The sequence below is a fragment of the Rhinolophus sinicus genome, linkage group LG04, assembly GCF_036562045.2.
Source record: "Rhinolophus sinicus isolate RSC01 linkage group LG04, ASM3656204v1, whole genome shotgun sequence".
Lineage (NCBI taxonomy): Eukaryota > Metazoa > Chordata > Mammalia > Chiroptera > Rhinolophidae > Rhinolophus > Rhinolophus sinicus.
The window spans coordinates 72,040,446-72,151,055 of NC_133754.1; the positions used below are offsets into that span (position 1 = coordinate 72,040,446).

At 37.2% G+C, this 110,610-nt stretch overlaps 1 protein-coding gene across 8 annotated transcripts; it reads left to right on the forward strand.

Moving 5' to 3' along the window:
* The first annotated feature begins 49,873 nt into the window (after positions 1-49,873).
* Positions 49,874-110,154, forward strand: SLC7A2 (solute carrier family 7 member 2). 8 transcript variants are annotated; one of them, XM_019737964.2, is made up of 13 exons: positions 49,882-50,040; positions 58,036-58,074; positions 90,119-90,509; positions 90,985-91,140; positions 93,693-93,858; positions 94,999-95,132; positions 96,080-96,302; positions 98,154-98,293; positions 101,262-101,364; positions 102,739-102,944; positions 104,010-104,176; positions 104,974-105,082; positions 106,966-110,154. In XM_019737964.2, exons 3-13 carry the CDS (start codon positions 90,134-90,136, stop codon positions 107,160-107,162), a joined length of 1,977 nt encoding a protein of 658 aa, XP_019593523.2. In that variant the 5' UTR covers positions 49,882-50,040; positions 58,036-58,074; positions 90,119-90,133; the 3' UTR covers positions 107,163-110,154. The 8 variants fall into 8 exon arrangements, with proteins under 8 accessions (XP_019593522.2, XP_019593520.2, XP_019593523.2 ...); XM_074329729.1 differs by lacking the exon at positions 98,154-98,293 and adding an exon at positions 98,546-98,682 and having other exon boundaries at positions 49,898-50,040; XM_074329725.1 differs by lacking the exon at positions 58,036-58,074 and adding an exon at positions 83,891-83,925 and having other exon boundaries at positions 49,909-50,040.
* The last annotated feature ends 456 nt before the right edge of the window (positions 110,155-110,610 follow it).

Sequence of the window (110,610 nt, forward strand, 5' to 3'; positions counted from 1 at the left end):
TCAGGCATCTCTCATCAACCTGCCGACAGCACGGTTGCACGGTTGGAAGAGAAGCTTTTCCTTGACACCGTGTTGGCTGCTCATTGGCCATCTTCACTTAGCTCTAACTGAACTGGAAGATATAGAGACAAGGCACCCATTCCAAGGTAGCACTTTTTCATTTACGGTATGTTATTAACAATAGTTGTTGCCAATTGTTAGTATTATGCCATTGGAAAAAAACAAAGAGAATGAATGCCCTCCCCCCGACACACACTTTTTCTTGCAACCCCAGTTGTAGAATGCTCCACCATAACTAAAATTTCATAAAACTGTGCTATAGTTCTTAGAATAATACCGACTCAGTTTTTTCCCAGCTCTTACTCACCGCCTTCTGACTAGATAGTAAATTCTTTGACTGTAGCAACTGTTCTTTATCTCTTTTTGTCCAGTGCCTCATAGGCACATTGCAGCCTTCCAAATATATGTTTATTTAATCAATACAGTGTTACATTTTTAAATTCTCAGATCTCCGTCACATATTTTCTGTCATTTCATCCTCCTACTGTTCAGCAAGTCAGTTGGGACAAGTCCTGTCAACTGATGTTTGCATACGACAAAGTTGACCCAGGGCCATAATTTATTCATTACTAAAGAACACCAGGAATAGAGAGTCAGGGGCACTGTGGTCCCAACTCAACACCAGCTTCTGTCTCCTCATTGATAATGAGGATGATTTCAAGGTAGCTTCTGTCCCCAAATTCCATCAGTACTAGAAATCCTATCTCCATTTGGGGGGATGCATTTTGAGTGGTTTAATGATCTAGGAATTATGTGCTTTCAGGACTCTTCTATTCCTGTACTGGTGGACTAATCATGAGTTTACCTGGTGAGTAATTTTTGCATATATATATTTCTAACTTGTTGCATATTAACATATGTTTTTTTAAAGCACACAAAAGCACTAATTGGTAGGTGAAAAGATATAAATCCTAAAAAACTGAAATAACCTAATGATAAGAAAAAATTTCCAGGACTAGTTAAAATATGCATCTTCCATTAACCATAGCTATAAAATCAACATTAGGTTAAAATAAGTCAAGAATTATATTCCAATTTTAGGATCAATTAACATACAACAAACTGAAATAAAAGAACAATAGGGAAAGAAATCTCTATAAGTAAACACTTTAGCTTGAGCTAACAGTTTTCTGAGGAATCCTCCTTGACTTGTCCCTCAGCCCTGGTCACTATCCAGGTTGTTAGACCACAAACTATGTTGACTTTAGACAACCATTCTGCACTTTCTGGTACTAACACTGCCTCATATCCCCAAGTTTCACTTTCTCTCCGAACCACCACCCAGTGAGGCAGAAGAGAGTGAAGGAAGTAGCAAGAGTTGGAAAGCAGTAAGGTGAAGGGACCTAGGGTACATTGAAATGGCTACTACGTTGATCTTAAGTAGTGCAAAAAGTGGAACTAGTCATTTATTTATTTAAGAAACATTGATATTAATTGACTGATGGTCATGCCCAAGGTATGATAGCAGACACTGGGAGATTGAAGAGAGACCCAGTGAAGAGTTCCATGATTGTGATATAACACCTCAGTATAACACCAAGGAAATGAAAAGTAAACTAAGATGGTACAGGGCATATGGAAATGCCAAAAAAAAAACACCTCAAAGAAATTGTCTACTTTCTACCTTTTCCATATTACACAGAAAATAATGGATAGACTCAGGTTCATACACTTAGTTCTTAAAGGTTGATATCTAGTGTGCCTGGAATGAACCATAGGATATTTAGATGGATGCTGCATCTCTGAGTCTTTCCAAAGCAGAAATCTCTCTATCTGGCCTCAGAACCAAGAAATGAGAAGGGAGAAAAAACTTATTCTTCTAATACTACATAATTTGCTTATGGATTTACACCCAGATTTTCTACCCAGAAACTGGCTATTTTTCTTCAGCATGTGTTAAACCTGGGTAGAAAATAAGTATATTTCAACAAAACTATTTTCACCATCAATCAAAATATCAGACAATAGGGTTAGGACTTAGTTACCTGCATATTCATCAGATGACTTCCCATGCCAAGGAACATCATGGCTGTCCTCTTTTTATCATTAGTGTAGCAGGTTTCATTGATTTTGACCTTTGTGAAAATGGTAGATATGACTGTACACATCATTATTTAATCCTTCTGTCTTTCATGGGCACACAGAAGACTACACTTTTCAACCCTGTTACTCTTGGGTGGGTACGTGTGACCAGTTCTGGCCAATAGACTGTGAGAAGTGACATGTTACTTTTTGCCAAAGCTCGGCAAAACCTGTGTGTGGCCATTCAGCTTTCGTTTTCCCAGTCTTGATATTTGGAGGACAACTATTGAGATTATAGAGAAAATAATGATGATAAATAAATTCATCCAAAATATATGACATGACTGTGGCCCAAAACTATTCAGCATTAGATTGAAATAAATGAAGAGAGAAATAGACTATTTCCCTGAGTCATTCCTTGGAAGGGAGCTACTCTGAAGAGTCATAGCAGATTCCTTTGAATGAAAAGAATACCTTTTTTTGTGGTGGTTGTTGCATGAAAGCCACTGAGACTTAATGGTTAATTAAGTTTTGTACCTCGCCTAGCCTAGCCTATGCTAACTTTATAGAGAAAGGAATCTGAAACAGTTAAAATAATATACTATCTCTGTTTCTGTGTTTCTGATCTTTTTGAAGGGGGGTTGATAATGTTGTTTAAAAGCTCTAAACATGTCACATGCCAAAGCCTAATCTACTTTATTGTATATTACCAAACTTCTTCTGGAAAACATCTTCTTCAGAAATCTTTGTCACATAGATAGTCTAGTTGTAAATAAGATTGCTATAGGAATTTTTAAATAAAAAGTTGATGTTAACTGGGAACTTACCCCAAATCCTGTGATCATCAGAGCCTGAGGAGATTTGGATACTTATCAAAAACTTGCAAGACTTTTTCCAAAATACTTACATTTCTCCTGAGGCAACTAAAACTTCTGATCTGGCAGTGAAGCCAAGAAATGTTTCCTCAGGGGGTAGTATTGCTAATGATTACAAACTCAATAAAATCGTATTCAGCACTATTAAACCTCAGTGGTCCATATTCTGTGTGGAGGGGGGCACACATCTCTGAACAAGCCCAGTCTTAGCTAGAAACATATTAGATATTCAATATGATAGGGATTCTGCCTGGGGGACAAAAAATAGCATGCTCACCTTCAGGATTTTTATAAACTTGATGATGCAAAGTATCGATGTCTTCTTTGGCCTATCCCTATGCCAGATATGCCAAACAAGCACTCTATGGACTGCCGGCAGCTCTGGCCTTCTTCTAGGAACCAAAAGAGAAACTCCAGGCCAGCATAAAAAGAGCACTGACTCTGAACAGGCAATGTTTTGAAGTCGTCTCTTATATTTTGTTCTCCCTTCAGAAGGTGTATCGTGCAAGTCCAAGTCTCTGTCCTCAAATCACTTAGTATTGTTGATTGCCTTTTGACAGCCATCCCGTCAAGCATCAATTTTATGCCCATCGTTCCCAAATTAATACTTCTAGTCCTCAATTCTCTCTCTGTCTCACATATTGTATTTCCATCTACCTGCTGAGTACCTCCACTCAGATGTCCCATCAGTGTAACCACCTTGGTGGGGTTAAGAAAGTGGGTTCTGGAAGCAGACAGGTCTATATTTGAATCACAGCTCTGGTGTGTGTTAGCTATGTAACCTAGAGCACATTTTTTAACTGTCAGCCTCAGGTTTTTCATCTGTAAATTGGAGCTAATGATAATATCCGTATTGCTTTGTTTCTCAAGCTGAGGAGTAAGTATCTCTATATATATGAGAATGAATGTTTATTATATTATTCCCTATGTTTTCGTATATGCCTGAGGTATTCAAAATAAAAAAACAGAATTGATGGCAAAAAAATGGGGGATAATTAAACCTTCTTAGGGTAGATGTGACAATTCAGTCAGATTGAGCATTTAACATGTTTTGTGACAGATGTTTATTGAGCACTCACCTTGTGCCAAGCACTGGGCATAAATGCGTGAACCAAAGCAATCACAGTCCCTGCTCTCAGCGTGTTTCAGTCTAATAATATCTGCCATTATTATTATTATTATTATTATTACCTTCCACCTAATATCAAATCCTCCTCATGACTTCATTACTTCTTTGCTTCTTTTGTTGATCTCAATCACTCAAGCTCAAAACCTTTGAATTTTGTCTCTTACTCCTCCCCATTTTGTCCACTGGTCCTTCCCCTTCCTTCTTCACCATCATTACTCTAGTTCAGATCCTCAGTGCTTCTTTCTGGATTGAATATTGGCCTCTGCTGCCAGATTCATCTTTTAAAAGGCAACTCTAATCACATAATTCTCCAGCTTAAAACCTTCAAGTGGTTTACAATTGCCTTCAGAATGAAGTACCATTTCCTTCTTCTATCCTTTAAGGTCCAGCCACCTCCTACTACTCTCTTTTATAAATGCATGTGAGTAAGTCACTGGCACTTGGTAGGTGCTTAAAAAATATCTTTTGAATGTATCCATTAGTCAACCAATCACTTTCTATAATCCTGCATTTGCTTATCTCTATGCCTTTGCTCACACTTTCCCATCTATCAAGTCCTTTGAGGTTCATTTCAACATTCACTTCAACACTCCCTCCAGATGGAATTCTTCCAAAATAACTCTTGTCTGTTCATTCCAATAAGCAGAGATCATCACAGAGAGTTTATTTTCATCTGGAAGTATAATTTTATGCATCTCTGTCACAACTTGTCCATGGAGGCCTTGATCAGTCTACTACTATTCCAAGAATACCCTGCTGGCCTACTACACTGATAACATCATGCCAATTAGATCTGATGAGCAGAAAGTAGCAGGTGCCCAAGATGCCTAAGTAAGGCACACACGTGCCCCAGGGTGGGAGATGTATTCTGGGAAAATTCAGGGTTCTGCCTTCTCAGTGAAGTTTCTAGGGCTCTGCGGTAGTCTAGGACTACCAGAAATAGCTTCTCTATCATGAAAAACAAGTTGCTTCACTTTACACCACTACCACTTTGTGCTGTAACCTATTACTCAGCTGGCCATATGGGCTACTAGCTCTGAGTGAGACCTAAAGCATGAAAAGACTCTCTATCTGACTTGAATTGTAGTGGAAACATATCAGCTACATGGCCCTTTGACACCAGCAGAGACAAATATGCTCAGATATCTGCAGCACATAGGGATGTAGTATGGAGCCTCTGGCAAGCGACAATCAAAGAAACACAAGTCGTTACTGGCATGGCCCACTACTAGCCAACCAGTGACTTTGTACTAATTTTTTAAAGTTGTTTTTTTCTTTAATTTTTAATTGTAGTAAAATACGTACAACAAATTTTGCCATCTTAATCATTTTTAGGTGTATAGTTCAGTAGTGATTACAACAAAAGCAAAAATAAATGAATGAGACTACATCGAACTAAAAATAACTCTGCACAGTGAAAGAAACAATAAATAAATCAAAGAGTCCACCAGCCACATGGGAGAAGATATTTGCGAACAACACCTCCTATAAGGGGCTCATACAACTCAACAACAAAAAGCAAACAATCCAATTAAAAAATGGGCAGAGGATCTGAACAGACACTGCTCCCAAGAAGACATACAAATAGCAAACAGATATATGACAAAATGCTCAATCTCACTAGCTACTACCTCACACCTACTGGAATGGCTATTGTCAACAAGAGAAGTAGTAACAAGTGTTGGAGAGGCTGTGGAGAAAAAGGAACCCTCATACACTGTTGGTGGAAATGCAGATTGGTGTAGCCATTATGAAAGGCAGTGTGGAGGTTCCTCAAAAAAGTTAAGAATAGAATTACCATAGAACCCAGAAATTCCTCTTCTGGGTATCTACCCCCCAAAAATCTGAAAACATTTATCTGTAAAGATATATGTACACCTATGCTCATTGCAGCAGAGTGTCCTTCGATAGAATATTGGGTAGAGAAGATGTGGTTCATATATACAATAGACTATTACTTAGCCATAAGAAAAGATAAATACTGCCATTTGTGATAACATGGATGGATCTTGAGATTATCATGCTAAGTGAAATAAGTCAGACAAAAAAAGTCGAGAACCATATGACTCATATGTGGGATATAAAACTGAAAGCAACAAATAAAAAAAGAAACAAAAACTCATAGATGTAGATAACAGTTTAGTGGTTACCAGTGGGCAAGGGACGAATAGGTGGTAGAACAGGGTAAAGGGGATCAAATATATGGTGATGGAGGGAGAACTGACTCTGGGTGGTGAACACACAATGCAATATATAGATGATGTAGTATAGAATTGTACCTGTTAAGCCCATATTATTTTCCTAACCTGTGTTACCCCCAATAAATTTAATTAAAAAAAATTTTTAAGCCAAAAACCAGATACAAAACTATATACAATATGACCTGAATTGTGTTTCAAAATGAGTATAAACGTGTGTGTGTGTGTGTGTGTGTGTTTGTGTGTGTAAAGAGACAGAAAATAGGAGAAAGAAATTTACAGATATAACAATTACATCTTGGTGGTGGGTTTGTAGGTGATTTTCATTTTCCGTAAGTTTTTTTTTTACATTTTACAAATATTCACATTGCATATTTTAACAATTATAAAGAACATGTATTTAAAAATGTCTTTTCAATAAAAACAAGTCATAGTCTATAATTATGACATAGTGTCATGAGTCAAAGTCAACACATTTGTAGAGGATACATTTTATTTTGGTTTTTTTAAAGCAAGACATAAATTGGATACCGAATAGTTGTGAGACCTTCAAAGTGTATGCTTCCTAAAATTTCAATCTAAAAATAATCTGTATGAGAAGCAATCCTTTTTCAAGGATAAAATCAGGCTTACTTTCCATGAGGAAACCATAAAAGCAGATATCCCAAATGTATAACAATAGCTGGAAAAAGATCTAAGTTGTCAGAATCTTGGCAATGTTGTTTTTACAGCCAAGTGAAAAAAAAGATTTTTCTGTGAAGTTCAGTTAGATTTGGAGGAATATGCCCTGGTGCTTTAAAGCCAATGTTTTGTAAAAATTATTTAGTTGATCTTTAACTTTTAATCTGGAGTGTATCTTTGGTGTTTGCTTAATAGAATGAGAAAATAGAATTTACATAATTAGTAAAATCTTACCTTGCTTTTTTTTATTTAGATACAGATGGTAAATATTGGCAAAATGTACATAATCATGAATCTTGTAGCAAGGACAATTTGAGCAAGGACAACTTCTAATAAACAGATGTAAGAGTTGTACTTGGGCTACATTAGGGTTTCTTATGGAGATAATGAGTAATTTTGAATGCTGGCTCTGCAAGAACATTCTCCCTTTATTTCTTTGGCAGAGAGAATATTTGCAAACAATAGCAATGAACAAGATTTATTCAAAATGGTGAACTAACAAGGATTTGATCTGGATCTAACTTGTCAAGAACCACCTGTGTTTGCATTTGGATTTGGCAGTCACTCTTGACTGTCTTGCCATTGCAAAGATGTACTTGAAAAGCCTGAACACAGCACACATTCAGAGCCCCATTATTTGCTGGTAGAACAAGTCAAGTTTACTTTCAGTGTTTTGTTCCTGATTATCCTACCATTTTGCAGGGAGTCTCCCTGGATAATCACCAATTTATGAATGAGTTATAAACAATTCATGTTGCAAACAGGCTGTTTGTTGCTCAGATTTCATAAATAATGACTACATTTTTGGGCCATTCTTCAGAAGCGTATGCAAGTTGGTACTAATCGTACTACTACTTACACTGTATCGAACTCCCATTTATAAAATTATGTCTGCATCAGAATGTTTGGGGTCTGGCTTGACCTTACATTTGTAGGAACAGACCTCCTACCTCCACCGTAGAAGCAGAAGGCAGCAGTGGCCTGTGCAGCCTTAAGAGATAGGGGTGCCAACAGAGGCGACTTTTCTTGAAGACCAATATCTTAACTCTTTCTTTTTTAGGTTGTTAGGTTAAAGAACACCTGGAAGTCATAAAGCTTCTTAGACTCCATGGTTCCTGCAGACTATTAAACGATATTCTACTAGAATGTAGAATTACATGCATGTAACTATATATGTAACTATTTTTGCAGTCATATAGAGAAATATAATATCTCAACCACAATAATGTGTCAATAAAAGAGCCTTTTCATAGGTTGTTCCTAAATTTTGTGGTAATATTTGTTAGCAATTTGTTCATTCATGTTGGTCTTGGTAACAGCTGACACAAAAGATTTTAAGAAAATTTATAGGAAAAAAAGTTAAATCGAGATAATTCTATTAACTTTCTGAAAATTGAGAAAAACTCATCTTATTCTATTTGTTTTAATTAAAATTTATTGGGGTGGCAATGGTGAGTAAAAGTACATAGGTTTCAAGTATACAATTCTGTAATACATCATCTATGTATCACATTGTGTGATCTTGTTCTATTTTAACTGATGGCATCCTGGTACAACTTTTGAAAGCAATCTTTAAACTCTAAAAGTTTTGAATTAAAGAACTAAGGAGAAGAGGAAGGGATGGGATTGACTCAACAGTGACTCCCATGACTTTATATTTAGGACCCACCTTTGTGTGTCCAGTACCCCTGAAAACCAAAGTAGGACAATTGACTCACAATAGACTAGACAATAGAGCTTCCATGACTAGAAAGTTTTAAAATATGACAAAATACCTAATAGTGGTATAAATCAATATTATTTGTCCTTTTCAGGATACATAATGCATACACTGAACACCAAAAAGTAGGGCAAATACATAGAGACAAAAAGTAATTTGCTAAAGTAATTTCTGCTCTCAATTCTACTTCGCTCAGCTTACTTGAAGTAACATTGATATGAAACAAAATCAATTAGCTTTAACATTTTGAGAAGACGCTTGCTGGAAAAGCAAAATAATTTGCCTAGGATTGAGCAGGAGAATGTGATGATGCTCATTGACTGTACTGAAATATTTATTGAGTGAAAACTGGACACCTGACTCCTTTGTGCTTTGAAAGCAGAAGCTGCTGCAAAGTCATATTGTTGGCAGTGGTTCTGGGAACTTCCCTGAGCCTTCAGATGTCTGGAGTGTTTGCAGTGAGAATTCTCAATCCTTAATTTAAAGATTTTTCCATTTCCACGATTAGTGAACTTTATCAGTCATGAGCTTTGACAATCTAATTCTAGCATTTTTTATTTTCCCTCATAATTCAATACATACTTGACAGACTTAAGTTCAAAAGTACACGGTTGCAACTAAAGCTAAACACCTGATTGTGACTAATTATTTGCATATGCTATAATTGTAGCACCAGTATCACTTTTCTATTACTAATTATTTAAAATAATGGCAAAATACAATAAAATATTCAATCAATATTCAAGTAATTGTACAAACATTTCTGGACAAACCAAGAAAGCATGGTTTAAAATAATGTGTTGACTGACCAGCAAGGTCATTGTGAAACTCCTTTAAATGTGTGTTTATCAGTTGATAAGTAAAAGTTGAAAGTCCAAAAACTGGGGTCATCATTATGGAATATATAAAAGTGCAGGTTGTTTAAAGTCATGTAGTTTATTTGTAAGTCAAGGTATTACCTTTATTTCTTCACTGTCCTTTAAGCAACAAAACATACTTTTTTCTTGGAAAAAAAATAAATGTCAAACTTTTCATTAAAATACTATGGAGAGTGAGTAATCCTTTAATACAAATTTATCTCTATAAATAGAAGATATAAAATACATGTATACACACACACACACACACACACACACACACACACACACACACAGAGTTCCCTGCACTGGGAGGGGTTATTTCCTACAAACTTAATTGAGAAGTGCATATAGTGAGGCTGAGATTAATACTTTTCTCAAACTTTTTTTTCTTGTGACACAATGTAAGCACTTTCCAGGAAAATAACTTTATTTTATTTATTTTATTTTTGTGAGATTTTTATTAAAATATAGCTAACATTCAATATTATATTAGTTTCAGATATACAGAATAGTTATTCACCATTTATATACCTAAAGAAGTGATCACCAGGTTGTTCAGCAACAACCTGACACCGTACCATGCTGTCACAACATTATTGACTATATTCCCTATGCTGTACATTACATCCCCATGACTTATTTGTTTTATTTTATACCTGGAAATTTGGACCTCTTACTCCTCTTCTTGTTTCCCCTTTTTAAATTTTTCAGTGACAGTTGACATTCAATATTGTTTTATGTTAATTTCAGGTGTACAGCATAGTGGTTAGACATTTATATAATTTAAGAAGTAATCCCCCGACTAGTCTAGTACTCACTTGGCACTATACAGAAAATCACTTTATTTTAATCTTTTGGAGCTTAAAAAAAAAGAATTTTCACTTATCATTGGAAGCTGTAAAACCAATTATACTCACAATGAGTGTTTTGTGTTGTTTAATTATTTTTGCTTAATTTAGTTTTACTTTATTTCACCCTAGTGGGAGGCATGATAATGGAATATTTAAGAGCATGGGACTCAGGAGCCAGGCTACCTGGGCTTGAATTCAGGCTCTCCCACTTCCCAACAGTATAAGCCTGGGAAGTGCTCAACTTCCTTGTGCCTCAGTTTCCTCACTTGTAAAATGGGAATTAATAACTGGATTGTTGTGAGGAATCAAGGAGTAGTGAATGCAAAGCAATTAGTATAGGGCCTGTCATACACCCTTCTCCTGGGCCCAGCTCCTCCTCCATCTCAGTTCTCTTTTCTAGCTCAAAATAGGCAGAAATGAAAACACACTTCTTAATGGGCACCAGAGGTATTTTGGATGGGACAATTCATAGTGCAAGACTAACCAACAAATTGCAGAGTATTTATTGTCCTTGATGTCTGGGAACTAAATGCCAGTCGAATCCTCCTGTCATTGTGACACCCAAAAATAGTACCCCCACCCCCGCCAACCACAACATTCACAATTGCCCATCCAGGTTAAGAACCACAGTAGATATGCAACACTTACTTTCATTGATGTCAGCTAAAGATTATGGGGTGGGGGGGGAATGGAAATAGTGGTAGATAAAGTAGACAATAATAACATTAACAACTACTATTGGTTGAGTCGTACTATATGCTGGAGCTTGTAACAGACCTGTAAGGAGAGAAAGAAACTAAGACTTAAACATTAAATAACTAATCCAAGTTACAAAGGTATCCAGGTGGTACCGGAACTTGAATTCATGTTTATCTTACGGCATATCATGTGCTCTTGCTCATCAAACTAGATCGTTTGCTGTTTCAAGTTAATTAAACTAAGTCAGCTCAACTTCAGACACCTCCATCAGTTTGACTGAAGACCAGATTGGGTGCACAGTTAACACACTTACCTATACGTCTATTAAAGCATAGCTTGAACAGATCTGATTTTGCTCACCCTGAGCCTTGGATTCTTGACTTTAATAATTAGGTCATGTTCAAGCAGTTTGTAGATAGGTATGCATAACAATATCTACAGTGTGTAAAGTGACAAGAACATAACCTGGAAGTCTCTGGGTCTTTTTAGCCTGTAGATATGGCTTCCATTGGTCCATTGTCTTGACTTGCTCAGACAGAAATTCCTGCCTCCAGAAATGCTCCCCTCTAGTACGCCTCGGCGTTCCTAGAAGCTTGCTCAGATATGCCCAGGGTCACCTGTTTTCCTCAAGCTCCACTCCAGTCTCTGTCTTATGAAACCCCCTCCTGGGGGATACCTCCTCATCAACATCACTAATGGAGCCTTCGATGAGATGATTAATAGCTGTGCCAAAGGAGTGTTTCCTGGCACTTCCAGGCTGACCATTTTGAAGGGCCAGAGCCATGCTGGGTTTCCCACAGAAGTGGGGAGGGTGCCTGTCTTCCCAACTCTGGGTCGCATTGTTCTGAGCCATCTGCAAAGAACGTCTGCTTGAGCCCTGAGTCCACAGAATTTCTCAGGAAGCTCCTTTAGTTTGGGGCTCACCCATCTTTCCACTGGTGCTCAAACCTGTCTGATGAACCAGACAGGGAGCAAACAGTATGGCGGTCATGCTTTCCACTCTCCTTGTCTCTAAGAAAATGAAAGCAAAACCACTTTTTTGGTGGTTAACTTTATGTGTCAGCTTTACTAGGCTAAGGTGCCCCAGTTGTACAGTATAACATCAGTCTGGATGTTGTGTGAAAGTTATTTTTTAAGATACAATTAACATTTAAATCAGTAGACTTAGAATAAAGCAGATTCCCTCCATAATGTGGGTGAGCCCCATCCAATCAATTGAAGGCCTTTAGATTAAAGGCTAAGGTCCCTGAAGGAAAGAATTCGGCCCCGAGACTATCGTAGGACTCATGACTGCAACATCAACTGCTGGACGTTACAGCCCGCCAGTCTGTCCTGCACATTCGGGACTTGTCCCCCCTATAATTGTGTGAGCCAATTCCTTAAATCAATCTAAATAGAGATATTAGATAGATATATAGATATAGGACAGATATATAGAAAATATATACTATAATGGGATATCCTAATAGGATTTAGGATAATAGCATATAGGATCATAGAATATATAAAGGATAATAAGATTATATTGAAATACATATCATAATATTCCCTATATCTCATATATATATATACTATATCTATTTACATCTATATCTATATCTAATATCCTATTGGTTCTGTTTCTCTGGAGAACACTGACTGATACACTTATCCTATCCTCTTTCAGAGCACCCAAAAGTATACAATTATAGTAACTCAAACAGATGCCCACAGACATCACCTGCTTGTAAGGTCAGCAACCAGACATTGATCAATTACCATTTTGAGGTCCTCTGAAGTGCCATTTTATGCTGTAGATTAATGATTTATAGGAGATACATGGTGGGTTAGGATATCAGTCTCAGTTTCTCTCACCTAGGCCTCTAAACAAGTGTTGCTAAGAGGATACCTCCTGTGCTGTTCCTGTCTCATGTTGTTCTTTCCCCAGCCAGTTGGCACTGGAATATATGCTTCTTCAAGAACATTCCTGCTGCCACAATTTCTATTTCTACTACTACTATAATTAGCCAACATTTATTGACCATTTCCTCTTTAACCCAAATGTCAGCTGGGATATACTCACTCTCTGAGATAAAATTAGCTTGAATCCACAGCCCCATGAAAGTCCAAATTTCTGCAGATTTTTAAATGAGAAGTAAAGTCAACACAGGCTCTAGTGTCCTGTTGCATCTCTTCCATGGTATGTCATCTTAGACTTACACTCAGCTTTTTTTCTCTAATTCTATCTACAAGCTATTCAAACCAAATATTTGAGAATATATATGCAATACTGTGGATTTTTTAGGACTTTTAGGCTTGCTTATGTCCCAGTACCCAACACAGTATCACCAATCTAAAAATACATATTAGTGTAGTGAATAATATTTGAAATATTAATTGATGTTTCCTTTCTTTACATTTCCTTTTACCATTATCTTTCCTCTTACTACTGAAGCAGCTGTAATGTCTTTTGTGTACTCTTAAAAAGAGGTCAGATATAAGCCTTTGAGTAGCAGAGTTGAGCTGAGAGCCACAACACCTGAAAAAAATGTTTCCTGGCTTCCAGAAACTTAGCTAGAGCCAAAGCCTGAAGGAAGAAGATATAAAGTTTACTCTCAAACAATAAATGGGGAAGAGAAAGATGAAGAGCCCATTTTCGGCCACACAAAGAGGGGATAAAAGACTTTTTTTGGTTCCCAGCCAAAGAGAGTCAAAGGAGAGAAGACAGCAAGAGAGAGTTTATGAGTGTTTCCAGAACCTGCCCCCACTCTTGGCCTAAGCCAAGTCCAGGTATGGAAGGCAACTGGAAATCCAAGATGGGTTTAGGGAACCCAAGCCAGGGAAGGATTGGGCCTTCCTTCTCAGAACATAGCCTGGGCAGACTTCGAATCTTTTAGAGGAACTCTGCATACATTCTGGCACCAGCAAAATCTGAGAGAGATGCCCAGACATTTGGCCCAAGCACAGCCTCATGTGCTCCCTGGGTGATGTGGGGACAGCAGCAGCAGATTACCTTGGCCCTGAGAGGGGAACGAGGATGACACCCAGGCCGGTGGATGTGAAGGATGCTAGGATCTATGCCCCAGTGAGCAGGACTCAGAGTGGGCTGCACTGAGCAGATAATCTGGATGCCTTTTAGGAGGACAGTGGTCATTTCAGCAGGACATGCATTCAGAGGCTGGTGGGATAAATTGCAGTTCAGTGGCTGCCAGAGATGGACAGGGATTAATGGAAGACTAGGCATCCTTTTCCCCTGATCTGGATGATCATTAAATTCTTTTCATTTTGGAACACATATCACCTCCTGGGCAGAGAGGAGGAAAACTTGAGGGAGAATAGGAAATGATTGAGAAAATAGCCATAATCTACAGAGTTTCAAACCCTAAGTATCTGAGTTCACCTTGAATGGGAAGATTACTTTTGTCACTGCCTATTAAAAGGGGGAATTCAAATTTTAGTTCAATTCTAGATAAAAGAAGAAAGTTCCAGTTCTGTATACCTGTGTAGTATTGGGATAAGTCTATAAAAGTTTCATTCAAAACATCTGTCATTCCTGCCTTTAAAGTGCTATTGCACTCACCCGCCATGTTTCTTACTGGCCTTTCACCCAGCCTTTCTTTTTCTCTCTGACTCTCTACTCACAGGCATTTCTCTGCTCCTTTTCCACCAAAATTTCCTTGGGAACTCCAAATTCTCTTTTTGTAATGAGCAAGGCAAGTCAACACTCCCCAGCTCTTACTCTCATCGCATACCAACCAATTAAGTCTTTGGCAGCTTAAAGCGCTTTTCCATTGAACAGAATCTGTCCTTAAAAGTCACTTAGGGATATGAATGGCAACTTTCTCCTTTCACAGCTATGTACCAGTAATGTGCCAGTTGCCCTATGTATTTCACATCACAATAACACAAAAAAGGAAAACTGATAGGATCTCAAAAGAAAATGGAGGGAGATATGGTCAGAAAATGTGTGGGCAGTGCTCAGATCCTGGTCTCTGTGTCCCCATTTCCTACACTAGTAGCCACTGTATTGCAAAAACTTCTAGTCTTTGCCTATGTGCTTGCTTAACGTCCTTGAGGATTAAGTTTTGATTCCATTTCTTCTGAAGGCTTGGATTTCTTCTAGTCTGCTTTGCCTGATTTACTGGTTAATGAAACGGCTGATGGCTGGTTGACTCTATCTCTCCAACTCAAGAGCTCATTATCTGCCTTTTTATTTTGGCAACTTTCTCAGTAGTGCAATCAGCCTTGCTGCCTTCTGAGGCCTGAGGGAATCTTTTAATTCCTCTTTGATGAGAATAGTCATTTCCTGCTCTGAGTTTCAACTGAAATTTAATCATGAACATTTCCTGCACATCTCTCTAGGAGCAGTAGCTAATGGGTGATATTATTGTTGAAGTTTTTTATGTTCCCCTCTGTGGACTACTAGGGTCACCCAAAGCAGTGTTCCTGCAACCTCCTTTGCCAAAAATTCCTCCAAAAGGGAGTTGACTTACAATAAATTCCAACCAATGTTCTCACAAGTAAATGGAGGAAAAGAGAGTTCTGTAAATAGGTGGGATCACCCAAACTACTTTGCCCTAGATTTGAAAATTATGTATTTGGCAATACCTAGTAGCTCATGAAAAGTAGACATTTCATATATTTTCTCATTTCTATAAAGACTGAAGAAAAAGCACATTGCATTTAACCTTGGCAAACCAATTATCATTATGAATTTTATCTATTTTAAGATTATTTCACTCTTAAAAATTAATAATTTAAGACTTATTGAAAACAATCATAGCTAAAAAAAATAATCTTTCATAAATTGATAAACTGTGCTACAGGAACTAAGCAGTCAAGTAAATCAAACTCAAATTTAACTTAACAAATTTCTCTGTTTTAAAAATCTATCCTAGGTTGGCAGATTGCTTTAACAATTAAAAATCAATATCAGATTAAAACAAAGTCCATGTTATCATCTTAATAGATGCAGAAAAATAATTCCACAAAAATCCAACATCCATTCTTAATTTGTTTTAAACGACACTCTCAGCAAACTAGAAATAGAAGGGAACTTAACCTGATAAAGAGTATCTGCAAAAATTACAGCAAATATCATATTCAATGATTAAAGTCTGAAGACTTTTTCTGTAAGAAGCAAGTCAAGGATGTCCACTCTCACCACTGTTATTCACCATTATGCCAAATGTTCTAGCCAGTGCAATAAGGCAGGGCCAAGAATGCAGAGATATCCAGATTGAAAAATAAGTAAACCTCTCTTTATTTGCAACTGACATGATTCTATACACAGAAAATCCTACAGAAATTACATGCAACAAAAGCTATTAGAACTAGCAAAGAAGGTTAGCAAGGATACAGGCTACAAGATCAACACAAAAACCAATTTTATTACTCTATACTAGCAACTAATAATTAGAAATTAAAAATAATACCATTTACTATACTATTAAAAATGTAAAGTGGGGATAAATCCAACAAAAAAAATCTAACAAATCCTTATACTGCAAACTACAAACATTACTGAGAGAAATTTAAAAAAGACTTAAATGAATGGAAAGTTATACCATCTTCATGGATTAGAGAACTCAATATATAATGTTACTCCCCAAATTTATTTGTACATTTAGTTCAATCCCAGTCAACATTGTAGCAAGTGTTTGTATGATTGAAAAACTGATTTTATAAACCATGTAGAAATGCAAAGAACCTAGAATATTGAAAACAATTTTGAAAAATAAGAACCAGTTTGGAAGACTTACAGTAACTAACTTCAAAATTGTTAAACTACAGTAATCAAATCGAATTTGCTTAAGAATAGACATACATGGTCATATATGGTCAATTGAGCCACACATATATGGTCAATTGATTTTCAACTAAAGTACAAAAGCAACTCAGTGTAGAAAGGATAGTCTTCAATAAATGGTGCTAGAAAAATTGGATATCCAGATGCAAAACTGATCCATGCTTTATACCATTCAGCTCAAAATGGATCATAAATCTAAATGTAAAACCTAAAACTATAAAACTTCTAGGAGAAAATTTTTGTGACTATGAGCAAAGTTTTCTTACCTATAACACAAGAACACAATCCACTAAAAAACATCATAAATTGGGCTTTATCTATCAAAATCAAGAAATGTTTTCTCTTTGAAAGACATTTTAAGAGAGTAAGACAAGCCACTGCCTGGAAAAAAATATTTGCAAATCACATATTTGATAAAGGATTTGCATCCAGGATTTGTATATAAAGTACTCTCAAAACTTGGTAATATGAAACTACACAATTTTTAAAAATGAGTGAACCACACATGGAAACAACCTAAATATCCATTGATCGATAAATGGATAAAGAAAATGTGGTGTATATATACACAGTGGAATATTATTCAGCTATAAAAAATGAAAACGTGCCATTTACAACAACATGGGTGGAACTTGAGAGCATACTAAGCGAAGTATGTCAGACAGAGAAAGACAAATACTGTATGATTTCACTTATATGTGTGATCAAAAACATCAGACGCATAGAAATAGAGTTGTCAGGAGTTAAGGAGTAGAAAAAATAGGGAGATGCTGTTCAAAGGGTACAAACTTCTACTTATAAGATGAATAAGTTCCAGGGTCTAAAGTATAGTATGGTGACTAAAGTTAACAATACTGTATTTTATACTCAAAAGTTGCTATGAGAATAGAGTTTTAATGTTGTCACCAAAACAACGACAAAATGGTAATTATGTGAGGTGAAGAATGTGTTAACTAACCTTATTGTAGTAAACATTTAGAAATATACATGTGTATCAAATCATCACACTGAACACCTTAAACTTACACAATGTTATATGTCAGTTATATTTCAATGTTATATGTCAGTTATATATCAATAAAGCAGGAAAATTGTTTTAAATGAAAAAATGGGCAAAAAATTTGAGCAAGCACATCACCAAAGAAGATATATGAATGGCTAACAAGCACATGAAAATATGATCAACATGATTAGTCCAACAGGGAAATACAAATTACAAATGGATAAAATTAAAAAGATTAACCATACCATGTGTTAACAAAGATGTTGAGCAATTGAAAGTCTCATACACTGCCGATGGCATTGTACAATGGTACAAACACTTGGGAAAATAGTTTGGCAATTTCTTAAATAGTAACACATATAACTTCTATTTGACTCACCTATTCCACTCCTAGGTATTTACCCAAAAGAAACAAAAGCATATGTGCATACAAAGACTTACGAGTGTTTTCTGCTGTTGTTTGAAATCAATTATAAGGAACCAAATATGTAAGTTCTCTTGTGTATTAAACCTGCCACATATCTACCCGAAGTGGTCTGCCTCCTTCCTTTTCTCCTTGCCCTTCGTGGATAGGGGCCAGTTTTACATTTCACGGGGGGACTCTGGAGTTTGTGGACCAACGCTAAGCAATGCAGCTACATTCAAAATCGGTTACCTAATTCAAATTGCCGTGCTCTGTCCTCTCTACTAGGTTATTGACAAGGTCATCATGTTAATGGGGATACTGACATAGTGCCATCAAATAGATCACTGGGCTTTTTCAGACAGAGGCTCACATCTGGTTCAAGAGCGCCATGGAAGGTACCTGAGTCTTGAGTTCAGAGCAATAACATAAATAACATATCTCCCTTTGGCCATCACACCATTGGCTATAAATCTATGACATAAATAGGAATGCTGTTGGAGAAATGAAAAAGAATATACATTTAGGTTTTTTAAAGCCCTACAAATATTTCAATCCTTCTTTTCTTTCTTTGAGCCAAATAAAAATTCTCAAATTATTACCTTATGGAAATAATCAACTCCTCAATAAGGGTTAAAAACTTTTACGTTTAATTGACTTTGGGTTTACTGTCAGCCTTCATGACAAACTTGGAAAAAGACACCGGGTCTATGTTAGTTCATTTCACAGGGTAGCTGCTTCGCAAATGTTTGTTGAATTGACCAATTATTCAGATCACCAGATATTTACTGAACTAAACTCTGTAGAGGCTCCAAGAAGAAAAGGTCTCTGTCCTCAAGGAGTAATGACCTTGTTGGGGAGACTGGGTACAAACACTTGCTCCTACTGAGAATCAATAATACAACAGTTCAGAATAATAAAAAGCTAGTATGTAATTAATTGCTGGTAAAGTGATGAGAAACATAGTGAAAAATTACTGAGCAGAAAGCAATTATTCAAGCATAGATATTCAAGTGTACATTTCACATGAGAAGATGGTTTGAATTTGATCTTAAAGGGTGGCTAAACTTTGGGTAGATGAAAGTGTTAGGAAGGGCTGCTATGAAAGACATGAGAACAGGGAAATGCAAAGATTTCCTTCCTGAGAGCCTGTTTTTCCACGGAAAATGGAGTGCAAAGTTATTGGGGTGAAGTTGTTTATGTCAGAGCAATCGGTGGTCTTTATTGATCTCAAAAAAGCAAAATGTCCCAAGTACTCTTTAGGATTTTGGATACTGAATAAAGTAGCTGAGATTCGAGTTTTGAAAAATCAGATAATCACTTTGTACTGATTTCTTTAGCTACTTTTTAAACTACACACGGAAGAAATATCATTTGGAAAAGTAATTAACTTTTCCTAGAGTTTAAAGTTTAGCTGCCATCTTAGTGTCCATGAGTTAAAGTTCAATTAATTAAATAATCAACAGATTCGTTTATTCCCCATGAATATGAGTGTTCATTGTAATTTTCAATACGCTGTATTTAAAAAAAAAAAATCCCAAGTGTTTTTGTCTTTTATAAGCTACTTTGTTCTCTATTTTTTCAACTTCTATATTTTTAATTGAGATTATGTTCTATGTGGAGAATAGTTTTCTGTTTATTTCTCTTTAATTCATGGCAGCATATCAGCCTTAAAGGTCATTTTCTCTTCCCAATAACTTGAGGTTCAGTTTGGTTTTGGAAGAACCTTGTCATGAGACAGTTTTACACAGAACTTGTATCCTAAGTTTCCTGCATATGTGCCCATCTGGAAATGACAACAAATTGGTGCTTAGATGTAGATTGCCTGGTTTTGAAATACACACTTCCTATACAAGAATGAGACTAGAACAAAAACTTCATTTGCTGAGGGAATCTAATAAAAGAAAATGAAAGGGAACATATCTATTATTGGAGCAAAAATTGTCATCTTCTTTCTAAATAGCACCAGAGGCACATGTGAAACATACTAAGAATAGGGGAAAAAATCTTATTTATTTATTTTTTATTTTATTGTTAATTTAGCTTGTGTGAGGCAGCTGCAAATCTTCACTTTCATGGAAACAATCCCACACCCTTGTTCACCCCAAAAAGTTATTTTCTTCCAACTAAGAACAATTTTTTTTCCTTTCATAAGATCATGGAATTTTGAAAGTTAGAGATCATTCAGTCTAATTTTATTAACTAAATGGACATGATAATGAAGGAAAATAATGGGAGCATCTACCCACATATCGCATCTCCCAACCTTGTGCTCATCTCCAAGCTGACTACACTCCAGAAGATCTGAAAGATCTGGTGATTTTAGGACTCCATATCTTGGCACAGGCAGTTCCCCTTGCCTGGAATGACCAGGTCCTTCCTCATCAGGAACATGCCTGCTCATCCTCCAAGGCCCAATTCAAAAGTCATCTCAGCTATGGAGTCTTTCCCAGTTCTCTGAGGCAAGCGCTGTCTTCTGACCCTTGTGTTTTCCTGGAGTACCTGGTTGATACCTCCATCATGGCACTTGTCACTGTGTATTATGATAATCTGTCATTTCACACACTAACTGGACCATGCGTGACTCTTCTTCAATCCTTCATTTTTATATATCCATTGCTTAGCGTAGTACTTGCCACATAAAAAGATAGTTAATAGCTGATAATTGAATGATTGCCGGAACTTGTATGCAGCTCTCCTTGCCTCCAAATAGATTGCTTATACATTCTCAGATCTGTTTCTTAGCTAAATTGAAATCATTACTTGAATCATGATTCCAAGCACCACACTTTTTGGATAATAAACTAAATTAGCATAGTTGCTTATTTTTAAGCTTCTTCGATATGTTTGTTGGATAAATTACTAACCACAACTAACTATTCATTAAATTGAAGGAGTATAGGGTCATTCAGACTTCACCCTAGGAAAATTTAATCACTGGACTCAGCAAATTTAAAGTAAAATTAGAGTTTGATTATTTTTGCCTTTTGGTAAGAAATTTCTTTGTCCTAACTAAATATGATTAGGCTTCATAATCGAGTTTTTGTAATTTCTTATCCTCATGCTTATGCCTGGGGAGTTTTCCTTCACTTGAAAAGTCTCCTGTCAAGTATTTTAGGGACTAGGAAGGACAGAGAAAAATACACATATATCTTTCTAAAATATTGCCAAGTACAAGATATCAAAATTTTTAAATTTAATTTTTTGAAGTCAGCTCTTATCTTCCAATCCAGTGGTAAAATGGAAATTATTTATTCTGGGAACTCTGACTGCCTTACTGAGTAATCATTCCTGCTGTGACATGAGGCCCCAGTTCTGGGTTCCTGTGTGTTCTCTCCATTGCGATATCATTGGTTTTATATGTTTATTTAAAACGAGCCAAACTGGTATACACATTTCAGCTCCGAAGGAAAGGCCGCTAACCTGTCTGGAAGGGGAACTCATTAGGAGTGTTGGACAAAACTTTTGGATAAAAATCAAAGGCTACATAAAGCCTGGTAAAAGCAAACTCTGTAAGCAGACATGGAGCCAAAAATAAATGTTGTGTATTGGCAACGGCTCAGGGCTCAGAAGTTAGGCTTTGAAACTTCTGGTATAAGTTTCAAACTTTCCCTGTAAACTGAAAATATTAGTATTTTCAGTTCGTTACAGTACTAAGTAGTTGTTCCCTGGAGAAAAATACAGAAATTCTCAATGTTATTTTTATCTACTTTTTTCTTCCATCAAGCCAGTTGGTGTATTTGTTTTTTAGATATAGAAACTATAGTCTTTAAATTTTGCGTTATGATTTCCTACAGAGAGTTTTACCACAGGTAAAATAATGTCTCCTCATATATCATGCTACCACATTTTTTTCCCCTGAAATACAAAGTGACTGACTGTAGTGCTTGTATATCCTGTGTCTGGACACCAGAATGTTTTGCCCTCTTCTTTATTCTTCATAGATAAATAGGCAAATATGTGTATGTTGTATATATGTATATATATATTTGTGTGTATACAAACATGTATATAAGTACAAATACATATGTAGAGAGAGAATTCTGTTATAATACATTTTTAAACAAATTACCAGATAGACCTTATTGACTATTAAAGGCCTATGATAGACGCTATGGAAATAATCATCTAATAATAACATGTGAAGTATATTTTCTCATTCTGCATCCCGGTTGTAACTACACATCCCATTTCACCTGGAAACAAAAGTAGAGACATATTGGGAAAAGATGTTTATACATATATATCCTGGGGGGCTGGCCCGGTGGCTCAGACGGTTAGAGCTCCATGCTCCTAACTCAGAAGGCTGCCGGTTCTATTCCCACATGGGCCAGTGGGCTCTCAACCACAAGGTTGCCAGTTCAATTCCTCCAGTCCCGCAAGAGATGATGGGCAGCGCCCCCTGCAACTAGGGCAACTGGACCTGGAGCTGAGCTGTGCCCTCCACAACTATGACTGAAAGGACAACAACTTGACTTGGAAAAAAGTCCTGGAAGTATACACTATAAAAAAAATAATAATAATAAAAAAATTTATACATATACATCCTGGAAAGAGCAGGAAGTAACTGAAAAATCTCATGAGAGCCTTTCTTGAGACCAAGCCAGGCCAGTTTGGTAGATTCCAGATGTTTGTGAGCTTATTATAAACTTGGAATTGTTATCTGAACCCTGACACTCACCATTATTCCATCCCTTCCCCGCCCCCACCTGAAAATTTGAGGCAGTATGTCTTTATACCTTGGACTTAAAGAGGGAAAACCCAAACCACCCGTGACCCTGGCAAAACCCTTCACCAAAACCTTCCTATCTATCTCCTTGCCTTCTCTTGAAACCAAGAAAGGCACCAGATTGCTTTCTAAAGTTTTCAAAGTCTGAATTCTAGTTTTCAAATATTGTTGCTATGAATCTAGCTCTTTCAGGAATTGTTTTGACTATTAGAACACTGAAGTACTTTCTCTCCTGATTGAAAACACCAGGAGCCAGGCTCTACAGAACAGACATCAGATCCCTAACCTTCTGCTGCTCCCTCTCCTTTAAGCCAAACTGCCACAGTGTGGAAGAGAAATTGCATATTTTCCAAATTATTTGAAAAAAAGAACTGTGTGTGTGTGTGTGTGTGTGTGTGTGTGTGTGTACATATATATATATATATATATATATATATATATATATATATATATATATATATATATGTTTTGCAAATAAAAAAGGAAGTCTCTTTCAATTGGAAGTGTTCTCTGTATAGCTTTAAATACAATGAAAGGCAAGCAGATAGGAGAACAATGCCTGGAGATAGAATAGCATCTGGAAATTTGCATGAGTTGTCCCCTTACCTTGATGACAGTAACACCATGACTGGATGTGGCCTAAGCTTCCTCCTCCTCTGTGAAGTGACCACCTGAGCTGGTGTGTCTTTCCCATCACAGTAAGTCACTTAACCATGTGTAGAACCTTCTCTACTGTCAGGTGGTTCTGTTCCAAGAGGAGATTCACTTTAAATCTAAGAGTGTATTTTCACTCATTGATTTCCACACCCAAGTCCACTGACAGTGCATCAGTCAGCAAAGCCTTTCAGCATGTGTATGTCACAAGATGTTTGACATTGTTAAGTAGAGTCAGCAATGATGACTCAAGCCCAGTTAAGTTACAGGGAAAATCAGCAGTCACCCATCCATAACCCAGTTTTCTAGAGGCAAATTCTAGGGTAAAAAGAGCTGCCTTATAAGACTAAAACCTCAGTTTGTATTATTGAAGAAAAATGTGTGTCTTATTAATAACATTTAATAATTAAAATGTGTATCTTTTTTATTTTCGAAAATGGGTCATTTTCTAATGATCACAGACTAATAACAATCCAATCTTTGTGACAAGATCGCTTTTAGGAAGAATCAGTTGATTGCAGCTATAGATTTTGTTTTTGTTTTTGTTTTGGTGGGGGTCCCCCAACCAATGATTTTCCAAAAATCGAGTTTCTTTTACCCCTTGGAAAGCTACTTTCAAGTATTGCAGATTATTTTTGATCTTCTACTGTGTTTTTATGACTCTTGTTATGTGAGGTTGAGATGACTTTGTGACATGTATTGTACTCAAATAAGTGCAACAATAGCCAAGACACAGAACTAAACAAAAACATAAATAAAAACCATTTCCATAATATCTGTTCCCAGATCCCTGAGCCTGAGTAGCCTCTGTGCAGCTCAATCAGTTGCCGGTACCCAAAGGAGCTGTTTGTTCTGTGGCACTGGAAGGAAACCAGCATGTGCTGAGGTCGCGTCTTCGGTGCTGAGGTCACATGAGGCTGAGCACTGCGGGTGGATAACAGCCAACCAGGTGAGGAGAAGAAAGGGCTGCAGAGAGAATCGATGAATATGCATATGTAGGCATAAGATGAAATGTCAGAGGCGGTTTGGTTCAAGGGCCATGCGAAATGTACAGAGAATAAAAACAAACTTTGAAAAGAGTTGTAGTACGATTGCAACATGAGGAATAGAATCCAATGAAGTGTGGAAACTCAGAAGAAAATGAGGGAGACGGGGAGCGGGGTTAACATAGCAATGCAGGTCAGGTGGTGGTGGTGGTTGAGCTCCAGTAGTGAGAGTCACAATTTGGGTGTGTAGTGTTTATTATAAGTAGGCTCCACATCCAAAGGTGGTGGGAATTGGTGGAGCACCTTTGGGCCAGGATCTAAGGACCTGTGAACTTTGTTTTGTTCAGGTTGTACTATTAGAGCACTAGAGTCCCAGATCCCTTTCTAATTTCTGTTCAGTGCCACCTGCAACTTCTAATATTAGTCCTCAGTGATGAGGGATGAAAAGAATACAGAGCCACCTCTATTGATGAGATTGCTATTTGAAGGGTTTGGATAAGAGGCTCTCTAAATTTTATACGTATTAGTCACAGTGATGGGGAGTGAGGAAACTTGTTTAAAATATTAACAACCCAGAGATCCATTTTCAATAGATCTGGTGTCAGAATCCAGAAATCTGTATATATAACCAGCATTCTAGACCATTTTGATCAGGGCCAGTGGCTGGCATGTACGCAATGTGGTACCAATTAGAAAAAGTCATCTCCGCTTGGTGGGCCAATTTAAAAAGCTCTCCTTCCTCCAGTCCCACACACTCCTGCCAGACAGCACTCCCCAGCCAGCAGCACTGGTGGAATTTCAGCCCTGTCTCCTGCCCACTTGGCTTGGGCAGAGTACAACCTTTACAACCTCCTTCAGTTTAAATGTTGGCCTTGAAATGCAATGTGCGAAAACCTACTTTAATTCAACGTTTCCCATACAGCCCCGATGATAACAACATTCAAGTAACTTACTAAAATGAGGGATCCCTGTCTCCCACCCCAAGCCTATTGACTTAGGCTCTTCAGAGGCACAGTTTGGAAATGAGTATTTCTAACAAGAGGCTCGGTCATGCTGATGCTCAGAGAAGTTTGGGGAGCACTGATTTGAGAGAACATAAAACACTGGTTCAAACTTTGTCCTTGATGTGTTCTCTCACCTGAGGAAATCAGAGGCACCTTTCTACACCAGATCGTATTGCTTCTCAGAATGGAACAGAAAAGCATAATAATGTGAACAGAGAGCAGACTTGAAAAGTGTACAGGAAGTTCCAATGCAGGGAACAATGACAACCTGAAACAGGCTACCCATTTTCGCGGAAGAAGTTAGGAATATTTCCTTGCATGTGTAGGTTTAAGAAGCTGTAAATATGGGGTTTGCATCCACAGTGCCTCTTCCAGTTGCCACACTCTGCAAGATTATGGATGAAGTGAATTCAACATTTTCATGTCATCGACCCTACACATTTTGAACACTTTAAGTTGTAAGCTTATTTGATAATAAAATTTATCCATAAAATTAAAGGATATGTCTCACTGTTTTCACTTTAATTTTATAAAACAGTACAGAAATAGTATGTCCAGGAAAGAACAAAAGATTCAATGAAACTGTTAGAAGTAGATCTGATTTATATAATCTTATTTCTTAAATGTCTTTAAAAAAAACCAGCAGAAATGTGAATATAACACATGCTTTAAGAGTCCAATAATTTTCATGTGATGACCAAATCCCTATAGCATGCAACTTTATAGGACCAAAATCCTACAATGTGTGTAATTTGGAGTTACTACTCATCAGTGTCTTATTCTAAAACAAAACAAAACAAAAATCTCCATTATGGTGACCTGTGAAAATTAGATTCTATTCTTGAAGGTATTCTGGCCAAGAACAGGATTAGCAATGGATAGATGGTTGTAATATGAGTCAGAATAACTGTTTGATGTTCCTGGCGGGTATTTGTGACAAGCAGGGTCCTTGATTATTTGATGGTCTAATGACCACTCATAACCATGCCTGGAGATTTGGTTAACATTTTCAGGTTTTGTGTTCTTCTGCAGAATTCACAAAATTGGTTCCTCATGAATGTAAATGTTCACATCTATTTCTGGAGGAGGGTACCCATGCTGTGAATATTTGTTAAGTGACAAACATGAAAACCCAACATGAAAAGACTATTCTAAGTCAGGACTGCTTTTAGAAAAGACAGAATTCTTTGTGAGCAGCCAATGGAAACCTTGCCAACTATCTGATTGAAACACCAAAGGTTTGAATGACTCAACTCTGTTTATGGAGTAAGGGTGCCACAGAGGCTGAAGATATTGGAAAAGTCTGCAGCCATGCTTCCTTCCAAGGGCGTGGTGCTAAGAAATGCTTGGCCATGCTGCTCTGATGCTGCTGAAAGACGGAAATGGAATGGGGACTTTCTCCTCCCAATAATCAACCAGAGTTTCATTAACATTTAGATTAGTTTCTCTGAGAAATAAATTTTAGCCTTTTAAACTTGTTTTTGTAATCTATATTTACAAGTTAAAAATAAGAAGCATATTTTTTTAGAGTTAATTTTTAAGGCATTTATTTCTTTTGATGGCATTTTGTGTTGTTCCACTTTAGCTCATCGTGTGGCAGGTTTTTGGGTATTCTGTCACTGTCCAGTGTCTGTGTATGACTGAGTTTACCTATAGCCTGGAGTGGGTACTGCCACAAAACTGGCGATGAGCCTGTGTCACTACACATTATAGTATAAAAATAGATACTGACTTCTGAACTACACATATAGACTAATAGCTACTGCCACAGTTACCTACTCTAAACTAATCAGATGTGCTGTTAAAGGAAAGAAGCAAGCAAGAAATCTTAAAAATGGTTCCTTTAGAAAGTCCGAGAGTTTGGAAGCTCTGTTAGTGAGAAAAGTAACAAGTGGTATCTATTAGGGAATCGTTAGCTTGGGGCTGACTTCCAAGTATAGTTTGCCTACCACTATGGTAATATTGCCTTTACCTAAATACTTTGTCCCTCCCCTAGTTTCTGCACTTCACAAACTACCAAAACTCGGACAAGGTGAAATAGATAACAAGAAAGAACTATCCAGGCCCAGATAGTTTCACTGGAAAATTTTACCAAGCATTCAAATAACACCAATTTTGTATAAATGCAATCGCTTTCATAAAGAGGTAGTACTTCCCAATTCCTTTTACAAGGCCATTATTACCCTGATATCAAAACCAGACAAAGACAACACACACACAAATTATAGACCAATAGTTCTCCCAAACTTAGATGCAAAAATTCTCAACAAAATTTTAGTAACCCAGTAACACATAAAAAAATAATACACTATGACTAAGTAGAATTAATTCTGGGTATACAAAGTTGGTTCAATATTTGAAAATCAACCAGTGTAACCCACCATATCAACAGGCTAAAGAAGAGAAGTCATATTATCATATCAGTGTCTCTATCTGCAGACAACGGGATTGTCTACATAGAAAATACCTAGGGAGCTACAACAAAACCCTAGAACTCAAAAGTCCATTCAGTAAGTTACCATGATACAAATCAGCACACAGAAATTAATTAAATTTCTATGTACTTACAATGAACAAGTGAACCCAAAATAAAAATGCAACACCATTTGCAATTGCTCTAAAGAAAATGAAACACTTAGACATAAATCTAACCAACTATGCACTAGGTATATATAATGAAAATTATAAAATGCTGATTAAAGAAATCAAATACAATTTCTATACTTGGAGAGACATACTGTGCTCATACATTGGACAACTCAATATAAAAAAGATGTCAATTCTCTCTAAATTGATCTATATGTTTAACACAATTCCTGTCACAATCTCAGCAAGGTTTTTTGTAGACATAGATAAGCTTATTCTAAAATTTATATAGAAATGGAAAAGCCCTAGAATAACCAAAACAATTTTGAGAAAGAAGAATACATTGGGAGGAATCCCTCTTCCCAAGGGTAAGCCTTCCTACATAGTTACCGTAACCAAGACTGTGGTACTGGCCTAGGAATAGACACATAGATCAGTGGACTAGAGACCCAGAAATAAATCCACACAAATATGGATTCAATTTATTTTTGACAAAGGAACAAAAGCAATTCAATGGAGGAGATATAGCCTTTTAAATAAATGATGCTGGAGCAATAAATGGACATCCATAGGCAAAAACAAAACTGTAACCTAAACCTCACACCTTATACCAAATTTAACCTAATATGGATCATGGAATTAAATGTCTGACATAAAACTATAAAACTTCTAGAAAAAAAATAGGGTACAGTGTTTGGGTGTAAGGACTAGACAAAAATTTCTAGACTTGATAATAAATGAATAATTGATAAAAGGAAAATTAACAAGTTGTACCTTCCCCCAAATTTAAAACTTTTTCTCTGCGAAAGACCTGTTAAAAAGATGGAAAATAAAAATTGTGACTGGGAGAAAATATTTGTAAATCACATGTTCAACAAAAGACTTGTGTCTACAATATATAAAGAGATACAGTCTTTTTGGAAAATAACTTGGCACACATATTCCCAAGGCTTTTACCTAAAGGTCTCCCTTTTGGGACCTCTAAGGAGATCATCCAAAATAAGAAAAAAATGATGTGCAAGAAGAAATTTTTCATGATGTTATTTGAAATAATAAAAAATTTTGGATGCAATCTAATTTTCCAGCATAAGCAAAAGGGTTAATGACATCAAGATATGCATCTATCCAGTGAAATTCCAGCTGTCATTGAATGTGATGGTTAAAAATACAAAGTAGCAAAAGGAAAAATGCATATAAGTTAATAAAAAGGACAAAATCAGGGTGCCAAATAGTATGCATTACATTTATGACAAAACAGAGGGTATGGACATGTGTAAGAATGATATGTATGTTAGTAGGATAAAAATTTGGGACTTTTTGCTTTTCTGTATTTTCTATGCTTTGTAAATATAATTTTATTTTTTTAACTCAAAATAAACAAATAAAATTCCCAACCCTTCCCAATGTTTACAACATTTATCACTTGGAGCAGGTTCAAATACATAGCTTTTGTATAACATCATGGCTGTGGGTGCTTGGTAGGAGGGGTGGAGGGGCTAAGCTGCACTGGTCACGTTTGCCTGTTTTTACACTTGGTCTGAGGTCAGTGTGTTACCAGGGAAAAGATATTTTTTGCCTTCTACTTTCTATTTCACGTGGCCCAGCACTCAGTTTAGTACTATGAACAATCATGATTCAGCCATGCTGTGGGTAGTATGTGCCATGTGAGCCATCCAGGCCCCTAATCATCACTTATTACATTGTTTCTGAATTCTAAATCACTGTCAACAGAATTGAAAAAGACCCTTGTACACTGTTGGTGGGAATGTAAAATGGTGCAGCCACTGTGGAAACAGAACAGTGTCCTCAAAAAATTAAAAATAGAACTACCATATTATCCAGCAATCCCACTTGTGTATATATATCCTAAGGAGGTAAAATCACCGTCTCGAAGAGATATCTGCATCCTCGTTATTTACAAGACCCAGAATATGAAAATCTAAATATCCACTGACGAATGAATGGGTAAAGAAAATGTGGTATATACATACGATGGAATATTATTCAGCCTTTACAAAGGAAATCCTACCATTTTGACAACATGGAGGACATTAAGCAAAGTGAAATATGTCAATCATAGGACAAATACTGCATAATGCCTCTTATATGAGATATCAAAATAAAACTCAGAAGCAGAGGATAGAATGGTAGTTGCCATGGAATGAGGCAAGGGGAAAATGCTCAATGGGTATAAAGTTTCAGTTGTATAAGATGAGTAAATTCTAGAGATCTGCTGTACAACATAGTGCCCATAGCTAACAGTACTGTGTTGTGCACTTAAAAATTTAAGAGGGTAGATCTCATGCTAAGGGTTTTCACCACCACCATCATAAAATAAAAAGCAAGGGGACACAAGAAGTCTTTTGGAGGCGATGGCTATGTTTAGTATGTTGGTATCACAATTGTATACATATTTCCAAACTCATTAAAATGTATACATTAAATATGTGTAATTTTTAATATATAAAGTGTATCTTAATAAAACTGAAAAAAAGAGCACTGCCTTTCCTGGGCAACAGAATATGGCTGCTCTCTGTTCTATGTTGGCAATAAAAATATTACCTATAACATATCCCTAGTGCTAGCAGATGCAGTACAGTCTTCCAGATATAAATCTATTAATAATTTGGCAGTTTACAATAAATAACCAGTAATGATAATGTCAGTATCTCTTTATATTTTAATGCTTTAATATGGATCCCTCTGCATGTGTTTTTATAGGTCTGATGAACACAAGTGTTGATCCCTCCCCATTTCATAAAAATCAAATATGATTTGAAAGCATAACATGTGAGGGCAGTTAAGACCATGGAAATTCATTAGGTATTATGAATCCAGATATTTCCCTGGAATGAGCAAATTTACCAGGAGATAGGTGTCTGACCGTAAGAGTGCTCACAATATTGTACATTTTCTTCAGGTATGTTGTAATTCATCAATACATATTCATTTATATAATTGTTTAATGTCTCTCTTCCACTCAATTTGAAAACCAAAACTCATAGCCTAGCTCATAGTTGGTACCTGTTGAGTATGCACAGAAATAATAAATGTGAGATTATAGGTACATAAGATATTCTTCAGACTGTTGAAAAGAGAGGATAAAACTAATATTTATGAGAATCAATTATGTGTTAGGAACTGTGTATGTTTTCTTATTTAATTCTTGTTACAATCCTTAAGCCAGCTACATAATTGCAGTTGAAATAACCAAACTGACTATATTCAATATGGTTGCTGTCCTTATCATGGTGATCACTTCTTTAGGTATATAAATGTTGAATAACTGTTATGTATACCTGAAACTAATATAATATTGTATGTTAGCTATATTTTAATAAAAATATTTTTAAAATAAAATAAAGCATAGGCACAGACAACAGTTTAGTGGTTACCAGAGGTTGCCAGAGGTTAAGGGGTAGAAGAGGGTAAAGTGTGTCAAATATATGGTAATGGAAGGAGAACTGACTCTGGGTCGTGAGCACACAATGCAATATATAGACGATATATTATAGAAATGTACACTTGAAACCTATATAATCTTTCTAACCAATGTCACTCCAATAAATTTCATAAAATTTTTTTTAAAAAGAAAAGAAATAACTAAATTGAAGTTCAGAGAGGTTGAACCATTTACTAAAAGTAACACAGTTCGTTTGGAACCCAGGTCTATGTGACCTTAAATTGTTTTTTCCTACATCTCACTGCCACCTTAAGCCCTGCTGAGAGGGAAGGATTTAATAACCAAATCTCCTTTAGAAGGGACTGGAAAATAATTGTGGGGTCATCTGTGGAATAAGCTTAATGGAGAAAAGAGACCAACTAGCAAATATGTATTTTATGCAGTCCTTCCCTGAAAAGTCCACATAATGCTGGCTGGGTTGGGGCTGAACTCCGGCCACCGTCAGGTTGGAGAAAAAATGACATTGTCTTTGAGGGAGACACTACTCTCAGGGGTTACGATGGAACGTGATTGATGCCACCATAAAGATGTCCAGTGGATTTTTCTTGGTAACTCTCCTTAATCCCACTTTGGTTGTCACACAACAACTTTGAAAGGTGCCTGAAGAACTTTCGATGCTATAATGACCTGAGCAGTTAAATTAGTTTAAGTGCCCTGCAAAACCTAATACCGTTATATCTCTGTTATTCTCCAAGCATATCTGCTTAAAATAAATTGATTATGGGGCCACGTGTACACTATTAAGGAACAAGAAACAAAGGGCAGTGTGCCAGTCACCTCGACAAGACCAGCCATATTAATTCCTTCAGCTAAAAGTCTTTTGTGCCTGGTTGTGTGCCCGCTGTGGGAATGCAAGACCAAAGAACAGAATCCTCCCTCATGAGGCTAACACTTTAAGCAATTATTAACAATAATCAAAGTCTGACCAAAATCCCCTGAGTAAAAGCCTAACAGACAATTAGGAATGAGAGTTACTTAACTCCATAGCTGACAAGCATTGTTTACATGAAGAGTTAGAGAGAAAAGTAATCGAATACATTATGTTCCTTTAGGAGAGAACAGATTTCTCTTTTTCAGGCCAAATTCCTTCTGTGTCCCTTGAAAAACAATGGAAGCAAAAAGGCAATGGGCAAAAGGAGTAGTGAGGATTTATTTGGCTAAGCATTTTGTAACGATTGCCCATTTCCAAGAGATAGGTTAATGATGTATGTTAAGCCACACGAGTTTAGTGAAATTCTTCAGATAGTTTAAAACTAATTATATACGTAAGTACAATTCTGTCTTAGAGTTCCATTTCATAAGGATAAAGTCTGGTTTAGAAACTGCTCCAACTTCAAGAAGCTCGTGCAAATACATTTTGATGAGTTGAGTGTAAGTGAATCAGAAACATATGGATTTCATTTGCTTTGTAATACACATGAGCTTAAAAATCAAGTGTAACAGTGGTTGTCAAACTGTGTTCTGGGAAAAGCTTAGAACAGTTTTTCTCTCAATCAGACCCAATGAAATCCTTTTCATTTGTATCCTTAATGAATTCTAGTAAAAACTTGGCACAGTTCTGAATTTTACTTTTTCTATTTTAATGTCTCATTTGGGGATATACCTCATTAATAACCTCAGGCTTTAGGGATGACCTTTGCATTGCTTATGATTCTCTACTGAATACATAAAACTAAAAAAAAAAAAAAAAAAAAAAAAAAATCCTGTGTTCAGACTTATTAATTTAAGTGGAAGTGAAGTTGACTATACCTGTTTCCTTTAGTGGTTAGTGGATGGATAGGAGAATACAATTTTATTTATCGAAAACCAATATTGCATTTGAAAGGAGGTTCAGGAATGTGGATCTTGCTATATTATCCCTCAGTTTGCTGTAGAATTTTATAGCTGAATTTTTCTATACATTAATCTGATCGATTGTTTTCAATTGAAAACTCTTGGGAAGTTGACTGTGTAAGTTTTATCTGCTTTTATGGTGTTTAAAAAGTCCCATATTTCTCTAGGACTTGATTGAGGATCAATGCAGTTGCATCAAGAGAATTTTCAAAGCATCATAAGACCTCACAGTTTATTTAAAAAAAACAAACCTCAAAACCCAAATAACTCATTATTCCTTTATTACAAAATTTAATTTTTAAGTGCCAGACATAAAATCAGCTGTGCGTTAGAATTGCATAGTATTACTTTTCTTTCTTATTAAGTAAAATTTTATTTGTACTCAAAAAGAAAAAAGTTTGCCTGTGTGTGTATCCTTCATTCTTTTTAGAGAGGTTTACTTTTCTCCAGAGAAGTATAAAAACACACGTTCTTGAAATGATTTTTATAGCTAACTCTATGGTCATAGGAGATCAACCATAATTTTTACATTCAAACACCTGTAGAGGTGCCATGGCAGTCCCTTTTGCATACACAAAGTCAGGTTACCACTATTAATATTTAATTTAAGGAAAGTTGTTAGCCCTTTATACATTTTCCTAACAAAATTATTTAATATTAGCCTAATATTTATTTTCATCAAGCTGTAGTTAACAGTATAAATGAGAGCTTGTCGAAATGGTGGATCTCTGAATAAGAAAGCTTATATCACCCTGCCCCACCCTATCCTGACCATCTTCTTGGATAAAGTGTATGCAGTACAAGGAGTAAAACCTCGTCAGTCTCTGGGCATTGCAGCTAGTGGACACTTACAGTCTGTTTTTCACTTAGGTATTTGCCTAATGCGGTTATCACAAGAATTACCCAACATATCAAGCTTGTCAACTGGTTTTTGACACCTATGTCAACACCAGATAGAAAGCAATGATTGCAGCTCTGCAGCTACACCCCTCCACACACCCCCTGACATCGCTAATCACAGGGCTGCCAGCTGGGACATATGATCAAACAGTTTAGCCTTACTTTCTTTTCCCATAAGTTTTGTGTAAAGTTGTGCCTTTTGTATTATATTCTCTTTTAACCTCCCCCAACCATAGAGACATAACGCAAGCTTTCCTAAGCATTAAAAAAGACATCTTTTACATCTCTTAGGAAAAAAAAAATCAAGCAATATAGTAGGATGCCTAAAGCAATGTTAGAAAATTTGTCTTTTCTAGTAATGTACCCCGTGTACTTTTGAACTTGTGCAGGCTTGGGACACATTTCATCTTGTTGACAAATGGTTTTGACAACTGACAGGTCACTGTCTTGCTGCCTCTCTAGCTACATTTCTACTCATGTCTGTGAAATCACAAGGTCAAAGGACAAGTTGTCCTAAGTACTGAACTCCTATATTTGTCCAGTGGTGAAGCATGTTTGAGGCAGATACTACTCTCCTGCCAACTGCTTCAACCTTGACCCACTGGACACCTGCCACCTTCATTACACAAGCAGTCATGCATTAGTGATGTATCTCTCCTAAGGTTTACATTCTTCTCAAGACATCCAGTTGGCTGGGGGAACTTCCAGAGAATTTCCATTACATATAAGCAATGTCATGGGACTTGCTTTGAGAAACAAAATAATAATGGAAAAATCATGATATCTAGTCTGGGTTTTTTCCCTAGCTCTACCACTAACTACCGTGATGGTCTTTTTGGAAGACATTTAAATTGTCTAGGTCTCAGTGGCAATGTCATGGCTGTATGCGAAGTCAGAGGGGTAGTAGATGGGGGGAAGGAGGTTATCACTGTGTGAGGGATATAAATGATAAGTGTCTATTACATTGTTTTGTACACCTGAAACTAATAAATAAAATAAATAAAAATAAATTATCTAGGTCTCTATATACTTCTGTGTGGCATGAAATAGCTGTATTGGGTCATGCCAGAAACCCTGCTTTCACTGTTTCAATGCACCTGCATGGTTTACCAATAAATAGGGAGACCACAACAACAAGAACACAAATCCTAGGTTCTCTGCTGTCCTGTGACATGTTGGATTACCACTTGCCTCATTTTCTTGGAGATAATAGTAGAACCATAGAATAAAAATAATCTTAGGAAGTTATCTAATCCAAGCCACTTACCTGATCACATAGGTACATTGTGGGGACAGAGTCCCAGAGAGCAGTTTCCAGGCTCTTGGCCTCACATGGAAGGGTGCTGGCTCGGTTATAAGATGGCCATCAGCTGTAATCGGATGGCCACCACTGTGGCTGGGTGGCCGTCAGCTGTTACCGCTTAGCCATTGGCCACTAATATTACTGCCGTGGCTACGCTAGGGGTTGGGTTGGTTGGCAGAGAAGTGGGCTGCGGATTGCCCATAGGGTGGAGCCTGCTTCCTGTGTCTCCAACCCAGCTGCCAGCAAGAATATAGTGATATGAACCCCTTATCCATGGCTCCATTGATGTTCCTTTTTGGCCTCGCCATACCCTGTGTTCTTGTGCAGGGAGCGAGACCAGAGACCCTGAATGACATACATACTTGTAAGAGTGTTGAATATGTTGCAGGTTTTATTTGTTTTATCACCAGTGAATTTCAATGGGAGAGTACAGGCCAGACAAATGTGTGTAGAGTTTTTCTTCTTTGATGATTATATTTCCTTTTTATAATTAATCATAAAAATGAATTGACTGCCCAAGCATGATTTACTAAAGAACAAAATGATATGTAAACATCAAATTCCAAGTATATCATAAGTGCAAATAGAGAACACAACACAACCAGCATGAATGCAGAGTATCAACTAGTGTGTGCTGGGACAAAGGAACTGAAAGATGCTTTTACACAACCAGCTGCAAAACAGAAGTAAATAAGAAAGATCAATATCTGTAAACTTTTATTAGACTAGCGATCCTGTCACCTCTAGTCCTCAGGACACTCTTTATTATACAATGTTGTCAAAGACTGTCAGGAAGCCATGGGAGCTCTCATATCTTTAAAAGAAAAAGTACAGTAGCACATTTGGTAAGTCTATTTCCGTGACAAGCACAAAATAATACGTTCTGGTATAAAATTGATTAGTTTTGTTGCTAAACATAGAGACGAGAACAAAATACAAAGATATTCAAAATTGTACTCCTTAGAGAGAGAAAAAACAAACAGGTAGACCTCACAGATACGTCAACAAGCTTGACAAACCAACTACAAACAAAGTTGAAGGCAAATATTATGCTCAGAGAGAAAACGGAATTAGCTCCTCCCAAACTCCTTTTACTAAATGACACGGTCAATGATAAATATTACAAAGGCATCCAGGGGTTGGGTTAGATGGGTAGCATAGAAAGCAAAGGAAAAGCATTCCCCTTGAAAATCTCTTAGGATGGTGGTGTTGGGATGTCAATGGTTACCACTTCAAAGACAAACGATCTCTTACTGAATACAATAAAATCAGTTTTCCTGCCACATTGGCACAGATCCCTGCTACTTTGGTTGACATTGGATGAATTAGATGGATTTCATTAGATAGATTTCTTGATGTGCCAAATTAACCACTTAGTGCAGTGGAATGAGAGACACATAGGATCGTAGAACAGCTTAGGAATGAAGAACAGACTCTCAGCCCCTATTTCATGCTTAATTTGAGGCATAAACACATGGAGTAGAAGAGTAGGTGGAACTGTACTATTCTTTCTGTTTCTCTCTCAATCTCTCTCACTTCCTCTCGGTGCATAGAGTTGAATACTCCTAAATTAAATGTGCAAATTGTGCAATACTTTTGCATCAATCCGTTTTGAAATGATAGAACAACTCTATGCATGTCTTCATATCTATCATATTTCACTTTGCACTTAAATAACTGATGTGGAGTTCTTGACATGTATGTGAGGGAAATGTGCTTGACAACTTTGCTATAGGAGAAGATACATTGCAGTTAAAGACTATTTTGTGAACTAGATATCAACTGAAAAAACTGCACTGAGATTAGTGTTAATATTAGGAATGGGTGCAGCAAATTAAAAAAAAGGATTAGCACCTGGATGCTATCCACTGACTTATTTACAGAGGACAGTTTGTAATTCAAAACTATGCTTCCTAATGTTGATCACCTTGAAGCTTGTAATGATAATGAACTTCTAAATTACAAACATTTTCTCAAGTAGCTTATTCCAGTGACATATTTAGTACCTAAACAGAACCTCCCTCTCCCTCTGCACCTGCTTCTTCATGTGAATCTCCTATAATTATTTTTGCCTTGGGGTTGGGGAGGGGTGAGGAGAGAGGCAAGGAGGAAATGCAGCTGTCCAAGTGTTGGTAGGATAAGTTCAATTCGTAAGGGAAGGTTAGGACCTTAGTTCCAAGCTATATTCACCAATTCCGTTATCATAAATCAAAGCTAATATTTGACCCCAACTTCTGTGTCTGTATCTTGATTATCTCAGAACTCAGAGAGAAAATAAATTAAATTAATTCAGAAGCCCAAGCTCATGATGCATCAGTCAAGAGACTTTGTAAATGCACTAGCAGAACTAACAATGGGTTGTCAAGATATCATAGGATGATGAGGTTTTTGGGTTGGCTGAAGCATTTGGTGACTGCAAGTGAACGGCAGGTTTTATAACTAATATATTGCAAAGTCTCAACTCACTAGAATATATAGAATAACAATCCCCCCCCAACTGTGTTTGTTATGCTACCCCATTTCTGCCTGAGTAATTCAATTTTCTCTCAGTCCAATTCTATAACTTTTTAAGAACCTTATTAGAGCAGTCTCAGTTCAGTTCAGTCTCAATAAAGTCCAATTCTTTATTTCTCTATCAGCTTTATTGAGATATTCTTGGAATACAATGAACTGTACGTGTTTGAAGTGTATAATTGGATAAGTTCTGATACATATAAACATCTGGTTCATTGACCTACAGAGTAAGTTATATGTTATGAAAGACCAAATGAAAGTCTTCTGAAAATGCCTCCACCATCCATGAAAATAAATCAAGAGGAGTATCACATCTTGAGCAGAATGGTAAAATACAGGGGCTGTGGTCCTGTCATACCCCATTTAAATTTAATTTAAAATACACAGGTCAGGTAATGACTTGGGGACTTTGTGCTTCCCAGTTCTGCAACCTTTGCCTCTGCTGGGCCAAAGGTCCTCATTCCTGGGAAGGAGAGGCATCATTCTACGAGGGAACAGAGTAAGGGCTCCGCTGAATCTTGAGTTACTTCTTTTCCTTGTTGTTTTCAGCTTCTTATTCCAGAAAACAAATAAGCAAAGCAAAGAAGGAAGCCCTGGTTAACATAGAGATACAGGGTTACTACTATGTAATAAGGACAAGGAAAGCTATGTCTTGCATCCTTTTGTAGGAGCTTTCTCTGGTCATGAATGCACTTTTATCCATGTTCTGGGGTAGTTAACAGCCCCCGGGAGAAGTCCTGGACCAAATTTGATGGAAATTATCCCATTTCTCTCTCCCTCAGTGAGATAATTCTGAGTTAGATCATCTACACTGTTTCTCAAAGGATTAAGCACCACTTGTCAATGTAATAATTTTCTAGATAACACATCTTTTATTAGCTTCCTTCCTTTGCTGTCTTAATCCCCTATTCCCTTATTCCTCCCAAATATATTTCTGGCAGTAAAATCCTTGTCTCAGTGTTTGTTTCTGGGAAAACCCAAATGAAGTGTTCTAGCTAGTTGTCCTTCCTTTAAAGACATGTCAAGAACATTTTTAATACACCGTCGAGGTGGTCGTTAGCCACGCACACTTCAGTAGCCATTGTGGTAACGTATACATAGTACAAAACAGTGTTCTGATCACTTGCGTGCTCATCCTCACGACCCAACGGTACAAGACAATGTCTTCTGCATAGTCTCCTTAAGAGTCCAGGAAATTGCATGCTAGTTTTAAAAATCCATTTGAAATACTTATTTATAAATACATACATACACACAGGCATTTTAAATGTGGGTACTTAAAAGGACAAATTCCAGTTCTTTAAGAATTGTACCGATGTGGGACAGCTTGTTTCACCCTTGACTCCTCAATGAAGCGGCTTTGAAGGCTGTGTCAATTACACTCTGCCTAAACCCTTTCACACTGTCGTCCACATGAATGGCACTTCCTGGGGTTATGCAGGGCAAAGCTAGCCAGACCTTATGGGTCTACAACATACAGTTGAAAAACAAATGTTTACCCCCTTACATATTCCTGCCAACCCTTTTTTAATATAAAATGATGTGAAACATTCTATCAAACTGCACTTCCCCAACCAAATAAAAAAGGAAATGTTAAATTTTGACTGTTGAAGCTTTTATTCAACATCGGTTTTATTGTCCCAAGCTGCTTTATCTAATGCTGGAATGTACTCATTGAATCCTATTTTAAACCAGTATTCTCTGTGATTCTATATGCGCCGTACAGTCTAATCGCATTGGAACTAAATAAAGGGGCACTGTCAAGTTCAATTTAGCCAAGATGGCCTCTTCAATAGTACTTCAAAGATTTTATTCACATACTTTATACAGGAGGATTAGAATATGCACTCAGTTAAAAAAAAAAGATTACTTTGCTAGTCTGATGATCATGCAGAATCTTATTGCTAATAAACTCCTTTGTATAATTTCCCACACAAACAAGTGGAGTTTCCCATGGGAAATATGCTTATGTAACTTTTTTGAAAGAAATTTATATTAACTTTATATTTTTTAAAAAAACAACAAATAAAACAGTACCTTAAAGGGAATATCATACTAGAATAGTACAGAAAATGAATAGCCACTAAGCCTGTAGCGAATGGGTTCAAAAAATAATTTTAATAAATGATTTCAATTGACTGCATGATTATATGAGTAACCTTTAGAACAGATGTTGAAAATTTGCAGCCCTGAGGCCTAATTCAGCCTGTATTTGTGTATTGCCTGTCTGGCTCAGTGTTTTTAAATTTTTGTATTTGAATGCTTTCTCAGTTCCATAGCTTCTCTCTCTCCGTCTTACTATTATCAGATGCCCAACTAGATTCAAAGTTTGGTGTTATCTGCCTGGCCTTGGGGGAGGCAGAAATTGCAGCGTTGGAACTGGGGGCCCAGTAGATTTTCCTGAGACCCATACTTAGATGTATTTCATAACAAATGCAAACATATTTTTCCATACTTTCAATAATTATCACATACCTACATAGACTGCAACATGATTGAGAATTTAAAATTAAAATATTGTAATTTCAAGATTTTTCTCTCCTCTCCTATTTTACTTCTGCTAGTTGTTGTTTGCACTAAGGATCCCCGAACCGTAAGAATGCTAGAAAGAAGGTCGACACAGGGCCAGCAGAAGGGGAAGGAGCATGACCAGTGTGCTGAAGTCCTTTTAGTCAATTAGTGGATCATGGGTCACATTCTGGCCATCGCTGCTGCTGACCCGTGGCGGTGGCACCAATCATGAACCACTGGTGAAGGGCTGCTTGGCAAATCAATCCGGTTTAAAAGAGTCACTTTTTGCCTAACGCAATATACATATTCAACGCAATTCCTATCAAACTACCAACGACGTTTTTCACAGAAATAGAACATATAATCCTAAAATTTATAGGACACCATAAAAGACCCCGGATAGCCTCAGCAATCTTGAGAAATAAGAACAAAGTGGGAGGTATAACAATACCCAACACCAAATTATACTACAAGGCTACAGTAATCAAAACAGCATGGTACTGGCATAAAAACAGACACAGATCAATGGAACAGAATAGAGAGTCCAGAAATAAATCCATGTCTATATGGCCATTTAATCTACGACAATGGAAACAAGAATGTACAGTGGGGTAAAGACAGTCTATTCAATAAATGGTGCTGGGAAACCTGGACAGACACATGCAAAAAAATGAAGCTGGACCACCTCCTTATACAAAAATAAATTCAAAGTGGCTTAAAGACTTAAATGTAAGATCTGAAACCATAAAATTCCTTGAAGAAAATATAGAAAGAAACTTCACAGACATTACCCGGGGTAAGATTTTTACTGATATATCCCCTCGCGCAAGGGAAGTAAGAGAAAAAATAAACATGTGGGATTACATCAACCTAAAAAGTTTTTTCACAGCAAAGAAAACCATGAATAAAACAAAAAGGGATCCTACTGACTGGGAAAAGATATTTGCCAATGATATATCTGATAAGGGGTTAATATCACAAATTTATAAAAAACTCACTCAACTCAACTCCAAAAAATCAAACAACCGAATTAAAAAATGGGCAGAAGACATGAAGAGACATTTTTCTAAAAAGGACATACAGATGGCAAACAGACATATGAAGAAATGCTCAACCTCACTAACCATCAGAGAAATGCAAATAAAAACCACAGTGAGATACCACCTCACACCAGTCAAAATGGCTATCATCAATAAATCAACAAACAACAAGTGCTGGCGCAGATGTGGAGGAAAGGGAATGCTTGTGCACTGTTGGTGGGATTGCAGATTGGTGCAGCCACTATGGAAAACAGTATGGAGGTATCTCAAAAATCTGAAAATGGAACTAGCTTATGATCCAGCAATTCCACTCCTAGGTATCTATCTGGAGAAATCCAAAACTCTAATTCAAAAATCTTTATGCACTCCTATGTTTATTGCAGCACTATACACAATAGCCAAGACATGGAAACAACCGAAATGCCCATCGGTAGATGACTGGATTAAGAAACTGTGGTACATTTATACAATGGAGTATTACGCAGCCATAAAGAAGAAAGAAATCTTACCATTTGCAACAACATGGATGGACCTAGAGAACATTATGTTAAGTGAAATAAGTCAGACAGAGAAAGACAAATACCATATGATCTCACTTATATGTGGAATCTAAAGAAAAGAATAAGTGAATGAACTAATCAGAAACAGTTTTGGAGACATAGAGGAAAAACTGAGGGTTGCTAGATGGGCGGGGGGTGGGGATAAGGGAAAAGGTGAGGGGATTAGAAAACAGTCAGTAACCACAAGATGGCCACGGGGTTTTGAAAATTAATTTGGGGAATGTAATCAATAATTGTAAAGATTTTGTAGGGTATCCGATGGACACTTGTCCCATTAGGGAGACCACCTCAGGAATGATGTAGATGCCTGATCACTGCACTGTACACCTGAAGCTGAACAATAATGAATGTCAACTACAATTTTATATATATATATATATATATATATATGTATATATATATGTGTGTGTGTGTGTGTGTATGTATGTATGTATATGGTTACAGGAAGCGGAGTACAGCATTAGGAATAGAGACAGTGGAAATGTAATGGCTCTGTGCGATGTCAGAGGGATAGTGGATGGAGGGAGGGGGGTTCACACAGTGTGAGGGATATAAATGATAAACATCGAAGTATTAGTTTGTCTTGTGCACCTGAAACTAATAAAAAAAACATTCTCAAAAAAAAAAGTCACTTATTTTAAAACCTTGGTTTATTTGTTTCAGTGTAATGTTAAAGATACTACTATATTACATGATTTATGTCCATAACCTGAGAATTAAGAGTTAGATTTTAAACTTTAAATGGTATCTGGAACTAAATTTCAGATTGATGGGGGTGTGAATTGATGCAAAACCTTAGTAACTTAAGTTGTTCCCTGTGGTTTCGCTTACTTATGTCTCTCCTCACAATCTTTTGGAGAAGTTAAAGTAATATTATCTCCCCCATTTCACAGGGGAAAATACAGTTGACAAGTTTTTTCTCATATTATATATTTGGTGTAGTTAGCAACCAGTAGGATTAATTTGTGCTCTTTGCCGCATGTGCTGGTAACATGCATGTGCCTTTTTATTTCACGATCTCTTGCAATTAGGCCAGGATCTTACTCAGGTGCAGCCTGGCTGTACAAACTGTCTGTCCAGTTCCATGTACAAGCACAAAAGGGCAAGTTTCCTCTCAAACTTCTGGAGAAGATGCACAGTTGCCCTGCAGACTGTGGTCTAATTTGATAGTCGAGACTAGGACAGAAGCCACATGAGAGCCGGCAGATTCAACTCATCTATATAACTCCAGGTGTTCTCGTGACTAAGCAAGCCAACATTGACTTGTATGAAGAAGCAAGGTGGACCAGACTGCTCACCATTAACACAGACTCTGCCTTTCTGTCTAGGGCAAGAAAATTAAGTCTCCTTAATTTCCTGGGAGGCATCAATCTGTGCCCATCCAAATATAAAAGTAAACAGGTGAGAACTTTTAAGATATATTCTCTGAAGCACTTCTCCCCGGAGGTCTTTAGGACTCATTACCAACTCAGAGAGCTTTCTAAGGGATGGATCTTGTGAGCCTAAGCCAGACAGTTTAAGACATCAAAGTCATGATGAGCAAGAACCTAACTTTCCCTCTCCCTTCCCCCCACCACCAGAGTTAATTTACTTTTCATTGTTTGATCTCAAAGAATTTAAATTTTGATGAGGCTTGAGAGAATCTCTGAAAGGTGCTAGACAGGAACATTTTCCACATGAGTATTTTGAGACCCAAGTTTTGCAACTTGGAATTCACAGCATTGTGCAAGAAGTTGTTGCTAAGTGGAAATTAGAATTTAGATATTCTTTAGACTTGTGCAAGAACTTTTGGGTGGGTGATTCTATTATAGCTAGCTTTACGAATACATGGCATCGATGGTATAACCTGAAAGGTTTCAGTTCAGTATCTTAAAAGTTTGAATCTACTGCCTATCCTTCCACCATTGTGCCGTCATTCCTTTGGGATTTGGAGACTTCGTAATCATGCAACCCTTTTAGTGCCAGAACTTGGAATTGAACCAGCTTCTCTGAATTTCACATCTTGGGGTTTTCACTTCATTTTGATGCTGCCTTTTAGCTAACAGCTCTTGAGAACAAGAATGGGACTTATAGGAGAAGCATGGATTCAAAGGTGTGAGGGAAAGGTCTCAGGAGGAAGTGACAGGGAACTGCCAGAGATAATTAGGTTCCAATAAAGAGATAAATCTACTCGCAGGTAGGACTTCTATTCTCTTTTTGGAATTGAAATATCCCTCCTTTATTTGAATGAGTGTATGACACACTTCCTCTTGACAGTATCCCAGTGAAATATTTTGTAAATGGAAGATGAATTAATTTAATATGAATAATTGTAACACACACACACACACACACACACACACACACACACACACACACCCCTGCCTTGGACATCTCAAAACCAAAGCTAAGAATAAGTATTGTCAAATCAGTACTGCGGTGGCCAGAGAAAGCAACCACACTCTTTTTAAACATAATTACACTGTCTCTGATACTTTGTCATAGAAATGAAATTAGCAGGAGGCTAATTTCTAGCAGTGACTAGAAATGAAAAACAAAGTCAGAGCTTGGAACAAGAGTAAGTAAAGGGGACCAAACATCCCAGTTTCCCTACGACTAAAGGGTTTTCTGGAACATGGAACTTTCTGTGCTAAAACTGGGATGGTCCTGGGAAAATCAGAATGATTGGTCAACCTTGGTAGGTGGCAAGTTAAATAAACACTGAGTTCTGTTCTTTACATGGGTTGGCCTCTCCATTCAAAGGTATCCTCAGTGAAAACACCATGTAGGGTCATTGTCCAGGAACATACATTTAAAGCATGCTTTCTGGAAGCTTACTCAGAAGCAGTGCAAAAATATGGCTGGCAACATGCACGGGCCTTTATTTTCTAGCTTCAGGTTCTGAGTATGGCCAAGTCTGGAAGAAAGCAATGAGATAGAGATGGATGAAAAGCAAGCAAGACATCATTCTGGAGGTGGTTGAGTGCACAGAGACAGGATATGTATAGACCCAAGTCCCTGTCAGGGCATGGCACTCACCCCAGATAAATTGGTCTACACATTGTACCCCAAGCATACTCAGTGCTTTCCCACCTCCTCTGACCCAGAATGCCTTTCTCTTTCTTATATAGCTGCAAAAAGGAAATACTCCCTGTCTTTCTAGGATCTTTTGAAATTCCACTTCTTCAGGAAAGGCATCTGTGACCTTTAAGGATCGCTCTCCTTTAAGCACCCACAGGATGCTCAGTCATTTGGTATTTACCCTCTGTTGTGTCAATAACTGACTTTCCAATCTTATCTCCCCAGCTTGTCTGAAAAGGGTAGGCGAAGTCTGGATCATTCTTTCCTTGTAAAAAAGGCCTCTGGTCTGTTGCACTGAGCCTAGCTCAGAATAGGCTTATCCAATATCTAAAGCAGCATTGTCCAATAGAAAGAGAAGGTGAGCCACATGTGTAATTTAAAAATGTCTAGCAGTTTCTCTGAAAAGAAGTCAAAAGAAATTAGTGCAAATAATTCTAATGATATATATTACTTAGCTCAATAAATATATCCCAAACATTATTTCCACATGTAATCCATATGCAAAAAAATTATTAATGAAACATTTTTACATGATTTTAATTGTACTGAGTCTTTGAAATTCAGTGTATATTTTACTCCAGCACATCTCAATTTGGATTAGCCACAAATCAACTGCTCAAGAGTCACATATGGCTAATGGCTACTATATACAGCACAGGTCTAAAAGATAAGTTGAGAAAACGTACTGAGGTAGTTGATGGAGACTTTTTATGATAGAAGAGTTTAGTTTCATTCTATAATCAATGAGAAGATACCATGAGTTTTTCAGAAGACTGCAATAACTTGTCTTAAGATGATGAGAATAGAGATTAGGGTAGTGAATTCATACAAATCAAGAGAAAGGATTGTACCTGTGATGAAGTATAAATGGAGGAATAGTAGCAGAACTTTGTGACTGATGGAACATAAAAAAGTAAAGGAGAGAAAGTAGTAAACAATAACCTAAGGCACCTGGAGTACCAGGAAAATATTAAGAAAAACAATAGAGAAATACCAGTCTAAGAAAGAGTTAGGCTTGTTTTCAACCATATAATTTCAGGTTCTGGAAAGTTCATCTTACCAGAGACACAATTTAGAGCAAGGATGAAAGATGAGGCTGGCAAAGTAGCTTTTGGAACCAATGCTGAGCCTTAGGAATGGATAACAACTAAGATTGCAAAGGTGGATGGAGATAAGAATGATTCAAGAATTTAATCTTAACAGTTCCATAGTTAGTAGGCAGGACAAAAAGTTATCAGGATGGTAGAAAGAAAACAAAGAGATCATGGGAGCCAAGGCAGAAGACAATTTCTAAACAAAAATGGGGAGGAAGTAGAGAATTTGAGGCAGATATGAACTGAGAAAAGTCCATTGGACATGGTTAGGAAGCAATTTCTAGAGCAATTAGAATCTTTGTCAAGGTTGAGGGAAGAAAGAGAAGGATTTATGTCAATTGAGCTCTCTTCTAAACCCCCAGTTTCCAATGCTTAGAGCAACAGACTGACTAAAGGTGTTTGGACTGAGAAAGCTGACTTTTTTGAGGAGATACAGACCCAGCAGGAATCCTGGCAGAAGGAAACAGAGACCAGCACAGAGTCCATGGAGCTCTAAGCGATTCTTGATTAATGGCCAAGGAAAAGAAAACCCAGAAATAAGTTAAGTGAAGGGTACAGGGAAATTCGCAGGGAGAGCAGTGCAGGATGGAAAACCATGGCGAAACCATTATTTGGTTTTAGATAAAAGACGAGCAAAAAAAATAATTTAAAAGATAATTTGTCATTATAAGGACTTATTGTATTTTTTCAACCACTTTTTCAATATTTTATTGTTTACCTTAAAGGATGGGTAAATGTGGAATGTGTCCAGTGGAAAGTTGTCTTTAATTTTTTACACATTTTTGAAAGGGGGGTAGGAGTGGAAAACAACAGTGGCCTGAAAACCCTTGAAACTCTAGTGGCCTGGAACTCCGATAGAATCCTGTTTCTCTTTCAAGCCTACTCAATTATAACACAAGCATCAGTATCTAGTATCCATCCATATGAAAAAAACAAAAACAACAACAACAGCAAAACAAACATACAAACAAAAAAACGGGATTTTTTTTGTCTTTGCTGAAATAGCGCTGAGATAATGGAGTCAAAATTAGAACTAATGAGAATCAATTCATTCAGTCTTGAAAGTTAAAGGAAATCCCTTACTCATGGACATGAGCTTTACTTTGGGTTGTATTTGGCAGGTGTAGGAGTACAGGATGTGAAATTTATTCAGCTACAAAAGTCCCTTGAAAATCCCTTCAATTTCCCTAGGAGTTCAGATATGCATAAATGCTTCTGAAATCTTTGGAAGATGATGATCTAGGTTACTGCTGCTGAAAATGACTAAATTGGATTTTCTGTTTCCATTCCTAAGGATACCAGAAGCTTGACAGATGACAGGAAAGTGATTGAGGTATTTCTGAGAGGGGGAGGGGGAAAACGGGGACAGGGAGGGGTGAAAGCATTACTTAGCTAAGAAGATACTAATTCCATTCCAAGTAGCAGGAATAGAGTAATGCAAAAGGAAATGCAAATGAAGATGAAGTCAAAATAGCTTAATTCATTTCAAATATTTTGTTTCTATATAGTCTATTCTATTTTCCCTCATCTGTCATAGTCCATTTTAGAGACTCATACTAGATCTGAGAACATTCTCTTCTTTCTACATCAAAACACATTTTAAAAGTTGAGAAATAACCAAAGATCAGATACAGGATTCACAGTTAATCAATAATTTCAAACAGGAAAAGCAATATGTAAGTCAAAGACTCTAGTGTGTTGAGATATTCATCAAACATCTTGTTAGAAAGGACTTACTGATTTTTGCTTAGAGATGAAATCATTTTTTTATTCACACACAGGAACACAGTGTGTTTTTGTTTCAGGAAGTACCCACATCAGATGGGCAGATTACTAGATAAACTCAGATTGGTATTTTGACTAAATTGCTGGTTTCTAAATGTCAAATAGTTTACTCCAAATCATTGTGCTGCAGCCTAATCACAAACTGTCCCTTCAGGGTGTTCAAATAAAAACATGTGAGGGAATAGTTTCTTAAATTTAAAAATAACCTCTACTAAAAAAAAAAAAAAGGTGAAAAATTTTAGATCAGATCCCTCATCCTTAGAAATTAGAAAAAAGTTTATTGAGTCGTGACTCTTGTGTAATGCCTCCAGGCCCTTATAGGGTTGAGTGAAATTGGTGTCAGAGTCAATAGTATCATTTCCCTTGATGTCACTAATGATTATTTGCCTATGGCATCTGCTATTTACTGTAAAAATAAGTTTATATTGACAGAGTCTCTATTACTTAGGATACTTACTAAAACAGATGACACCTTTGAAGCCATGGTGCTATTTAGACGTCCACTTGTTTAATGTGGTCCATTGATGGCTCCATGATGTACGTGAACTTCAAAAATGATCACTGAGATTTTCTACATGTGACATTTTCTGGAGGGAAGCCCCAAACATTTAATCAGATTCTCTTGGGAATACATGTCTTAAAGAAATTAAGAATGATTTAGAACATGACATTAAAATTTTATGTGTAATGCATCAATAGGACTCGGGCACTTTACCAAAGTTAATAGTATTACTTACTAATAAATGAATAAAGAGATATTTACCACAGTTATAAACAAAATAGACTTTTCTATCAAACAAAAGTAATACACACTCACTGTGTATTATTGAAATTCAGTGTCTGCATTGCCTCCTTTTGGATTAAAATGAACAGTTTCACATCATGGCTTTCATTTCGTCAGAGACTCCTAAACAGTAGCACAACATGAGGAACCTTGATTGTGCAATTTACTCTCTTGGAAATAGCAAATGTCATTTCCTTGTAGCCCACCTCCAAGTAACCATTACTACCTATTCACATTACTGGAGTTTTCAAAATATCAACTGCACGTTTTTAAAAGCCTTTGTGATTTTTATTGGTGAAATAGCACGATTTGAGAAAGTACACTCCTCCGGAAGTCTGTTTGTCATTATCATAACTGTATTTTATTATAACTGTTTTCTTATTTACAAATTCTTCTCAATGAAAAGTAAACACGGGACAGACTCCCCTTAGATGAACTCTGCTAGGAGCAGCTTCAGACCCTGAGGTTGGGTCTGCCAGGGAAAGCAGGAATTGAGGGCTCGCCCGGTTTTCCGCCCCGCTCAGCCAGGCTCCCCAAGCCCGCAGTCCCTGGAGCCGCCCACCCGCGGAGCCCCAGGCGAAACCAAGCTCACGAGTGTCCGCGGTGCACAGACCCGGCGCCGCGGCGGCCGGACACCGCCTTCCTCGAGGATTGGCCCGCGCCGTCCTGGCAGGAGGCGGGCTCACGTGGGGGCGAGCGAGCGTGGGGGAGGGAAGGGGGTGGTGCCGCCCGCCCCCCGCCCCCCGTCCCCCGCCCCCCGCGCGGCTACACAGAAGGGCGCCCACGTGCCCAGCCCGCTTTCTGCCGCGCGGCGATTCAGGCGCTCCTCTCCGCGCAGACCTACGAGGCGGCGATCACTGCTCAGCCTTTGCGAGCCGCGGGTCCCCGACGCGCTCCAGCCACTCGCCCACCACCGCCCCCTCCGCGCGTCCCTGCGCTGCCCCAGTAAGTTGCCAAGTCTCCGGCCACACGGAGGGGCCTCAGGCGAGGGGCAGCCTGGGCGCCCCGGCCGGAGCGGAAGGGCTGGGGTGGGGGCTCCGAGAGCCGCGTCCAGCTGCGCACAGCTGCCCGGAGGACTCGCTCTAGCTACGCTGAGTCCCCGGGATGCGGGAGGGGGCTGCTGCCGCGGACACTCGTCTTTAGAGCTGCGCTCCGGGCTGTGCTGGTCCCCGTCGGGTCCCCGAGACATCGGGGTCCCCAGTGGCCACACGGATCGCGCGAGCTGGGAGACGGCCTGGCACGGCGACTCCGCGGGGGCCCTTTAGCCACTTTTGTCCAGAGGGGCCCTGTGCATCCCTCTCCGGAAGGGCAGACCGAGTCTCCCAGCTTTCCGCACACTAAGGGGTCCCTGAAGTCGCCTTCCCCTCCCTTGAGGTTCTTGGTTTAAACATAGAATGCCCCTTGGAGTTCTGGAAACCTAAGTGACCCGTCGTAGTGTTTGGGTATTTTAAAGCGAATGGGTGCAGTTTTAAACCTTTTGGGACGGGCTGTACTTTTTAAAGCCTAATTCATTCAGTGTTCATCCTTGAACTCGAAATGCTATTCTTGACGCTTAGGCAATCACGAGACTCTTCACTCCAGAATACCGCTCCTCCAGAGAACTTTATAACTTCTCTTGAGGCGTACATGCAATCCAGGGAGTAACGTTTTCAGAGATTGTATCTTAGAGATATTTTTTAAAAATACGCTGACAGGGTCATCTAAGTGGAACCAATACCTAAATCTCAGGAGCAAAAATGTTCAAACTTTCAAATTTTCATGCAGAACTGCCTAAAACGGCGATTAGGAGATGTGACGCTTTCAGGACTGGCAATAAGATTTGTCTAGTCTTTTATACAGAAACACTCAGCCTTTTAATGAGGGGATATAGTTAGATGTTATTCAAATAAAGCTATCTGAATCTTGGGGGCGTGGGGGCTGGCATGAAGTTAGAGTGTGAGTCCCCTGACTTGACACTTTCTCATTCTTGCCCCAGCCGGTCTTTAAAACTTAAGTCCCCTCTCTTCCCCCTCAGAATTAATAATAATTACCTCCTCAGCAAATTGCAAACATTTATGTTTGTGGTCTTTTTCTAGGGGATGTACAGGGTAAGAATATTCTAATTATATACTTATGGTTGTTACGGTTTTTCCCTTTTGTAATATTAAATTCTTTTTTTTCTTTTAATTGCACTAAAGGTTAATATGAAATGATTTCTCAGTGCAGAAGAACATAAGCATTTATTTCTCCCTTTACTAAAACGTTGCTCGTTGGTGACTCTGGGAGGTCACATTATTTATTAGGGTTTTTCATGTTTCCTCCCTTGCCCCATACTTGGTTTATACTTGATTAGGGGATATCATTTACCTTAAGGCATTTTAATCTTTTAGGGTTTGCCTCAGCCTTGAAGACCAGAGTAAAACTCTGGCTGTTTCCTGCAAAGATTCACTTTGCAGACTCTTTGGCCTCTTGAGCACATCAGCAAAGCCTTTTGTTTCCAAAGTCTCTAATCATTATCACTGGACTTAGAGTCAGGACTGAACTGGAGAATATAGTCTAGGGGAAGAGGGGAGACATGGGAGCTATTGGAGTTTAAAAAGTCTAGAATACTCAGGAGTTTTGCATATCCTGTTCTCATATATTTTTTGTCATTTGAACGTATGTGCCTGAAGAATTGTAAAGCTCGTGTTTCTTGCTTTCCACTACAGACCTGCTCACCTTTGCAGAGTGGGAGTGCCTGGTCTCCTTTCTAGACGGCCCGGCTTTTGTTCTCTTCTCATGCTTCCTTATTTAAGTTGTCACTGTTTCTCCTGGCTCTTCTGGCCAGACCTGGAGCCCTCATCTGTGGCCATTTCATCTCTTGCCAGCCCACTTTTTCAAATGGGCTTTCCCTTCTAGTTTTCCTCTGGTGACCTCTATTTCCCTAGTTTATGCCTGCCCTTCTGTTTTGTTATCTTTGCTTATTGTTTCATATATCCATATCTATCTAGAAAGGTATGTATTTTTTTAAGTGTTCAGAGCCATCTGCTGGTTTTACTTTGGTGCCTTTTAGTAACCAACTTTCCAAATAGAATCTTGAAAATACCTTTCTGTTGCTGTTTGATTCTTCCTCAAACATGCTATGAGTGTTTCCCCAAACATTGATTTTTAAGGACTGGCTTCTTATAGACTACTTACTGCATGTCAGACATTAAAAGCAACATTTACAGTTGGATATATTTCTAAATATTCTAAACATGTTTAGTACTTTGTGTCTCATTTGAATGTTTTGTCACCCAGCTGAATGCAGGTATACCTCATCTTATTGTGCTTCGCTTTATCGTGTTTCACAGATGTGTTTTTTTATGAACTGAATGTAAGACCCTCCACCAGTAAAAAGATTACAACTCTATTGCAGTACTTCTGCTATCTTTATTTCTGTGGTCTGGACCTGAACTTGAAATCTTTCTGAGGCAGGCCTGTACTAAAAAACTCAGTTAACTTTCAAATTTCAATTACATGATACCACTTGTCTAACTGGTTTTGAAAATCTAAGTGGTTAACTCATTTCTATACCTTTAATCTGAATATTCAAAACCACATACATCTAGCCTTGATTTTAAAAAAAAAAGATAATGATATTGTTCTTTTCATTGTCTTCTGTTTTAACAAATTTTCATGCTACTGTGTAAAACAGTGTCTGGCACATAACACATGCCCCATATATCTTTGTTGTTGAATGAATGCTACTGATTTCAATAATCTGATAAAGGCTGTTATGTCTGTCTTCAAATGTATACTCCTTCATTGAAAATTGCTGAGTCCCTGCTCTGTACCAGGCACCAGACAACCAAAAGTAATGCATAGATCCAATTGTAGAGGGATTCTGCCATTATTTTTGCATTCGATAGAGCCTCCATTGAGGAATTTTAGGAGTAGTTTTTTGTTTTGTTGTAATTTTATGGAAAGTAACAACACCTATAAACAGATGACTTCAGTACTGTCTACACGAGAAAGCAAGTAAGGAACACACTCTAATGTAGTCTTACGCCACTTAACAACAACAGGGATGCGTTCTGAGGAATGCCATGTTAGGCGATTTCATCATGTGGGAACATCATAGAGTGCACGTACACAAACCAGGATGGTCTATGCTTCATGATCCTAGGCCTGTACAGTGTGTTACTGTCTAAAACAACATACGAGTAAATCAATCTCAGGAGAAAATGATACAAGAAATGCAGTACACACAAGATGTGTGAAGCTGCTGCTGGTGTAACACGGCATACTGTGTTACAGCAACCTTTTTTTATAAGTAGAAAGAGTACACTCTGAATGATGCAGTGTAGTAAAGACATTAACGTAGTCAATTACCAACTATTATGTACTGGACATAATTGTATGTGCTATACTTTTATACGACGGGCAGAGCAGTGGGTTTGTTTACACCAGCATCTCCACAAACACGTGAGTAATGTGTTGTGCTAAGACCTTATGACAGCTGTGACATGTCACTTAGGCAATAGGAATCTTTCAGCTCCACTATAACTTTATGCGACCACCGTCGTATACACGGCCCGTCTGTGACCGTGCAGTCATTAAGTGAAGATGATGCTCCTTTACGATTTCATCATCCAAAGCACATGTGCTTGGTGTTTTTGTTTTAATGGTAGTAATAAATTTGTCCTGACTCTTCTTATGTTTTCCTTGAAATGCCTTTCTGGCTGTTATTTCAGAAGTGTTGGTTGAGGCTGCAGAAATGTGGTAGATGCCACTGACAAAACCAAACCAACAACTGAGGGTTCATTTCTACCAGGCGCTAACTAGTGGATCAGGCTCTCCCTAGCTGAGTTAAGATAATCAGACCACGATTTACCTATTAAGTTTTCTTGTCCAACTTAGTAAACGTAACTGTTATACAATAATCTGTGGAATCGAGCAGTATACTATTGTTTTACATGTGATTATGGGACTTCTTAACTTTAAATGTTTCTGAGGATGGCCTCTGCTGCCATTAGTTAGCCTTCTCGTTGGTAAGTACTGTCAGTGTTGACTTTAAGATTTCAGTTAATGCAGTTTGTGTTTAAAAGTCTGAGTTTGAATATGTGGGTCACATCTCTTCTGTTCTTATACAGACTTTTACATTGGATCTCTCTCCTCCGGGAAATCTGTGGTTCTGTTTTTCTGGGTGTGCATGGACATGATACGGTGTTGAAAATCTTGGGGTTTCTTGCATCCGAGATTGAATCATCAAGTTATAGTATCCTGTGTGATGACTTAGTGCTGCAGATGTCATGTGTTTAATTTTATGCCTTCTCCCTATCCCGCTGCAAAAAATAAATAAATAAAATAAAGAGAGCGCACACCCACCCTACTGCTGCAAACTAGCACCGCTCTTCAGAATTGGAGCCTAACCTGGTATTGAGCAATAAGGCGGATGATGGAAGAACATTTCGTAACCTTTCTTCCAGGAGTTAGAAGAAAAGAGAGCTCTATCTTGTATTCATTTTTGGAATATTTTGTGAACAATACACAACAAAGAATTGTTATGGCCCTTGTTGATTCTTGCTAGTTTTTCCCACAGTTGTGGGGAAAATTCTTTTCTTTCCTTAACCCACTCTGGCTTCATCAAGACTCCCTACATTATACAATTATACCTAATGCTATGCTGTGTATGCCGTCAAAGCACTTCCAGTGAAGACCTAGTGATCACACTGCATGGAGCCTGATGTCACCAGGGTGCTGTAGGACACTGTAATTATGATGCTCTCATTTTATTCTTCTCCGTTTGCCCATCCTTTTTGTGGGGGGGAGAGGGTCAGATTTTAAGATAATTGGATCGCTTCCACTTAAAAAATGCTTATTCGTTCAAAAAGGCAAGTAATAAAATCAAACTTAAGGGTCACTTTTTATTTATTCTACTCCTGTGTCGGCAGAAAGATCATATGTGAGTTGGTAACTTGATCATAATTAGGAGATAAAAGTTGTTAGGTTAGGGTCTTTTCCTGCCTTGGCTCTGGTATCTGTCATCTTGGTAAGTGACGACAATGATATAGCACTAGTGGAATTAACAGTTATTGTATGTTGAACCATAAAGGGAAAAAATGGGGCCTCTTTGCATGTTCCACCTTATTTGTTTACTCTCTTAATCTGAACTCTGGGCAGATTTTCAAAATGCAATTAAATTTCTTCTTTTAAATACCACCATAATCTCTAGACCTTGAAATATATTTGAGTACCGGGGGGTGGCACATAATCTCTGTATCACATGCAAGATGTATTTTCCCAAAGCCTGTGGGTTATATTCCCTCTGTCCCTCATTCGGGCTATCTGGTTTCTAAAAGAAGGTATCCATGTGATGGAAACAACTGGATTCGATTTTTGTGCAACATTTATAGTATTTAGCAATTGTATGTGCAACCAAATTACTTAAGACTGTTTTGATACATTGGGATTCCCTTGGAATAGGAAATACGACTTTGTAACTTTGATTCTAAGAATATCCTATGAGGTATTCTATTTAGAGTCTTCCACGATCAGCATTTAGTTAATCCATGGGTGAATATATGTTGTATATATCTGTGGCCCAAATCTAGAGTCTGTAGAGAAACAAAGAATAAATAATCTAGTTTCTGTTCTTCAGAAGTTGACCACTCAGTGAAGGAGTTAACAAGTACACACACAATGGGAAGAGAATGATAAAGCTGCCATTTGAGTGATACAAAAAGCAGGAGGAGAAAACAACCTTTTCTAAACTCTTTAATACAGAGGGTGCCAAAAAAAAGTGTATACCATTTTAAGAAAGGAAAAAGCTGTATTAAAATTGTAATACTCAATATACCAATAACAAAAGACGAATACAAGCCATGTGTATATATATTTTTTGGCACTCCCAGTGTATGCACTGTGTTCCCGACATAAACCACATGGCCAATCAGTTTAGGTATTGTCATCCCCATTACAGTTCCTGTCACTACTGTGAAAACTATTAGGTTGGTGCAAAAGTAATAGCAGTTTAAAAGGTTAAAACAATTGCAAACGCCACAGTTACTTTTGCACCACCCTAATACTACACTTCCTCCTCCTCCAGTTGCTTGCTGGTAAAACTTGGGTCACTTGGACTTCAGTGCAAGCTGAGCAGTTGTTCACTAAAATTTGCATTTTGGAGGGCAATAATGCTTATTCATAACTTGACAGAATTGCCCATCATTTATTACCCGGGGCATCTAGGAAATTGTGATGTTTAACTGAAAATTCAAATGATTCCGAAAGGTCTTAGAGGAAAGTTAAAATACATTAGGAGATTATATTTTAGATGCCAGTATTGAAGAACAAAGCCATTCCAAAAGTGCAAGCAAATTAAGGAGTTGAGTGCTGCACACCTGAAATGCCTATGATGTTGTATGTCAACTATACTTTAACAAAAAAATATTAAGAACGTGAGATTATCTTAATTTCTCACTCTGACAGTTGAGTTGTTACCTTAGGCAAGCTTGGGCCTTTATATGAATTGAATGAGTTTAAAAAACCCACCAAGGGCCTTGTCAAGAAGGGAAAGATGGTAAGAGGCCTTCAGCCATCCCATTATTGCTTCTCCCACAGAACACCCTCAGGACCAGGAAAGCAGTCCCCATGTACAGCTTCGTATTGGTTCCAATGTTGGCTTTCATCTTGGAATGGACGAGGGACTGATAAAAATTCTGATAGCTGAAGAGATACTTGTCTATTCCTTGTTAGAGAGGGAAGAGTTCTTTTGTTAGAAGGAATCATGTTCAGTTTAGTGTCCTACCATTGACTCAGTAGAAGAAAATAGGCTTTTTAAAATAATTATATAACCCAAAACTATATTTACTGTAGTCTTCAGTTGTTGTCAGACATAGCTTTTTTATTGTACAAAGGTTTCCATGAAGACATGGAGCTGGGTACCACAGCTTTACCTTCCAGGTTTCAGATTCTTGTGAATATACCTTTTTAAAAATAATCTGATAATTGTTCCTGAGAGGTGGTTGGTATATGTGTTGGGGGTGGGGGGGGGGAGGCAGGAAATTGATTTATATCTTCCATCTACTAGGCAAATCTTTATTTAAAGGAATCCTGGGGTGAGTTCATTTCTACTAGTAAAAAATTACTTCACAAAGTTTTTGTTTAATGGACCTTATGTGCTCAGAATTCCATTAATCATAGCTCTTCCTTTGCAACACACTGTTGTTATGCCATTATTGGTTCATGTATGACCAATAAATATTCATTTTAGCTGCTTGGGTTGTTTGGTGGGTGGATATTCATTGTATTATTATTTTATAATAATACATGAATAAATGAAATTTTAAATCAATTTCTCCTAAATAAATTAATAAAAATTTTTACAAGTGTCTTCTTTGTGTTTGTCCTTCAAGTAGAGAACATCTGTATTGAATGAAGTTTTCCTTTTTCCTTTGGAAGAGCATCTTGCTTGAGATAGTGATTTTTTTCTTGCTGAAATTCACGTTATGCAGGCATACCTTGGAGACACTGCCAGTTTGATTCCAGACCACCACAGTAAAGCAAGTAGTGCAATAAAGCGAGTCATAATCCTTTTGCTGGTACAGGGTCTTGCTTTCAGTTTGTAAGGTACGTAACATCTGGGAAGTGTAATAAAGCAAAGCACAACAAAATGAGGTATGCCTGTACTCACTACTATGATGTTTCCGCTCTCTGGAAGAAAAGAGTACCCATTACTTTTGCATGGGCTCATGGTCCACATCCACAGGATGTTTGCAACTTGTTTAGGTGCGTGTCCTCATAAAATGGAGATGAAAGCTTCCTGATTTCCTGTTTGCATCAACTTAGGTATGAATTCCTCTGGGAAAATCCTATGTCTAAAAAGTTCAGGCTACTTTGTATAGTCTTTTTATCTGCTTTAATGATATGAAACAACACAATTTTATATCTGTGGGTGAATCCAACAGCAAGTGTTAAGTGGTTTCTTTAATTCTGTTGTAGCTTAGGAGACATTTTTGTGAGACCTCGAAGAAGGCTGAGGTGAGTTTTTGACATTCTATCCTGAGGGCTCGATAACATTCTAGAGAGTTTGGGCCACTTGAGGAATTTACCTTTGTTCCAAGACAGCCAGTGCAAGAAAATGAAGTCAAATTGGCTATGGTTAATCAAGCCAAGTGAGATTGCTGTTTCAATGTTTAGGTTTGACATTTTGCATTGATCCGGATTTTTACGAAAGAGTTGGCAGAAGGAATGACAAACTTCACCGGAGTCCAAAACCTGCTGAGAGTTCAGTTTGTTCATCACCTCAAAACAAAATAGCACTGCTGAGTTTTTTAGTGAGTCTCAGTTTGGAGTAAATATTGAGCACCAGCTCTGTGCAATGTGAGGAGTGGGCCATGTGACAAATGAGGTGCCCCTGTGGACCACAATCTAGTCTCCATGGAGCTTCATGGTGGTTCAGTTACTTTCCTACAGAATCCTCTTTTCTCTTTGGCATTTTAATCTGTATTATGAATTTACATTAACATATTTGGAGGAGAAGTGAAGATCATGTTCTTTGTAGTAAAATCATGTTAATATGAGGTCCATGCTGTTTGAGCAATCTCTGAAATTTCACTGTTCAACTCATAAAAGATTGGACAAGTGAATCAAGTGGGAGAACTAAAGAAATTCAGGTTGGAAAAGAAAAGATTACATTGACTTACTGTCTTTTCTAATGAAAAGCTTCATGGTAAGTTTCATACAATTGTGATGAACTGAACTAATGGTAATTGCAGTTCTTTGACATACAGAGATCGAGCTCCTCCGCCTCTAGCCTAGTGTTCTCTCCATTCTGATTATGTTTATACTTCATTGGAAAGAAGAAGAACCACACATTTGCACATAAGATGCCCCTGCCCCAATAACTTTGTGTAAGATTTCAAGATTCCCTGAATTCCAACCAGTGGACCCTTAGGGTTTCAGGAACCCAGGATGAGAGCCCCACAATTCAGAAGCCATTTCAGCTCCTAGGAAAAATATCTTAGGACAGAACCCTTTGGGGCAGGGTGGGGCCTTCTTGGTCATAACCTGCTGACATAAGACGGCTCATGGGCTCCAAGGAGGAGCTGAGAACTGGCTCAGAAGTAGGTGTAGCTGTGGGGGGCTCTGAGTTAAAAATCTATGACGATGACACAATGATGCCCATTCTCATTTATGTCACGGGGGGAGCACTTTGGACTTCAGTTGTCTCCCATATTGCCACCTTTCCACCAAAGTTTCAGATTCGCAGATTTCTATGTCTGCCTATGGACCTAGAGGTAATAAGTTTAGCTGAGATCATTTTAATTGAGTAATTATAAACATATGCAAATTGGGAAGAAAAAGGTAGATAAAAATAGTGCCCTCTTGTCTAAAATTGTTGCACCTTCGGAATGACATTGGAAATCCAACCTTAGAGCTCAATGTCAGTCTGATGTGCATCTTCTTGTAGAAATCTCTGGAATTTAATAAACTTAGGACAGTTTAATAGAACTAAAGAGGTCATACTAAAGAGCAATGTAAGCATCACTTCAGAGCCTGGTCAGTTTGTAAGACCTAAAGCTTTTCCTTTTACTTGTTTAATCATGTGCCAAATGAATAACAGTCAGGCAAAGTAAGCAATTTTAAAGTTGACTTCTGTACTGGAATTCTTATCTTTCACAAAACTTGACTTATAAGTGGTTAAGATTTGTAATGTTTGTTGCAAGAAGCCTTCTGTAAATGCATTACATTTGTGACATAGTGATTGTGTAGGTGGAGTAGGACTTGTGTATGCTGTATTCATCAAGAAAACAGCACAAAGCACATTTACATGGCATTGAGAAATAACCGTGGGTGGTAATAAAATTCGTAGTACTAGAGAGCTTTGAAAGCATATCCTGGGCTGGTCCTGTTTTAAACACTCCTGAAACTTAGAATTTCACCTTTAAAACAAAATCACTTTTTTCATTAGATGGTAATACATGAATAAGTCTCAGTATCCTGGAAATTTGGTTATACTACTGTAAAAAAATGGTGAGACACTGTTGTGCTTGCTAGTTTTGGATTCCTTACTCTAAACTGAACAATGCATCGAAACTTTTGGACAATTTCTGATGCTTTGGAAGTGTTCATCTCCAGCCCCTCTGGCCAGGGACAGTGCCTGAGTTCCTGGCCCTATGTAGATGCCAAGCACAGTGCAAGAGAGATTCGGAAGGGAAGCAAGCTTCTGAGAATGACATTTTATAACTTTTTTTGGATTAAGAAACAGATCGTATGAAGTGTAACTCATCGTAACTCTGCTAGGGGCAGAGTGAACACTTAATTTCAAGCATTTTGACTTAGCCAAAGCTCTGATTCATATCTGGCCATTCTGCTTTTTTGAAAGCATGTTGTAATCACTATAATATACTACTTAAGTGGCAGGAATTTTATAAATGGGGATCAAAATACAATTTTAACTTTAAAATTTTTAGATTTTAAAATTCCTTGGAAATTAACATTTGAATAAGACATTTTAGTATACTGGCATTCTTACGATGCTAATTTTTTTAATGGCATGCTTTTACCAAAAAAAAAAAAAAAAAAAAAAAAAAAAACTGGGAAAATGTAATCTTAGCCTAAAAAATGATGACTGTACATATGGGTTCTGAGCCATCTCAAGCCATTAGGATTTAAACCTTGTAAGTGGTGCTTTTAAACAAGTTAAGTTCTGTTTGGAGTGCTATTGTGCTGTCTTAAAGAATACAACGCTGTTTGAATTTTTATTTTTTTCTTATTATCATGGGTGACAGATGGTTTGCACTTTGTTCAGTGAACCAAACAAAAAAAGAGCAAACTTTGCATAAAATTTCTGTTGATACTGCATTTTGTCTCACTGAGATAGATCATATGATCTTTCTGAATAATGAATAGCATATTTACATTATCCTGATCTTTTTTGCAACAGAGTACAAAAGATTGTGAAGAACAAACAACCATTTTTTTTGTCACTTCAAATGTTATTCTTGTAAATTAAAGTATTTTTCTATTCTTACTGCATTGCTAACTCTAGGGATGTTGCATCCTTTGACTACTTCTAGTACTGATAAATTGTTCCTGTGACTTTGAAAACTGAAGGCACCATTTATTTCACTAAACTACTGGAAATAGTAGTAAACTAATTTTTATATGGATTTTAAACATTAAACAAAGCCTTGAGAACCCACATCATTAATCCCAATTTTGAAAGTATTTAGTACAGTTGCTATCTACTACCTGACTTTCTGCTGATTGACCATCACCAACTTATTCATAGTTGTCGGTTAACTGTTGTGTGTGGTGTTGAAAGGTGGTGGTGATGGTAGCGTAAGGCAAGCAGGATGTTATCACTGAAGGGGAGATAACTTGACTAGTGATGAGTGCAGACACCAGCTGTGGTTGTTGGTACCAATGGTAATTTAAAATTCAGTTGAAAGTTTCTTCTGTTTTAAGAATGAGCCTTTTCTCATCACATCTAATTTTAATGCATTACATATTAGACCAGGGGCATCAGTAAAGTTGAACTACATAATTTCACTTCTAACTTTGTTATTTATGAACCAGAATTCAGGCCATTTCAAGAACTGGAAGAAAAGTGGTCAGTTTATTTGAGCAAAGTTTAATTTCTATTGAGTGAATTAAAAAGGGAAAAAAGAATACAAGGAAATCTTTATTCCTTTTTTCTTTTCTTTTTTTGCCCCCCCCCCCAACAAAATGATGTGTGTAGAATAATGTTCAAGGAGGAAAAAGTAATTTTTCTCTAGTGTTTACATCAACAGAACTTCAACTGAAATTATTTTCTGAATTCAGTTTTCTGCATCTTTTAAGGCATAGCATACTGGATTCATAGTTTTACCAAATCATGAGACTCTAGGCTCAGAAGCCTAAATATTTTATTTCAAATAGAACCATGCCTAACCATTCCTCATAGGTGTGTGTATTATGTAAGAGTGAGCTGGAGATTATACATGTGCAGACATAACCGCAGAAAAGTCAAAATTTCCTAACTGGTAACATAAATGGAAATATTTTCATATTGAAAAACAATAAAATGTTGAGAATATTTATAACTGTAGCAAACAACCAGCATTTTCTCCTTAACTTCTTAATTCTCAATGATAAATGTTGATATTTTTTTCCAACTCCATTTCAGTCTTTAGGAAAAGAGGGGCTTAGGGTATCAGAAGATCCCTTAAGCTTCTTTGCTGCTCTAGAAGAAAAATAGCAAGCAGCCCGTTCTCATTTATTAGTCCCTAGGGTTTCCCGTCAAGAGTTTCTTGACATCTCTTTTGACCATGCCCGGTATGTTGCCACTCGTGTCTGTTAGAGACCCTGATATGTAGCTGGGATGGTCGTGGGGTGGTTGCAGCTGGTGGATATTTAAGATAATTCAATTTATAATCGACACAGCATTTACAGCTGGCTCCAGGTTTTCTTCTCCTCCTCTTCCTCTTGTCTCCTCCCCACTCCTTCTCTTCCTCCTTTTTCCTTCTCTTTCTTCTTCCTCCCTCCTTTTTCTCCTCCTCCTCCTCCTCCCCTCTCATTTTTCTTCTAGTTGGAAGTGTGAATGGGCAAACTATGTAGTTAAACCTAGGCCTAGCACTAGAGACCCAGCTGTCAAGGCTGAACTCTTTTGCAGACCATTCTCGGGATATCTCTTTTAACTATCTGCTGTCCTTGGCATGTAGGTTGTATTTTCTCCTTTCGATAAGGTCAGCCTTGGAGAACATTGCTACATGCATTTGGAAGATGCTTTGAGGAGCACTCCAGTGTGAGGGAAAACCGCACATCTGTTCATACGTCATGGCACGAGAGCGGTAGCACCCTCGCTTTCCCTCTCTCTCTTATTCTCTTCCTAAACTCCCTCTCTCCATCCTGACTCTAAATGCGAACTTTAGGATAATTGACCACTTTTTCTGAGTACAAACACAAACCAAACCGTGATGATAGGGAGTGTTAATTCTGTTTCATTATAGAAAACTCTGCTTCCCCATCCATTTATAGCATCACATTAACTTTGCGTGGAAGAGCCCTTTGTATTTACTCTAAAAAAGGGCCAGTGTTGTGTTTTCTGGAGATACCAACTTCTCTATTTGTTATCACTTTTAGTCATTGCTTTTCTGAGTAACTTTTAAATGGAGCTAGGAAGTGCTCAGTTCATGATTTGAGTGAGAATAATATAGTTACTGCTTTAAGAAATTCTGTTGTCATTTATTACGTTTGTTATGGTAAAGATTATTCACAGGACAGATTCAGTGAATTAGGTTTGTATTCCAGTAATATCTGTCTAAAGCATTAATCATTATGTATGTATATATTAAAAGAACTATCAAACTTAAAAACATCTGGCAGAACATTTTATAGTTTGGCTTTTTTAAGGATAATAACCATTTTATAAGGACTTGCTGTCAGGCACTAACTCTGGGGGATAAACATTGAAATGACTTCCCATTTATAACTGCGACTCTGAAAGTTAGAATTTAGAGAGTTGGAACCCATAACAACGCCACCAAAGTTCCTTCACAAGCCACCTCTTCACAAACTGTGACATACAGAACCAATGACTTCATAGCACTATTTGCCATTTTTGAAGCAAATGAAATCTTTGGCTCATTGGTCCAAAGATAAATATTAAACTTTATAATTCAATTTTTCTTTTAAAACCAGAGAGATGTCAATTTAAAAAATACTGTGCCCCAAAATATACATTGGGAGTTGGGAGGAGTGACCTAGAAAACATTTATAAAGAACCCAGAAGAGTCCCTGACATTGTGAAAAGAGTAGATGTGGAGTAAGACTGCAGCCCAGAAAACCTCAATTTTTATTCTAGATCTCTTTAAATAGGTCAGAACACACTGGTGTATAAGTAATTTCAAATATACTTTCCCTTCTTGAGAGTACACAGAGAAAGGAAGAAACTGGGCAATATGTAGCGGCTGTTGACGGGAGTTGACTCCTTGCAGCAATTAGGTGGGTGCAAAAGTACTTGCGGTTTAAAAGGTTAAAAATTATTGCAAAAACCACTATTACTTTTGCACCAACCTAATATCTAATTTTGGGTTAACTTAAAATGTTAATTTAATTTTAATTTTTAGAATAACTTAAGGTTTCCCTCTTAAAGCTATTCTGGGAACAAATTTCAATTTTTGCTCTAGAACAGGGGTGTCCAAACTTTTTTCAACGTTTTTCACCAAGGGCCATATGCGGTAAAATACACAAACAGCTGGGCCACTCACTCGAGGTGAAGTATGTATTGCCTCACCTGGTTTATTTAAGTAAATATATTTTTGGAATTTGCTGTGGACCAATTAACAATGGATTGCGGACCAACTGGGCCGCAGTTTTGACACCCCTGCTCTAGAAGGTCCTTTTCTTGCTTCTTAGATCCCATATTCATCTCTTAAGCTAGCTTCACTATCCTTCATTCAGCCAAAAATGTTGTCTTGTAAAAGTGATCAAAAAAGCTTCATCTTCAAGCAGATTCTAGTTTTTCAAATTATGAACCACAACTACCGTAAATCCTGGAAGTATAACAGCAATTAGGATAAAGTCAGTGGAGACTGATGAATTTTACTGAAATGAGAAAGATAAAATCTGTTCACGTGTGGTCTGAATATTCCCAGTATTTAGTATTTTCTAAGCTAGAGCTTTTCTTTTCTGGTCTTGCAGAACAGCGTTTTGTGTATGATGGCCAGGTGCATTGGTAGAGCTGTTATGAAAGGTATTACCTGCTATTCAGAATTAAATATTCCATCTAGGTGTATAGGGAAAAGGAAAGAGAAAGAGGAATGACAGTTCTTAACACAAAAAAAGACTGTTGCATCAGGTGAACCTTTAAACTTAAGACCCATTTACCAAATCAATATGTTTTTTGATCTGAATGGTGGATGTGTAATGGTGTAATGCCCTTTGACACTTTTCAAAAGTCATCACTATTATGAGGACGTACCTGGTGGGGTTTTATTCTTTTTTTTCCTGGTCATTGTGAACTTATGTGTCTGCTACTTTTTTGGAAAGTGAGGATGTTGAATGGGGTGGGAGGTTTTGGCAATATGGACTTCAGTGTAAACTACCTATTATCTGACCATTGGTTTGTGCATATGCAGAGAATCATGAAAAACTTCGTTTTTCAGCCACAAAGAAAGAAATTGTACCTTTAACTCAGAATCTGAGTTGGCAGATACCCTAGCTAATACCCTTCTAACGAAACCTTGTTCTGCAAATTTCTTAATCATTTTGAATCATCTATTCTCTTTAAAATAATGACAGAAATCTGACACCTTTATGGGTGGGCAGCTTCTTAGGAGAATACTCTTCAGTCGTAGCAAGGTCTACCTTTTATTTGGTTACTAAGATACTCTTTTTATATTTATTTCCTTTATTTGAAGTTTTTATCTTCTCGTTTAATGTGGATAGAGTCCCGGTCTTCTTACACATCACCACTCACATATTCGAATGAAGTTTTATCATCTCTTCTCTAAAGTCTTATTTTCCCCCAAGACTGAAAAGAAGTGAAATGTAGAAATAATACCAACTTATGTTTCTAAAGCGATTTCCTATTTGCCAGATGCTTTTCCTGTTCATTTATGTCTTAGAGCAGTTCTGTTTCAAAGATGAGAGACTGAGACTCCAGTGACCTGCCCAGACCCATGGCTGCTGACTCCCAGTGCTTGTTGGCTAGACGCTGAGCAGGGTTCCCTCTTGGGGTCCTGCTATATCCCTGCTTAGTGTGTCTGAACCCCTGTTTCTTTAATTGCTCTTCAAGTCATGACGTGGTTTCCAGACCCCTCACCTTCTTCAGGTCACTCTTTAGTGGATATACTTCTGGTCAGCCTTTAAGAAAAAAGATGGTGGCTACAGCCAAGTATCCAAACATTCAGAAATATTTGAGTCGCGACTGTGTGTCAGGTGCTCTGTAGGTTTTTGGCCTATACAAGTGAACAAAGCAGTCAAACAAAATCACTGCCCTTATGAAGCTTATATTCTGAGGGTTTTCACTGGTGCAGAGACCACTGCCCCTAATCAATATCCTACAGGAGTTTGGAACAAGGGCCTAATGAGTTGGACTAGCAGACTCGGTGCTGTTAAGGAGTTAAGGTGGGGATTCTATACAAAAACTTCAAATGATGTATCAAATATATATCTAATAGCTCTGCTGGTTTTCATTCCTTCAAATAGATGTCTTCTGTGACTTGAGATGTCTTCTGTGAATTGAGATAATAATGTTGACTTCAACTGAATTAGACCAGTTCATTTGTAGGCACAAAACGAGGCTATAGAAAAAAATTTGGTAATGGAAAGGAAAGGCCTCTGATATTACCAGAGGCCATTTGCAATAAAATCTAAGCAAAATGAAAACACAAAAGATGTGATTTTCAGGGCCAAACGTCTTTATTTGTTCTGAAATACATTTTAAATTCAGAAAAATGGGGAGAATTGAGAATGTTAGATACATGAAAATGCAAGAGATGGGTAAGGAATGAACTAGTTAAATTGTAAAATGAATACTATGTTTCCGAAAATCTTACATGTTGTAGTAAAAGTCTTCAGCATTTATATTAAAACTTTCTTATATTAAATCTTTGGAGGTTTTTGTATCTAGAAGAAGTGAGTTTTACTACATGTTAGAATTTTAATACAGACTAAATTATAATGCTTATTTAGTTCTTTTTCTTGGTCGTTAAAATGTTTTTCTCCATTGCTCCCACCCTCTTCCTTTTTTCCTTCCATTTTGCTGCCATAACATCCAAACTAAAGGAGCAGTATCCTGCAACTCTTGAGCATACTATATTGAACTAGATGATGTAATCATTAGCTAACATTGGCTTTTAACCAAGCCGTGGCGACAAGTTGCTTTCCTTAAGGCATGCTCTGGATAGTATTTCATCTCAGTTTAGAATGTGTATGTCATAACTGGGCTATTTATTGGCGAGAACAGCAGCCTGTGCTTCACTTCTGGGATGTGGTAGTTAACACTTTGCTCAGCAGGGCACACTCTGTTTCTTCAGCCTGGTGCTCATCGTGGGAAACTTTTAGCTCTGAGAGAAGTGTAAACTCCATGCTTGTCTCTACAGATGGCACAAACCAATCAAAAACTGCAGTGGCTGTAAAAAACTAGAACCATTAGGGAAAAAAAGTTGTGTTTTTAAAAAAAAATTGTGAAACTTCATGACGTTGCTTCCAAAGGTAATCTTATTACCATGTTTCCCCAAAAATAAGACCTAACCGGAAAATAAGCCCTAGCATGATTTTTCAGGATGACATCCCTTGAACATAAGTCCTAATGTGTCCTTTGGAGCAAAAATTAACGTAAGACCAGGTCTTATTTTCGGGGAAACAGTGTGGAGAGTCAGACAGACTTGATTTTGTATTCTGACTTTGATATACACTAACTAGTATTTAATCTCTCTAAGCTTTGGTTTTCTGATCTGTAAACTAGAGACAGTGATACTACCTGTCTCATAGGGTTATTGGGTAATTTAGTTGGGTGAATATATGCAATGCCCTTGATTAATGTTAGCTCTCAGGAATGGCAGGGGAAGTAAAAGTCATAGTGGTAATAGCATATTTGTGTGCATTTTATGAAGTTGTCTCATTCCAGGAACTTGCCAGAACTCTTCTTAAATTTTAAATTGATGGTTGAATTCGCTTTAAGCAATATCAACGAGAGTCTCTCTTTTCTTTTATATTCCTGCTGCCATGTTCTTTTTTTTATTACTAATTTCAGGTGTACAAAACAACATAATGATTAGACATTTACACCCCTCACAAAATGATAACCCCATCAAGTCTACCCACCTGACACTGTAGATAGCTATTATAGCACCATTAATTATATTCCCTATACTGTACTTCACATCCAGTGACTATATATATATTTTTAATTATAGTTGACATTCAATACTATTTCATATTAGTTTCAGGTATACAGTGCAGTGGCCAGGCATCCATACAACTTATGAAGTGATTTCCCCTGTCAAGTCCAGCACCCATCTGATACCACAAACAGTTTTCCCACATTTTTTACTACATTCCCCATACTGCACTTCACATCCCTGTGACTATTTTGTAACTACCGATTTGTGCTTCCTAATCCCTTCACCATTCTCACTCATCCCCTCAACCCCCCCTCCCATCTAGCAACCATCAGTTTGTTCTCTGTGTCTGAGTCTATTTCTGACTTGTTTATTTATTCTCTTCTTTATATTTCACATATAAGTGAGATCATATGGTATTTGTCTTTCTCAGTCTGACTTATTTCTAGGCCCATCCATGTTGTTACAAATGGTTAAGATTTTATTCTTTTGTATGGCAGAGTAATACTCCATTGTATAAATGTACTGCAATTTCTTTGTCCATTCATCTATTGAAGAGTGTTTTGGTTATTTACATATCTTGGCTATTGTGAATATCATTGCAGTACACATGGGGTGCACATATTTTTTTGAATTCGTGTTTTGGATTTCTTTGGATAAATATCTGCAGTAGAATTGCTGGATCATAAGGTAGTTCTATTTTTAATTTTTTGAGAAACTTCCATACTTTTTTGCATAGCGGCTGCACCAATCTGCAATCCCACCAACAGTGCACAAGGGTTCCCTTTTCTCCACATCCTCGCCAACACTTGTTGTCTATTGATTTATTGATGATAGCCATTCTGACAGGGGTGGTATTTCATTGTGGTTTTTATTTGCACTTTTCTGATGATTAGTGACGTTGAACATCTTTTCATATGTCTATTGGCCACCTGTTGCCATTTTCTTTTCCCAGGATAACTACAAGTTGCCTGTCTCTGAATCCTGTTCTTGCAGATCTGTCCCTCCAGGTCAGCCTGCACTGAGGATGTGGAGTTTGGGGACTCATCTTTTGCCTCTCACCCTGCTTTCTACATAGCTGTTTGTATCCAATTGCCTTGTGCTTCCCTAATCTTTGCTTCAAACCCTTCAGACTGGTGCTCTTACTTTTTCCCCTGCTATTGTACCTCATTCACTTCAAGGTCACTTTTATAAAGAAGGTGCAAGTTTCTCCAGGTCTTCTGAATAAGAGTGGCCAGATTCCTAAAACAAATGTACGCATACAGTTTGCCAAGCTGACTCTGATGGCTCAAAATATTCTCTGCTGTCTTTTCTCCATAAAGCCGTCCAGACTGATCCAGTAAGAACACCCTGCTTCTTCTCCTAGGAGCCCTGGTGAGGGATCTAGCAATCCCGGTCTACCAGTAGGACAGTTGATAGGTTGAAATAACTTATACCTCAACAATGAATTTAGGAAAAGAAGAGTTTTCTGTAGAAGGAATTATTAGTTATTATCGTAGTGAAACATATGTTAAAGCTATATTATATTTAGTTTTGAATGCTATTTGGCACTTATTTTAGAATTTGGAACATTTTGAGACTTTAATAAGTGACAAATGCATTTAAAACCCTAAAACATACTTGTAGGTTATGTGTAACAAATAGCAAACGTGTTTTAGGAAAGAATCATCGAAGGTAGAACGTTTCTTATTATGGCATATGTTCCATTAAAATATATTTCAAGGCACACTTATATCAAGCTTAGAGATTCATGAAAGTGTATTTTTGGCTCTAATAAACAATATGGATGTATGTTTATCCACACACACAAATAACTCATAAATCTCAACAACAACAAAATCCAATTAAAAATGGGCAGAAGGCCTGAATAGACATTATTCTAAGGAAGACATACAAATGGCTATCCTGTTTCTCTGAAAATAAGACCTAGCCAGACAATCAGCTTGAATGCATCTTTTGGAGCAAAAATTAATATAAGACCCAATATTATATTATATTATATTATATTATATTATATTATATTATATTATATTATATTATACCTGGTCTTATAGTTAAATAAGACTGGGTCTTATATTAATTTTTTACTACAAAAGATGCATTAGAGCTGATTGTCCGGCTAGGTCTTATTTTCAGGGAAACACAGTAACAGATAAATGAAAAGTTGCTTAACATAACTAGTTATAAGGGAAACGTAAATCAAAACCACAATGAGATACCACCTCACACCTGTTAGAATGGCTATGAGCAATAAGACAAGAAATAACAAATGTTGGAGAGGCTGTGGAGAAAAGGGAACCCCTGTACACTGCTGATGGGAATGTGAGTTGATGCAGTCACTATGGAAAACAGTATGGAGGTTCCTCAAAAAATTAAGAATAGAGCTACCATATGACCCACCAATGCCTCTTCTGGATGTCTACCTGAAAACTTTAAAAACATTTATTCTCAAAAATGTATATACCCATTCAATGCAGCATTATTTACAATAGTCAAGACGTGGAAACAACCTGTGTCCTTCGACAAATGATTGGATAAAGAAGATGTGGCACATATATACAACGGAATACCACTTTGCCATGAAAAATGAAACATTGCCATTTGGATCTTGAAAGTATTATCCTAGTAAGTCAGAGAGGAAAGGACAAGAACTATATTATGTCACTTACATGTGGGATATAAAACAAAAAACAACAAATGAATGAACAAAACCCCCCAAAACAAACTCATACATACAGACAACAGAACGGTGGTTACCAGAGGTGAAGAGGGGTGGGGGGGGGTAATGAAGAGGGTAAAGGGGGCCGAGTATATGGTGATGGGAGGAGACTAGACTTCAGGTGGTGAGCACACGCTAGAGTATACAGATGTATTATAAAGTTGTACATGTGAAATTTATATAATGTTAACTAATATTACCTCAGTAAATTCAATTTTAAAAAACAGTGCTGTAAAAAAGTCAATACTTTTTCAACACAGAAATTGTTGAAAAAATTGTTTAAACATTTAAAATATTTTAGTATTTTTTACAATTCAAGGGTTATGTGGTAAGTTCCAAAGGGGTTATATGAAGACACATAGGACACAGCTTCTGCCTTCCAGGTTTATCAAATCCGTGTGTTGGAAATGAGGTGATAAGCCAAATACATACGGTGCTCCCGTCCAGGGCACAGTTGATACATGTCATCCAGAGAGGTGTCAACAGGACATCATGGGCTCTCCAAAGAGGGGTCACTTCCACTTGAGGGGATTAAGAGGAAGTTTCATGGAGAAGTCAGGATTTGAAAAGGACCTAGAGAGAGGAATAAATATGTTTGGGCATAAGGGTATTTACAAGGAGAGAGGAGGTTAAGAAGACATTCTTGGTAGGGAAACAGCATGAGCAAAGGACTCTGAAAAGTATGGGAACTGTTGGCAAAATAACACACAATTCTCTTTGACCAAAATAAGGTAGAATGTAAGGGAGTTGGGGGGAGAGGGAGGGGAAAAGAAGAGGAATAATAGTAACAGCTCACATTTATTGAAGACCTACTATGTGCCAAGCACTGTTTTAAGCATTTGTATTAACTGATTTAATCCTAAGAAAGATAAGGCTAGAAATACAGATTGAGTCATAGTTTGGACTTTGAATGATGAGGTATGGAGTTTGTATTCTGGTTGGCAGTGACGTGTCTGAAGTGCAACAAGGAATAATTGCTCCTGTGAAGTGAGGACCAGGGGATGAACTAAGGTTATAGCAGTTAGGATGGTGTTCACAGAAATTTTAAGTTGAGGTAGTTGGGCATATTAGAAATCCCCATGAGCAGCAGTGTTAGTATTTTCAACATTTGCAACTTTCCAAGAAAGACGATGTCTTTTAAAATAGAGTAGCGTGAGTTATTTCAATATTGATTTGTGGCCATACATCTGCTATACTATATACATTTTTTAAGTATCTTTTAAAAATCATAGTTACCTGCTTTAAACTTACTTAACTTTTTAACCTGGAGCTAAATATATGTGTTACTGAAAGGACGTCTGTAAAGCTATTTCAAGCTTAGAATTTTTTTGGATGTGATTTGTTTTGGAAAGATTACGTAGTACCATAATGATATTTATTCTCACTGATTTGTTGATATTATTCATTAGGCTAATATATGCAAGACAACTACAAACTACATTATTTTCCCTTATTAGTCTTTTTTGTAGTCCTTGAGACTTTTTACTTGCCTTCTAGGAAAAATATATTTAAAATATGAAATTGTATATTTTGGATGCCAAAGAATGTTTGTCTTTTAGGAAAGTGCAGGGAAATCCTTATAGGATTTAGGGAAAAATTTGGAAAAGCTGTGCTTTCCCCCCACACACAAAAGCTTATAAATGGTTTGTGTTTGTTCTTTGTGGTCGATGGCAGGGTACAGTGTAGGACTGGAAGAATTCACATCAGATTAATTTGGCAGGATTCTGATAGTTCCTTGATATTCTAGGCACACTGTTTCTGTCCTGTTAGTTTGTGTAAGCTTCTTGATTAAGGAATTGCACTAAGGGAGCTCTCCTGTCTTACCCACACTGAATTCTGCCTGCCATCCATCTAGTGCCTCTGGAATTCTGCTCCTGGGCCAGACCTCTCTGTGAAGACAGCCATGGTGGGACCCAGCCCAAAGGTGGTGCCAGTAGCCCCAGCATGGGGCTCTTCCCTGGAAGAAGCCTCACTGGGCTGTGGCATCTTTTCAGCTTTCTGGCAGCAAGTCTCTCATTAGCATGGGGTGCTGGGATACGCTTAGCTAAGGAAAAAAACCCAAGGCAAAGCCTTGAAGAAAGCCCTAGTCTTTACTTGTGTCCATGCCCAGAATGATGCATTGCTAGCATGCAGCCAGTTGTAAAGGGAAGAAATCAAACCCAAATGTGAAGGCAAGTTTCTTAACGCTTTCATTTAAAGTTTTCTGTCATGCAGCTTCCTTAGGGAGAGAACACCCAGTGGCCAGGCTCAGGAAATTGTATTTGGAAGTTCTTTTAACCAAGATTACAGAATATCATTGAGACTGTACACAAATGACTCTAATGGCTGCAGCCACACAACCTCTTAGGCAAGAGGAGGAAAGTGATCCAGGCTATATGGAGCCTTCGAGACTATAAACGTTACCAAACGTTACCAGCCACAGCAAAGCAGTGCTGAGCGTGTATCCTTGGACCTGAACATGCTGTGCCACCCTAGTAAGTGGCCGCAAGGAGGGACTAGGCAGGATTCTTACTATGTTTCATCACATTTTCTCAGATGATATAACAAAAAGAACTGCTTGTCATCAACATCTACTTTTGTTTTTACCTGGGCATATACATAAACACTGAAATCAAGAGTAGGTTCTCAGCCTCCCCTGAAGACTCCATCAAATATGCTGTTTAACTCATTCTGTTTAACAGGGTTTTACATTTCTAGGATTACATTTTTTAATTTCTACAAGTTATATTTAGTTCTTTAAAAAAAATCTGCCTGGTTATTTTGGTAGTATCTTGTTTTGATTCATTTTTTAAATTTAATCTTTTTTCTTTAAACTTTTTGTACATAGTTATTCCATATGCTTGTCTGGTATTTCTAGTATATGACGTGGTAGGGAGTTTAAATCTGTTGATTGTTTCCATGGACTCTTAAACATAGTAGTTTATTTTGCGTGTGTTTAGGAATTTTTTATTGTGAGCTCATATTACATTGACTTTAATCAGTGGGAATCCTGAAGGCCTCATAGGGTGGGCTTTCCTCTGGAGAGGATTTGCATTTGTATATACAGATAATCTAAGAGACTGTTTTATTAGATGCATAACCTGCTACTGACCTAGACTACTTATGCCTTTTTGTCCTGCCCTAGCATATAGTCTTGTTATGAAGGTCAAATGACTCTCATATCTTGAGGAGAGCTTGTGGCTTTGTACTTACATAGGCATTTATTCCCTTCACATTAACTTAGCATCCACTGTTCTGCTTTTATCTCACTCATTCACGTTTATTCTGTCTATGTCTGTCTGTCTGTCTGTCTCTTTCAGTATGTGTCTATCTGTGTGTCTCTTTGCCTTGTGAAATTTCCATTATTTTCTGGTGAGCTCTATAATATTATGTTGTCATTTATCCAGGATTAGTTGTATTTTTGTAATAAAACTCTTCAGAGTATGCAGCCCACTATACTTCTGGAAATGGAAATCCTCATGTACTTGCTAAGAATTAGTAGTGTAAGTATATTTTTAGAGTTTTCAATACGTAATTCTGATATGGGAAAGATATCCTTGTACCTGTAAGATTTAACAATTACATATATTTGCAAGATTAAGCCTCTGATTTCTCAGGTCTCCTGACATTTAAAGGACTGTATTGTAGAGTCTTCAGAGACTCGAATGTCAGTGTGCTGATGTTTGGGCATAAGGGAATTTTATGTCAAGAAACAGAACTTTTTGTTTCTCAAATACAAGGGATTTCTTTTTTCTCTCCTTTAAATGCCTCTACTTCTAAAATTTGGATTAAGAGGAAAAGACTTGTTCAGACAAAATCTCTTGGAAGAGAGGGGTGGGATGGGGGCAAGGAAGGAAGGGGAGCCTGCCCCTTTGGTCTCACAGGGTGGGCTTCCCCTGAAATGCTTTTGGGGAGTGAGTTGGAGAACCACTGAGAAGTACAGCATTGGTCACCTAGTTTGTAAATAAATCTCCTTTCAGAGCACGCTACCACATATGGTCATGATTAGTGGAGATAGAATTCAGCATGGTAAGCCACATGGTGTCATCTACTGAGCACTAAGTGGAATGGTGAAACCTGGATTCTGAGCTGATCTCATTAGCTATCGATGCACCTGGAAAAAGTCCCTGGGCCTCAGTTTTCTCCTTTAAACTTAGAGTACGGGACTGGTAGTCTTTTCATTCTAAATCTTAAGTTCTGTATATCTACAAATCTTTTTAAGTAAAAAGTAAGTGGCTTTTATAAATGGATTATTTTTGGTGTTCCAAGACATAAATGCCAAACACATCTTTATATTACAATAAATGAATAGCAACTGCCATACATTGAATGCCTACTCTGTAGTGGGCACTTCACGTATATTTTCTCATTTGACCTTCATAACAACCTTATGAAAATATCATTTTACAAGTGAGAAAATGAGAACTGAAAGGTAAACTCTGCCTGCCTCTAAAACCCCAAGCTCTTTTCCATACTAGATTGCTTTTATGAGTCTGTTTTTATTACTAGCTATAGGATCAGGTGAGTGTGGATGTTAATATTATAATTACACCTGATTCTCATTAGAATTTTTAAAGTGTTTAATTTTGAGGGCTGCTTAAATTTCTTTTTGATGCCTGGGAGGATGGGAATTTTGCTGTTTTGTTGTTGTTACCATTGTAAAGGGGCAAATGAAAAGCAATTTGCCTCCTCTTCCCCGTTTAATTCCCACCCCAGAAATGAATAAAAAATTGGCTGAAGTGTTTATGCATTTATGTATATAGTTGTGATTTTCCCATCTAGCCCTGATTTTTTGTTCTAGTTTGTTTGTATTAGGGAAAAACAGAGCCACAATATGTCATTTGGAACAAGTTCTTAGCATATGTGATTTGTTTCCTGGGGCTTACTTGCTATGTATACTGATAGCACTTTAACTTTTGGATGTGGAGAAATTACCAAAAATGATTGATGGGGCGAGAGTGAAGGATGACTCAGAACTAGACTGTGTCCCTACATCTAGATAAAGTTGTAACCTAACATGGAACCATTTTCCCCCCATATTTTCCCTGTATTTTCATTACATTTGTGTTGCTATCCTTTCAGCCCATGAGAGAAGTTTGCCTTGACTTTTAAGTTGAATAACATCCATCACTGGGTGTCTTAAATGTCTGAGGCTCTAGGACTGCCCCATCAGAAAGGAAATTTTGGTTATGAGTATTTCTCCAATTTGAAGGACAAAAAGTTGTTTAGAAGTCTTTAAAAAAGAAAAAAAACAACAACAACTCTACAATATGAAACAAGAAAGTGACCAAAATGCATTGTATAATTAGTATTAGTATTTATTGCATTTTCTTCTGATTGATCAATAAATTGTCTTTACACTCACAGAAAGATGTCCTAGAAAAAGGACCTTACACAGATATGGGTTTGGATGTTTGAACTATAGGAGTGGCAAGTCCAGAGGGAAACACAGGTGATAATCCAGAAGGGTCTGTTTGCTGGGGTTTTAATTCAGCAATGAGCTGTCTACCTTCCAATTTTCATGGTAGAATTCTGAGTGCTTCCTTAGTGATTGGGTGCGTGTGAGCTCATGCTCAGAGTTCATGAAGCAACTCGATGGTGCTATAGCCCTAGATGATGAAATGCTGTTTTGCTGCTTGCAAACAAGGACATTCCCGCAAGGAGGATTGTTGAAACCTTCCTGGGAGAGATTGTTAAACAAACTTGGTCTTTGTGGACATAAGATAAATGAAACACAGAGGCTGAGTAGTGAGATTTTAGGAGTTTCAAAGATTTTGCACAAGCTGTACTTTTTGGTAGTATTCAAAAATATTTGTCTCTTGATGACAAGGAAAACATTTGCTTATACCTTAGAATGTTCCATAATGAACAGCTAGCAGATGCAGTCTGTGTACCCTAGATCTTTAGAAAGCAGATTTCTAAATAGTCAGAGAAAATATTAATATAACTATATGGACTGTATGCAACCTTAAAAGGTAATACTATTTGGAAAGAAGTAAAGAGAAATAACTGTACAATCAAAATCCTAATCAAATGGCCAGTGTGAGGAACAAGAAGGGCAGATACCAGAAAGATTCGTTGTGGTTGCCACGGAAATTCATTTGAGGGGCTCAGAGTTAAAAGGGGATAAAGTGAATGGTATGAATCTGTTAAAAATAGCAAAGGAATGTTTGAGTTGAATCTTTATGAAACATTTAGTCAAGAAGGAGAAAAAAAGGCGGGGAACCTGGTGTTGTACCAACAGGTGACTGAGGGAAGGCCGAGCTGCTAAATGTTGTCTTTACAAGAAGGGTGGCTATCTGATTAGAGGATAGAACACATAACTGAAAGGGAACTGGAAGCCCAGATTGGTGAGAGAGAACCTTGCTTCTTTAAACTAGTTTACAATTTCAGGCCTGGATGAATTTGTATCTCGTAATATTAAAATAACTTGTAGATATGAGAGTGGAAAACCCATCTGCAATCTTGGAGATACCGTGAAGTACAAGGAAGGGAGCAGAAGAAAGGAAAGAAGCAGTTAACCTTTATTCTCAAAATGGAGGCCAGTGTAGATTCTAGAAACATCTGGTCAGGAAGCTGAACTCTGTTCACCAGCAAAATTCTAGCAGTTTTAGCTATGTAGTTGGAAGAGAAGTGACTGATTCCCAAAAGTCATTAGTTTACTAAGAATAAGCTATGCCTCGCAAATTCCATATCCTCTTTTTACGTGGTTATTAGATTGGTGGATTTGGGAAGTGTAAACATAATGAATTAGGATTTCGGGAAAGCATTTAAGATACTGCATTATGATAATCTTGGGATAAGTTGGAGAGAAATGTGTATTTTTAGTTGTTTGCATGATATACTAGCCAGGATGTTGATTAATGGGTCAACGCTATTTTGGAAGGACAGTGTTGGTGGTGTGCCATGGTACTCTGCCCTTGGCCCTGTCAGGTATGTTTTTGTCACTTATTTGGATTAAGATAAAAGACATGCTTATTGAATTTTCAGTGAGATAAAGAAAAGTAGGATGCTTAATATATCAATTTATGGACTTGTAGTACACATAATACCAAGTAATATTAAACTTAAAATTATGAATTTAGATTATAAAATAACCTCTGAAACAAAATGGAATCAAGAAGAGCAGTCTGTACAGATATCTTTTGGAAAAAGACCTCAGGGTTTTAGTGGACTACAAACCAAATATGAGTCATTCATTCACTGAACAAATGTTTACTTCACTCCTGTCTATGTTTCAATCACTGTTAGTACACTGGGAATGCAACAAATGAATAAAATACAGACTTTGCTTTTAAGAAGCTTTTAGTCTAAAGGAGTGTATTTATTTCCTAGGGTTGCCATAAGAAAGTAGCACGACCTGGGTGACTTAAAACAAAACATGTGATTGTCTCGCAGCTCTGGAAACTAGAGGTCTCAAATCAAGGTGGCAGCAAGGCTACGCTCCCTCTGAAACATGCAGCAGAGAATCCCTCCCAGCCTCTTCTAGCTTCTGGTGGTGGCCGTCAAACTGTAGTGTTTCTTGGCTTTGCAGCTACATCACTGCAGTTTCTGCCTCTGACATCACATGCCCTCTCCCTGTGTGTCTCTGTCTTCCCACACCACTTTCCTCTTAAGAGAACGCCAGTCATATTGGATTAGAGCTCACCCAAATGACCTCATCTTAATTTGATAACCGACAACGATCCTGTTTTCAAGTAAGGTGCCAGGGTTTAGGACTTCAACATATCTTTTGGAGGAGCACAGTTCAACCCATAAGAAGGAGGAAAATTTGTTCATCCAAGTAGTTGACTATAATTATGATAAAGAAAAGGTGCCACAAAAATACAGAGTGCTGTGAGAACAAGCAATAGGGTGACCTACTTTAGCTTGGGGGAAGGTGTCAAGGATGATTGGGGGTTATCTATGCAAAGAGGAAAAGGAGCAACTTTCCAGGAAGAAGAAACAACTCTGCAGAAAGCCTGGAGGCAGTAAGAGACTTAGAGTTCTGAGCAAGTTAAAAGGAAACTCAGTGTAGCTAGAAGATGTGAGTAAGAGGAAGAAGATGGGCTAAGGAGATAGCAAGGCAGACCCAGCAGAGCTTTACACATTGTGTTTAAGTGGTTTGTGGTGGCTATTCAAAATAAGACATAAAGAATTAATGTAAATATATAGAATGGAGTAAGATAATAAGCAAATTAGATTCTGTATTTGCTTGACCATATCTGGAATGCTTTACCTTGTTGGGAGCGTCATTTTAAGTTAGTGTTTTTCAAAGTGTGATTGTTGTATTTTGACTTAATGTAATTCTCTGAGAGGAAAGAAGTCCTAGGATGGTAGCCATTGAGGTTCTTTGAGTGAGAAACGTTTTCTGTATTCTTAGGGCAGAATTAGGCCAATGGGTTGGGGTTGTAGGAGGGCTCCATGAAAGAAAAGTAGAGAAGAGGATGCCTTAAGAAGTAGGCCTCTCCTTGCCCAAGGAGGGTGGCCACCTGTCGGAGATGAAAGAGATTCTGCAGTAAAGGTGAAGTGAAGGACGATTCGCTCTAAGGTCCCCTATAAGAAGTATCCTCTAGGGTTTCAAGTGTGATATTAAAATTTCTAACATACATTTACACATACTTTCTAATTAAAAATTAAGAGCATTAAAGAGGCTTTAAAATTAAATGTCACTGGGGGATTACTAAAAACTATATTTAAAAACCTTTGTAATGCAATGCTATATGTCAATTATATCTCAATTGAAAAAGGCTTTGCAGAATTATTCAGACACATTCGTAGTTGCAGTGTCATTTGCCTCATGTCTTTGGTACAACTATCTCTTTCCTTGCCCTGATGTTCTCTCAGCTGCCCTTGCTCGCCTTGTTCTATCCAACTTGTTTCTAAGGAGCAATTGCCAGTCACTTATGTTAAGCCAAACAAATCCCATGTGGAAGTGATGGTATGTAAATGTATACTTTCCTTTTACACCAAAAAAGCAGTTCTACCTTTACTGGGGGAGGAGGGAGGGGACAGGAATGGTGCAAACTACTAGCAAATGTTAATCCTACCCAGGTATCTTGGGACCCAGTCTATCAGGGTATTGTCAAAGTAACACCGACCCACTGCCAAAAGTATATTTACAAGGAATTTCAACTTCCCCTCGTATCTCTTGGAGGAGATCCAATTCATATCCCACATCAGCACTTCTCAAAATCCCCCTTTCCACACCACCCTGCTTCTCTCTGCCAAGTGGATAGTCTCTAGGCTTCTGGCTTTTCTTCTGTCCCTGGCCCCTTATTATATACATCAGCATGTCTTACTTAGAAAAATTAAGTTTGTGGTGTATGTTTTTTTTTTCCTTTTCTTTGAGTCAAAAGAAAGTTCAGGAGTTGAGAGAGAAGGCAAGACAGAACCTCCCTCCTGTCTCTGCAATAGCTCAGAAGGCCTAGGAACCAGAACCCACCGTAGAGGACTAGGGGGCGACCAGAAACACACAGGTCAATACATCTTGTCACCTACGTGTGGACAAGAATGCAGACGTTCTAGGGGTAGGTGGACAAATTGGACTGTAGTATTCATGTGGAGAATAACAAAACATAAGGCTAGGAAGGTAGGCTGAGGACAGAGAATGGAGGGTTGGTTTTAAAACCAAGGCTGAGATGTTCTTTCTAGTTGCTGGAGAAGTTGGCAGGAGGCGAATTAGACATAAGTATAAGTAAATAGATTCAAAGCATTAAAATTCAGCCCATTCTGTATATTTCAGAATTTGGTTACTTAGGAGTATGCTGATATTTGTAAACATTTACAAGCATGTTTTAAAATTAGGGACACTCAATTCTGTTTGACCAAGATAATTCATTTACACATCTCTGCACAGCATGGTTTCAAATAGTTTCTTCCTATCCCAGGCATCATTTAAAGTCAGGCGTGGGAAATAACAGTGCTGGTTTCCTGGACAGCTAGAATCAGAGCCCAGGATAGGATATTTCTCTCTCTGCATCTTAGTGCTGAATATTCTGAAGGTCTGATGAAACAGCTCTTTGCAAAGCAGCAGCAGAAGTGTAAAGATGAAGTGAGTTTATTTATCTTCTTGTTTGATTCTTATTTTAATATTACAGGTGTACCATGGCCATGTTGTAATACAGAGCCATTATACAGGTTTTAGAGGTGAGAAGGCCAAGTTATAGTTTTATTTTTGGGTAACAAAAAGATTAAAAATTAGTGTTTTTAAAAAGAAGTTTGAGCAACTCTTTGAGTAGTAGATATATGTGTACACATATATTTTAGATTTCTGCTTAAATGGCAGGTCTTATAATGCCCTATACTTTTCGTTTTTATGAATTATATTCCTTGTAGAGCCCATGCTTCACACATTATTTATTTGTTTAGAAAACTCTTATTGATCAATGATTACCAAGTAGAGCTTTTAGAAGATTATGAGGTAATTTGAATTTTAAATTGTATAAGAGCTTAAGCTATTGCTGTTCAAAATTAAAAATCAACATAGATGTTTCCAGGAACTTCTAAATAAGATTTTGCAGATAAATATTATTATTTTAATGATGTGTTGCTATTTATTAGGGAAATAACTTCAGTTGTTATTAAGTATTTATATAATATTCATTATCTATTTCCAAGAAAGGAATTTTCTTTTAAATAAAGTAAGGAAGAGGAAAAGTTGAACTTTTAAGTAATTGATTTTAGGAAGTGGTTGATTATATAAATTTCAAAACGAGTTTTAAAGATTATGGATATTGCTTAGTTATTAGAAAAATTCAGTTGGTTTTCTTGTTTATACCTTTGTTCTAAGGGCTAATTAAGTAGTATTCAGCTTCATTTATTTTTTTCTAAATGAATTCTGGAATGCAAGAATGGATAACAAATCAGATCAATTATGGCTCCCCCCAGGGAGACCCCACCCCCAGCCCAAATCTAAACAGGGTGCCCCCAGTGTGGGTCCCAGTAGTATCCTGGGCCCTTACCCACAAAGCTATGATATGGAGGTGGCCACTCTTTTGCTCCCTCTGCCTATACCCACTGCTCCCTGGAATTTTGGTCAGAAACTGCATTTAGAACATTTCCGTTTTTCTTTTTGAAATTTCTAAGGCTTGATCTTTTAGAGAAATTGACAGTGCATTAAGTAATTGATAGGTTGAATTCAGTCTATGAAATAAGTAATATACAAATTAAGAAAAAGTCTGGTGAAGACCTAAGCTGGAGAAATTGTTTGTAGCTATGACATATTAATAAGTAGAATATACATGTGGCAAGACTGTCAGACCTCAGTTTTCAGGACCTCATTTCAAGTTGTTTTGATTTTTAAAATCCTTAGTTTGCATATTCTAAACTTACATTTTAGAGGCTCTGAGTCATGGTGATGAAGAACTGGCACAGTTTTAATTGCTTTCTCTGAGCACACAATAGAAATGCTTTATTCAGATTTATTTGAAGCCAACATGAACTTCCAAATCTCTCTCAGCCAATAGCAGTGTTTCAACAATCTGCCAAGATGCTAATGATAAAAATCTGTGATGATACATTGTGTCTGTATTTTAAGAAGTAACAAATCAAAACATGCTTTTCAAAATTGAAAATACAGTTTCAAAAATGGCCGTTTTTTCAAGAAATGATTTTCCAGCAAAACTATAAACCATAAGTACACTCGGTATATTATCTATCTAAATTTATTGAATTTGGACTAAAAATGATGTGAATTCTTGTTGAATTCCTTTTCTGCCACAGTTTGATGGAAGCAATTTTACCTAGCATTGAAATGAAAGTGGCTTCATTAATTAAATTAGGTAGCTTTTTGGGAGGGGTGTAGGAGGGTTAATTGAAAGGGGTACTTTGGCTGTATTTGGAAAGAGAATGATTAGAGGAAAGTAGCATTCTAAAGTATTTCTCAGTTCTTTACTCTCAGACAAAAAGAGCTTTCTGGTACTTTAACGCGTCTCCTAGTCCAAGAACATACTTCTAGCATCTTTAATCTGAAATTCAGCTACTAATACAGAAATAGTGGGGGGAAAAATACACAAAGAAACTTCCTTAGCAATGATTATTAGTCAACAGGAGCCTAAGGTCTTCCAGGTTACCTGGATTTTGTTGGTATCTTTGAGTTGGTGCTAATTTGTGTGATAGTGGATTAAAATGAAGGTAGTAGTGAATATTTGGTGTTTTTTTTTTTTTTTTGCTTGTTTTTAAAATAGTTATGTTCATCTTTTTAGGCAGTTTTTTGAGAAATAATACAGAATGAATTATTTTCATGTAAAGATGAGCTGTTTGTACTCCTATTTCCACAGTAGATACCTACCGTAAGTTCTGTAGCACTTAGCAGGATCACTGAGTTGTGGCAAGATTTGATCAATAGGCAAAGATTGAGAGATTTAAACTTCAGTAATCTAGGAAGCTCACTCATCTAGAATACATTGTTCCGTGAAAACATCCTGCCAAATGTTACTGTGCTTTCTGACAGTTCAAAGAGCTTGACATGGAAATTTTAATGATATTCTAGGAGCCGTGTTTCCCCCTACTTACCTCTAGCTTTTCCCCAGCCCCTAAACTCTCAGCATATGGAACTACTCTCTCTCCCTTTGCACTCTCCATTCCCTGTGCTTAGAACACTCATAGTTTCTACCAGTCCCCTCCTGGCCTCCTTCCCACTGTCCATTCAGATGGCTACATCCAGCTCATCCTTTAGGTCTCAGATTAGACATAGCTTTCTCCAGGAAAGCTTCTCTGACTACCTGAGTCCCAATCAGAGTCTGAGTTAAGAGCGCTACTGTGCCCCCCACTCCCCGCCCCGGCCCTTATGCACAAGCATTCCTTTACAATATTGCTCTGGCTCTTGTCTGTGCCACCGACCAGACTATAAGTGCCACAAGGGGAGGAGACGTGGCAGCCTTGTTCATGGGGGTTTCAGTGCCTAGCAGTGAGCACTGAAGTATTTGTGGAACTAATAAAATAGTAGGAGTCCTTTTAAGTAATTTGCATTTGTAACAAAAAATAGCTCGCTAATATTAAAGTCTTAAGGCGAGGCTATTGGGAGACTTCTCTAACTCAGGAAGCTCTTAAAACTCTTTTCCAGTATGATAAAATATTTCCAGTGCTTCCTTCACTAACCCTCCCTTCATTGGGTGAATAATTGCTCTACTAGTTTACTACTATAATTCATTGGTGAAAAAAAAAAAAGTGATTTAAACATCATTAGTAAGTACTGTAGAGCCCTTGTTTGCTATATCTGGGCTTGACTAGGTGCGGGATGCGCCTTGGCCAGCAGTGGGCATTGAGAAATAGGGTTACAAGAGCCCAGGTTGGTTGTATATACATCTAAGAAGAAACTATTTCTTCTGCCTACCTCTTTCAGGTGGAAGATTTATGAATCTGTGGGTGGATGTAAAGGTAAGTTTAATGCATGTTCAACTCTATGAGTTCTTTATAAGAAGAATACCTAAGCAAATTCAAATCATTGCATCAGGAAGTCTGCTCTTGGAAAGGAGCGGTTATCAGGAAACCCACTGGAAATGGCAGGAGATAGCGGAAGTTGTGAAGGGGTGAAATCAGATGGAGTCAGGCAGAGCAGACCTTCTCGATACCACCTTGACCTTCATCAGTGGCTTCCAGTTTCAAGGAACAGAGACCACTCAAAATAACTTAAGTGAACAGGAGGTTTGTTGAAAGGACACCAGGGAATCTCACACACCCAACATCAGGAAGGACAGCAGGGTCTCGGGGAAAGACAAAAGTTGACCCCTCTGAGTCTCGCTGCTGGGATTGCAGCGTCTCCCATCTCTACTCTCCTGAATGGCTGTGGTCTGGCTTCTGTTGCCAGCCTCTTGGTTTCCGCACGCTGTCCAGCTGGCCCCCAGCCTGCATGCCTTCAGCCTGCGTACTGGATCATCTGACCAATTCAGATTTCCAAGAATATCAAGTGAGCATACCCAGCCTTCGGAGATTTAACCCTGAGTCAGGTGTCTGTCTCTGGTCCAGTTACCTGTGGCGAGGGGGTGGGAGGACCATGCTGTGGGGAGAGCAGATTATCTTCAAAGAAGGTGTGGGCAGTGGCAGTGACTGGGCTCTCTGGCAGTACAGCCTAGTGGCTGTGAATAAAGCCTCCAGAGTCACATCTGCAGGGTTCATCCCTGGTTCCAAATGCAAACTGTGACATTGGCTAGCCTTTCTATGCCTCAGTTTCCTCATTTGTATTATGAGATTCACAATAGTCCTGATCTTACAGGGATATTTTGAAGATTCATGAAAGAATAAATGAAAAGGGTTGAGATTATACCTGGCACATGGTAAGTGATCAACAAACACCAGCCATTTTATTAGTATAGCACTCGAGTAGTGATGGGTAAAAAATAACTTTAGAAAGGGTATCTCTTGATTTTTGAAATGGCATGTATAGGATGACTGTTCCTAGCAGAGGACGCTTCCTTGGGTAAGCTGATTGGGGAGAGGGAACAGGAGGTACTCTCTGGCATTTGCAGTGATATGTTAGCCAAAGATTGCTAAGACCTAATGGAAACGGGCGTCTGCCTGGTGCCGAAGCGTTCTACCGTGGAAGTGCAGTGCTGACCGGGCTGATACTCCAGTTGCACAGGTGCTGAGGGCTCTGCCCTCTTTTCTTCACATTTTTTTATTTTACTTCCTCCCTTTTTCAACCTTAAAAACAAAAGTTGGACACGTAATTTTTTTTATTGTTCTGCATCTGTTTGAATGAGGCAGGTAGGTACACTTTATTCCTTTGTTTTTGCCTTTACTAAGCTAACTGGATTCACACATCTGCCTTTACAAACTTTCCAGAATTCTCTATCAGCTGTTGGGTTGCTGGTTGTCCTTAGGAAAGATGCTTGTCTCTATCTGGATTCTGTATCAGATATTTTGAAATAGGTTAACTTCCTGGTATACCAATTTGATATAAAAATAGAGAAAATAATGTATTTGCTATTGCTACAATAATTGCAACTTTGTAATGGCCTCAATTGTGTGTTTAATTTTTACTTATTTCTACATTTGCATTCACCTGTCTGGAGAAAACTTTGGCAATATTGTTCAGAAAATTTGATTTGGAGAAAAGATAAGTTTGGACCAAATATAAATAAAATGTATACAAAAACATATTTTTGTTTTCCAGAAAAATAAATATTTTAGGTTTGAATGCAAAGGTTTATTGTTGTTCTTTTGTTTTTTTCTAACCAAAGTGAACAGTTGCCATTTCTGATTATCTTTTATCCTGCATTATATTTTTGATATACAAGTATTTTTGGAGAAACTAATATCTTAAAAGTAAGTAAAAAGAATGAGAAAGTCAATAAATCCATTGTATCATGTCCATATCCTTCCCTCCTTTTACTAAATTGTTTACCCTACAGCATAATTTGAAAATTGTTTTTGAACTTTAAAGTTGTAGAAATGTAATTGACGTAGTTTGCAGATTGCAAAACCAAAAGGTCCAGTTTAGAGAACACACACACACACACACACACACACACACACAGAATGGGACAGAGACCCCAGTTACATATGGCTTAATTCCTTTTTCCCTGTTATTCCAAAAACAGGAAGTGCAGGTGTCTCACTATGATTCTAGCAACTCGAATAAGAAAGGAAAATTTGGTTCTAATTCGGATGAGCTGATTTGTTGAGGGTTTATTGGAATGCCTGCCCCACGGGCTTGCCACAACTCCTTTCTCCTGTAAGATTTATCATCAGGGCCTGTGATACTGAGACAGAGTGTGAAATTTCAGCCTTGACTTAGGGGAGGAGGGTAAAGATTCATTTCTATGCGACTAAATGATACATCAAACTTCTGAACCAAAGTGAAAATCCAGGACCAACTTTTGACTCTAATTTTCAGATTTTGAAAGATTTCTATGGTTAGTTGAAAGGAAGTCTGCTCTATGGTATCATATCATCTGGGCTAGGTATTTACTTGACCTAAAATTCTGTACTGTCAAGTTTACAACCTGTATTGAAGATATTTGAGAAGGAGGTGCTTCCAAGTTGCTGAGGAAGAAATTTAATTTTTCAGCAAGAATTAATAGTGGCTCCATCAAAGAGCTAGGTGTCTTGAAACTATTATCCTTAAGGTTGGGGCTAAGGAACATCCAACTGTATCATCAGGCTCATTAAAATCATTCAGATATTTTTCTGCTGCAGAGTTTATTGCAGATCCCTTCCAGGCTTCCTTTGGATAATTACATTTTCATATCTAAGCTGAACGTGTGCATATTTTTGTCCTCAATAAAGAGGGCATTGTCTTAGTAATTAGTCAAATAATTTTTTATCGAAGAAAGATACATATCTGTTTCTGGTATCACCAGAATCACTTGTGACCTTGTAGGAATGTTGATCAGAGCTTTTATATTCTAAGGCTAAGGCCACGAGTATGAGTGTTACATAGGCCTCTTCCCAAAGTCAAGATCATTGTCATTATTCCACATATGTAAGCTTCATATTAAATATCAATCCTTGGTCACAGTAGCAGTGGCTGGCAGTGGTTATGATGGTGTGACTCCTTTCTCTGCTCTTGGGAAAACAAAGTCTTGCTCTCCAGAGTAACAGAATCACCTTCAAATTCCTTGCGTATTCTCCCTGCATAGTTGTTTGTTGATGAGACAGTACACCAGAGCCTTGGAAAGGGCAGTGGATGCAGACCTGAGTCCAAGGATAGGTATGAGTGGATTTTTCTTCAACAATGAAAGAACCTTGTAGAAATGAGAATAAGGTTGTCATAAGCATTGCACATAAGAAGCATACTTTGGTAAAATGTTTTAAAGGAAGAGATATACAACTTTTAAAATATGTAAATATCAAATTATATCCCTTATATTAAACACAAATATCTTATGTTTTTCTCATTCCCCTGTCGCCACTCTATTTTCATGTATCGATCTGTTTCAAAAAAAAACATACTTTACAAAAGCACAGGATTCTTTTTTCTTTCTTCACTAAACATTGTCTGATACACCTGCTAGGACTTAATAAATGTTTGTTGAACAGTGATTCATTAAATTGACTCAGTATGTTTTACATTGCTTTTCTCCCATCCCATTATATTTCTACAAAATTGGTTTTCTGTCACAGCTTTTGCAATCAGTATTTTATCAGCTGTGCATAGTTGAGAATATACGCAAAGAACATTGCGTAACCTGTTCTGAGAAGAGTCCCTGACGTTTGCTTTTCTGTTACTCAAAAGCAAATGAATGCTTGGCAAATGTCAGTTTTATCTTATTTCTTTGGGGAAACATGGAAAAACCTAGCGTTACTACTTTCCAGTAGCAGTCTGATCTTAGCCGATTTAAGCTATACATCTCTGTAAAGAACAGTTCTGCTTCCTATGTAATCTAGAGTGAATTAAACTCACTTTTATATCGAGATCATGGTCACTCTTTTACTCATTTTGGGTAACTGTTAACAATAAGAGTTTTCACTGTTTTTAACATTTTCAGAGGTTTAGTTATTGGTTGACTTGCTTATTCCCTTTCATTGTGTGTGTGTGTGTGTGCATGCATGTGTGTATGTGTGTTTAAAAAGAATTTTCACAAACAACATTATGACTATATTACCAGAAAAAAAGGATTAAAAATAAATAAAAGCTTACTCACAATCTTTTCACTCTCCAAAATGTATTCTTAGTTGTCCTTGCTTTATTCCAGATCCTTTCTCTTAAATGTGCAGTAGTTACAGAATTTGTGTCTTTTTTCGTAAATATTGAGGTAAATCAAGTACTTTATCAAGACAGTGTTTTATTTAGCCAAATGACAAACAGGTATGCCTAATTTTGTATCTTAGTTTCCTAAAGTTGTGTATGTTGGGTCCCATTTTCACATGATCTTAAATCATTATTAAATTCAATGGATCTAGATCATTTCTGAGCATTTTTTCATTGTTAGTCGTTCCTAAATCTTCATTGTTGCATGTCTCTGTTTGTATAAAACGAACTAAATGTTCAGGAAGGTTGGCATTTAATAAATACCCACAATTCCATCTCCCGCCTACATCAGTTGACCTCTGTATAACTTCAACTTTTCACATATTTATTTTTTTTTAAGCAGAACACTTTTCTACCTTATCTTCTAGATGTGTTATATGAGAAGTAGCAAGTTAAGGGATAGTTAGGGGAAGAAATTGATACACATTTGATTTATAGAAGTATTGAGAGTTTTGACTTTCAAAGCCAGAATATCGCAAAATTGGAGATGTCATCTGTATTTGCAAATTTTTCAACAAGTATTTGTGAAGTGCCATGCTTGGCATTCTGTCAGGTGGTGTGGAAGACACTGATGAGTCAAACTTTATTGTTATTGTCAGGGAACTTGTACCTCATTTTCATTTTTCTTTAGGAATTTTTTCTGTATTCTTTGAGTTGCTCTCAGTATCAGGGACTTGCATTTGTATTGATGTGTGAATAATGTTCAGTAAGTTAGCTTTATCTACTAGGTTTAGTGTGAAACTGGATTATTCATGCCCCAGAAAATATATTTCTTATGAGCAACAAGTCATTTAGATTTAGTAGAGAAAATTTATTTTATCTATTATTTTTAAATAAAATAATTTTTAATAATAGGGGTTTTTTTTTGCAGAGATAAAAGTTGAGAAATGTTTAAGGGTTTATTTTATAGGATATGAAACCTCTAAGTTCATCGAAGAAGATTTGTGATCTCACGAGTTAAGATTATTCATAATGAATATAATGAGATTGAAAGGGATAGCGCTATGTTCAACCTCTGTAGATCACAATGCAGTAGAAGTGGCAAACATGAATTTGAACTTCTAACAGTTAAATACATTTGATGATATTAACTGATAAGCTGCATATACCATTATACTCCCTGTTCCTTAGTTATTTCCTAATCTGCTGAATTATATCTCTGTAGACAAGGCCATTGAGGGCTTTTTAACTTTTATACTTCTTTTATACATAAATTGTACATACTCATCAGAGATAAATTAGAAATACATATAATATTAGCAATATAATACACATTGTATAAAATACATAGAAGTAAAAATTAGCCCACAACCCAAAGATCAGTATTGTTAATATTTTTATATATTTTACTTCAGACTTTTTGCTGTAATATGTGTATACTTTTTTCCTACTAAAATCCATACTTTGTTTTAAAACCTGATAATTTTTTTCAGTGTTAGGCTGTTTGGACCTGTCTGGGGTGGTAGAGGTGGAGACTTTTCTGTCTCACTTTATTCATGCCATTTAAAAAGAACACATAATACTTGGCATGGACTTTTGGGTTCATTTATTTATTTAGAGATCTCAAGTAACTATAAATAAGCACCTGTATTTTACTACAAATTCATACTTAAATTCATTCTCCTATTCCTTTATACCCAAATAAGCCATTGTCGCAGTCTCTTCTAAAAGGGCATGTACGGTATGAGTGAACTTGAAGAAATTCACACCTTTGGCTTATTAAGCGGTCCTTCTGATGGCTCCTGGCCACACCTCTAACAACAAGTGAAAAAAATAAAAATCTAGGGGCCATAATTGTGCTGAGAACCTGGGCAGTTGATTGGAGGGATGATGATTCTAGATCAGCTCCTAACCTCCTCCCTTCTTTCTCTTCCTCAGGTTGACCTCTTCAGAATGATTCCCTGCAGAGCAGCGCTGTCTTTTGCCCGATGTCTGATCCGGAGAAAAATTGTGGTTCTGGACAGTCTAGAAGATTCTAAATTAAGCCGTTGTTTATCCACCGTGGACCTCATTGCTCTGGGAGTTGGAAGCACTCTTGGTGCTGGGGTTTATGTCCTTGCTGGAGAGGTTGCCAAAGCTGATTCTGGCCCCAGTATCGTCCTTTCATTTCTCATTGCTGCCATTGCTTCAGTGATGGCAGGCCTTTGCTATGCTGAATTTGGGGCCCGAGTTCCCAAGACTGGGTCTGCGTACTTGTACACTTATGTTACTGTTGGAGAGCTGTGGGCCTTCATCACTGGCTGGAATCTCATTTTATCTTATGTGATAGGTAGGTTTCCAAAAATCAATCTCATGGTGTGGAATGGTAGAAACAGCACTCCTGAGTCAGAGTCTGTAGGGTTCCATTGTGGGTCTGCATTAGTTAACAACTACGCAATCTTGACTGAATCTCTTGATTCCATGGTGTCTCCATGATCTCATCTCTAAAATGTCTCCTCCTAACTGCAAAACTGGGTGATTCTGCTTCATCTGTGAATATGCCTTTTAGTGGATTTGAAAACCTGTTGTTTTTTAAAAAAAACTATAGTTCTTTACAGCAGGTAAAATTACCTGATTCCACACTTAATGAACTTTAGCATTTGATTACTGTTGTATAATTGTAAAATTATAATTTTATATGTGATTAAAATTTTCAGTTCTGTCTGAACTAGCCCATGTTTACCCTAAAATAGAGTGACAATTGATGTTATGTTAATTTTCTCCCAGTGACCTTGTATTCTCTGAATGTTCTGTGTTTTGGGAAGGTACCTCAAGTGTTGCAAGAGCGTGGAGTGGCACCTTTGATGAACTTCTTAACAAACAGATTGGTCAGTTTTTCAGGACATACTTCAAAATAAATTATACCGGCCTTGCAGAGTACCCTGACTTTTTTGCTGTGTGCCTTATACTACTTCTAGCAGGTAAGAAAACCAATTACACTTCTCCCTATGATGAGCCAGACTAATTGTCCCAGGAAAATAAGTTACCATGAAAATTGGGGCCTGAATTCCCAACACTAGGCAGCATCTGTGTACACTCAGGTTGTTATTGGAGATCTGCGGTCCGCTCCCCTGGCGAGGATCACAATTTATGTGATAGGTATGTTTCAAAAATAAATCTAAGTGTGTGGAGTGGTAGAAATAGCACTTCTGGGTTAATGACACCTGGAATGCACTAAATAATAGGATGAGGCACATCAATTTTATAATACTGATTGGAGATTTGCCAGAATGGCAGTCATGTTTCAATAGGGAAGAATATGTAATTTTTGGCATTATTTCGTTTTGTTGGAATAAGGAAGGATATTTGCAAGCATACTAATTCTAGAAGAAATTCTATTTGTGCCATCATCTATACAATGTAGGCACCAGGTTGAAAAGGAAGCATAGTCAAGCCACCTGTTGTATTTTAATGTAGACATTACGTAGACAAATGTGCTTGATAACTAGGATTTTTCCATTTTCATCAGTACTGTAGCATAGTGGTTTAGAAAGACACAGGAACTAGAGTCAGAGTACCCAGATTTTTAATCCCCCTCTGCTACTTACTATCTTTGGAACACGGAGTGAGTTAATTTTTCCATGACCCAGTCTGCTCATCCATAGATATCAGTGTGTATCTTGTACAGACTTGGTACCTAGTAAGCACTTAGATGGCAGGTAATTTTATTTTGTAGGCATAGTTAATACCCTACTGTCCATTTATATTTGTTTTTAAATATTTGAACATTTCCTGTGTTGATTGTCATTTCTACCTCCACTCCTGTTTGAATGTATCAAGGATTGCACTAAGAATAAAATCCATATTTGTTTCTACTTCCTACTTGATCTACCCCAGGTAATCTGCCCCTTGCTTTCCTTTCCAACCTTAGCACCAGCTACGTTCTCCCTTGGTTACAAAGACATGATTGAAAGATCTTTCTATAATGACTTGTAAAATTATATAATTTTTAAAATAGGTTTACCCTTAAAAACATTAGTTGTTAATTAGATGTTTCATATAGGGATAGAGTTAGAGACATGAACAAAATTTCTAGGTCTAAAATATTGGCATTTTGCTTCTAATATCAAGAAAAATCATATCAATTGTTTTTCAGCAGGTGATAGATTTTGTTTTGGTTTCTAAACAGCCCAGCTACCACTAAATTAGTTACATCTTATTTTATTCAGGGGTGGTTTCAATGAACTTAAAATATTTGGCTTTAATCTCTAAACAATGAGAAGCATGTGGCTGTGACACAGTTAGAATCATTAAATTCGATGGCAAGACTCAGGCCTTGGCCTCCATCATTGTCCTGTGTTCACTGACCATCATGTCTTTACTTTAAATATAGGCTAAGCTTACATAACTTTGTTATTAGAATCTTTGAAGATCAAAACTTCCTATTATACATTTTATTCATATATATGTTATACATGGGCAGACTGCACATATACAATCAACACTAATATTAAAAGCAAATAACAAACTGGGAAAAACACAGGCAATACATGATAGGCAGGGTGCTTATAGCATTATTATATAAATAAATCTTATAATCAGTATGAACAAGAATAGCCTAACAGAAAAAAGTGGATAATTTAAATCGGGCCAAACTGTATGGAGAATGTTTTGACTATATGAACCAAAAGCCTTGTATAAAAGTGCATATCCTTGATACAGTATTACCTTATAGAAAATTATTGTAAGATAATTAGCAAGTGTACAAAGATATGCAAAGGTGATTATGGTCAGTACTGTTTATAGTTTTAAGAAACTAAAAGTGACCTGATTGTCTATAAATAAGGGATTAAATTATAGTGTCTCCATATATGGAAGATATGTGGCTGTTAAAAATAAGATTATATATTTATTGACATGAAAAATGTGTGTGTGTGCATGTGTGTGTGCACGTATGTGCAAAATTCTAGAGAGGAAATTACCTTTGGTCTTTACTTCCTTCATATTTTTTTCTGTATCTCCAACTTACTTGAACAGGAAATTGATTACTTTTATAATCAGAATATAAAACTATTAAAATGAGAACCAATTTAACTAAATATCTGTTTGGCATGATAGTTGAGGAATTATTTTGTTGATGTATTTAGTTAATATAATGCAGACATATTCGATTGAGCTTTTACTTTCAAAATTTTGCAGCTACTAACCTTCATATGTCTTTAGAACAACATTTCATTAAAATTAAATTACTTTACCCCTACCTACCCATTGGTAATAATAGCCAAAGTTACTAGATTTATTTATTTCTTGGAGAGTGGTATCTCCTATCTATGAGCACAATCTGCCTTCTACAATCAAGTTGGTTATATTCAGAAGACATTATTTCACAGGCAATGAGTAAGACTTCATAATAGAAAGAGGAAATGTGAGTTAAATAGATGAATGCTGGTGAAATAATATCCTAAAGCCTCTGCCTCAAAATGCCATTATCTTTCCTACAGGTAAAACTTAATTATTTTTTCTTTTCCTATAGGTCTTTTATCTTTTGGAGTAAAAGAGTCTGCTTGGGTGAATAAAATCTTCACAGCTGTTAATATCCTGGTCCTCCTCTTTGTTATGGTTGCTGGCTTTGTGAAAGGAAATGTGGCAAACTGGAAGATTAGTGAAGAGTTTCTCAAAAATATATCAGCAAGTGCCAGGTAAAGCATTTTTTTTTCTCCCTCTTATTCTGAGTTTTTCCTTAATTTGCTTAATTTGTCTTATGTTACATTTTCCTCTACAACAATGGTTATGAAGTTTTTGGCTTCAGAGACCTTTCTGAGGGTCTATTCTATTCTAGGACTTTTCTTCCCAGGCTGCCCTCAAACATAAATAGCTATGTTCACTATTGCATAGCTATAAAACCATGCAGCTGTCGGTTCTCAACCTCAAGCTCTGCTCAAGGTTTAGGGGACAGAAAGGAGATTGTAACCATTGGAAAAATACTTTTTTTCTCCCAAAGGTTTGCCACTTCTAAATAACAATGAGTATTTTTGAGCCATGCATCCTTCAGATATTCCCTTGAGACCACCATTCAGTTTCATTGCGTTTTTTTCAGCCTTGTAGTAATTTTCAGGTCTCATTTTCTAGAGAATGTTACTACGTAGTTGCATAAACAGACTTATCCATGCATTTCATTTTAAACCTGGTAGTCTCAAAGATTAAATTAATAACAATTATATATGAAAGGTTTCATCATAGGATTTATTTAAGCATAATATTCCTATGTGTATATGAAATATGATTACAAAAATATCTATTACATGGAGTGAGGTATGTCTATATGTTTTTCTTTACATGAGCTGTCTGATGAGGCAAAAAATACTCTGGTTTTATACAATTTTTAACATGTAACAAAATATTCAACTTCAGTATTATTAATCAAGCCTAGAGAATTTTATCTCACCTTTTCAAATGTCTTCACAGTAAAAATGTGCAGTCTGCCCAGTTGTCCAAGAGATGGAAGTTTCTAGTCTTTATTTCAGATCATGGCCCGTAGATGGAGTCTGTGCTCTCAAAATCCTGCCCGGCTGTGCGTTCCAGCCAGAGTGGGTCTGGACCTTCTGCGTATGCAGTCAGCCTCTAACATCAGTGTCTGTAACCTGAGAGGGTGCCATTGTTGGGAATACCACCGTCTCTAGGACAGGGTCAGAGATTCAGGGTTTACTTTTAGGTTGGTATATGTCAACTTCAAAAAGCTGATGAACACAGCAGCCTTCTGAGGATGCAGTTTCAGACAAATCACCAGAAGAAGCAGTTTCATATGAAAATGACATGCGGACATTTGTTCTCCTTCTTAGAGAGCCGCCGTGTGAAAATGGAACAAGTATCTATGGGGCTGGTGGCTTCATGCCTTACGGCTTTGCAGGAACTTTGGCTGGTGCTGCAACTTGTTTTTATGCCTTTGTGGGATTTGACTGCATTGCAACAACTGGTAAGAGCAGAGTCCTGGCTCTAGGTAGAAGGAAAAGGTGCTCTTTGTACCACATGAGGACCCGTGGGTGGCAGCAGAGGGTCAAGGAAAGAGAATGAGATGTGGAGCTGATTGTAGCCCCAGCTGTGACACCTGGTGTATGTGATAAAAAGAACTTACTGAAACTCGCTGAGTCTTGGTTTCCGTTGGTAAAACTGGGAAAGCAGTACCCACCCCTCAAATGTTATGAAGGTTACCTAAGATATAGATACATATGAAAAAATACTGTGATGGAATTATGTATGAGAAATGCTTTGCAAGTGATCAAATACTTTATAAATGTTAGACATAATTAGTATCCTTAATTTTCTATCTGGAAGTGCTATCACAGTGAGTAACAAATGATGACCATGCTCTTAAATTGTCTTTTTTAGTGGGACAAAATATATTTCTCTTTATCCTATACAACAAAGTAATCATTCCAGAATCACACTCTGAAGTATCTGCTCTGTTCATATTTTTGCATTGCCTTGTAATTGACCATGTTTTAGGTGATTCAAATGCCAAATCTTATTGGAAGGATCCAAAATATACTATTTTATTTTAAAACTAGAGTTTAATATAAATAGATGAATCGGGTAGAAGTTTATCTGAAGCCTTCATATTTAAGGGCCTAAGAGTATCACGACAGTCATTTAATCTCTGTGGATTAATCGTTTCAAAATGGAGTCTATTGTTAAACATTTAATAGTACTGCTCTATCATGTTTTTTCTCTCTGGAATTGGATTTTTATGTCATAGCAAGTATCCTTAAGAAGAGAGAAAATTTCATGTAGAATAGATGGATCAAGTTAAGAAAACAGAAGGAACAAAAGCAGAGTAGAATTACTATGGAGGAGGAGCAGAATTAATGCTGTACCGATTAATGTTTTATTAAACATGCAAAACTTTTGTTTATGTTTCCTTAGGTGAAGAGGTCCGGAATCCTCAGAAAGCTATTCCTATTGGAATTGTGACCTCTTTGCTTGTTTGCTTTATGGCCTATTTTGGGGTCTCTGCAGCTTTGACACTTATGATGCCATACTACCTACTGGATGAAAAAAGCCCACTTCCAGTAGCATTTGAATATGTTGGTTGGGGACCTGCCAAATATGTCGTGGCAGCAGGCTCCCTCTGTGCTTTGTCAGCAAGGTACGTTTCATTACCTTTGGGCCGGGGCTGTTTGGGTTACTGCAAAGTTTAGACAGTGTCTAAAGAATTCCTTTTGTGTGTTTTAAAGATAATCCTAATACGAGGAACATATTATGTAACTGTGTGTTCTCTGAATAGTTTGCCCAGAATTGCTTGCCTTAATCTTAAGTGATAAAGTCCTTCACCCCCCATCAGTTAAGAGTAAATTTTTCAAGATAATGGTAGTCCACTCTTCAGTAGAAAGACATATGGCATTGGTACATGCACCCACGTACACACTTGTATATGTCATACGTGTTCATATATGTCTGCATTATAAAACTTTACGATGCTTATACTACTGGCTCTAGTATCACTCAGCTACAGACAGCTGAGACCTTAGGTACAGACTTGACATTTTTTTTCTGTTGCCTTTTAAAGCAATATGAAGTCTGTGTTCATGGAAGCTATATACTGCGTCATTGTTAAATATAATATGATTTTTATTGTGAAACACTGAGACTTTTTCTCTTAGCACTGATCAGAGTGACCTTGGTCAGAAATAGAAATTATTATTCTCAAATTAATGGTGGAAATTTATATAATATCTATGTGAAAAGAAAAAAGTAAGTCAATTTCAAGTGTTCGGATTTTCGGTAGCTGCTTGGATCAATACTTCAGAATTCATTTCTCAGGTTTCTTGAACTACTCACGTTTGAAAGTAGCATATGATCGTAAGATATTTCATTCTAGTTTTATACTGTACTATACAGTAGAGCACTCTTATGAAGAGAAAATTAATATCTGCCTAATTACTAATTTTTTAAGTGAAAATGATTTTCTAAAAGTCTGATATTGGAAAAAGAAATATTTTTCTGTAATTCATCAGCCTAGCTTTTCTTTTCTCAGAATCCTTTTCATTTTCTATTCAAGATCATGTGAACCAGCAATTAGAAATTTCCCCCATTGGTTTCTCAGCCATCTGTTAGTGAAAAGTTTTATTCTGAATTATTTCAAATAGTTTCAAAAATCTGAACTGTGACAACAAAAATCTAAACTTGCCATCATAGTCCTAGAAGAGACGAACACAGATTTATCTGTGGCCAACCTCAATCCAGCTTTATTAAAAGATGAAGAAGATATATGTTTTTAAATAAACTATTTTCTTTTCTTTTAAATGGTTATTGTTCACAACTAAGTCATGTATGGACTAATGCATCCAGTAAACAGTCAAATAATTTAAAACACCTACATTTCTTTAAACTTTTAATCCTGGCTACATCTATGTACTAATCTTATAGTGAGTTGATTTAAAAAAAAAAAAAACCTTTCTCTATCTTGATTATCTTATGATTCTGGGAATTATTGCTAATTTGAAGAAAGATCAGCCTATATGAGGAAAAATAATGGTAAAAGAAATGTTAAAAATACATAACTAAATAAATAAAGGGACTATTCTATGAAGTCAAATTACTTAATCTCTTCTTTAATTACATATCAGTTTAGGAGTTTTATTTTCTGAGTTTTTGCCATTAATAATGTCTTAATGATATGATTGGTTTGGGTTGATTGTTAAGTCTTAATTACTTAATGTTAATTCAGTAATAATCATGTGCATGCAAAAATCACTTGCATTGTTATTTTTAGTCTTATAATTGTGCTAGGCAAATATCTGCAACAGAATAATAAGTAGCACAGTAGTAAATATTGGCAGATATTTTTAAATAGCCCATCATAATACATTTTAAAAATAACAAGACTTTTTAATCACATATATGATGCTGAATTTTATAAAATTACTTAATTTCAATTCTGCAATGTAATCTTGCATGAATGTGTTTGCCATACTGCATGTGTTTGCTTTTTATTCAGTCTTCTTGGATGCATTTTCCCAATGCCTCGTGTAATCTATGCTATGGCAGAGGATGGGTTGCTTTTCAAATGTCTAGGTCAAATCAATTCCAAAACGAAGACACCAATAATTGCTACTTTATCATCGGGTGCTGTGGCAGGTGAGAGTTTACTTTTATTAAGAAAATTGGGGATCTTTTTTCATCAAGGATTCTGAAAAAATATGGACAGTTAGGTGGTTTTCTGTTTTGATATACATAAAGGTCAATGACTTTTTTTGTGACTGTTTCCTATTTTGAATTTTTGGGGGCATAGGTTCTGCACTTTAGTGTGTCTAGTCTGTACCTGTATGTACCTGTCTGGAATACTGCTTGTAATAACTCACACATGGATTATGAATTTTTCTGTTCTAGTCTTCTGGGCTCTATGTTTCCTTTACCCCGAATTCTGTTTGCCATGGCCCGGGATGGTTTACTGTTTAGATTTCTTGCCAGAGTGAGTAAGAGGCAGTCACCAGTTGCTGCCACATTGACAGCAGGGTTCATTTCTGGTAAGCTTTACAAAAATAGGCTTCTTCAACATTCGACTTGAACATTTTTTGCGCATGCATGACTTATACGGAGGGTCTGCTTGCTGTGCATGTAAGTTAAAAACAAAATCACTGATAAATTCGGGTCCGGGCATTGGGATTACTTACATTTGAAAATTGTGGTGGCAGTGGTTTACTGAAACTCATTCTTAACTGACCCTTTGGGATTTTTTGCTATTTTGTTAATTTAACCATTTGGGCTTCTAACAAATGTGTAAATGGCTCTAGTGGTTCTTCACTGTATGACAGATATGAAATGCTTTTCAGACAGATGAACTAGCACATATAATTGTATTGCTAACACATATAATTTTAATTAAAGAATGATTACTTAATTTTTGACTTATTCATTAAGAATAATGATTCCATGCTTTCTTTTTTGTTCAGGATTTAAATTGAATATTGCTAAAGGACCATAGCATTTTTGAAAAGCTAAAGTTTGCCCATTCTTAATTAAGCATCAGAAATGTCAGATAATTTATACTTGATTGTTGTAGTCACTGCTGTGGGTATGGTAGATGTCCCCACTTCCTGGGACATGGTTCTCTAAGAGTAAACCCCAGTAGGAATCTATTTTTCTTTCAACAGTTTTGGTATTTAAGTCATGGTCAAAAACTCCAGAGGCGACCTTTTGGATGTAAAATGCCTTTGGACAGACTCTTATTCCATGCACAAATTTTCAGATATTCTATAGATCAACAGAATGGCCTTAAATGACCTTTTATAGGAAGCAACAGAAAGACTCTAGCAAACTTTATAGATAAAATGATAAGCTATCTTAGTAGTAGAAGTTCAAACCAAAAATGATAATTTTGCTCAGGCTCTAAATTGTTGGGAAATTAGGTTAGAGAATGCTAGTATTTAGTTATGTATGAAATGGGATTTATTTTTCCAGAGTAAGAAAGAATTGTCTAAACAGCCTCACTTTGTAAATATTTTCTAATAAATTTGGCATTTTATTAGATATAAGATTGGAAAGTCAAGTCACTTATTTTCTCAGAGCTTAGATTTCTGCCTCCATAAGATGAAAGTTGCACTAGATGATCTAAAGCCCATTTTATTATTAAACAGTGCATTATTATATTAAAGATACTTTATAATAATGACAAAGGATTACATGTTTTATTAACTCCACACAAACTTTATGTTTTCCAACAAACCTTGCCCAATAATACTCTAGTATATATTCAGAATTTTTAAAAATATGTCCTTCTTCCTTCAGGAAGAATTTAATTTGGCAGCATAAAAAGATATTAAAGTTAATAATTAAATGAAGATAATGGTAACAAAGGGCTTTTTAATGCTATAAAATATTGTATTTTTGTTATTTTTTACTCCCGTACTTTACTTTGCTTATTTTTTAATTAGATGAGATTGTATGGGTAATTATTTTCTTCTGTCTTGGCAACATTATTTTGGCAATCTGTGATCCTTATAAAATATAGTGAAATTTTAATAATTTAATGTACAATATACTAGCAGTGGAGAGTTTTCAAAGTAAGTAAAGGAACAATTTAGTATTGTAGGAGGCAAATGTACTTTAGGTGGAACTCTGTTTCTACCTAGTAGTTGTAACCTTGCTAAGTTAACCTGTCCATAAAATGGGGGTAATAATCCTTAGGGCAAGCCATGCAAAATAACTGTTTTTCGTTTGTTTGTTTGTTGTCAAAAACAGTCAAATACTGGCGATTTTATATGGCTAAACCTAAATAATTTTCCCTATCTCACGGAATTATTGAATTGAAGATAAGATCATAGAGATATAAAGCTTGCAGAGAGGTCTAGAACACCATATAAATGGAATATGGTGTTATCTATTTACTAAGTTAGGGACAGCTGTGTGGTAAATTCAAGTTAATATTATCACTATTTTGATGTTTCAATGGAGAAAAAAAATTTTAAATGCAAGTTGACTATTCTAGTATGTAAAGTAGATTTTGCCTCTTAACATTGTTGGGATTCGGATACAGGACCATAAACTGAGCTCTCAAATCTAGTCAGTTTTACTGGCTTGTGTGGTTTTAATCAAAGTAGAATTTAACCTATATATAAGAAACATAATTTAATTGGAAGTTATTTTGTATATGATATAACTCGAAATGCAGATGTAAATCAAAATGATTATGTATCATTTATAATGAAAGCTCTTCTGTTTGAATTCTTTATGGTTTTAAAAAGGGAGCTAGCTAATATTTTTCAGCAATGTTTTTCTTCTGAAACATCAAAAGAGAGTATTCTGTTATATAATATTTTCACTCTTTGTCAGGCCAATATTTTTCAAGTAATCAAAATGGATGATTTTTATAAATCAAAGTAGTTACCTATCAGATAATGGGGTTTTTTGAAGTTTTATTAGCAATTTATATGACCTGAAGAACATCTTATTAATTGTGAGAAATGTATTTTCTGTACTTTCTTTGACTAACTTTGGTACTAAAACAACAACAAAAATGTCAGTCAGTTGTTCCTGACTTGAACATTATCAACCATATATAGAATTTTATCATTGGCCGTTCACCATTCTTTTCTTTTCCCATTAGCTGTGATGGCATTTCTTTTTGACCTGAAGGCACTCGTGGACATGATGTCCATTGGCACTCTTCTGGCCTACTCTCTGGTCGCAGCCTGTGTTCTCATTCTCAGGTGAGTTGTCCTCGTTGACAGATGGTTCTGAAGGATGTGTGTCATGTGGGGCCCAGGGGATAAAGAAAATTGGGACTCACCACCCTTACTTTTAAGGAGTTAGCAGTCTCACAGAGGCAAGAGGTCATGGACGTAGAAACATCAATATAAAGTATAATAATCATACTTGGTCCTTAACAAAGAATCAAATAGAGTTGATAATTAGTGAAAGGTTGTCGCAATCTATGTGAATGGCAGGTTCTCATACTGTATAAAGACACTTAAGAATATTATACTTTCTGTCCCAGTAATTTAACTGCTGAGATTTTATACTAAAGATTTAATCAAAGAGGCACACACAGATATACATATGTAAAGGATGTTCATGGAAAAGATAATTTACGTTAGTGAAAACTTGAACTAACCTGAATATCAATAAGAGAATGGTGAAATACATGAGGATACATTTATTCAGTGAACTCTTCTACAACAAATAAAGTGATATTTTATTATTTGGAGAAATATATCAGTTTCAGGATGTAAAGCTATATGTAGCATCTGAGTTTATTTAAATAATAACATAAATGTACATGAAGAAATCATTTTTTGTGTATATATATATATACACACACACACACATATATATATGCATTTATGACCTCCTGAAATTGTACTAAAATATTATCAGTGATGAACACTGTGCACTAGTTTTAATTTTCTACTGTGTACTTTTGTGTATTTTTTTCTCAGTGAGCATATTCCTTAGATGGAGGACAAATGTTACCTTTCAATTTAAGTAAAGGCTGCTCAGAGGGAAGAGACCACCCTGGGCAGGCTGGGGCAGATACTAGCAGGTGAAGTAGGCTGATATCTTGACACAGGCTATAGAGGGTGAGGATAAAATAATAAAGGGGAGCGGCACGCATGGGATTGGGAGGTGGCAGAATGGCGGGGCGAGCGAGTCAGGGTGAAGCTATAGGACTTGGGTAGGCGAGGTCAGAGGCAGATTGTGATGAGGCCTTTGGTTGCCAGACTGAAGACTACATGTTATTCTGTAGCTGATGCTTAATCAGTTTCTGTGCTGTTCCTGTGAACCACGTTTCCTTTGGATGTAGATACTTTCAGAATAATCATTACCACACTTGTCTCACTTTAAAGTGTAGCTCCCTCCTGCATCTAATATATAACTTTCTAAATAAATGGCTATCAAAGGAAAATCAGAGTTGGTGCATATGTTATATTGAGCAGGTTTGTGGTCGGACCCCCCCAACAAGTGTTGAGTTATTGCACAAGCTGTGACACTGTAAGATACCTCATTTAGAGTCTTCGGTGCTCGTTTCATTTGCGGCAAGGATCTCATTCAGAATAAAGACACAGACTTTTATTTGTGGGTAGGTACCAGCCCGGCTTACCTTACGAGCAGCCCAAATATTCTCCTGAGAAAGAAGCTCTGAGATCATTTACCAATGCAACCTCGGAAAGTGCATCCCAGGCCATCATGCTGCAAGGACAGGGTTTCAGCCTGCGATCCCTCTTCAGCCCCTCGGCTCTGCCTACACAACAGTCATCTTCTCTTGTGAGCTTTCTAGTCGGATTCCTTGGTAAGTGCTTTCACTGCATGCATTATGAAGACCCAACAGATGTGTGTGGCTAGAGCAGGTAGGATGTGAGAGAGGACAAAAGGCCTCACATTACCCGAGAATATGTTAGCAACTACCCGGAGCCCTGAAATTTCCACCTAACAGGTCACTAGACTGGAGATCATATTTATGTTAGTAAGATAAATGTATCACATTTGAGTAAATGAAGACGACAGGAAGAAATTCCCTTAGGTGAGAGCGGCAGAAGTGCCAAATCGGTACATTTCATTTGCTGTTAGGGAGCAACCTGGGTGAACGCGTCAGGCCAAGTACACCTGCCAATCACGGAACGGGGACCCCAGGAGGCGGGCAGGCAGTATAGAACATCCTTGTCTGCTCACCCACAGTTATGTAATCTCTCATATCTTCAGCAACATTTATTGAGCATTATCTATGTGCCAGGAACTCTGCTGGGATATCAACAGATAGCTCTTGATATCTTGAGATATCAAGAGAGATGGCCCTTGGACTGGGCTTTACAGACAGGATTATAGGTAGCAAGCTAGGGGCCTCTGAGAGCCCATAGGATGGACCCCTAATGCAGACTTGATGGTCAGAGATACAGTGGGTGGGTGGTGATGTCACTCTGTGAAATAGGGAGAAAAGATGCAGATCATATATTAGTTGTTTACATTAACAATCAGTATTTACAACAGCTAAAAATGGGTAGACTTGCCATTTCCCATTTTTACAAAAAGGGAATTATCCATCCCTAAGCTTCCCCTTAATCCATGTGATATAGTCTGGGACAGTAGCAGATGAGGACCCGGGTGGCACATGGGCAGAAAAAGCAAGAGGGTAGTGGCAGAGGGGAGGTTGACTTCTGAGGGGGAGAAACTCATGAGTCAGCAAGCAGTGTTTCTTAAATCAGTGAAATCAGCCATTCTGCTCATAAAGGAAATGAAGAATCTTAGTATTTGGCAAGAAAGAAGGAAATGATGTCCTACCAAAATGGACTGTTTGAACAGAAGCATCTGAGTGAAGTGTGTGTGCTGATTTTGTTTTGCATCCTTATCTCCTCTGCAGCGTTTCTTGTTTTGGGCCTGAGTATTTTGACCACATACGGAGTCCATACTATTGCCAGCCTGGAAGCATGGAGCCTGGCTCTTCTCGTGCTATTCATTGTTCTCTTCATTGTCATAGTTCTCATCATTTGGAGGCAGCCCCAGAATCAGCATAAAGTAGCCTTTATGGTATGTGTAATGAGGATTAGAGATGCTAAATACTGTGCACATTTTCTCTTATATGTTAGTTTTTGTGAGTTGTCTCTTTAAAAAAAAAATAGGACTTCAGATGAAGTTAACCAATGCCCAAGTGGGTCACAATTCTTTAAGATGTTCCTTTTTGTCATAGTATTCTCCCTACATTGGTTGTGTTACTTCCCTTTTCAAAAACTTGAATATTCTCCCATCAATATATTATTATATATACATAGTAGTAAACCAATTTCTTTTCAAATAATCTACAGTAGCAGAATAATAATTAGACTATTTTATTTTAAAAACTCAGGACCCTCTCAGGAAGCTTATTTTCACCAAAAGCCCTTCCACTTCAAGTGAAATTATCCTGTCCCATTCTAACTAAGGGCAGGTTTCAGCTTTAAGAGAGTTTTCTGGAAGTATCCCCTGAGATGCTGTGTGTATCCAGAGTCCCAGAAGCATGTCCTGTTGATGTCTGAACTGAATCAGTAGACCCTAAACTAAACTGAAGCCTAAAACCCATTGCATCTTGGTGATGATGCAGGCATTACAAGGCTGGATAAATTCCCTGTGGCTTTGGGCTGCAATAATTAGTGTAAAATGGCATGCTCTCCTTGGTATTCTCTAGAAGAATGAGATTTATTCAGGTTGTCCTTTTTGTAAGAATATAAACTTAGTGAAACAAAGTCAAAGTATATACAATGTCAAATTAGTTACCACCTGTGTCAGAATAATTTGGGGAATGTGTTTCTAAATTTGAGTATATTTAAGAAGATATTTTTCCCCCTTAGGTTCCGTGCCTACCGTTTTTGCCAGCATTCAGCATCCTGGTGAACATTTATTTGATGGTCCAGTTGAGTGCAGAGACTTGGATCAGATTTAGCATTTGGATGGCACTTGGTATGTCTTTTAATATTTTAGCTTCCTCAACTTAGGCTTTTTCCAATTCCATGCACTGTGATTAGAAAGATTTGTCCCTTCCCTCTTCCTGGAAATTAAGGCTTTTTCCAGTTTCCTCCTTGCCCAATTTTTAGAACATCTGAGGGCTTACTTTTCCAGATGTTTTCAGATGCCTTTTTAAAATTCATTTTCTCTCAGTATCCCTGTAGAACCCTATGGGTTCTGTTTTCTGCAGCTTAATGGATGAGAGAAATGAAGCCCCCAAATGTCAAAGGATCTAACTTATAAATGGCAGCCCAAGACTCTGATTGCAAAGCCAGTGCTTTCCAGTGTGCCAGGAAATTTCTGGAGACATTTTGAATGTGCTGTTAGCAATAAATCCCTTTTCTGATATCTAACTTTCTTATTATGAGAGCCTGGGGGGGAGGGAAATTTAGCATTAAATAATATGAGTGAGCTTATTTATTTCTATATTAAACTGTTTTTCATTTTAACCTCTTCACTTTTCTATGTGAAAATTGAGTTGGGAATTAAGAGTTAAAAAGATTGTTGTAACTCAAGCACTGAGTTTTGCTTGTATTTTGGGGGATCTTACACAGTGCCAAGGAATTGGGGTGGTGGTGCCTTGGGTCAAAAGTTATCCATCCATACAGGTTACACTAAATGGTTCTCTTTCTGTCAAGGTGACCATTTCTGGTAAGTGGCTCTGTTGCTTCAGGGACAAGATCCTGACAGGAATCAGCTACCAATTGGCTACACCCTCAGGGATGTCCCACACAGCCATTGCTTTGGGGTCCTGCCACCTCCCCAGGTGGCTCCAGGAAGCTGAGGCTAAATCCCAGGGCACAAATCTAGCGAATTCACTCCCCTACCCTGAGCCCAGAAGAATCTCTTTCTAATCTGGCAGTAAGCTTCTCCACACTTCCTGCCTTCCATTGCTTCTTTCTTCAAATTGTAACTCACTATGGTTTAATGTACTTGATCTTGGTTAAGAACATGAACTACAGAGCCAGTCTCTGTGTATTTGAATCCCCCTCTGCCATTTATTAGCTGGGTGACCTAGGCCAAGTTACCTCCCTGGTTTTGTGCCTCAGTTTCTTTGTAAAATGTTGACAATGGTCCCTTTATTTGAGGTCAGGGAGGGCCAGATCTTCAAATCTCTGAGGACAGGAGAGGAAATAGAATCATTCCTAATAACTGGACATGCCAAAACACTGGTTGGTAGTCTACTTCCCATTATTCTGAAAGGGGGAAATTATAACACATTTCATATCAACCCGAAACTCTCAACCAATTTTTAAAAATATTGCTAAAACCCAGCAATATGCCTATGTATAAGTAACAAACTATTTTGTGAGGATGCTTGAAACATTTCCTTCTAATCTCTGCTAGCATGGCTGTTAATAAACAGTTGCTTTGTACACAGTTCTGTGGCCTCGCCTGGTGGTAGTAACATGTGTAAGACACACCCACGTGCCCTTTGTTTACACAGGGCATGCTTCCCGACGTATCTGACAGTGATTCTGATAATCCACTGCTTGTATTTGGGATGTAATTTAAGATTATGCCCCATATATCCTTTTGTTTAAAGTGTAGTATTAAGTTTTGATAACACAAATATACTTTTTTTCTACATAAATATCTGAAAAACACTTATTGAGAGAAACACACGTTCTATAAATATTGGGTTTTGCAAATGAAGTGCATTCTACTGGGAAAATATTAATCAAGGACCTTCTGTGGGGTATCCTGTACTTGCGTTCTGTTCTTCTAAAATAGCACAGAAAGAGAAGGCAAAAAGCCCTGTTAAGTTCCGTATTAAATTTTCCATGTTCAGTCATTTTCTGACACATCTTAAATGTTGATATTTTGTTATCTAAAAGGTTTCCTGATTTACTTCACTTATGGCATCAGACACAGCCTGGAGGGCAATTCCAGGGATGAAGAAGATGATGAAGATGCTTATTCAGATGACATTAATACAGCAACGGAAGAAAAATCTGCCATTCAAGCAAATGACCATGACGAAAGAAACCTCAGTTTACCTTTCATATTCCATGAAAAGACAAGCGAATGCTAACGCTTGTAGGAGCAGAGCTGGTCCACAGTCTTAATGTATATCCTACATGGAGTAAACCCTGACGGATGGCATCATCAGGCTAGGTTGTCATGGGTTTGCTGAAGACATAGTTCACCCTCATTGATACTTTACCACCTGGACAGCACTTCCTCAGATGGTGAATTATGTACCTGGAGAAACCTGAGCTCTCTCCTCAGTGATGAATAGCCCCAAAAGTATGTGTGTGTATGTGTGTGTGTGTGTGTGTGTGTGTGTGTGTGTGTGTGGAGGAATACAAATGTTAAAAGTTGTTGGTGTTTCACTATTACATTTTCTCAGTGTTGTTGTTAATTGGTGGCACATACTGCACATACTGACATGGAGGTATTCACTGAATCCAAGCATGTTGTGTGTGTGCCTGGTATGGTTAGGGAAATAACTGTTGCTTTTCCTAGTTAGACTTCATTAATGGCAATTTAGAACATGCACAAATGCTCAAGTACCCATGTTGGTGTCTGTCCTTGGTCAGGAGAAGGAGGAGGGGATAAGAAATGAGCCTTTTGCTGTAACTTAAAAATGCCAGCAGTGGGATTCGTACAGATTTTTCTACTATGAGGTATGCCAGTTAGCTAAAACTTTAGCCAATAGGAATGTTTGCCTCTGCCATCCTACACAGGGCAGGAGTGGTATTCTGCATCACCAGATGACACCCCTTTGAACAGCTATCTTCTCTGAGAGCAGTGGTCAGTAACTCTGAGGCCTTTACAGCTGTGAATGATATGCCCCCTTCAGCCCAGTCAGGGGCTTGAGAAAGGTTGTGTGATCTACTTAAAACACTTTATGCTAGAAAGTGAAGGTGATTCCCGTGGCCAGAAGACTAGTATAACTGGCAATGATGAGGATATGTTTGAAAATCAGAGTTAGACAAGTGTTTGGATAAGTAGATCACAAACATTCTTGTTTTAAAAGTCACTTACTTTAAAAGTAAGCCATTAGACTCTCCCAGATCACACAATTGGTGGAATGACTCATACTTTTTTCATTATTTAATAACTAATCACAGTTCAGTTTTTTTAACCTGTCAGACACAGAATTCACTCCTTTGTTTCTATTTGCATTTTGTCTTGTCCTAGAGATTTCCTACAGTAGCAGATGTTTACTACATGCAAAAGAGGAAAAAATAAAGGGCTTCAAGAAGAGAAAATTTCTCTGTTCTGATTTTAAAGTGCCTATTCATATATTAGAGGGCATATGGCTCAATTTGAGGGGTTCAGGACAAATTTGCCTCTGATGTTTCTTTTGGAAACATTTAAGGATATTTTTCCTTCCCCATCCCATAGCAGTTTAGTGCTTTTTATTTCATTTATTTCTATAATGGCCACATTAAAGTTATTAATATAAGCTCCAGTATTCTCAATAACCCATCAGTGGTTGGGAAATAAAATAGTTTGGTTAAATACATGATTATTTAAAACTTTAAGCTAAAAAAATTAACCAAATTGAGTTAAAGCTATATATACACAGTAACCTTAATTGAGTAAATGATTTGTTTTTATATTTAAGATTCTCTAATTACTATATTTTACTTTATGGGATTGTCTAATAGTGGACTATTTATCTGCAGTGTTTTTTACTTCTCATGAATTATTTTTCTTACAAACTTTAAATGGTCCGCTAGATGAGGCTACAGTCTGAAACACACACACACACATTACATTCCCAGGATAAACGTTATCAAGCACATCAGTTGACCAGCTCAATCCAAAGGCAAGGAAAACATTTCTGACAGCTCTTCCAAAAGATCAGTTATTTTATTGATACCATTAAAAAGCAAGTTGTGATTGTTTATCTAATCAGGAATTTATTGTGATTAAATATCAAATAAACAGGTAGAAAGCCTAGGTTTTTGGCTGCTAGTGCCCTAGCATCCCTGGTATAGAACTCAGTACTGACATTCCACAATTTCCAGGGTATAAATGGTAAAATCTGATGCCAGAATTCTCTTTCAAGTTGCATGTTTCGTTGGAGAGGAAGAGTTGGATAGACAGGGGGTGAAGTATTTTTATAAGGACTGTAGGCATACTCATAAATCTTTGTTGTCATAGCCATATCCTGATAACCCCTTTTATTCCATAATCAACCTAGAATAGGCCCTTCACACAGGGAACATGAGGAATTTCATATATGAATATTTAAATCTTTTACTGTAACGCAATCAAGGAGTGTGTTTAGAATGTGATAGGCAGCTAAAACTATTACGCCCACTGTGTTCAATTAGAAGAATTTAGTTCAGAATTATTTTTCCACATTGAAACACTTTGCTAGCACAAATATCTATGAAAACATGCTTTGTCAGTGACTGCTTTTGTTCTGTGAAGACTCAAATGTGTGTCCATATGTATGTGTGAGTGTATATAAATTATATATATATATATGTGTATATGTATGTGTGTGTATTTCAGATGTCAATGTATAAGTCAGTTGGGTTTATTATGGGCTTTCAATACCATTGTGTGGATTAAAAAAAAAACAACTGATGTAGAGAAAGAATACTGTTTTATATTGATAGGTATGCTTTTACAAAATTCTTAGGTTTTAAAGTATTTTGAAATACACAGTGATTTTATATGTATAATATTTTCTACGGATAGATTCTTTTAAAAAGCTATATTTATAATGTTTCTAATATAAAATCACTAAACTCTAGTACATTATAACAGGTGCTTTATAATCTGAAATGGAGTGGGCGTAGGGGACATTAAGGTATTTCTGTTTACTTGTTTCTGTGGCACCTTTTCTGACAGCTCTGTCTTGGTTTGTGTTTATTAGGAAAAGCCAGTACTACCAGCTCTGTTACCACGTCCCTGTTCCTACATTTGAATTCATAACCTTTTGAATAAAATGTTGTTTTTACTTTCTTAGGATTATCAAAATGTTTTGTATAGATTTGACTAGAAATCAATCATGTTTATATAACGTCGTCTCTAGAAATTAAAAAGTACATATACATATACATAGTCTCTTTATTGTGTTTGTGTAAAAGCAGCTTAAATTACTTTTCTTTTTTATACTAGGAAATATGTCCTCTTAGTATTTTCAGTGAGAAACTTCTTATAATAGCACCTTTATTTTAAACTCTTAAAAAAAGAAGATAATTTGATAACCATATAAAGGCCATCCCTACCCTACATTTAACAAGGTAGCTATGCAAATTCAAGTGTAAAAACTATGAGAAAACTTATATTAGAGCTTTTGATATATACTGAAATACAGATTATTACATATTAATAATAACATTTTCCTGAGAGATGAACATCAAGAAAACTAAGATCGAAACATCATTTGGGATATACATGTTAAAAAAATTAATGTTGATATACATAAAACTTTACTCTTACCAACCATAGTTGATGGAAAATGCCCATTTCAGAATTAGCTTCCCTTAAGAGACAAGAGCTTCTCTTAATTT

What these genes read in the sequence shown, in the direction of transcription:
- SLC7A2 (XM_074329725.1), top strand. Translation starts at nt 83,902, where the DNA reads ATGAATCTGTGGGTGGATGTAAAG. An exon ending in CATTTTATCTTATGTGATAG is followed by an intron (nt 90,510 to 90,984) that starts GTAGGTTTCCAA and finishes TGTTTTGGGAAG; the next exon opens with GTACCTCAAGTGTTGCAAGA. An exon ending in AATATATCAGCAAGTGCCAG is followed by an intron (nt 93,859 to 94,998) that starts GTAAAGCATTTT and finishes TCTCCTTCTTAG; the next exon opens with AGAGCCGCCGTGTGAAAATG.